This window comes from Nyctibius grandis, chromosome 14 (assembly GCF_013368605.1).
Source record: "Nyctibius grandis isolate bNycGra1 chromosome 14, bNycGra1.pri, whole genome shotgun sequence".
Lineage (NCBI taxonomy): Eukaryota > Metazoa > Chordata > Aves > Nyctibiiformes > Nyctibiidae > Nyctibius > Nyctibius grandis.
Window position 1 is genome coordinate 14,373,302 of NC_090671.1, and position 106,923 is coordinate 14,480,224.

The 106,923-nt window shown below is 52.4% G+C and overlaps 6 protein-coding genes across 9 annotated transcripts; 2 read left to right on the top strand and 4 right to left on the bottom strand.

Annotated features, from left to right (window-relative positions):
* Nucleotides 1–10,605: 10,605 nt before the first annotated feature.
* On the top strand, nt 10,606–14,492 carry FICD (FIC domain protein adenylyltransferase). Its single transcript, XM_068412604.1, has 3 exons — nt 10,606–10,634; nt 11,097–11,432; nt 12,360–14,492. Exons 2-3 carry the CDS (start codon nt 11,144–11,146, stop codon nt 13,433–13,435), a joined length of 1,365 nt encoding a protein of 454 aa, XP_068268705.1. The 5' UTR covers nt 10,606–10,634; nt 11,097–11,143; the 3' UTR covers nt 13,436–14,492.
* Nucleotides 14,493–15,180: 688 nt separating this feature from the next.
* On the bottom strand, nt 15,181–31,752 carry SART3 (spliceosome associated factor 3, U4/U6 recycling protein). Of its 2 annotated transcripts, none has more exons than XM_068412603.1 (19): nt 31,556–31,752; nt 30,543–30,669; nt 29,344–29,448; nt 28,117–28,301; nt 26,984–27,089; nt 26,123–26,247; nt 25,523–25,678; nt 24,363–24,501; nt 23,848–23,955; nt 23,358–23,435; nt 23,091–23,149; nt 21,988–22,097; nt 21,683–21,795; nt 21,193–21,269; nt 20,633–20,801; nt 19,422–19,870; nt 18,929–19,081; nt 17,434–17,621; nt 15,181–16,741 (listed from the first exon to the last, which is right to left on the bottom strand). In XM_068412603.1, the coding sequence occupies exons 1-19, from the start codon at nt 31,733–31,735 to the stop codon at nt 16,561–16,563; spliced, it is 2,808 nt and encodes a 935-aa protein (XP_068268704.1). In that variant the 5' UTR covers nt 31,736–31,752; the 3' UTR covers nt 15,181–16,560. The 2 variants fall into 2 exon arrangements, with proteins under 2 accessions (XP_068268704.1, XP_068268703.1); XM_068412602.1 differs by having other exon boundaries at nt 15,182–16,741; nt 19,422–19,873.
* A 557-nt stretch (nt 31,753–32,309) lies between these two features.
* On the top strand, nt 32,310–35,246 carry ISCU (iron-sulfur cluster assembly enzyme). The gene is made up of 5 exons (XM_068412622.1): nt 32,310–32,416; nt 32,494–32,607; nt 32,865–32,975; nt 33,527–33,605; nt 33,999–35,246. Exons 1-5 carry the CDS (start codon nt 32,333–32,335, stop codon nt 34,094–34,096), a joined length of 486 nt encoding a protein of 161 aa, XP_068268723.1. The 5' UTR covers nt 32,310–32,332; the 3' UTR covers nt 34,097–35,246.
* Nucleotides 35,247–35,998: 752 nt separating this feature from the next.
* On the bottom strand, nt 35,999–39,370 carry TMEM119 (transmembrane protein 119). Of its 2 annotated transcripts, XM_068412621.1 has the most exons (3): nt 39,283–39,301; nt 37,754–38,048; nt 35,999–37,508 (listed from the first exon to the last, which is right to left on the bottom strand). In XM_068412621.1, exon 3 carries the CDS (start codon nt 37,480–37,482, stop codon nt 36,724–36,726), a length of 759 nt encoding a protein of 252 aa, XP_068268722.1. In that variant the 5' UTR covers nt 37,483–37,508; nt 37,754–38,048; nt 39,283–39,301; the 3' UTR covers nt 35,999–36,723. The 2 variants fall into 2 exon arrangements, with proteins under 2 accessions (XP_068268722.1, XP_068268721.1); XM_068412620.1 differs by lacking the exon at nt 37,754–38,048 and having other exon boundaries at nt 39,288–39,370.
* Nucleotides 39,371–43,130: 3,760 nt separating this feature from the next.
* SELPLG (selectin P ligand) lies at nt 43,131–44,312 on the bottom strand. The gene has a single exon (XM_068412945.1). It carries the CDS (start codon nt 44,310–44,312, stop codon nt 43,131–43,133), a length of 1,182 nt encoding a protein of 393 aa, XP_068269046.1.
* Nucleotides 44,313–46,341: 2,029 nt separating this feature from the next.
* On the bottom strand, nt 46,342–101,542 carry CORO1C (coronin 1C). 2 transcript variants are annotated; one of them, XM_068412479.1, is made up of 11 exons: nt 101,386–101,542; nt 74,439–74,638; nt 63,351–63,473; nt 56,272–56,401; nt 54,270–54,451; nt 53,575–53,694; nt 52,642–52,746; nt 51,090–51,235; nt 50,020–50,077; nt 49,683–49,928; nt 46,342–49,088 (listed from the first exon to the last, which is right to left on the bottom strand). In XM_068412479.1, the coding sequence occupies exons 2-11, from the start codon at nt 74,631–74,633 to the stop codon at nt 48,969–48,971; spliced, it is 1,425 nt and encodes a 474-aa protein (XP_068268580.1). In that variant the 5' UTR covers nt 74,634–74,638; nt 101,386–101,542; the 3' UTR covers nt 46,342–48,968. The 2 variants fall into 2 exon arrangements, with proteins under 2 accessions (XP_068268580.1, XP_068268581.1); XM_068412480.1 differs by lacking the exon at nt 101,386–101,542 and adding an exon at nt 94,291–94,388.
* Between the last annotated feature and the right edge of the window lie 5,381 nt (nt 101,543–106,923).

A 106,923-nucleotide genomic window follows, 5' to 3' on the forward strand; every position in this document is an offset into this window, starting at 1 on the left:
TCGATGATCCCAGAGGGCTCTTCCAACCCCATTGATTCTGTGATTCCCCGAGCCTGCACTACGGATCATTTTCCCCCAAACCAGATTAACCCGGAGCCTGAAGGAACAGCTCCTCATTTATTTTTAGCTATCGGTGCCTGCTGCACCAGCCATCCCGTTATCAAGGAAATATGGGCAGGCAGACGACTGCCAGCAGAGAGGCACCCAGAGACTCGGCTATCTTTGTTTTTAATGGACTCTCAGTGCCTGGGATGTATTTGCTTTCAGCCTTTAAAAAGAAACACCAGCTTCGCTTTATACCGCAGAAGTTTGCCAAGTTTCCAGGTTTCACTGAAACTTATTTCGCCGTAGCTGGCCCACACGGGGCAGAGAGCCCCTCGCGAGAAAGCAGCAATAAAAAAGAAAATCACATGGAACAGCAAATGCCTGTTACAGTTTCCACAAATACTTGGCAAAAAAAAAATGTTGCCGTTCCAGCCAACACTGTTTGGGTGCCTCTTGCACCAGGGCGCTGAGGGTTTGCACTCTGGTACTCCACCACTTGCTCCTGCGTGCTGGGGAGCTGCGGTGGTCAACAAGGATGGGCAAGCTGGAGCTCGAGCTGGGTAAGAGCAGGCTTGTATCTGGAGCTTTTTTCCTTAATCACAGATTAATTGAGGTTGGAAGGGACCTCGGAGATCATCTGGCCCGAGCCCCAGCTCAAAGTGGAGCAGCCTCCCAGTACATCAGGCAGCTCAGGGCCTTCTCCAGGTGAGCTCTGAGCGTCTCCAAGGATGGAGATCCCACCACCGCTCTGGCCCCCATCCCAGGAGTGATCCCCTCCCACTGCAAAGGGTTTTTCCCTTATGCCCAGTGGAGCATCCCCTCCTGCCATCCACCTTCTGCCTTTCACTCTGCACCTCCCAGAGGAGCCTGGCTCCACCTTCTCCACTCCCGGGGGACGACAGCATCTTCAGGAGGGAGATTTATTGCTGTGCATGACGGCGCAGGGCACAGCATCCCACAGCATCCCGCCCTTCCCCTGGGCCAGCGCAGCCTGCCAAAGCCAGGGAAGTCCCTTGGGCTTTTCCACCTGCCCCAATGGGTCCGTGGGGGCCCCAACCCAGTGGCTTGGTCCCTCCACGCAGCTCGACGAGCTCCTCAAATCAAAGGCGTCACCAGAAAACTGCTGCTCCAGCCCTTTGTTTATTCAGTAAAAGAACCGCGTGTGTTTGGGGATAAAGTGCTGTCAGTTATTTTTCCCCTCTATTTTCTAACGCTACAGCCTCAGATCAATAAATTAATTCAAAATCATCTAACGAGCACTCAGCCTGTAATTTATTTTTCATAAGCGTTAATCCAGTTCCTTCCGAACACTGTGCCTTTGGGACCCTTGCAAATTAGGAAGCTATTCAAGACACTTCCCTGACATTACTTAGGCAGAAAACAACATTAGACTGACAATAATAATAACGCCAAGCTCTTTCTAAAGATGCTTTTCAGAGACCCAAACCATGTTTCATTTTATTTGATCCTCTGCTTTCTCTATTTACCGATGCGCCCCGGGGCCCGTCCCCAGGCAGTTCACTACAGCCTTTAATAACCGCCATAAAACGAGTCTTGCCAAAAGCCTTGATCCGATGTGGCTTTATAGTGATCCAAAATAATGCTTATCGGGGGAACAGCTCCTGCACGAGCTGCCGTGGGCCCATAAAATACGCAGGGATTTCAACCCAGGCCTTGCAGCCGCTTTTAATCCCTGCCTGCACCACGGCGGCTCTCGCTTCGGTTTGGAAGGCGAAGCAGACTCCAGGAAACGCAAAGAGCCGATTCCAGGCTATTTTAAGCTTAAAAACAAGAAATACCACAGCTTCTCCGACGACTCCAGAAGCTGAGAGCTGCCCAAACTCAGGGCTTTGTCGGGAAAATCAAAACTGAAATGGGAAAGGGGCAGGAGGGCGGGAGGCCAGCGCGGCCCGAGGCCACGCTCCATCCCCGCCTGCCCTGGCACGGCCAGCGCTGGCTCTGCCGATGCCCCTCTCAGCCCTGGGAAGTCATTTTAATCAAAAGCTACAGTGTGAAATTGCATTTTTCCAGCCCCACATTTTAAGAGATCCCCAATGAAAGCCACGCTCGGGGCTGGCAGCGAGGGGTGCTCGGCTCGGGCGGGCGGCACGCGGGGACCCCAGCGCTGCTCGCCAGGACTGTCAGGCGCAGGTAACTCAGCCGGCACGGGGACATCTCCCCAATTCCTGCTGGAGTGAGACTGTCGAACACTTTCACTAAGGCTGATGCATCTTCTGGGGGATTTTGCCCTGGTCCTGCCCTGGGCACCCAGCGAGCACCCGCCTCGCTAACACAGAGGGTGCATTTCCCCCTCTCTGCCGTGGCTCCCGTCCCATTTCATGCCCCAGCTGCGTGGTCCTTCAGGAAAACATCAACACCAACACCTTAAAGTGTCTCTCTCCCTTCCCCAACCAGCAGAGGTACCTTCCATAGCTGTATCCTTGTTCCATTTCAGCGGTAGGTCGTGCTGGGAGCAGGAGAGAGGGAAACAGATGCTTTTACCTCGTGGTTTGCATAGTGTATTTCTCCTTCCACTTACCAACACAGCGTGGTTGGCCTAAAAAGAGAAAAAAAAACCTTGCAATAATAATTACCAGCTAATTAGGCAGAGGCCTGACTTGAACATCACTGGAACATCAGTTGGTCTGGGAGGGTTTTTTGCTGATTTTCCTTGGAAATTAAGACTGCAACAGCAAGCCCCAACGGGCACCAGGAGCGAGGGGCTCTGACCTGCCGTGCGGCCGCTCCGTCCCCGCCGTTGCCCTGGGTATCCATCAGCCAACAGCTCGCTTTTGGAGTGACTCCCATCACTCAGGAGTTATAAATCTACCCAGTAAAGTCGCATGGAAATAACTATTTGTTTGCTGCTCAGCCCTCTGAAATTCAAGGAGAAAATGAGATTTCGCTCGCTTGCTTTAGATCAGGGGGTTTTCTTATTTCAGAATCCCCATCCCTCCCATTCAGCCACCAAAAAAGCACACAGAGCTCCCGGCATCATCACAACCAGTGCCCCCAGCTCTGGGGGATCAGCCCCTCGGCTCAGCACCGGCGAAGGCTTTGAGGAGCCCAAGGGGGAAAAATTTAACCCCACTTCGGACCAAACCTTCAAGCTGGTGCCCACAGAGAGGCAGATTTGCGAAGCCTCACGACTTCAAACACGGGTTTAAGTAGCACCTGGACAAGCAGCACACCACTCCAGACAGAGATGTTTCACTGGATGCTGTTAATGTCATTAACCTGGGAGGTGTTGGTGTGTTTTTGTTCGATGGTGGCAGCGCAGGGAGCCCAGCCGCAGCGGCGGTGACGTGCAGAAGCCAGCAGCGAAGCTGCGTTCAAACACGGCTGAGATCGACCCGTCTGCTTTTACTGCCCCCCCGAGCAGCAATGAATGACCCCCAGCTAATTAGTGCTTCTCTGGAACGAGGCAAGCAGAGCAGAAGCAAGGACAAAGGAAGGAGCTGGAAAATGGTTTTGATTTCAGAGAAAGGGGGAAGATGGAAAGCGCAGGGGCAGCTCCAGCGCTGCAGAGAGCAGGATTTACAGCCCTCCGCCACAGCCCTCCCTGCCCAGATCGCACCTCCACCCAGTCCAGCGTAATTGAATCGATTTCTTTGAATGAGCAGCCACCGGAGCCAAGAGCCTTATTTACACCAGGCTCTTTGGAGTGACAGCAGTAATAACCGCCAGCACAGAGGAGGTTTGCATGACCCCCCCGCCGCAGCCTGGCTGGGACGAAGCACAACCCACCTCTGCTAGAACTTGCTCTCCCTCCACAAACAAGATTTACCACCCGCTGGCTCCTTTGCTGATGCCAACGTGCAGCTCTCACACCACGTCCCGTTGGCTCAGACCCTGAGTCACAGAATCAATGAGGTTGGAAGAGCCCCCTCGGCTCATCGAGTCCAGCCATTGCCCTGACACCACCATGCCAACTAGACCAGGGCACTAAGTGCCATGGCCAGGCTTTTCTTAAACCCCTCCAGAGATGGTGACTCCACCACCTCCCTGGGCAGCCCAGGTCACCTGGGAGCACCGAGCAATGGAGACTCTTCAGACCCAGGGCTGGCTCCTCGCTCAGCAAAAGGCACTCCTGGGTGCTCAGTGGCATCCTGCAAGGGACGGGACAGAGCTGCCTCCGGACCCTGCTGCTGAGGAGGAGGCAGGAGCCCTTCGGCTCCTCTCTGGCCGTGCTGGGGAGGCTGAAGCAGGAGGCTCTTCAGCAGCATCCCAGCCTTTGCAAAGCACTTCTGTGCACGAGCTGCAGGCTTGCTGCTTTTCCTGCCACTGCCTGATTCCTTATCCGCTCTCTAGATGTCTTGTCTGCTAAATAAAGGACACTTTAAAACCAAAAAAAACCCAAAAAACCCCAAGTAAAACCAGCCCCAAACTCCATTCCAGACAGTCTGGAGGAAAACTCGTATCATTTGCCAAAAAGCCGGGATTTTGCTTTCTCAGTCCTGAATTTCAAGCTCAGAAAGGTCAGACCTCCCATAGAGACAACTGCAGTGCACTCTCCTCTCTTCTCATCGCTACATTCACAAGGTTTGCAGTTCCAGCTCATTACACAAACCCGAGACTACTGTGCTCTTGTCAAACCCACTCCTCGCTGCTGCTTTCTGCCTCTCTGAGCAGAGACCCCGTACTGGGGGCAGGCTGAATTCTGACCCAGCTTCACGACTGCGTGACGGCCGTCTGTCCTCTCACCGCCCCAGGCTGCACCTGCCCCCCTTGAAAAGGCAGGTGAAGGAGAAGGAGACATGTCCCAAGGAGCTGGTTAGCTGATGGCAGAATGATGCCAAGCATGGTCCCCATGGCCACCAGGGCCACCACTGCCAGTGGCACAGGCATCTCCCTGAGCACAGGCCCCCACACACCCCCACGGTGCCAGCCTCATGCTCCCCACCCACGGGAAGGGCCACCTTCAGCCAGGTCTGTCCCACTGCGGCATTAGCAAGGAGAAGTGCCACCTCCGAGTCTGACAAGCCGTTGCCGTGCCCTCCTGAATCTCTGCGGGACACGGGCTGAGCTCCGACAGCTCTCGGTGTCTTTGCAGGGGGTGAGCAGAGAGTCTTACAAGGTAAAATAGCTCCTTTTGTAATCTGCTCCTACAGAACACCTACCCTCTTGCCTGTTTTAGCCCTCCTTGTCCTAGACTACAAGCCCTGGAGACAGCAACCGTGTGGTTTTAACTATTAAACGATGCGCCTTGCAAACGCGTCCCCAGTAAGCGTGCCTGCTGGGGCACTGCCAGCTCTGCCCCCTCCTCTGCCAGTGCTGCCCTGATCCAACTGCTCCTCTGGCACCTGGACGGGATCAGGAGGTTTTTTCACCCCTGCGTGGCTATGGGGAAGCTGCTCATCCTTGTGTCGTGTCCTCGGCAGGTTTCCGTGCTCCCCGATATTCAGCCAGAGACCGATTAAGCTCTGTGCAGCATGCCAGGAGGATGGACAGTGGGAACACGTGCCTACATTGACTCTGACACTAAATCCCTCTTAACAAGCATTGCTTTTGTGCGTTTTTAGCTGAACCCCCCCCCTCACTCAGCCAGAGGAGCAGGGAGGTAAAAGCAAGAGATGAGCTGAGCTACCCCAGAAGCCCTCATTATCCCAGGAGGTCTCCGCTGCCTCCTGCAATGAATGAAATGGGCTGGAGCTGGGGGTACCTGGCACTTCACAGGATGAAAACCCAGAGAGCAGACTGTGGGAGGCAATTTCCCTTCTGTTATTGACATGCAAATCGTCGCTGCAGTAGCTCAGGGGTTTAATATATTTCCAGATTGCCTGGCGTGGAGGCACATTAGTCAACTATATGTGGCAGTTAGTCCAAAGTGACTCTTATTATAAAGTCAGCACTTCCACCTCAGCTTCAAGGACAGGCTGGCGCCGAGTGTGCAGGCACTTCCCTTACCCATCTCCCAAGTCCCCGCTGAGGCAGGACTCCGCTGAGTTTGGGGACTGGAAGTAAATGGCCGAGAAGTCCCTCATGAGGCTCGGTGGTAGAAACAGGCTGAGGTCCCTGAGCAATGTTCTCTTCAACCTTGGGATCATGTATGACTGCGGCTTTCTACAGCCCTCAGCTTCCGTGAAGCTGACCTTCCTCACTGCAAGGCAGGACAGCCAGCAAGAACAGGAACTGCCACGAGAAACAATGTTCTCTCCCACAAAATATGTTGGTTTTTTTCCAGGAGTTTTCAGGTTTGCTCCCCGTTCTCTACAGTACCATGACTGAAAACTCTCCACAAGCACTAGAACAGGAGGACATAGAATCACAGAATCACTGAGGTTGGAAGAGCCCTCTGGGATCATCGAGTCCAACCATTGCCCTGACACCACCATGGCAACTAGACCAGGGCACTAAGTGCCATGTCCAGGCTTTTCTTAAACCCCTCCAGAGATGGGGACTCTACCACCTCCCTGGGCAGCCCCTTCCAATGGCTAATGACCCTTGCTGAGAAGAAATTCTGAGAAGACATCCCAAACACTGCCATTTCCTGGGGACAGCACCAGCCCAGCAGCACTCGCTGCTTGCTTTGGATGGTAATTTCTGTGCCCCACAGCCTTCCAGACCTTCAAACCAGCAGCAATGCGCGGCTGATATTGAAAAACTGAGTTGACCACAAGTGCAATCGTGAAAGAGCTTTTCTTCCACGCAGATGGGACTCCTTATTCCCTTCCTCCCTCTGAATTGCACTCCTCATTATACCCAGACATCGCAGAGTGGCTTTGTTTGGGACCTGCTGGTTGAAACAAGCTTACTGGTCTGATGTTAGAGCAGCTCTGTCCCAGCTTAGCTGAAATAACCTCGCGCTCAGCTGCAGTATTGCTTTGAAAGTTTTCCTTCTGTCCCTTTATTCCCAGTGCCGCAAACCAATCTGTCTGAGAAGCTCGTTCCTCATTATTTGCTGAGAGAGCCAACAAAGCCCTCTGTTCCTGCGCCCTCTCGGAGCTTTGTTTTCAGTTGCCTATTCAGGTTTCTGGTTGTGCTTCTCAATGTTGCCACTATCAGCTTTAAATCGTTCACTTAGCCTTGAACCCCCTCACTCCGTGTCTTTGGTTTGCAGCTAGAAGGAGTAATCACCGCAGCGCAATCTAGCTCTTGCTTTTTGCTTACCCGTTTACTTTCTCTTTAATTAAAAATCCCTTTGGCCTTTGCACTGCTGGCTAGCACTTGGATCCAGGACACAGTTTCCACCTGTCTTGCAAACAGTGCAGCCCAGAATGTCAAAATCATTTCTCTCAACCACCTTGCTTTGACCTGGGTGACAGCTTTACCACCAGGCGTTTGATCTCTTATTGCCCATCTGTTCATTGATTAAAATCCCACACTTCAACGTGCAGCTCTGCCTCTGCATCCAGGAGCTTCTCCTGAGAACAAGACCCTCACATGGACAAGGAGCCCAAGTGATGCTCCTCAAGCAGATCACCACCTCCTCATTGCCTTGGTTTAACCCAAGGGTAACCAGCCACCAGCAAGCCCCAACGACACTGCCCGGGAGCGCAGGAAAGAAAAGAGATAAAACCCAGGCTGGAGGGGGACAAAGAGACCCCCAGTATGGCAAAGCTTGGGGGGGAAGATGGGCCTACAGTGATCCACCTCCAGCTGCTCTGTGGCACGGCCGGACTCGAGGCTGGAAGGGGAGGGCAGACAAGTCCTCCCTTTTGCAAAGTTTGGGTTTTTTTCCCTTTTAACACGCGGCCCAGGAAAGCCAGAAAGAAACAACACTAATGTTTCTGCCTTATCACATCTTCCAAATTCACGTCAGGTAAGATTAGCCCTGTGCAAGCTCCAGAGAAACGCAGGGTCTGTGCCCCAGCCGCCATTACACCTCATCAGCAACAGATCCCCAAAACCTCCTTAGCGCACAGAAAGGCCATTTTTATCCCACCACAAACAGTTCCAAAAGGAAACCAGAGCCTTACTCAACCTTAAAATATGTTTTTCGTGATGACTGCCTCTCAAAGCAGAAGGGATGAAGGTCCAGGAGAGAGACTGCAGCACGCTGGGAGGTTTCCAGGGTGCAGGGAGATGAGTCGGTGCCATCTGCCGGCTGCAGGGACCCTGCCACATCCACTGGATCCAGCCTCGAATACCAAGTCATAAGAACCAGCCTCTTACACCATCTACATTGGGACCTCCCTTCGCTATCCCTGACAAAACCATAAATAATCGTGATGTACGATGGCAACGGCAACCCTTGAGCTGGCCCGGATCCGCGCTGAGGAAGAGCCGTAGCAATGTCACATACCAGCAGTACTGCTGGCACCCCCGAGGGTCAGCGTGGCATCGTCAGCCTCTAGCACAGCAGTCACAAAGTACCGCTCCAGGGCTACCGAGAGGCGTCAAAGCCGGGACGAGATGCCAAGCATTCCTGGCTATCACTGTTGTTCCTCTCTGTTGGATCAGATTTAATTGGTGAACGGATTCTAAATGTGCTTCTCACCATTTTTAAAAGGAAAATACATCATTGCTCTATAATTATTCCATAATTAGGTTTGGGTGCCATACCACTGGCACTGAGGAAAATACACATTTCTGTCGAAGCTTCCTCTTGAAGAGCAGATAGGTTTGCTCATCCTTCAAACGCTCATTATCTCCCAAAGTTATCTTTCAGCATTAACGGGCTCTGGCAGGCTCCAAATGGCTGGAGGACACGGTAATTTTGTGCTGCAGGAATCGCCTTGGGCTCCATTTGCTGCTGAGTGGTCTCAGAACCGAGGTGCTGTCAGTCTCTTTTTAGGGACGCCGGTTGAACCGAGTTCATCAAGCTGCTTTTGTCAATCCCAGTAAAATCAATAAACATCTGAGAGCACCCTGGCACTGAGAGAGTGGTTACTGCCTTTCCCACTGAAAACGAGCAAGGAAAGGAAGAGTCTCTGGAAACCTCTGCGTAAGGCAACAGCAGCCCAGTTCTGAGCTGTTTGCAGTGGAAGAATGGTGTAGGAGCAGCACAAAGCTAACCTGGAAGGCATTAGGGCAGGCGTATTTTGGGCTTGAATTCCTAAATGCACTACTTGCCTTTCTTGAACTTCATGTTTAAAATAATTTGTTCATTTTACTAAAATAAGTTAAAATTTGCTCCTTTTTTCCTCTTAAGTTCTTGCCAACAAACCCAATCCGGTGTCACGAGCAAGTTTTAGACACTCGAGTCTAAAGTTTACTCGAGTAAAGTTTTTCTTTACTCCTTTCACCCCAGCCAGTGCTATAACAGTAAGCAAAAATGGAAAGGACAGAGGCTGGTAAAAACTCCCCCCAAAACACCCTGCAGCCAGAGGAGCCACCGCAGCTGAAGAACGCTGCTGAAGCCTGCGCTGCACAGAGCACGGTGTGCGCTGCCTGCAGGCCCATCTTCTCTAGCATTCCTCTGGGCACGCCGTGCAGGAGAGCCCCAAACCCTCACAACGCCACAGCTGTATTTACTGTTTGCTTTTTCACTATTGTCAGCTACAAAGAAGAAAAACAGTTTAAATTGCCACAATTTATCTCTGACAAACCAGGTTATTTTTCGCTGCCAGCGATGATTTGCTGTGTAAGCGTCTGGTAGAAAACTATCTTATCATCTTACTAGATAGTGAAATCTGAGGGAGTTACCTCCAATTCCCTAAAACATTCTCTTTTCCTTCAGCTTTTGTCAACTCTCTCCCCATTCCTGGTCTCCAGCGGATGGAGGGGAGAGGCACAGCCCTACTGTGGAGCACCAAGGTACGATGCTTTCTGACACACTGCTGCCTTAATGCAAAAAAAGAGTATTTTTCCAGAAAGGCCACGGATAGTTGACAAGCACTAGAAAAAAAAGGCTTTTTACCATACAAATAAACCAGCTGTGAGCACTGAGGATGGTTTGCTGTGCTCCCCACAGCCCCTCGCCCCAACAGGGCCCGCTGGAAGCTCCTGGCCATCCCCAGCCTCTCCATCCCAGCCAGGCAGCTGCCACCTCCCAGCCCTGCACCCTCCAGCGGCTCGGCCGGGCTGGGCCTCCCCGGAGCCTGAGGGGAGCGATGACGATGACTAGTCCTAGTCCTAGTCCTAGTCCTAGTCCTAGTCCTGGCCCTGGCCCTGGCCCTGGCCCAAGCGATGGCCACCGGCCCCCGCCTACGCCACCGCCGTCGCCTAGCAACCGGGGGCGGGCCCACCTGCTATTTACAGACAAGGAGTCCGCCCACCTTCCGTTCTCATTGGCTGCTGCTCTATGATTGGCGTGAGCGCTCACCAGTGCTTACCCTCCACGAGCCTCTCCCTGGCGCTACCCGGAAGACGCCACAGGAAGCCGAGGGCAGAACACAGAGAGAAGGATCCGCTGTGAGCGCCAATAGGAATGGAGAAAAGGGGAGATTCAGCCAATGGCAGGGCGCGGAGGGCGGGGCTCTGTAGCTGGCAGCCGGCGGCTCCGGGAGGCGGCAAAGGTGACGGGGGGACCCGGGCTGGGGGGCCCGGGGGTATCGGTGGGGTCGGGGGGGGGGCCCGACCGGAGGGGAGGCTGGGGGCTGCGGGGGCCCGGGCCGAGCGGGCCCGGTGGCGAGGAGGATGCCGGCCTGAGCGGGAGACTGAGGCCGAGGGGAGAAGCGGGGGCCCCGGACAGGGAGGAGCTGGAGGTGAGGGCGGCCGGGCCGGGGGGACGAGGCCTGGGGGAGGGAACGGTGCTGGAGGGGGAGCGGCGGCTGAAGGGGAACCGGGGAGGGGGGAATATGAGGCCTGGGGGGGGATTACCACAGCGGGGGGACACGCAGGAGCCTGGAGCCTCTGGCTGCGGGGGCACAGGCCTGGAGAGGGAACTGGGGAGGGCGGCTGTGCCGTACGGGACGGAGCAGAGCCCCGTGCCCACGGGCATCAGTGTCTCCTCCCGGTGCTGCTGTCACAGTAACGTATAGCAGATCCCATAAGGATTTGTGCTGCGCTGCATGCGCGCTGCTGTGCTGAGAGGTGGCAGGGAAAGGTGGGTGCTGGGGACAACCCCTAACAGCTGTGACACAAACACATACGCTCAGGTGTTCCCTCTCCAGCACCACGCCTGCCCCGTGACACGGAGCTCTGGCTAAAGCTGCTTCTGTTCCCAGGTGGGAGCAGTGGGAGAGATGTACCTCGTGTCTGCGCTGGAAGCAGGATGAATCTCGTGTCTATGGCGACAGATCCCGAGCTGAAATGGCTAAACCTGTGGGTCCGCGTCAGGTGGGCGGCCGTGCTCGTGCTCCTCCTGGGCTCGCTCCTCATGCTGCTGCTCCCACTGGCTGCTGTGGAAGACCAGTGCTGTGCAGTGCTCAAGGGACTCTCCTTCCTGAAAAGTAAACTGGGCGCCGGCTCCTCGGGGGTCACCAGATATGCAGGACAAACGGGACTGAGCGTGACCTCCAACGGGCTGGAGCTGCTGGTGCTGAAAGGCAAAGCCTCCCCAGGTAAGAGTGGCCCTGGGCGGGCGCAGGGCAACAGCTGAGCTGCTGTGTAATAACCACCCGCAACTGCAGATCTACCCCCCCACCTGATCATCTCTTATACCCCATAATAGTAATGAACTCTCACTGCCCAACTGCAAATTAACATCAGCTGTTAATGACCCAGAGGTCAGACATGCCATTACCAGCCTGGCTGCTGGCAGCAGCCCGACTGCATTCCATTGCTGTGCGCAGCAGAAAGGAAGTTTTTCCTCGTGCTCAAGTTTTTCCTCGTGCTTTGGGTACTACTAAGTTCTGTTAAGGTAGCTGGAGTACGGAGTGGTGTTTGAATACACACTAACCTGGACATACAGCAGTAATCCTGAAATCCTGGCTGTCATAGAACAGCCTTTCTGGCAACGCCAGGCTGCAGTCGTTCCCTTTATTGGCCAGGATATTAATTTGGCAAACATTCAAAGGGAGCATTACAATTCCAGCACTGTATCTTTGTTCACATTAAGCTGTTATTGCTGGGAAGATGTTTGATAGTTCTGTGATAAACCAGACAGAAGTGCAGTCAGCAGCTGTGGGCTGTGCCTCGAGCAGAACTGGTGTTATTGCCAAGGGAACGCATTTAGGACTCTATCCTCCCACACAAGCAGCCCGGTGGCCAAAGCGAGTTTTGCCAGGGTGGCCACATGCCTGGGGCCAGCTTGAGCCACGCTGCTCACAGATCCAGCCTCACCCTGCCAGGAACAGCTCCGTGGCCCCATACTCAGCCTGTAAACGTGGCATAAGCCTCGGCGCTTGTAGCCCGGCAAAGGCTGGAACAAGTTCTCTGTTAATGGTTCTTAAATAAAGCCAGTCTAATTTTTTTATCAGTGAAGTGACTGTCTCCAAAGGTTTTCAGTAAAACTCACTCCCCTGTTACCTGTTACTCTTGCATTTCAGAAGTGAAGTTAGAAGCCAAAGCAGCTCTGAACCAGGCCCTCGAAATGAAGCGCCAAGGGAAGCGGGAGAAAGCCCACAAGCTCTTTGTGTACGCCCTCAAAATGGACCCTGACTACGTGGACGCCCTGAATGAATTTGGTATCTTTTCTGAAGAGGAAAAAGACATTCTCCAAGCTGACTATTTATACTCCAAAGCACTCACCATTTCTCCCTGCAACGAGAAGGCTTTGATCAATCGGGACCGGACGCTACCGTTAGTTGAAGAGATAGATCAGAGGTATTTTAGCATTATTGACAGCAAGGTTAAAAAAGTGATGGCCATCCCCAAAGGCAATTCTGCCCTGCGCCGAGTGATGGAGGAGTCCTATTACCACCACATCTACCACACGGTGGCTATTGAAGGGAACACCCTGACGCTGTCAGAAATACGACACATCATTGAGACCCGATACGCTGTTCCTGGAAAAAGCTTAGTGGAGCAGAACGAGGTGATCGGCATGCACGCAGCTCTGAAATACGTCAACACCACGCTGGTATCGCGCATCGGCTCCGTGACCATCACTGACATCTTGGAGATACACCGGAGAGTGCTGGGCTACGCCGACCCCGTGGAGGCAGGGCGGTTCCGGGCTACTCAGGTGTTTGTAGGACATCACATCCCACCCCATCCCCAGGACGTCGAGAAACAGATGCAGGAGTTTGTGCAGTGGATTAACTCGGAAGATGCCATGAGCTTGCACCCCGTGGAATTTGCTGCGTTAGCCCACTACAAGTTGGTTTACATCCACCCGTTTGTAGATGGCAACGGCAGGACCTCGCGCCTGCTGATGAACCTCATCCTCATGCAGGCGGGCTACCCGCCCATCACGATCCGCAAGGAGCAACGGGCCGAGTACTACCACGTCTTGGAAGTGGCCAACGAGGGCGACGTGAGGCCTTTCATACGCTTTATTGCCAAGTGTACCGAGACAACCCTGGACATGTTGCTCATTGCCACCACAGAATACTCCGTGGGCTTACCTGAAGCAGATGGCAGCACTGCTGGATGCAAACGGACTATCCCCGTCAAGACTTGAGGGTTGTGGACACTCAGGAGCCAACGAACGCGTGGGAGAACACAACGCCAAGCTGCTCAGTATTCCTGCTGCAAAATAACTCGACAGAAGGTGTCACTCTTTAGCATTTCATTTATTTAAAGTGTCTTACATCGGATTAAATTAATATAATTTATTTATATACATTATGCCAAGCTGAAATGTGAACTGTTGGTGTTGACTGTGCACTACAACTTGCTTGTGCCACTGGAAGAATGTGGGGAGAAGTGTCAGAGGGGCTCAACAAGCTGAAGCAGAGTTTTATTTCTCCTTAAAATTAAGCTTTGAGGAGCTGCTTCAGTCACAGCCCTTCCCCTAGTCAGTCAGCTGCATTGTCTTGCCTTGTCAAGGAGCTGCCAGGCAAGACGAACTCTTAACTGAGTTATTGCTTTTGTGTTACCTCTTCCCTGTTGTTCAAAAAACCCCCCAAACACCCCTCCCAGTAACAGCACTCCCAGCTGTGATAATCAGGCTCTTTCCTGTCAGTTGTACACGTTTGACAGTCCTGAGGAGGAAGGAGGCTGAACTGTGCAGCAGAGGGGTCTCTCCCCTCCCATTTCTGTCTGCAGTAGCACTTTGCACGTTTACTTCCAGTTGCCTTTCCTAGGGCGAGTTTTGTACAACGAGGGGAAAGTATTTGGTTTTAAATTACAGATAAAGCGCCTGGAACAAGAGGAGAAATGCTCTCTGACTTCTGTCCCTGAACTGCGAGGTGCTTTGGCTGCACTTCAGACAGAAGGAGTGCCCAGTGCTCCGAGCTGTGCCTCGGACCCCGCCTCAGCCCGTGGGATCCCTGGGAAACTGCAACTGTCCTTACACATTTCGGTTCAGGGTTTGAACAGAGCTGGCTTCTGCAAAGCTGTGTGGAGAGGTTATGATACATAACCATGAGACAACCTTCAGCAGCTGTGCCAAGGTGGTAAGAACATGTATAGCAAGTTTGCCAAAAACTTGAGTTTCTTCAATCTCCACGAGAGATCTTTTCACAATTAATTACTAGGTCACGTTATTACCGTGATAAATGTGACCAGAATCACACAAGGCCTTTGTGCTGCAGTGGCAGGTAGCGCAGTGCCTGGAAGCTGCTGTGCAATTGGAAGCAGCATACTTTATTTTTGCTTTTAAGGTAAAAGCAGCTGCAGCCCAATCCAGAACAGCTCCTTGCACCCTGCCTGCCAGCTGCGTAACAGCATCATCGATCCCAACACCTCCCAGTTCAGAACACTTCGATTCAGTCCAGTTTAGAGTGCTGTTAAGCTTAGACCCTTGGCAAAACAGCATAAGCTCTGAGACTGACCCAGGCCAGTGTTAAGTTTCTTCCCTGCGAGTTAGTTAGGACACATTTTATACAAGCAGGCAAGAGGACAAGGCTGGGAGTTACTGCTGACAGGGAAAGCAAACAATAAACGAGGAAGGTTGTTCTGTCCTTACAAAGTGTGCTTATTTTTGTAGTGCAAGGTGAGTATAAATAAAATCTGCACTTTAGAGCTCCAAGGAAAAAAAAAAATGTTATTTTAGTAACAGATTAATAAACTATTTTAATATTAAAGTCTTTGTTTGGAATAGGCTGTTCTCAAAACGCTTTTCTGCTGCAGTGAACTAAGAAGTGGTCACAGCTCAGTCTGTGGCACAGCAAGTTACACAGCACGCATCCTGGCTCTGGTATTAAAGGGTTAGAGAATGTTTCTAAGCTGATTTTGAGACACAATCCCCTTGCAGCATCAGGACAACACTGGACAGCCAGCCCAGAGGAGGCTGCACACCCCACTGTGAACAAGCACCAACAGGACTCAGTCCCTTGCGCTGTCACCACAACGGCCACTGTCCCGTGGTTCAAAGCTACGAAGCAGACTCATCATTTCAAAGTAAAGCCAAGTCAACTCAGCACTGAAAACAGTGTTTATTTGCAGCAGTGCTCGTGTTGTACAAGTGAACTTGGCACTGGGGTCCCCCCTCCCGTTCAGCCCCCGCTGACTGCCAGAGTTAGCAGCAGTTTTAGTTGCCAAGCAGTAATATTTCTATCCAAGATCACGTACCACATCATTATTTTAAAGTCTGAGATCACTGAAGTGGTTCCAGGATATTCATACGAGATGGAATGAGCTACTTAAAGGTAGGTGAGTGACACTATTATCTCAGTGCACCTGAGAGGTGAGGTACATCAGTATTACCCAGCTGCCATAGGATAAGTGCAATTCCAACACCCACATTTAAACAAAAGCAACAATATTTATAGAAAACCTTTGAGAACTTGAGTTTAATAAACCAAGAAACGTCAGCTTGCACTTCACATTTGTACAAAACCATACAGAAACCACCTGCAAAAGACGTATGAGCTAGCTAGCAAAAACAACCAAAAAAAAAAAAATGGTCCTTAGCAACAGCATGTCCAGCTTTAACGGGAAACAAAAGTTACCAGATCTAACTATTACCTCCTACCACTGAAAAATAATAATTTGAATGTCTTTTACAAATACACAATATAAAAAACAGGTCAACTGGAACAGAACGTTAACTGAATACATATATATGTATTTGTGTATATACATATACACACAAACGTATAGAAACTCTCCCAATACTAAAATAGGCCATTGTGGTGAAGTTACTAGCATCTGCCATTTCACTCTGAATGGAAGGAGATGAATGTCCCTGCGTGTGTGTGTCTGGGTGTACAACGGGTTCGTCGTCAGAGAGAATGACTGCAATCACAATCTGAGCTGACCAGTGGAGCCTGACGAGGTTATCACTCACTAGGCTTTCACATTGCATCTCATTCCTTAACGAAAGGGAAATATTTGCAAAATATTCATAAAACTTGACATGGCATCCAACCTGGACAGGAAGTATTTCCCCCCTCCTTACCCTCAATATGAGGAATCATATAACACCATTGTACCAGAACATAGTATAACTCTTTGCTCTTAGAAACAGAGGAAAAACCTGCATTTGTACCTCCCACACTGATCTCCATGAGTGCAGCAGTCCAGAGCAGTGTTTACACATGATTGTGACTGGCGTTCTCTCCCTGCTAGCATAAGGACACAACATGGCTTCCATAAAGGCATTTCACATTTTACCAGACCCGCTGATTGCAGACTTTTTGCTCACTTTTTCAGTAGCATCTTGGCAAAATCGGCGTTGGACATCTGTTTAGGCTCCTCGGGGGGGTTGGATGAAGTTGCTGGTGAGTTCTGGACCATCCCATTCTCAGCCTTAGCCACAGGATTACTCTGGCGCTGTAACGCCCGAGGCATCATGGAAAGCTGTGTCCTTCCCTTCCCTCGCCTGGAGAAGGAAAAGTGACATTTAAAAACACCCCAGTGCTCTTTGAACACACTGTTTTAGCTGGGGGAAACAAAAAAGGACTTTGTTCACTATGAAGAACGCTCGTTTAAATATTATTCCTGTCATTTGTTTCAGTATTAAGCAGTGCAAAGCTTCCAATGGGTGCCCTTTGAAACGGCATACCTAAGTGCTGGCAGAAAACAACTGCCCAACAGTCCCCAGAAACTGAAGCTCTGTTTATCTACGGGGCACGGACAACACAAGTCAATGCCTAAAAGATGGAAGAGCCACCTTAACGCTCCCAACTGTGGCTGGTTCCCCAGAACACAAGACATGGCAGTCATTAGTGCTCAGGTGCTAACACCAGAGCCGCCGGGACGTCCAACACCCGATACTCTCAGTCACGACAGACCTGTTTCTGTTGGTAATGGAAAGAAGAAAAATCTGCTTTTCCTCATCAATCCAGCAGCTCAATTTTTTATGGTTCAGCACGTTTTAAAGGTTCTCTCATATTCTAGATGAGATTCCCACATTGTAGCATATAAAAAAAAATCATAGAATGGTTTGGGTTGGAAGGGACCTTAAAGATCATCTAGTTCCAACCCCCTGCCACGAGCAGGGACACCTTTCCACAAAGAATCCCAGTGTTTCCTTTTTTTTGTTGCCAAGCACTCTCCCTCCCCAGTACTTACGCTCCATAAACCTGCCGTGGCACTGCAAACTGCGAGGCTCTGCCTGCCTCGGGCTTGTCCGGCAGCTTGCGGAGAGGCGGGTTGCTGATGGCCACCTTGATGACGTGCTCCTTCACTGTCAGGCCGTCCATCTTCAGCACAGCCTGCGAGGCCTGAGCTTCATTTTCATACTCCACATAGGCCAGGCCCTAAATAAGGAAAAGAGGTGACTACATTAGTCAGCTTTTGCTAATAATCTGGCCAACTGTAAAGAAAACCATACAGAAAGCAGACCAAAACATGGCTAAGAGCCCCAGGATTCCTTAGCTAAAAAAATTCTTATCTACAACCTACATTTCTTGATTCTCATTCACAATGCCCTAATTTGTGGAAGAGGTATTAAAAAAAAGAAGAAAACCAAGATCTCAGTAAAGTCAATATAATGAAGTACTGCATCAGTGGCAAGTCTTCGCTTCTAAATGTATATTATACATATATCCAGACTGAATCTGGTACTGGACAGATTTGGATTCAGTGGAAGAAAAGATAAATCAATCTATGGAGCTAGAGCAGAAAGATCCACACAAACTGCACAAACTCTAACTGACATTCAAACCCTTAAGCTGTATTTTTGGAATATCCAAAAATACATGGAATATCCAAAAATATTTGTGTTTCACACACGCCAGATTTTATATAACATTCAAAGTACATTTATTTGTGGTTTAGACAGAATCCCAGCTCAAACTAAGCTAAGAACATGGCCTGCAAGACTTGGGGTACACATGGAGAGCACAAGGTACACATGCAACAGGAACTGTACTGGAGGTATTGCCCAGAGCTAGAAAATAACACTTCAAAAAGACATGCACACCATCACCAGGATGGCACCTGTCAGAAGTGCCCAACATGCAGACGTGGATGAGGTATCAGGTAGAATTTTGGCAGAGCAGCAGCTGGGTTAGAGTCTCTTATTTAACAAGGAGTCATTTATTCCAGGGTGGAAATAATGAGCCCTGTCAGAGAGAGGTGGCTCATTTCACTGGCAAATCTATTCTTGCAGCAGGAGTTACGAACAATAGCCTCAGGAACTGAGGAAAGGGAGGAGGGGAATTGGTTATACCAGATGAACCTTATCTAGTCAGTTGCTTTAAAAAACAAATATAATTATAATTATTTATAAGAATAAAATTTATTTATTCTTATTTTGACTTACTAATGCCTATTTTTACTATACTGAAAGTGCTGTAAATGTCTTCCCCTCCATCCCTTTTATATCACACATTCTTCTTGTGCAATTTAACAAGTATTTTGGAAAAATTCCTCTTCCCCTCCTACTTATTTGTTGGCACAAAGGCACACTGGGCTGTATAAATCCAAGCATTTCTACAAGTTTTAATGCAAAGCCACATGGGCAACTTTTAAAATACAAAAGCTTCCTTTTTGTCTCCAAACCTCATGAAAAGCTTCTTTTTGAAGGATTTCTTAAAATGAGGAGTGCATTCAGGATGCCTACCTTGGGTTTTCCAGCTCGGTTGGTGACCAGCCGAATGTCTTTCACATTCCCATGTGCTTTACACACATCTTCCAGCTCTTCCTTAGTGCAGGAAAATGGCAAACCAGATATAAACAGCTTGTGTTTCTCCAGTGTAGTGCTATACCTGAACACCTGAAGAAATGAAAAGGCTGTTAGATACCAAACCAGTCAGAGGCTCCAAGGATTGCGATCTACTACACCTCCAAAAGCTAATTATTAGAGTACTTCGTATCTGTGTGATACAAAAATACCTTCAGGTCATGAGTAGTGGGTTGTGTAATGAATGTCCCCAGCTGTATGACTCAACCAGAGAAGTACTTCACAGATTGAGATGCTCACGTAGGAATCTGGTACCTCACACCATTAACAAGCTGCCCAGATGAGCTTATGATTTGCAGAAATCTTAACATCAATCCTGGTTTATGGCAAAGTAACACAAGATGTAAGAACTCCCAGATAAATAAAAGTTTACCTTAAATTCTGGATTCTTGTTCTTGTCAACACATGGAGAAACAAACATCGGTCTTCCCTCCACAACTTTACGATCCAAGTCCAGAGCTTGGAGAGCAGATTTTTCTTCCTTGAATTCTACGTAGCAGTAGCCCCGGAAAGTCCCCTTGTTGCTGAATACTGGACGGATTTCTGCTACCTCCCCACAGCTCTCAAAGAGCTCTTTCAGTTTCACTTCAGGATCTGCCATGTTGTAGGAAAGGTTGCTGACAAAGACAGTGACCTTATCTTTACTGCTGTCGTGTAAAACTTTGGGGATATCTTTTCGACTGGTGGACGCCTTTTCCTTTTGGTTCGCTGGGCGATCTGGCTTTTCAGGCCCACTTCTTCCAAACAGCCCCATTTCTACCTCCATGTCTTCTTCAGGAAGTACGCCATCACCATCTCCCTTATGCCTCTTGCTGGGCTGCTCTGCTGATTAATGAAATTGAAAGCCTTACTAGAAAAAAATAACACCATTTCATTCCCCACTGAAATTCAGCTGTCCTCCATCACCACCATGGAGCTGGGAAATGGCACGTGAAACCACAAGCACAACGACAGGTCTTAAAGACACAAAATAAAAATCTGCTTCAGGTTTTTAGGAATGAGTAAGAACAGATTATTTGATCAAGACAGCAAGTATTTAGATGAAAGCAACAGGGATATTTTTTCCCTTTTTCTGTCAGCTACAACTACGCATTCATGCTCTTTCCCTTTGTCTAATGGGATTTCCTCCCCCTCAAAGTGCAAAACACAAAAATGTAAAAGCTCCCAAAACTCCCAGGGGCAGCAATCTATTAAAACCTTCTGCTACCACCTTCCAAGAGATTGCTACAATACTGAACAACCCCATTTAGCCACATGCCTCAGGGTCATTTCATGAGTCAGGAAAATTACTTTTTTTTTTAAAAAAAAAAAAAGAGAAATAAAATCACTATTTCTTTGAAATATGAAAAACCTAAAAAAAGCCCCATAGAAGTTCTTATAAGCATATACTTCTGTTGATCAAAAAACACTTAGTGTTGCTTTCATTTCACTACCACAAAGATCTCCTAGGAGAAAGAGACGCTGAACAGACGGCAGCTCTGAAGACACCAGTGATGACACTTCCTCATCTGCCTCTACCTGAAGGGAGGCAACCAATAACCTTGCTGCCAGAGGTCTGAAGTTTTAGTATATTTTTTTTTTTACCTTCTTCTTCTTGTCCCCATTCACCCTCATCATCATCATCTGCTTTACGTTTGTCTCCAATCCTGGCTTTTTTAGCCTTTTTGGAAGCTTTCTTCTCTGCCCGAGCCTGCTTTCGCTGTTCAGCTTTCTCCTCCTCTTGCTTTGCCAGAGCAGCTTCTTTCTCAGCAGCCTACAAATATGGAAGATTTTTTTTTTCTAGTGACTGCAGAGCATTCTTACATGCTATTTTCTAGAGTACTGAACCTGGAGGGTTTTCTCCTAAGCTCCACAAAACACAGCACTAATGGGATCATCATTTAAAGCACATGTCAATTGTTTGTGCTTATAGCCTTCCTGAGTGCATGCTACTCTTGTATCCATCCAAGGGTCACAAGGTGAAAGATAAAACAGCATCAAAAGACATTAACCACAGTTTTAGAGTAAAATCAATAGTTCTGAGGCATTAAGACAACTCAGGCTTATCTATGGGAACCAACTTTAGAAATCTGACATTCAGACAAGCATGACCTTAATGAGGTATTTCCTATAAACTGCTTAGGTAGTTCACAGAAAGTTCTGACCTTTGCTCTTTGTTCATTAACTCGAGCTAATCTGTTCTCTGTTTTTTGAACTGCTGCATCCCAGTCTTCCAATGTTCCTAAAGGATAAAAAAAAGCCTTGTATTTAGCCTTCCCATCATTTGAAAATACAATTCTGGAAAAATAAGAGTCAATGAGTTCATGGGACTTGCTCTTAATATTAACCACGACACATGAAAATTCTAAATATAACAAGTAGCCTTCAAAGAAAAAGGAAACAAAAACCAAGCAAAGCAGAAACCTCTCATTTATAATACAACGCTTCAAGAAGGCATGGAAAAACCCAGCAATTTCAGCAGGCTCCAAGTTAGGCCAGAAAAGGAGAAAACAGAAGAAAGAGCTGCTTGTGTATACTACAGTAGTGAAAAGAACATGAGCCTTCACCAGAGCACAAAACACTAGATCAAAATTCACTCTGTCTCATTGTACACTGACTAGACTGGGTAAACTGAGACGACGTGCAGTTAGTTACCTTCTATTCTCTCCAGCGTGAGCAGCACCTCACAGACGTGCTCTGGGTAGTCACTTGTGCACTGCACAGCTCGGTGCAAGGCCTTCCTGCAGTGCTGAGTGTCACCATGAGCTCTGCAGTAGGGAAACCACGGCAGTAAGGAGCCAGCCCTCCACAGCAAGATTACACGACACAATGGTTGACTACACTCTGTGCAAACGTCTTAACCCATATGAAACATACCCATGCTAAGCATCTAAGTCTTGTCTCACACAGATGAGGAAACTAAGAAGTTAATTAACCCTTCCCACCAGCCAAGCTCGTACCTTTCTAGGTTATAATACTCCAGCCACATGTTAGCATACTTGGCATTCCCTTTGGTCATGATGTTGTCCCAGAGTTCTCTGGCTTTCTGCATGTTGTTACATAAGCGGGCCTGAAACACAGCATCCAAAGCACTCACTATAATTTAGGATTATTTGTTTAACACTCTTACCCCCCTGCCTCCCTCCCTGCAACAGGAAACCACCACAGATCATCCACACAAACCCAGGAAGAGACATCTGCTCTTCAGAGTGATCAAAGTGAACACCGAGTGCAATCCTGCTACTGAATAATGCTTCCCTGCCCATCTGTTACATCAATCTTGGTTTCTGGCTCCCACACACATTTCATTTTGGTCATTATAAAAACGTTAGATAGTTGTTTCTGATTTTTTCCTTTTGTCACTATTCATGAATGTACCTAATAGAGCCCTTAAACACAAAACCAGTTCTCAGTCCAAGAGAAATGCTTCATCTCTGTCACTGCCCTAAGCCTCTTCAACTGGGGGAGCTGGGGAAGAGGGGCAATGGATTATGACACCCAAAGAAGATTCACCTGATTTAACTGCAGAGGCACACAGGTACACTAGGCAGCTGACTTACTAGAACTGCTTTAGCACCAGCTGAATCACAGCTGGAAGTGCCTGCTTTCTCCCTCCACTGAGTGAACAGAAAGTGAAAGTAATTAATTCAGATTCAGGCCTACATTGTTTGAAACTAGTTAGTGGAGGCAGCACTAAACGAGGCAGGATTCAAGGCAGTTTACAGACTTTGTGTTGAGTTCCAAGCCACTGTGGCTAGCCTGCTAACCAAGTCACTCACACATCTGTACCACGCTGCAGTCACAGCAGTATGAACACCCCAACAGTCCTGACAATTTTCTCAAAGAGAATGCTGTTTCCTTCCTGGGATGTCGTGCTTCAAGCCTGAAGCTACACTATGTGCTTTACCAGTTCAGACACAGGAGTGGAAGAAGAGAGATTTACTCACTGAAGTTACCCAGACAAAATGCCAAAGTACAGGAGGATTGCACTCTGTGGCTGGAATGTCAGAACAATGAACTTCCTCTAGTCTAGCAATTTAAATACAGCAGAGAGAAACATCACCTCAACTCTTGCCCAGTTCTGCATGATGGTGCAGGATGGATCTCCGCTTTCACTGAATCCTGCGAATAAAAATAAGTGCTGTTTGTGAATGGCTCTTGGAAATAAAGTGTTTATTAAACAAGTTCTACATTGCAGATGAAATGTTTATCTGGAGCTTTCTTAAAGTGTTCAAGACACTTGAAGGCAGATTAAACATCGTGTGGAGAACTAGTCTTATAAAAATTATTTTGAACGAGATAAAACAATATACTGGATGAATTAACTTACGCTCTTCTACTTCTTGTTTCAAGTACTCCACAGCACGTGCAAACGCAGACCGCAGCTCTTCTAGTTCTTTACTCGAGTCTTTAGAAAAAAAGAAATAATTGCCTTAAAATAATAACTTCATTTTCATCTCCCATCCACTAAAACCTCTTCCCTAACACCCACAATTATTTTATTGGGGGGTGGGGGGAATGAAGAAAAAAAAATAGCCAAAATTTATTACTTCAGTAAAACTCATTACATGGATAACAGAAAACCATAAAGTACCTAAAATAAGCCAGGGCATTTTTGCAACAGCACAGTCTATTCTGTCAGCAAGGAGCTGCTTTAAACCAACCAAGTTCATATATTTTATAGACACTAACTGGCCAGAAAGTAACTTTTGTCAAAGACGTGAAACTACTGTTAGATTTTTAAAAAAAGTAATACCACTGCTTCAGAGAGGTACATAGAAAACAGTTTAAATATTTATTCACACATATATATTATATACCTTGTGTAAAATCCACCCTTCTTCTTAGGTAATCAAGATACGCCTGCCAGATTTCTACATAGTCCGTTGCCTGAATAAAACCTGCATTCAGAGCTTTTTCAAACATTTCTGAAAGAAATGGGGAAAACACACCCACATATTTACTTTTCAGATAGTGACAAATTAGCAAGCTGCAGTGTATAGCACAAAGAATATACACCTCACATTTCTAGGAAGGCAGGAAAATACAAGAAATCCTACACTAAATTGGTTTAGGAAGTGAATATAAAAGCCAGTTTAATTCAGTAATGCTCATGCAAAGTGGAAGTAAACTGCTCGCTCAGAACTGAAGCTGCCCAACAAAGCAGCTTTGCCCTAGAAGCGAGCTGCTGCACATCTCATCAGCTTTAAGACTTGCAGCAGGATGAAAACAAATCCTACAGCGTCCTACAGGTCACCGTTTGTCCCACAGTATTCAGAGTACAGAAAGCAGTTCTGTACTGTAAGGAAGTCCTGCTGAGATGGTTTTTCTTTACCAGAAATAATGCTGTGATCAACTCTATGCCTCTCCATCGCCAAAAGGTATCGAATCCAGAGCCCAACCGTCCAGGGACAGTTCCTGACAGCGCGGTCATGAGCAGACAACACCAATTCTTTCACTTTCAGCTGCCGGTCCTGAAATAATCATACACAAAGTTTTAAGTCCCTATTAGCCAGAGAGCCTATCCAAAACAAACACCAGCTTATAAAGAGCCAACGCCCTTAAAACAGTACTTTCATTTTATATTTGAAAAGCTAAGACAAGATGGGTATTTTAAATGCTACAGTCACAAAAAGCCAACACCTTCAAAACAAAAAGGATATGCTCAGGAGCAACACAAACATGAACTCCATGCCATGTTCAGCCTGCAATACCTCACTGTCTGCTTCTAACCAAGCCAGTTAGGTACTTTCTGCCAATGAGATAAATATAATAAAGACAATGAGTAAATTCCCAACTGTATGCTTAGAAGAGGGGAGGAAAGGATACAAGATCACCTTCTGCCCACATGAAAACCCTGCCTCTCAAGTTCAATCTGATTTTCAAAGTGCAGTAACTAGCCCACATGTAAATGTAGATTGAACATCTGGGTTTGCTTTGGCTTGTTGGTAAGTTAGTTCTTTGTTCTCCGCTGTTAAATATTCAGGAGAGCACTGGCAGCCCCCAAACAAGCACTGTCATTAATTTATCTGTGTCTCCCTAAGGGCAGGCAGGCCCCCCAGTGATTCAAGACAGCACTGAACTGCTTTGCCTACAAAAGCTAGAAGAAAAGGAGGGACATCTTCAGAAGCAATGCCTCTGGATGACCAGGTACCAGAGGCAGTGCCAGGGCTTACAGCACAGCTGGTTACACCCAGCCAACTCTTTGCCAGATAGTGCAAGCCTCAATGCCCACACCCAGTTTAATTCTGCAGAGAAAACATGTAACTGGAGCAAAAAGTGAGGAAATGCTCACTTGATAAATAATAAACACACCACTGAGAACAGGAAGAAACCAAAAGGTGAGGTGAAAATCATTTTCTGAAGAATTTAGAGACTAAGGGACAGGACTGAGGCAGAACTTACTGGTCTATCAGCCACTAAAGATTAAAAAAAATAAAATAAAAAAAACAAAACAGGAAAATAAAGCCACAAACATCTGTTTTTTTTCCTTACCAAATACTGATTGTAGCGTGCCCAAAGATCTGGTACAAGGCAGTTCTCAGCCAAAGCCCTCTCATAGATCAACTGAATGCGAGCTGGATCCCCTCCTTTCATTTCAAAATCAATGTAAGCTTGATATTCTGCTAGCTTTGGTGGTTCAGCACCCAGCTGTAAATCAGAGACACAAGAAATTGAAATCTTCTGAACAAAGCACAATTCAAACAGTTCAATTGTTACTCAGAGTAGGTCTTGTGCAAAATTCACACAAGAGCTTGGCCTCTAAACACCAACAGCTTTTGATTTTCACTTATCTCCAAATACCACCCTGGTTCTGAAGCCATTCAGATCCCTACTTTTTATTCCTCTTGTCAATGCTGGAGGAAACAGCCAGAGCACTCATGTGCACCTTAGGGTGGCCTGACACAGCCAAGAGATGCAATAATTTCCAGTATACCCAGTTGTGAGGCTTCTTGTCTCACATTGCTCAGAGCTGAAAGAGTCACCTACCAATATGCAGCTGGTTTATCTCTGACTAGAAAAATAAAATTTGGTGGGAAAAAAACCACCCCAAAGCAATTAACTCTTAAAGGAAGATGTAAGTAACAGCATTACCAGTGCCTCTTCGTATGGTTTACACTTCTCCAGCTGCTGCAGAGCTTTTTTGTAATTCTTTATTATTGTTTCTGGTATCGGATCTTCTGACCATTCCTCATATTCAGCATATGAAGCCTCCATATCTATTAAAACAGACGTGAAACCCCATCAATAATGCACTTATTGGACTAAATAATTAGATTTTAACCTATGTTTGATTCCAACATAGATTTTGATCTTAACTGTCACACTACTGCCTGTTTAAAGGGTTCAGACACTTCATCTTATACAGTGCACTACAACACAAACTCAGGGCAAGTTATACTAAAGCTGATTTGGATTTAGAAAGCCAAAGTGGCAAAATTTTCCCAAGGCTTTAAAGAAAAGAGAAGAACCCAAATTCTTTCAATATGCAAATGAAGAAGTCAAAGAACTGTGCTTAACTTTCTCTGACAAGCAAAGCAGCACGAAAAGGGAGTCATGGAGTTTTAAAGTGTGAACTAGACACGGCAACTTTCTAACAATCCAGCTGTCAGCCTGTGCTGCTCCCTACCAACCAAGGTTCTTAGGTAGGGACCATCACAGCTGAATTCCTAGTTCCTAATGGTCAGGTTTTGTGCTCAGCACTTGTAATTTAAATAGCCTCAAATTATGTACTGAAGAAACAGATAAACCAAATTTCAATGAGTATTTCTGAACAAAAGGGATCTGTGCATCATTCAAGAGGCCCTAAAGACAGGCAAATGTCATCGATTAAAGAACACACAAGTATTACAGCTGCAGTTTGTGTGGCTCTACCAAAAGAATGATCATGACTAACGCCTGGATCGCTGTAACACAGCTTGCCCACGCCACCTCTCCAAGCCCACCGGCTCTTACCTAACAGCGGGATCCCCAGCTGGCGCCTGAACAGCGTGTGGATCTTCTCAATCTGGCTGCAGAGCATCTGCTGCTGCTCAGGGGATGGAACGCTGCCAGGAGCTGGCTGCAAACAAAAGGATTGAAATTTAATCAGTTAAAGCCTGAGCTGATGAACGTGATGGGGTATTGTTTATGGGTTGAGGGTCTGGGCTCCAAATGACTACATGATCCTTGAAGGACAGACACAGGCAACGTGCATTTCACTGCTGTGAAAGCTAAAACTTGGAAATTGCTAGAATCAGAAGTTGGATGAATGTGAAAAGCATTCCTCACCGAAAGCTGACACCTGCACAGGGAAATGATAACCTGGAAAAAAACAAGCCATATGTGATCATGCCGTTTCACAAACGCACTGGGCTGCCAAACAGTTCTTCAGTAAAACCCTGGTGTGTGCACAGATAATTTAAAACTTCCAGCTTTCTTTCTGTTTGTGAATGAAAGGGTGTTCTCCCATTACTCCTTTGTTAGAGCATTTCATAGAATGGTTTGGGTTGGAAGGGACATTTAAAGACCATCTAGTTCCAACCCCACCCCCATGGGCAGGGACATCTTTTAACATCCATATCTTATGTAGTAAATGACAAAAAAAAAAATAGAAATATTCACATTCTGTTCATCTTATAAAGGTATCTTCTGCAGATGTCAAACAGTGTGTCCCAGGGATAATATACTATCATCCAAAAGTCACAAAAAGGGTGGAATAATGAGTTAAAATCTGAAGTAGAAAACAGTCTAGAAATACAAACATGACTGACTGTACAAAAATACTCGCTGGCAAGAACACTGTTTCATAATGAAGCAAATCAATTTAAAACTATTCTTGTCAGTTCAAGCTAAAGCAGCAGAGTGAAACTTTGCCTCTGGATATGAGATTTTATGATCTTATTTAAACACAAATCCATTCCTATACCAACTAAATACACAAAATGGTTTTCCCAGACCAAAGGGTCAGTTTCCACAGCTGAAAAGAAACAACCATGTGACATTACAGCCTCTTTCCTCAGAAGGGACTGAGGAGGGGGCAGCACAAGGTGACTTCAGGAAGAACACCAGGGCTTGTTTCTTACAAGAGCCCAGGAGACTGGCCTTACCTGTGCCGTTTCCAGGATGGCGTTCTCAAACTCACGGTACGCTTCCCACAAAGCTGTTCCCTTTGTCACGTGCAGTCCAACTGCTGTCAACGCTCTCTCGAATATCGAGCGAACTTTCTCAATCCCTCCTTCCTGACCAATGCCACCGATCGAATACTGGGCATATTCCAACCAAATTTCAGGACCTAAACAAAATTATGAGAAACAGATGACTTCACTCCCTCAAAAAAAAGGCATCTCTGCTTCCCAAACACCCACAAAGAGACCAACACGTGACAATTTTCTTTACCATCCCATGTAGTAAAGAAAAATTAAAATATTTTATTTTATGCTCATGATTCAGTACCAGCTGCTACAATTGTCTTCTGAAAGAAGTCGCTCTTGCAGTCGTTACTGACACAGACAGACTCCTGTATGCCACCTCTGGAACACAAGCTCCATCAGAGATGCATCAAGACCCCCCTAACAGCAACTTGACTTATTCTTGAGCACACACGCAGAGCTGGGACCACAAAGCCGTTGCACTCCTACAGAACTCTGATTAAAGCAGGTTCTTCTCTTTCCAGACACCTATACTTGCCTGTTCAGCAACTGCCATGAAGGAGGAGGACATGCTGGAACAGCATTTGCTGCCTGGCACCTCTCCCACCAATAACAGCACCTGAACAAAGAAGGTTCAGGGACCCCCAGCAGAGACTATCCAACCAGTGGATGTTAAATCACACATCTCAGGCTCCAGAAGTCTTTCCAAACCCCAAGTGCAAACCACCCAGCACATCCAGAAGATACTCCCTTGCAGTCCTTCATCTCCCTGTTCCTTCTTCCTGAACGATCACCAGCACTCTGTGAGGCCAGCTACACTGGTGCTGTAATGTGACATTTGCTGTAAGGGATTTGCCTCACTGCTTCCGAGCCCTCTCTGCTTCTTCAGGCTTCACGTTCTCAGCACCTCACCACAACACCCAAACAGCATGCAGTTACTCAGGACTTTAAGCTAAAAGTTTCAAGCTACAGCTGCAGGCAGCTCCTGAGAAATGGAAAGAGAAGACACCACATACTGCCCTCACTTTTAACGAGGATAATCAGAGCCTGGTACTGCAGCATGGCCAGGGTTACCGACTTCACAAGGTTTCAAGAAGGCTGTCTCACAGACAGTAACTGTGTTCTTAACCTGTCTTAATCTGAATGTAACACAATACATTTTTACAGCCTTTGTTAGCAACTTACAGATGTAGTCTTTCACAGCTCTCTCAAACAGGTCATAAACTTTCTCTCGCTCAGAGCTTTCAGAAGCCATTTTTATCTCATCCTTCAACCAGTCCAGCCAAATTTCTGAAAGGAAGAAGTTTAGAATACATCACCAACATTCAGAAAGAACAAGCTACATCCACTCACAGAATTTTTAATGAGAGTTTTCAGTAACAGATTTAAAAATAAGGAGAGAGCCAAGGGGGATAAGAGATCAATTTTACCCTCCACAACTACTCACAATTAATTTAAAAGGAAAGTTTGGTAGCGACCTTTTCAAATTAGTACCAAACAGCAACACTTGTATTTAAAGAGAGCAGAAGTTGCAAGCAGCAATTTACCAGCACCGTGGGCAAGGGATCAGTATGCACCAGTATCCAGAGGCATCCAGAGGTACACCTTTCCTCACACTTTTACAAGAAACAGTAAACGGCTTTAGAGGCTGCAAGTTTCCACATGCACAGAAGGAAACCTTCCCCTGCCAAGGCTAAAGGCACGCTGGCAGAACAGCCTCTGCAATATTTACATTGCCTCTGTGTTATGAATAAAAAAAAAGAAACACCCACTTCAAGGGCTGCCTGCAACTTCCACCAACATGGGATTTTTTGCTGCTTGCCTGCAAAATTTAACTTTTGGCAGGAGTTTGGCTGGGCTTTGAGTCACATTCACTAAGTGACTGGAGCCGTTTCACAGCTGTGGGATGGCAGCACTATGTTACCAGCCCTACAGCAAAGGCAGCACAAGCAAACATACGCCTGTCCCTGGGCTACAGCAGGTTGCACCCTAGCAGCAACTCCCCCAGCTAACAGACAGACCAGAGACTGGGGTAGCTGGGCACACAAACACCCCCCACCACCACCACCAGTTCCACTCCATCGCAGCAGCCTCTGGCAGAGGACAGGGCAAGACAGTGCTGTTTCAAGTGGCAAGAACTCCAATTCCTGCAACAGTCTCGCTACCCTGCGCCTGCCAGAGGCCAAGCTCGATGCTGGCCATTAACACCAGTGGCATTCAGAGTTTAAAAAAGTCCCAAATCTGTTCTTTTAGGTTTCTCTGGATTGGAACAATCTTGTTGAAGCCTGGCACAAACACATTATTTCACTACTGAAACAGCAGCATTTTACACAGACGATTCTTAAGCTGCATCAGCTGCAACACGAGCAGAAGGTGCTCTGTACCTTCGGTAAGTGGAAAGAGTTCGCTCATCTTCTGACGAGCTCTTCTGAGCTTGACCAGCTCTCCCTCCTGGCGCAGCAGCTTTATCAGATCCAAGTGACAGTTATAGTCAAAAGCATTGATGGAAAGCTTTAAAAAAAAAAAATAATTTTTTTTAAAAGCACTGTTGAGTGACAGACATGAAGAAATCAGAAAACATGTAGCAACACAGAACCTCATACTGTCTTTTGGGGTATACAAATCTCATCATGTGTTCACACAACACCTACCTTCCTGCACAGAGTTGCACCAAACCTCACCACTGTTTGCAAGATGCTTTAAGGTCACAATCAGACATTTATAAAAAACACTTCCAAGTTCAACAGAGCTTTAAAGTTAAGCTTAGAGCTTAGCTCATGGCTCTAAGCTCTAAAGGTTACTGCTCAGCAGTGCAAATGCCAGCTCCAGGTGCACAGCAGCTACCAGCTGCAGAAACAGACCCAAGAGTGCGAAATGAACAATTCCTTTTTTAACAGAACCAAAGGTGTTTTAATTTCTTCGAAGGCAATAAAAAAACCCCAAACAGTTAGCTAAGTTTTTTTCAATGAGCACTAGGGCTCACCTCTCCAACTGCCCTCTCATAAAAACCCCTAAACGCTTAGTTTCCACTTCAGACTCCCAACATTCACATCTTGACAGTTCCCAGCATCAAACTGCACGAGCAGTCACGGATTATTTTCCAAAACCGCCGCAGCGGGCGGTCACGAAAAGGCAGCCCCCCACCAAGGCTGGGCCTCGCCCCACTCCAAGGCCCCCCGGAGCCGCCTCGGTTCTCGGGACGAGCCTTCCCCAGACCCCAGGGCCGCTCCTGGGGCCGCCCGGGGCCGACGCGTCTCTCATAGCAACGCGGGCAGGCCACCAGCGCAGGGCCCTGCCCGGCCTCCGACACCGCTTCCAGGAGCCCAGGCCGGGCGGAGGCCGCGGTGCTGCCCCACCGCCCCCTCCCCACGCCGCCGCCGGCCCAGGCGGGCCCCACCTGCTCCTCCAGCCGCTGGATCTCGGCCTCATTCTCCTTCTCCTCATCTTCGCCGTCACCAGACGAGTCCGAGTCGCCCTCGTCCTCTGAGTCGCCCCCCGATTCGGGGTCCCCCTCCGGCAACCGCTTCTCCTCCTCCTCCGCCGCCACCGCAGCCGCCTCGGCTCCCGCCGCCGCCATCTTATGCAGCTCCCTTCGCAGCCAGCCGCGCTCCGCCGTCTGCCGGGGCTGTCGCCGCGGCGCCTGTCCCGCCGCCGCGCACTGCCGCAGGGCGAGCGCTGCGAGGAAAGCGGCGACCCGCCGCCCACAGAACCCTGCGCTCGGCTGCGCACCGGGGCCGCGCTGCGGTGAGCGCCGCCGGGCCCGAGCCCCTCGTCTTCTCGGCTGAGGCGCAGGCAGCGCCGCGGGCACCTCGGGTCCTGGCCATCAGGGTCCTTCCGAAGAGGTCCTGGGAGTGCGCGGCGCCGCCCGCCCGCCATATTGAGTGTGGCCGCCGCGGCCCGCACATGCGCCGGGTGTCGCGATAAAAACAGCGTCGCGATCGGAAACAGCGTTTATTGCTCGTTTTAGCGACAACGCGAGGCTTTTTCCGCAGGCGGCTCCAGCGCTCGCCCCCTTTGCCCCGCGCCCCCCGCCGCGCTCGGGGTAAAACGCGGGCGGCCGGCGGCGCCCGACCTGCGGCAGCGCGGGGGCGGGGCCAAGGGGGGCGTGGGCGGGGCCGCCCCGCCCGAGGTTATAAAAGGGCGGCGGGGGCTGTCGCCTCCAGCGGGACTCAAGATGGCGGCGCTGAGGGCGGCGGGGGCGGCGCTGCTGCGGCCCGGCGGCGGGGGGGCGGCGGCCCGGCTGGGCTACCACAAGAAGGTGAGGGGCGAGGGGCTGCGGGGAGGCGGAGAGGGGGGGGACAGGCGGTGGCTCTTGGTGACGCGGTGCCCTGGCAGGTGGTGGATCACTACGAGAACCCGCGCAACGTCGGCTCCCTCGACCGCAACGCCAAGAACGTGGGCACCGGCCTGGTGGGCGCCCCGGCCTGCGGCGACGTCATGAAGCTGCAGGTGACCTTGGGGACGCGTTGGCACCGGGGGAGGGGGTCACCTGGGGCGGCTGCGAGGCCCAAACCCGCTCCCTTCCCCTCAGGGGTGCAGTGCGGCCTTCCCTCACACCACACCCTGAGGTGTCCCCTGGGGCCCGGGCCCTGTCCCGCTCCCGGGGGCACGGTGGGAGCCAGGGCCCTGCCTGGGCCTGGGAGGGTGGCTCTGGGGTGCATGGTGGGGCCGAGCCAGCTGCTGAGGTGTCACCAACGCTCTGGCAGGTGGAAGTGGACGAGAACGGGAGGATCATCGACGCCCGTTTCAAAACCTTTGGCTGCGGGTCGGCGATCGCCTCGAGTTCGCTGGCGACAGAGTGGGTCAAAGGGAAAACGGTAAGAGTCCCACCAGGGTCGGAGGTGACGCCACAGAAAGCCTTCAAAGCTTCAGACCTGCTTGTGTTCGTGTTGGGACCGCGTAGGAAACAGTGGCCTGGGAATCGCAGTACAGTAGCTTAGAAGGCAGCGCCTGTCAGCCCTGTTAGTGCTCTGACTTCCAGAGCAGTAGTTACCTTTTCCAAGACTCTCCCTTAGTTTGCAGGGAGGTACTTTGTGTCTTATGCAGAAAGCAAAAACATGCTGATCACGGGTTCTGAAAGAAAGGTTGGTTTTGGAGTGTCTTTAGATTATTTGTACTCTTTTTCTGTCAGAAAAGAAATTAATTTCTATATGATGTTAAAAGGTAAGCACAGAACAACCCCCCCAGTGGCACTTGGTCTATAACACTGGTGTGCTTCAGTTCATTCCTCCACTGCTCAGTCTGAGACATTCCTTAATGCCCTGTGGATTCTGTTGGCTCTGGAGCATTCCAGCACTCTTAGCAAACTGCCTCTTTAGCCCATGTCGTACCTCCCGTGGCCAGTGACTACGCACTAATTGTGTTTCAGGTTGATGAAGCGTTGCAGATCAAGAACACTGACATTGCAAAAGAGCTCTGCCTCCCGCCAGTCAAACTGCACTGCTCCAGTAAGTAAAGGACTGAACGGGGAACGTTCAAACACAAGCTTCTATTTGAGAGGGCGACTTCTGGGGATAGCACAGATGCTTCTGAAGGTGGTTTTCCAAATAAAGCTTCTGCCCAAGGAGTTGGCCCATGAGAGAAACTTTGCTTATGTGCAGATTTGGGAGTTATTTTAAGAGTTTTCAGCTCTCTTTCATCTTTTGGACTTTGTAGCTGAGAATAAGTGTTCAGATTGTGGCTTTCTACTTCTGAGATGCCAGCGGGTGCTGCCTGCGGTGGTGGTCACTGCTGGCTGCTCGTGTAAAAACACGATATAAAAAACAAATATATATAAAAACACGGTATCTTTTGTTCTGAACGACTTCTTGTTGTGGCTGAAATACTTGTTTTGTTTGTAGTGCTGGCTGAAGACGCCATCAAGGCTGCCTTGGCTGATTACAAGTTGAAGCAGGATCCAAACAAAAACGAGTCGGAGAAGAAAGCAAACAACGCCTAAACTGACTGTGAAGCTTGTTCTCATTCCACTTAAATTTGCAGTGCAATTACTCTAGCTGTCGGTAGGATCCTGCGCACTACTAAACGAAGCTGTAAGATACGCACAACTTACGCACAACGTGTCACTGCTCCTGTGTGTACGGCCACTCTCGTAGCGTTACACGACTGGGACGGGGGTGTTTTGGCAGCCTGTGGCCTGTCACGACTGCGGTGGAAGTGTGGGAGTGGAGAGGACTGCTCAGCTGCAGAGAACCCAGCAGCTTCTCTCAGGAGAGGAAATCCTGCTGTTTGGTACTGTAAGGGCTGCACTTTTTCTTTAGAAGATTCATAGTTTTGCCTAATATTTTACAGAATTAGTGGGAAACGTTGCCTTGGTCTTTGTGTAAGAACTGCGGATCAGTCTGTGTATACAAGCGGGGGGCAGCGCGTCTGCCCGCAAGCTGCGGCCGTGTCGGAGTTTCATTTCACAATCTGTGCCAGTCCCTCCTCCCCGGGCTGCTGGCCCACCCCAGCAGGCGCTGGAGGGCACTGGCAGCGCGCTGGTGGGGGACAGGCAAGTGGCAGCTGGGTGCTGGGTGCCACCACTGCAGGAAGCTGCAGGGCGTGCGTCTGCTCGCATCCTGTCGCCGCTAACAAGCTAACGCTGTTCTTTGAAGCTGCTGTTAGAGGAACCAGCTTAATTTTGGAGTGTCTTCTGTGAGAGTTCAACCTTTGGACTGGCCCAGTGCTCTGTTAAAAGAGAAATCCACCCCTGGGGCTGAGCACGGGCGGGGAATGGCGTCACTAGGGGGGAGCAGGGGAGGGTCTGTGCTCCCGGGGGTGCTCAGAGTGGTGCCAGAGGAGTGGGTGCTGGGGAGGGTGTGGGTAAGGGTCCCCTACTCAAGGGTCACACAGGGAGTGTGCTCTGGCTCCCTGGGGGCTGTGTGAAAGTTAACTGGTGACCCGGCGTGGCTTACCCTCCGTGCTGCAGGGCCCTGCTCCCCGCTGCTGTTCTGCGGGCGAGTGTTTCCACAGATTTCCAAAACAAACAGGAAACACATCTGAAAACTTCGCCTGCTCCTAAGATTTTAAACCACCCAAGAAACCTCGCTTGCCTTTTTTTCATACCTAGGGTGTTCTGAAAAACATTAAAAACCACGTTTAAAAATGCATACCTCATTCTGGTACATCTGTCCACAGCTCTTGTGCAGGCCCCGTACCTCCGCTCGGCACCACCCCACGTGCTGGGTGCTGGCCCTCGGCATGGGCCCTGTCTCCTGCTGTCCTACTCCAGCGAGAAGAGGGAACAGCCCTGTGGTTTCCCAGCTAAAAAAAAAATCAGGGAAACTCCTGGGGCAGATGGGCTCCTTGAAAGCCACTCCAGAAAATGCGAGAGGGAGGTAAAAGCCAGCGCACTCTTCCAAGAGGAAAGGTTGTCCCGATGCAGGGATTGGGGGGGACATCCCTCCCTGCCCAGTGGCTGGCACAGAATGTGGGTGACAGGGATGTGGGGATGCAGCGTCATGGGTGCAGAGGTGTGGGGATGTGCTGCTTTCCGGGCAGAAAAGCATCTTCTCCCTCGGGGCTCTGCCTGCCATCCCCACCCAGGCACCACCACAGCCCCCCCGCCCTCGGCTGTTGGCTGCCAGATAAGGGTTTCCCAGAAGCGCCGTGTGGGCACACAGATTTTGTGACTGATAAGCACGTCCTCTAGCTCCCAGGGGTTCACCCACGCAGACAAACCTTCACCCCAAAGCACGGCCAGGCCGGCTGCGCCTGCTGGGCTCTGGGGGCACGGGGAGCTGAAACCATCTGTGCCCCAACACCAGTGCGATGCTGGGAGGGCCGTGGAGGAGCAAATAAATGGACACGGGCTGTGCCTGGGGCACCCCACAAGCTGCAGAAACACACAGGAGAGGAGAGCTGCGTAGGAACCAGCTTTATTGCTAGCTGCAGGGGTTAAGGAAATCAGGCAAAAGTCCAGCTGGGCCCTGGGGTCATGGCTTGGGGCAGAAAAATGAAAGGAGGGGTCCTTGCTGCTAAATCCTCCTCCCCTCTCCCCTTAGCTGGGCAAGGATGGCTATGGTTGCCCGTCCTCGTGCCTCGGTGGTCACAGCCACCAGCAGAGCCAGCCTGTGTGCCTGAGGTGGGGTCGGGCCCCTGCCCCGCTCCCCGCAGCAGGGGGGTGGCTGGCAGCCCCCTGGCTGCAGTGCCTCTGCCTGGAGCACGCAGCTACCAGCCAGTCACCAGGCAGGGGCCAGGGTGCTGCTAATTAGTAAAATTACATCTGGGAGAAAGCTGGCAGGGGGCAGGGGGCGAGGGCTGCCTGGCACGGTGCGGGGGGCAGAGCCGGAGCCGGGGGCATGTGCCCACCGAGCCCCAGGGGATGGACAGCAGGAGCCATGGGGCTGACGGCCTCCAGCACTGCCCAAAACCCACCGTCTGCCCCAGACCACGGCTTTGCCACGCTGGTGCGAGGGGTGGGGGGCCCCGGGGGGGTCGGGGAGAGTGGGGTGGGGGGGGGTTCATCGGGGCTTCCTTGAGCCACCACGTACGTACGGAGCGACAACCCACCACGTCCCTCGGTGCCCGTGGGGTGTCCCCCCAAGCCGGTGGCTCCTCGGGCTCACCCAGGACCGAGTCCCTGCCCTAGATGCCGGGGGGGGCCGGGGGGCCATCCTGGGCTGCGTCGGGGGCCCCCTCACCCCCTGCTCCTGTCGCACCCACCTCTTCCTCAGCACCTGGGTTTTGGGGAGGGGGCTCAGCGGATGGCTCATCACCCAACTTCTTGCTTCCTTCCTCCTCCTCCTCCTCAGCGGGGGGTTTCTGCTCCCCCCGGGCCCCGTTGGCCAGCGGTGCCTTGGGTGGGGGGGGTTTGAGGTTCTGGGCGGCAGCGAGGATGTCTGCCTGCAGGCTGCTGTTGAGGGGCTCCTCGGCACCGGGGTCAGGGACCTTCTCAGGCACCTCGGTGAAAGCCCGGGCTCCCCCCGTCTTGTCCCGCTGGTCCACGTACTTCTTCTTGGGGAAGGAGGAGGGGTAGTAGGCGGACGCCTTGTGCTTCTGCCGCACGATGACGGCGGCGCAGATGATGAAGAGGAGGACGAAGGCCAGCGAGCCCACCACCACCGCCAGCAGCATGTACTCCTTGAAGAAGGCCACCAGCCCGTCCAGCATGCCGCCCGGCGCCGAGCTGTTGGTGACAGTGGTCCCCGCCGCATCCCCCGCCACCGTCGGGCCGGTCACCGGCGTCACGCGGAGGATGGGCGGCACGGCCGAGACCTCCTCGCCGTCCCCGCTGCCCCCGCCGTCGGGCAGCGCCGCGGCGTGCCGGGGAGCCGCCGGGCACGCCGGGGCCACCGCCATCAGCACCAGCAGCCACGTCCCCATCGCCAGCCGCACCGCCATCATCTCCACCAGGGCTCGGGCACGGCGGCCTGCGGGGTGCAGAGAAGGGGATGGAACATTAACACCCAGAATCACTCAGGTTGGAAGAGCCCTCTGGGCTCATCGAGTCCAACCATTGCCCTGACACCACCATGGCAACTAGACCAGGGCACTAAGTGCCATGGCCAGGCTTTTCTTAAACCCCTCCAGAGATGGTGACTCCCCCACCTCCCTGGGCAGCCCCTTCCAATGGCTAATGACCCTTGCTGAGAAGAAATGCTTCCTGATGTCCAACCTGACCCTCCCCTGGCCAAGCTTGAGGCTGTGTCCTCTTGTCCTAGCGCTGGTTGCCTGGGAGAAGAGGCCGACTGTCCACTACAACCTCCCTCCAGGTAGCTGCAGAGATCTCTCGCCCCAACGCCGAGCAAAGGGCCTGTGTTTGTTTTGCAACGAGACGCTGCGAAGAATAGATGGAAACGGGCTGAACCGAATTGCTCAAGCCTGGGGGACTCTGCGTGCGCGGCAAGGGGACCGGGGCCGCCGCCAAGAGCCGGCTTCAGACAACACTCATTTGGCCGATTAGAAAATTCCTGAAAAATAAATTGAGGCTTCCAGTGGAAACTCTGACACAGGCGACGCTGCCGAGGGGCCGGCGCGAGCGGCATTTCCCAACCGCCCGGCGCGGACCGTTACAAACCATTCCCAGCTTGAGCGCGGCTAAAAATAGGCTGGCGGCAGGATTTCACCCCGGTGCCACCGCAGGAGCCGAGGTGCAGGACCCCCAGAGCCTTTGCAAAGGGGCAGCCCTGGAGCTGGGGGTGCGGTGATGGGGGGTCCCGAGGGTCCCGGCTGCCTGAGCATCCCCGGGGAGGGGTGAAGGCAGCAGCAGCTCCGTCCCCTCGCCGTGCCGCGGCCGGATCTGCCCCGCACCGGCGGCCACAGCGCGTTGGGGGACGTGGGATGAGCATTCCCCATCCCTGCACACAGCGATGAACCACGGCCCACGGGCAGGGCTTATGAAACACCCCCCCCAGCTCTGTCAGTGGGGACCCCCTGGGACAATTCCCTCGTCCTCCAGCCCCCCAAATCCCAACCCACCTCCCATTTCCCCCCCCCCACCTCCCCAAACCAACCCAACCCAGCAGCGCTGCAAACCCGGAGGGCCTCCAGCAGCGGGACTTGGCTTCCAGGCTCCTTCCCGGCTGCAAAAACCTGGTTTGCATTAAACCAGAGCAAACAAACGGCGGCAGAGGCGGGGGCACCCCCGGACCCCCGGCCCTCCCGAGCCGCTGCTGCGGGCCCTGGGCTCACTGCGGTAACGGCAGCACAGCCAGGACGAGGGTTTTGGGGGGCTGGGATGAGCCCCTTTATCCCCCCCCTCCGCCACTGCAGAGAGGGGCCCCTTGGCTGTGGCAGAGAGAGGGGTCCTGAGGAAGGTGAAGGCATTGATTCCCCGTTAGCAAGAGGAGGTGACGAGCAGCCGTAAGCCAAGAGCAGGGCCCGCTCCCATGGCCATCCCCAGCCCCCCATCCCATCCCACCCCAGACCCGCAGTGCATCCCCCGCTCCGCCTTGGCTGGATGCAGGCAAACCCCACTGCGCTCCCCCCTGCCCCGCGTCCCCCCACCCCACATCCCCCCGCTCCCCAAACGCTTGGGAAAGTCACGACTTTGATGTTCTCCAGGCGTCACATCCCCCAAAGCCTGCCTGGGCGCAGGGCTCCGTCCCACGTCCCGCTGTGGGGACGGTGCCCAGCCCGTGCCCCGCTCAGCAGCCACCCCAAATCTGGGGGGGGCCAGGCTGGTGTCACCAGCAGGACCCTCACCTCACCTGCAGCCGATGGAGACGGGTCTGTCCCGCACACCTCGCTCGCCTCCACGCACCCGTTTCTGCTGCCTGCTGGGATGGAGCCTCCTCCTTTGCCTCCTCCTCCTCCTCCTCCTGCAGCCCGGGACCAGCTTGTTCTCATTAGGGCGGTTTGGGGAGGGAGCTCGGAGGCCAGCGAGGGGCAGGCGGCCCCTGGCCCCCTCCCAGCCCAAATGCAGCTGGGGGCTGCGGGGGGTGTCCCTGGCATCTTGCCCTGCCAGCAAAGGGGGGAGCCCCAGTGTCCCCTGTCATCAGAGCAGATTTTTGGGGTGCACGTGGGGAAGGGGGTCAGGAGGGAGGGTTGTTGTGAAGGTGCTTTTATCCGTGAGGGCGGAGGTAAATCAATCAGTCAATCAATCAATCAATCAATCAATCAACCAGGTTGGAAGAAACCTCTGGGATCATCGAGTCCAACCATTGCCCTCACACCACCATGGCAACTAGACCAGGGCACTAAGTGCCATGTGTAAAGCCCCATCCCATGTGGCTGAGCCGCCGTGGAGGGACGGGGGTGCTGGCACCCCCAAAACACCTCCCGGCGAGGCTGTGCCCCCTCCCAGCTGCCTGCTGCTGCGTGCCTGGACCCCAGCACCGAGCCTGGGGCTGGGTCCTGTCCCCGTGCCCAGCCCTGCGAGCCCAAACCCTGCTGCCCTGCCTGGGGGTGGGCACGAGCCGGGGGGCTCATGGCCACCGAGGCCACATGGCACCCAGCGGCAGAGGGAGATGGGAGGGTGTCGGGCTCTGTGCCCCGGGTGGCTGCCAGCGTGGTGTGAGGGCAAACAGCGCTGGAGACCCCCCCGGGTTGATTTCATGGAACCATTTCCTAAACACCCCAGCCTGGAGATGCTCCTGCGCAGGCAGCTCTGCCTCGGGGTGTGGGCAGGGTGCGGGCAGGGTGCAGCTCCCCAGGGACAGCCCTCGGGTCGTGGGTCTGGGGACATGGGCTGTGCCCCCTGCCCACCCCGCCGCCGTCCCCTCTGCCTCGATGAAGTTGCTCAAGAGCCCGCAGCCGCCTCGGGTGACCTCATCCCCTTGCTATTCGCCTCCGCGCCTCCCCGGGGACCCGGCCAGACCCCCCCAAAAAAAGCCAGCGCCGGCGCCCAGGGACCGCGACCAACACGGTGCTGGGGGTGAGGGGTCTGTCCCCGTCGCCGCTGGCACCGGGAAGCCGGAGGGCAACCGGCGCCGTTGGGGTTTCTCCCAGTGTTGCCGAACATAATCGTGGCTCCCAGAAATAACGGGGCCGGCTGTCCGTCTGTCTGTCTGCAGCCGGTGGCTCCACGCAGCTGCTGCGGGGCTTTGCCCGGCCTTAAACCGTCAGCGCTGAAACCTTAGAGGTGAAGGGGGAAAGGGAGAACCAGGGGGGTGTGAGGGTGGCCGAGGCAGGCTGGCCTGGAGGGGTGCCAGCGGCACCCAGGCTGGCTCCTCGGGATGGGGCTGTGATTGCCCCCCGTGCGCCCAGAGATGCTGGTGGTGGGCTGAGCCTCCTCGCCCAGGGTCCCCATCCCACCCTGCCCAGGGTCCCCATCCCACCTCATTCAGGGTCCCCATCCCACCCTACCCAGGGTCCCCCCCTTCCCCAGCCATGCTCCCCACCTCCCACAGCCGGGGTCCCCGTCCCTGCCCTGGGCTCTGCCAGGGCTGGTGGTGACACGGGGACGGGCAGCCCCCGGTGCCAGCGCACCCCGGCCATTACGATGCCGTTTTTGCCTGTGGCCGGGGCTCGCCCCTCGGCGCTGGGCAGGGCTGTGCCCCCCGGGCCCCGCCGTGTAATTTGGGGCAGCAGGAACGCGGGGCCGGGCCGGGCCGGGCGGTGCAGCCCGCCGGTAACCTGCAATTTGGGGCATCTCGGCCCCGCGCCGCTTGTAATTTGCTTCCCTGGGCTGAGCTTTGCTGTGGCAGCGAAATACCCGGGGGGGCTGATCCTGCAGAGGGGCACCGGGGTGGGCACAGCCCCACGCACAGCCCCATGCACAGCATCGTATACAGCCCCCTGCCCCGCATGCTGCCCTCCACTGCGTGGCACAGAGGCTTGCCAGGGTGGCATGCCCCAAGGGTCCTGCTGTGACACTGGGGTGACGTGCCCCGAGGGTCCCGCTGTGTGTGACACCGGGGTGGGGTGCCCTGAGGATCCCGCTGTGACACCGCACCGGCTGCCTGCGGATTCCTCTGCCAGGAGCTGGGGGTGGCAGCCCGACAGGCCCCGCTGACGATGCCAAATAGGGCGATTCCCTGCTCCTGGCTCGTGCTGCGGCGCTGGAGGGTAGTTTATCCTCGCTGCTTCCCAGTCGCAGGGCAGGGGGCTGGGGGACAGCGGGAGCAACCCCTCCAACCTGCACCCTTCTGGGGACCCGCCAGCCTTGTCCTTGCCCGGACCGGGGACGGAGGCTGGATGCGGCGCTGCGGGGCGAAGCTGGATGATGGGAGCGTCCCTTCGCCCCCTGAAGGGGCTGGGGGTGGCTGTGGTCCCCGTGGGCTGCCGCTCCCAGCCTGGCCCCGCCAGCCCAGGTGCCCGTTACGGCTGAGCCCTGAACCCCTGCTCCTTGGCACAGCGGGGCACCGGCATCCCCTCTGCGATGGCGCGGGGACACGGTGGGTGCAGAGCGGGGTGGCATTGCCCAGGAGCCCACGGCCGGGGTGTCCCATCCAGGGACCGGCCACCGCCGCCGGCTGCAGATCCCCTCGTCCCGCTGACTCACCCATAAACATTTCCATCTGCATTTCCAGGCCCCACATGGAAAATATCCGCAGCAGAGCACAAATGTAAACAGGCGGCGGGGCCCGGGTGCAGGTGGGCACCGCGCTGCCGAGCGCCCGGGGGGGTGCGAGGGGGGACCCCCGAAAGTGGCTGTCGAGGGCCGTGAGCTGCCCCGTGGGGTGGGGATGGGGACGCTGAGCCTGGCCGGGGCAGCGATGGAGATGTGGGGACAGGGGCACTGAGCCCAGCTGGGGCAGAGGTGGGGACATGGGGACACCAAGCCTGGCAGGGCAGGGACGGTCCTGGGCCATTTCTGCCCCCTTAGGTGGCAGAAGGAAGGGGTCAGGCTGGTGGGTGCAGGGGTGACCGACACCTGCACCAGGGAAGGTGGGACCTGGGGGCAAAGCTGAGCCCCCCTTCAGCCCTGGGTGGGGTCCTCAGTGGCCGCTCGTGGCTTCGCTCTCCCCATCCCTCCCAGCCACAGCTGGGCAGGGGCAGCCCTGGCCAACGCCGCCCTATGAGGCCGGGAGCCTGTGCCCACCGTGACGGTGCTGGCGGCGTCCCCTCGCAGGCGACCGCAGGGCAGGAACACGTTACGCCACCACCGCACCCATCCCCGTCCCCCCCCTTCGTGTTTCCGCCCTGGCACCACCACCCTTTCCGCTCCCATGGCACGAGGCTGAGCCCTACGCGGGGAGGGGGTCCCGGGGGCTGCGGTGCCCAGGGTCTGTCCCCTGCCTGGCGAGGGGTGGCTGCAGGTTTCGTTTCTGCTCCCCAGGGGCTGCTGCTGGGGGAGGAGGATGGAGAAGTGAAATGTCAGCAGGGGGATGTGGGCAGGCGGTGGAGCGGGGAGGGGACCGGGCGCTGGCGGGTGCCATCCCCTCCAGGAAGAGACCAACATGTCCAGGTAACGCTTTAATGGGGTCGGCCTCGAGGGCTGAGCTCACCCCGGGGCACAGCAGGTCCTCATCCAAAGGGTCCAAGTTAAAGCATGAACCCAAGGGCACTGGGGTCCCCGTGGGTGGCAGCACCAGGGACTGGGCACCATGCCCACGGCGCAGCCGCCGGCCCCGTGACACTCTGGGGTGCGGGACCCTGGTCCTGTGGCTTCAGGAGTGCTCCGGCAAGAAGCTGCTGAGAGTCAGGTTGTCACCGTCGGCCTCGGAGCCACCGTCGAGCAGCAGCCTGGGGCGCCGCGCCGAGCTGGGCTTGGGGCCGTTGGCGGCCAGCTCGCCGTCGGGCAGCAGGGAGGAGATGCAGACCATCTCGGTGCGGCTGAGCCGGCGCTGGGCCGTCCGCGCCCGCCGCCACAGCACCGCGCCCAGCACCCCCGCGCACACCATGAAGGTGGCAGCCACCAGCGCCAGCAGCAGGATGGCCAGCAGGCACTTGCCCATCACCCTGCTGGGGTCCCAGGGCAGCGGCACCGCGGTGCCCCCGGCCTTCGTGTCCCGGGGGGCCGAGCTAGTCGGCGCGAGGGGGGCTCCGGCTTTCTTGACTTTCTTATAACCCGTCGTGGTGGGGCCGAGGGCTGGGGGGGTCACCGAGTGTGGCCTCGCAGAGGAGCTGCTGTCCGTGCCGCTGGCCACCGTCCCCTCCTCGCCGGGCGATGTGAGCTGGCTGGGGATGGTGGTGATGCTGGTTTGGGGTGCTGCCTGTGTGCAGGGGTCTGCTGGTGGCGCAGAGCTCAGCAGCGGGTCGGGGGAGTCGGTCTCATCCTGCAGATCAGCCATGGTGGGTGCTGCAAGTGCCTGGTGCAGGCTGGTGTTGGTGCCAGGCGCTGGTGATGGTGCAGAGCTCAGCAGTGGGTCGGGGGACTCGGTCTCATCCTGCAGATCAGCCATGGTGGGTGCTGCGAGTGCCCAGTGCAGGCTGGTGTTGGTGCCAGGCGCTGGTGATGGTGCAGAGCTCAGCAGCGGGTCGGGGGAGTCGGTCTCATCCTGCAGATCAGCCATGGTCGGTGCCGCAGGTGCCCAGTGCAGGCTGGCGTTGGTGCTGGGTGCTGGTGATGGTGCAGAGCTCAGCAGTGAGTCAGGCTCCGGGGAATTGGTCTCGTTGCTGCTGGGCGCTGCGGTGGCACCGTGGCCGTGCCATGACGTGGTGGCAGTGCCATCGTCCCTCTTCCCGCGGGAGAGCGGCAGGGGCTCAGCCCCCACCTGCCCAGCCGCCTCCCAGACCCACCGCACGCCGCGGGGCTGCCCCGGCTCCGGCGGTGGCACGGCCCTGCACACCCGCAGGGTGCTCAGCACCAGCATCACCAGCATCACCAGCATGGCCTGGCCTGGTGCCATGGGACCTGTGGGGGAGCAGAGGGGGCAGGTGAGGCTGAGGTCCCCTTCCCCGTGACCGGGGTGCTGAGCAATGTTGTTCAGGCTGGAAATGGTCCCAAGGAGGGACCACACTTGAGCAAAGCATCCTCCTGCCACCCCCCCGGAGAGGGGACCTGGGCGCTGGGGGGCTGAAGGACACGACCACTGACCCCCCCCAGCCCGGTCCCTCTGGGGAGAAGGTTTGAGAGGGAAGTTGAGTGTCTGGGCATGGGAAATGAGCCGTGATGGAGGCGGCTGCTGGGGGACGGGCAGTTCCAGGATGAGTCCCCGTGCAGAAATGAAACCACAGGGATGGTGCACGCGTGTCAACAGACCCCCCCGGGGTGCCCACCCTCACCCCCCACCAGCTGGGCCGGCGCGGGGCTCCGGGGCTGAGGCCACCATGTGCCTGAGCATCTGCGCTGGGGCAGGGGGAGAGGCAAACCCACCCCAAACCCACCCCAAATCCCCCCCTCGTTACACCAACAGCCCCCAGCAGCCCCAGTGGGTGGGGGCCAGCGAGGTCCCTGCATCCCCACACCCACCAGCATCAAACCCCCATCAATGCTCCCCCGGCACCAAGCATCCCCAGGGCGGGGGGGGCTCCCACATCCCCAAAGCACCCACCCACCTCCCCAAAACCCCAGGGACCAGCCCTGTGCGGAGGGTGGCACCCCCGGGGGGGCACCCCGAGCATCCCCTCTGCACCCACAGCACCCCAGGGCCGAGCCCCGACCCGGCACCCCCCTGTCAGGGCTCACCTCTGCGGGGGGACGCGGGGGCACCCCGAGCTGCCATCACTGGTGAGGGTCCGGCTGCGCTGGCGCAGGGGCACAAGGGCGGCCCCGGGGCCGGGCAGTCACCGAGAGCCGAGGGGCGTCGCGGGCCGCCCTCCGCCCGGGCGGGGAGGGCAGGCGGGCGCGGAAGCACGGCTGCGGTTTCGTTGAGGCGGGCAGGGGAAGGACGTCACGCCGGGAGCGGGGCCACCGAGGGCAGCACCCCAAAAAGGGCCCACCCGCCCCTCCCCGGTGTGCCGGGTGCCTGTGGGACCCCATGGCTGGCCTGGCCCCCCCCGGTGAGCTCCGTGCTGGGGTTCGTGCCGCCCCGAAAGCAGAAGTGATGGCAAATGTGGTGCCAAGGCTGCCAGCTCCCCCCGGGCTGGGCACGGTGCCACAAGAGGGGACACGGAGGTACCCCAGCACGGGGGAATGGCCTTCGCACGCAAGGAGGAGGAAGAGGGCGAGGGCCTGGCTCGAGGTGTTTGCAGAGCCCTTGCAGCAAGGCCCTCCTCACGGCACCGGGTGGCTGAGGAGCTCTTGGGGGGCTGCGGGGTGTTGTCCCGGCTGCGTGGCACTGCATGGGCTGGGAAACACCCAGCCCTGACCGCGGGCACCGGGCGCAGGAGGGTGCTGTGGGTGCAGGAAGGTGCTGCAAGAGCTCAGCCGCAGCTGCGAACAGCCCCAGGCCCCTGCATCCCCCCCCACAGGACCCTGAACCCCATGGGCAGGATTCACCCCATCCCTTCTCCGCACCTCCTGGCCACGGGGGCTGGAAGGGGGTCCCAGTTCCCGGGGTGGCCGCGCTGGGGGAAGGCTCTCAAAGCTGGCCAGGGACTGAGCGATGCCGTTTCCAGCCCGGGGTTTCCTTGGAGCAGGTTTCAACTGGGGAAGAGCAGCACGAGGCCCCCCCCAGCCCCTGGGCAGCCCCCAGCCCGCGGTGTTCCTTCTGCAGAGCACGGCACCCCGGGCTCCACCACCCCGAGACCCCCGTGCCATCAAGCCCAGCATCCAGCCACGCTCTTGAGTTCACTCGCAGGGAAATGACCAGCGAGTCCCCAGGGATGGCCCCCGGCTCTCATGGGACAGGGCAGAGGGGTCCCAGGGGACAGACCCCGCTCAGCCACAGCCATCAGGGTAGTGCCACCATTTAATAACCTGGTTATTGATAAAACCTAAAGTGTGGGTGCTAACGGGTGCGGGATGCAGAGAGTCAAAGACAAAGCCAAGCAGAGGCAGTTTATAATCAACGACTTTTATCTTTTGAAAATGGAAGCAAGTATTTGGACAGAGAGTACGGCCGCTCTATAAGAGCGCATCGTTCAGGGCTTCGCTGGTTCTCTTCTGGGATATCACGGCTACAAAAAGCTTCAGGCACTGACTCCGGGTGAGCCTGGGGAGGCGTCAGTTCATTTAAATAAAGTACAGGCTATCGACTAAAAACCAGGGCAGCCTTTTCTCCGCCCTCCTCGGACCGTCTACCACATGCCGATCTCCTCTGGGCATTTCAAATCCAGCGTCTCAGAAAACTTATTTCCCTCCAATTAGAAAAAAAAAACCAACCCAAAAAGTCCCCAAGCACACAACCCTCAGGTCACAAACCAACACCGACATCATCGGGGGGGAGCATTACATTCGGGTAAAATAAACCCCAAAATACACATCATCACCTCAGGCACGTACTGCAACACGGGAACATCACCTCGGCAGTGACACACGGGGCAGGGGACGCCTGGCTGCGCTCACCACGGGTACAAAACCCATTGCAGGAAGCTTTCATGCTACACAATTACAACACATCCTCTGTACCACATCCTCCATCTCCTCACATCCCATCCTCACGCCTCTCCAGCCGCATCGCCCCGCTTCACCTCTGCACACACACATCCCTCCAGACCAGAGAAGCCTTAATCTGCAAGTTCTGAACATGCAAACGCTGGGAAAAATGAAGAATTTGAGGATTTCTAGCTAAACTAATGGAGAAAAAAAAATCACTTGAGCGTGGGTGAAGGGATGTGACCCCCAGGGATGCCCTGGGCAGGGGGATGCTCTGGTGCGGGGATGGGGTGAGCTGTGCTGGGATCCATCCCCAGCTGGGACAGGCATGGAGGCTCTGCACCCAACAAGTCTCAGCACCTGCTGGTCCTCACCCACCTTTGGACTCGACACGGGTTGCCGATGTTTCCCCGGCGCTGTGGGGGCGGGCAGCACCGCTGCAGCCTGGCACGGAGCCTGCTCCCACCCAGGGGACACGGCGTGCGAGCAGGGACCCGCGCCTGCCCCGTCCTGGGCACAGGCAGCCCCCGCCGGGGCAGAGGTTTGCTGAGCTGAGGCACCCAAGAAACAGCTCCACGAGGAGCCCGGCCCTGCTCACGGGGTCTCAAAGGACCATGTGAGAAACCAGTTCTCCAAACTGGGATCAAAACCACCCACTCCCTTCCGCTCCGAAGGCCTGGGAGCACATGGGGGTGGGGAGGGAGGGCACTGATCCAGAATCTCCCCCAAAGTTTCAGCGTGGGGGGTGGTGGTGAGGCAGGAATGACGGAGAGGAGAAAAAAATGATCAAAAATACCCACGGCCTTTTGTTTGCGGAGACCCGCCAGGATAAAGTCACCCAGCTTGGGAGCAGGGTCTGAATTTCCACCATCAGCACTGTGGGGCCAGAGAAGTGCAAGCTCATGGGTTTCTTAAAAGCTTCTTAAAGTCGATGAGCTGGAGAGTGTGGTGGGGCAGAGAGGAGTATTTACAGCCACGCACAGCGCTGAGATGGGCACCGGGGAGCTGGGAAGGACCCGCGGCTCCAGCCCCGCGCTCCGTGGGTAACGTAAAAACATCTCCTGCGTGGAAGTAACTTCTGCCTCGAAATAAAAACCTAAAAAAGGCAAATCAAACCTGTTTGGACAGGGCTGGAGGAATCCAAACCGCAGGGCCCATCTAGTTCCACCCCCCTGCCACGGGCAGGGACACCTTCCACCAGCCCAGGTTGCTCCCAGCCCCATCCAGCCTGGCCTTGAACACTGCCAGGGAGGGGGCAGCCACAGCTGCTCTGGGCAACCTGGGCCAGGGTCTCACCACCCTCACAGCAAAGAATTTCTCCCTCATATCTCATCTTTGATGCTCGTTCTGAAGTTCTTCAAGGTGGGAAAAGGAGAAGAGGGATTTTGTGGCACGAATCACCTCATTCAGAACTGGTTTTTTTCTTTAACCTGTCAGACAACGGTGATGGGGACACGGCAGGGGGGGCAGGACAGGCAGCTGGCACGATCCGAGGGGTCCCAGCGGCAGCCACGCTGCGAAGGAAACCAACGTGATTGTTCGAAATGGAAGATTTATACAAAATACCTTGAGTTTTGTTCTCTGAGCAGTATAAACACCCACCACGCGCACACACACACACACGCACAGGCGGTGCCGTCCCTTTCCATTTACAACACAAATACTGCAAAGTGGCAACTAAGAAAAATAAAAAGCGACTTTTTTTGTTTGTTTTTCTTTTGGCAACTTTGAAAAATGGTTAAGAACAACGTGGCGTTGGTCCCTAAATCTAGAAAAAGATATTTGGGCACGACATCGAACGTCAGAATGGATTTGTTTCCGAGAATTCATAATATCTGGAAAAAAAAAAGGCTGTAAAAGTAGCACTTTTCTTTTTGACTTGTTTGACACAGTCACATAAATTCATTAAAACATCAGGGAAAAAAAAACCTTTCACTAAAAAGCTTGGCTTTTAATCATCGGCTCTCGTGGACGTGAATTTGGGAGAACAGGAAAGCTCGTACTGGAATGCTGCACGCTGCTGCTGGCCGAACTGGGGGAACTGGAATGTGCCTGGGCCGCGGCGGGGCCAGCGCCGCCCGCCCGCTCAGTCCGCGATCTTGGCCATCTGCTGCTCCAGCTTGGCGATGCGCTCGTCCTGGCTGGTGATCGTGTCTTTTATAGATTTCAGCTCTTTCAAAATCTCGTCCAATTTGGCTTCGTTTTGCTGGAAGACAAGACACGTTATGGGTGAGGGGAGCTGGTGGGACGCGCTCTGCGGACGGGGCTTCTCAGCCCAGCACTGCACGCTGCAGGGACACACGGGACCAGTATCTGCTCTTCGACAGCGTTGAAGGACCTACTTGACCAACAGCTGGCACCTCCACATCTCTGCATATTACTACACCACGAGTTAGCTACAGCCCCCAGTGTTGAACTTGTAGGACCTTCTGCACAGTCTGAGGTTCATTTGTCCCACTGCCTGTGATGGGTTTTCATAGAATCATAGAATCACAGACTGGTTTGGGTTGGAAGGGACCTTAAAGGTCATCTAGTTCCAACCCCCTGCCACAGGCAGGGACACCTTCCACTAGACCAGGTTGCTCCCAGCCCCATCCAACCTGGCCTTGAACACTGCCAGGGAGGGGGCAGCCACAGCTTCTCTGGGCAACCTGGGCCAGTGTCTCACCACCCTCACAGCAAAGAATCGTTTTGGTTGGAAAGGACCTTTAAGATCATCAAGTCCAACCATTAACCAGCACTGCCACCCTGGTCGTCATGTCTCAGGCCACCACCCCTAAAGCTTGTCAATTTTACTCACAGAGTTTGAGGCATCAGCTGCTTTCTTTGGAGCATTTATGAGATCACTTTTCTTGTTTGCGGCAGGCTTGTTGTCCAGTATGTTCTTCTTGACCACCTTGAGATCCCTGTTCTTGCCTGGAATGTACCCATGCTTCAAGGAGATGAGCAGGGGATCAGCATTCTTCCCCTCAAACCACTCCTCTGCTTCCAGAGCTGCTTCGGGGCCAGCGGTATCAGGGTACAGGTCATCCTGGAAGAGGTCCGACTGCAAGCCAGAAGAAATGGATTGGTCAAGTGTTTTGGGGCTGGAAGGCACAAGCTGGCTTCCAACAGCACAGCCAGGAGGTAGTGCTCACCTTTCGAGGAACCGTCATGATGATGGGCTCACACTTCCTCTCGTGAAGCTTGAAGAACCTTTCAAAGAAACAGAAAAGGTGCGACTTAGCCGTGAGGTCAGCCAACACGCCGTGCAAAGGAGGCCTCGGTTCTGCGGCTTACGCACTGCAGTGGGCCAGGAGACAGAGGTGACAGAAAATGAGCAACCCTCAGGGGTCACAGACGGGCTCTGCTAGGACTTGCAGGGCCCTGTAAGGACTGGAGGAGCCACCTGGGTGTGTGCAGAGCTCCCCTCCAAGGTACCGGGTGACTTCAGAGGGCCGCAGGTTGGCCAGGAGGGGCTGGCAGCGAGCCTCATGCTGAGTTTTCTGCACACAGTATATTCTGCTCGGTAGCACTCACTCATTTATAACAGCCTCAGCCCAAGTCCCAGCACATTTTGAGGTTCTATTAGGTTACACCCAGCACTCTTTGAGTCCAGAGGAGGGCGACCAAGCTGGTGAAGGGTCTGGAGGGTCTGACCTCCAAGGAACGGCTGAGGGAGCTGGGGGTGTTTAGCCTGGAGAAGAGGAGGCTCCGAGGTGACCTTAGTGCAGTCTACAACTACCTGCAGGGAGGTTGGAGCGGGGTGGGAGTCGGCCTCTTCTCCCAGGCAACCAGCGATAGGACAAGAGGACACAGCCTCAAGCTTGGCCAGGGGAGGGTCAGGTTGGACATTAGGAAGCATTTCTTCTCAGCAAGGGTCATTAGCCATTGAAAGGGGCTGCCCAGGGAGGTGGTGGAGTCCCCATCTCTGGAGGGGTTTAAGAAAAGCCTGGACATGGCACTTAGTGCCCTGGTCTAGTTGCCATGGTGGTGTCAGGGCAACGGTTGGACTCGATGAGCCCAGAGGGCTCTTCCAACCTCATTGATTCTGGGATTCATGTCACAGGTCCCAACAAACGCTGCAGAAACAATAATGTGGCAGAAAGGTCCTTCCACCAGCCCGACCCCACACCCAGCAGCAGGATCTCCATCTCCGAACGGCTGAGCTCGCGCCGCGGTGCCTTGCTAAGACAGCGCTGCCCACCCCGACGGCCCCTCTCCTCACCTGGCGATCTCACACTTGTTCACGTCGAGGCCCCTCTTCGGCATGAACCCCATGCCCCTCTGCGGCTCTTTGCTGCTGAAGGTGTTGAGGTAGTGAACGTAGGGGGATTCGTCCGTGATCTCAAAGTAGCGAATGCTGCTGTCACCCTGCGAGGAAGGAGAGGAGGGCGGCTCGGGCGGCTGGAGGGGCCAGCGCTCCCCGTGCCCTGCCAGGCTACGCAGCCATCGGTCCCACCCGACAGCCCGTCCTTCCAGGAACGCCACCACACACCAACACACAGCTTATGGTGACGTTTTTTTGAGCTAAGACTTCCACTGCTCGCCAGGCGAATGTCTCATCTCAGGCTGCCCACGGGGCGTCAGCAGAATCACCACAAAGCAGATCCCTCCTGTAATCCCAAGTCCATCAGCTGCAGTTTCTCAGCGAGAAGGGATGTTCTTCAAAATACTGTGGTACAGCGACCTCAGCTCGTGCCATAAGGCTGAGGCTGTCAGTCTACAACTACCTGAAGGGAGGGTGTAGTGGAGTGGGAGTCGGCTTCTTCTCCCAGGCAACCAGCGATAGGACAAGAGGACACAGCCTCAAGCTTGGCCAGGGGAGGGTCAGGTTGGACATTAGGAAGCATTTCTTCTCAGCAAGGGTCATTAGCCATTGGAAGGGGCTGCCCAGGGAGGTGGTGGAGTCACCATCTCTGGAGGGGTTTAAGAAAGGACTGGACATGGCACTTAGTGCCCTGGTCTAGTTGCCATGGTGGTGTCAGGGCAATGGTTGGACTCGATGAGCCCAGAGGGCTCTTCCAACCTGATTGATTCTGTGAACAAGCTAAACTTTGTGCCACAGTCTGGCAGAAAGGCTCTAAACCAGTTTCACTTTCTGATTCCAGGCAATTCTACTGCACCAGCATCTCTGAAACAGCACAAGAGGTAGCAGCGATACAACCCAAGCATTTCTCATTAGCTGTTTCCAAAGATGGAATTCCTGAATGTACTTGTATGGATCCTCCTTTGTAATTACTTGTTCGTCCTGTCTTTGGCTCCCATCTGTAGGAAGTCCAAAGCCGCAGCATTCAGAAGTGGCCACTTTAGAGCACTTAATGCCTCCAAAGTGCTTTTAGAAAGGAGCACGTGATTCCAGCTTCCTATTGTTCAACCCCACACAATTACAGTGAGCGTTGCTACACGCTCCATCATCTTTAAGCACAAGGAGGAGAACATCTAAAACGTACCTTCCTCCCACGCTAACGAACAACCCTTCAGGTCAACCCCAACAAGAGATGTTTTGATGGTGGTATCTGACGGGTTGCGTTAAGAGCAGCTTTACCTAAGTAAATCCATCTCAAAGAAACATCCAGCTGCACAGCAGGCCCTCCCAGTGCAGACTTCCCAGGATCAAACCAACTCCAGAGCAGCCTGCTTCGCCTGCAGCCCTGACCATCGCAGCAGTCGTCCCACCTTTCTCGATCGAGACACTTGGGGAACATTTCACAGGCATCACTCATTCCACAGCAGTCTCCCTCTAGACAGGCCCAGTCATTCCAAAAGCTTCTCCTTACCTTGCCACACAAGTAAATAATGTTGGTATCGGGATCGTAGAACGGCAGCAGGACCCCATTGCTGGTGTCCATCTCGTGAAGGGCTATTGGCTCCTCCATGTTTTTCTGGAAATAAACAAATGTCAGTGATGTTAATGAAGAAAAGCTCACGTTAACACAGGATCTGAATTATTAACAGTTCTTTGCAGCTGTCCCCTCACCACCCTGGAGGCTCTGTGTGTTACAATAACAAATGCTGTAAACGTTCATAAGCTTCTTCATTCCCCAAGGACACTTTAATCACAAAATGCAATAAAAATTTGGGGTTGTTCAGCCTGAAGAAGAGGAGGCTCAGAGGTGACCTTAGTGCAGGCTACAACTACCTGAAGGGAGGTTGTAGCCCAGCGGGAGTCGGCCTCTTCTCCCAGGCAACCAGCAATAGGACAAGAGGACACGGCCTCAAGCTTCACCAGGGGAGGGTCAGGTTGGACATTAGGAAGCATTTCTTCTCAGCAAGGGTCATTAGCCATTGGAAGGGGCTGCCCAGGGAGGTGGTGGAGTCACCATCTCTGGAGGGGTTTAAGAAAAGCCTGGACATGGCACTTAGTGCCCTGGTCTAGTTGCCATGGTGGTGTCAGGGCAATGGTTGGACTCGATGAGCCCAGAGGGCTCTTCCAACCTGGTTGATTCTGTGTTTCTGAGAAAAACAGGACCCAAGAAAATTCACAAAGTCAAGGGAAAGATGTGACATGGTCACGTTAGCGAGTGTCCTGTGCCAGTGTGATGGGATTGTGCTGTCCTGCTCTGCACATGCAACACACAGAACGAAGTGACCTTCACACAGAGAGAATATGCTCAAGTATATGGACTATGAATGCAGTGGGTGAGTGCAGGCCTGGGCGAGTAACGCCGTGGAGGTTACAACAGCAAAGCAGGGACAGGACAGGAACCTACTGGATTCCAGAGGGCGAGCTGCCGTTCGCTCATGCGGCTGAAGCCAGTGGTGAAGATGTTTCCATCAGCGAGGAAAATGGCTCGCATGGGCCGGGCTCCCTCGTGGGTTTTCTCTTTCTCCTGCAAGACATTGACAGATTAGCCTCTAGCAAGGCCTAGGAAGCCCACCCTTATCTTCTGGCTGCACAGCATCCCTGGCAGGACGCACTGCTCCTCCACGCAGGATGCTGACTACATGGAGCAACATCCATCTGTCTTTAGCTGGTGCTTGGGGGAAGAAACCAATCACTAAACTACAAAAGAACTGTTCATTCCTGGCTCGTTTTGGCTTTTCCTATCAGACTCTTGCAAGGTTAAAGGAAGGCTTCTCTGCAAGCTACGACACATACGCGGGCTGCTAAATCTCCGCTTTGCATACGCCAACTTTGGAACTGTAATTATACAAAAGGATTAGATGTGGAATTACACTCCTGCAGGTTTTAAAACTGAGCCCTAAAATCCTAGTTCAACCACTAATCCCAATAAACCCAGACAAATCCTTCAACCACTGCTTTCCCTCCTGTAATTTTTTCCTCACTTTGAAAAACACGACTGGACATGGTGTGTACACCAAGCAAGAAGGTTCTTTATATGCTTTTGCTGACTCTCTGCTGGAGTGAAACCCAGTCGCTTCTTTAACTATGAGGCAAACTTACAGCAACAATTTCTTGTTTCCTGGGGTCAATAACTCGAACTTTTTTGTCTTTGGAGGCTGTACAGATGAGGCTGCCGTTGCGATTCCAGCTCACGTTGTAGATCATATCCACGTGCATGTCGTCCAAGTTGATGAGGGCTTCACCTGTTCCCACGTTCCAGATGATGATTGCATTATCACAACCTAAACCAGAAAACAACAGCTAAAGTCACAACCCTGGGGTCTACAGAAAAAAAAGGCAGCGGTAGGGAACAAGGAATAAAACTCTTAAACATGGTCTGTGCGCTGTCACGTACGCAGAGCCCCAGGCTGCACATCCTCACTCAAATACAGGCCCAGAGCAGGGACCAAGCAGCCAGAGAAGGCATCAAACTCCTCCCCTGAAGGCATCAAGCACCTTCTCAGAGGTGCTGTAGCTGTCCCAAACAAAGGGAGTTTATGTGGGAGTATTTGGGCAGCGCTCCCCCAGACAGCCACCACCCCAGCCACGTGCTGCCTGCAGAGAAGTCACGGGTCCCCAGCAGAGAAGAAGCTGAAGGGCAAAGCAGGAGGTACTGGTGCAGCTGAAGGAGCTGTGAAAGCGTGTCCTGGTCACTGCTACTGCAGGAGCTTCACGCAGGAGCTCTTGGGTCTTGGCTCAACAGCAGGACTACAGAGCAAGAGACACCAAGGGCAAAGAGGCGATGTTCTAACGCTTCTATACGTGAGAACGCTGGCTGGCAGCCAGTCATTGCCTTCTCAGGTCAGAGACATGGATGGAAAATGGGTGAGTGACAGCAGGGGACACAGCAGAACAAAGAGAAAAAAGAATGGCAGGCAGCAAAAGCTGAGGTCAGCAGTTTCACAAGGGCTACAACCACCAGGCGGGTGGTTTTGTTCAAGGAGCAGACAGCAAAAGGAGAAAGAATAAAGCCTAAGATAAGGACAGCGAAATAAAGAACAGGACTGGAGGACCAGGGAGGGGAGGGGAAGCGCAGGTGTGACTGAGCAGTTCCTCCTGGGGCTCTGGAGGGGCGAGAACATGTAACAAGGCAAAAGACAACAATCGCTCTGAACTCCCAAAGGGCGTGAAAGACCTCCAAAATCAACTCATTGTCACCAGGAGGAACCCTGGAGACTGCAATGACCTGACAGCATCCCTTCTCCTCTGTGTTTCTTAGGAGAAATCCTGGCCAGACTGCCTGGACACACATATCTTGCTGCTGGTGAGTCCAGGAGTCTGAGGAAGCTACCTAAGAAAAATCACCACCTCCTTTTGTATGGTCTAAATTTATCAAACATTGGCACAGGCTGCCCAGGGCAGTGGTGGAGTCACCATCCCTGCAGGTATTTAAAAGACATGTAGATGTGGTGCTTGAGGACATGGTTTAGTGGTGGGCTTGGATGTGCTGGGTTAACGGTTGGACGTGATGATCTTAAAGGTCCTTTCCAACCAAAATCATTCTATGATTCTCACCCTGAGTTCCATTCCATTAACTGCCACAAGGTCTGCAACTCCCAGCATTTCTGGGGAAACGAGATCAAAACCACACTGGTACGTCAGAAGGCATTTACATCAGGAGAAAACACACAGCTCATCCCACAGCCCAGCTGAAAGGACTGGCTTCTTCTCTTGGGCTCCAGCCTCAGGGTCATGCTAGGAAAGCCTCAGACCGTGCTAATGGATAATGACTTATCCATTTTATTTCCATAATAATGTGACTGTTTTTCAGTGGTCAAAAGACTCTCATTGCATAGATGGTACCAGTCAAGGAGACAATCTGGAAAATGCTGAATATTAAAGCTTAGGGAATGAGCAACCAGACTCTGGGACACCTTGAAGGGGTCAGTGAACAGGAGAAACAGTTGGGCCTTTTATGAAAGTACATGAGAACAGGGATGAGGAGAGTGCAGATGTGAATAGTTATCAGCGGACGAAACTTGCAGATCAAATAAAGTCTGGAACAATAAGCAAAACATGAGGGAGGGACGCTTGTCGACCCCCCAGCCCCGGCGACTCGTACCTGCGCTGAGCAGCACGTTGCGTGCCGTCGGATGCCACGCCACGATGCCGACCCTCTTGGAGTGGCCTTCCAACACCACGACCGGCTCCGTCAGGGATAGGGTGAGGCCGTTCTCGGGAATCTGCCACACCTGGGAAGGGGAGAGGAAAGACAGTTAGCCAAGGGCCACCCCCTCTGAAGAGCACGTTACTCGTTTGCTTCCTCATCCTCCCCACGGGCAGGGACACCTTCCACCAGACCAGGTTGCTCCAAACCCCATCCAACCTGGCCTTGAACACTGCCAGGGAGGGGGCAGCCACAGCTTCTCTGGGCAACCTGGGCCAGTTATGCTCGTCCCTTGGAGGGATGACACTGCAGCTATGCTGGTGCCTACTTTTTATTTCTTTAGAAATACCGGCAATTAGTTTTCACGTTATGTTTTGGCATCCTTTCAGATGCCATTAACTGGGGAAGAGCGGTTTGGTCCTGGCAAAGGTTAAAGCAGCCCAAGTCAGCACTGCAGACACCAGCGTGGAATGCAGCACGCTGCCTGTTCGCTTCTTGCCTGCTCGGTTACACAACCCTTCTGGTGCAAGTCAAGAAAGATGCTGAGGTGTTGGAAGGAGTCCAGAGGAGGGCGACCAAGCTGGTGAAGGGCCTGGAGGGTCTGACCTCCGAGGAACGGCTGAGGGAGCTGGGGGTGTTTAGCCTGGAGAAGAGGAGGCTCAGAGGTGACCTTAGTGCAGTCTACAACTACCTGAAGGGAGGTTGTAGTACAGTGGGAGTCGGCCTCTTCTCGCAGGCAACCAGCGACAGGACAAGAGGACACAGCCTCAAGCTTGGCCAGGGGAGGTTCAGGTTGGACATTAGGAAGCATTTCTTCTCAGCAAGGGTCATTAGCCATTGGAAGGGGCTGCCCAGGGAGGTGGTGGAGTCACCATCTCTGGAGGGGCTTAAGAAAAGCCTGGCCATGGCACTTAGTGCCCTGGTCTAGTTGCCATGGTGGTGTCAGGGCAATGGTTGGACTCGATGATCCCAGAGGTCTCTTCCAACCTGGTTGATTCTGTGATTCTGTGAAGTGCCATCAGGAGGAGGAACAGGCCTCAGGGATCGCAGGGCATTGCAATTCCAGCTGCGCAGTCAGAGCAAGGTTTATGCACTGAAGGAAGCGGCTCCTGCAACTGGCAGGGACCGGGGAGAGACAAAACCCAACACCCCGTGCCCCACGGCAGGATCCCACCTACCAAAACTACTCCTGCAGTTCAGCACTGGACAATCACTTTGAACTGAACCTGACCTACATATAGTGTATTAAAAAATTAAACAGAAAGCCCATCAATGAGCAATTAGAGCTGCCTAGAGGTAGGTGGCAGCATCAGAGCACATTTGCTTCGCCTTCTATTGTTTGCTTTTTCTGGCAGTAGAGAACAGGAGCTGCCAGCCCCTGCCCAGGGTGCCCGAGCAGATGTCAGAGCCAGCAGACTCCAGCCGAGCAGATTTCGGGGGCGAGGCAGACAGACATGCGTGAGGGTGACGTGGATTTTTGTGCTAATCCCAGTTTCTCCCTTCTCGCAGGGACGGCTGCTGCTTAAATAAAACCCACCAAGATGCGAAAATACCAGCTCACCTCTAATAACCCCAACATGATTTCACTTTTCACCGGCGCAGCCGCTCTCAGTCCCTCCCAGCACCCCAGGAGGAATGACCCGCGACGGGCACAAAACCTCAGTGGAGAATTTCTCTGCAAGGGCAGAAAATCCCTCTTCCTCCTCCTGCCTGCTGAAACAGTGTTAGCAACAAGCTGACACGAACCAAGGCTCTTACCAGCAACCACGTTTTAAACACGGGGTTGCCAACTGGAGCTGTTCAGCCTGGTGAAGCAGGATGTTGTCCTGCTCCCTTCCAACTCCTGCTCCCTTCCACTTCTATCCCACCTTTGCTAGCAACTGCACCCCCAGCAACACTCTCCAAGGAACGGCCCCAAACCATTTCACCTGCCCATCACATGATAAAACTGGGTTACGAAGCCATCCACTTTCACAGAAGCAGCTTTCTTCTTGCCAGGCAGGGGAGAACAACCTGAGAGCAGCCACAGAATCCCAGAATCACTCAGGTTGGAAGAGCCCTCTGGGATCATCAAGTCCAACCCCAGTTCTGTCCTGGGACCGGCGCAGGGACCCTTCTGTGCAAGTAACTCGTGTGCCAGAAAACTCCAGGCCCAAGTTTAAACGTGAGCCAGTGAGTGCAGGGGGTGGGAGAGGAGAGGGAGGTATTAGAGGCAAAAATATCAATGAAAAGGATTTTTTAGAAGCCTCTGGAGGACGGATTTTTTTTTCTTTAAGGGAAAGCTCTGAGAGTTTACAGCAGCTGCAGACTGGTGTAATCCCCTGCAGATTACAGAAACTATTGACCTAATAATCCTGTTTGGGATTGTGAAAAAAAAAGAAGCCCAGAGTGTGAAAGGTCCGGGGATGCTCCCAAGCGCCCCGGCCCACTCATTCCTGCGCGGGGTGGGGTGCCTGGCTCCGGCGTGGGATGGAACGAGACTCACGGGGCAAATTCAGGCACTTTGAATTCAGGACCCAGCCTGCTGGAGGGGATGAGTAACAACAGAAGCCTTAAAACATTGCGAGATTAACTGGACGCCAGTAAAAGTCCATCAACTCTCCTGCTTGTCGGGGTTTTTGGGTTTTGTGGGGTTTTTTTAAGCTAACGTGGCTGGTTTGTTTGTGATGGAGGAAGTGGAGTCACGCCACGGCGGTGCGGAGGGGTTTGGGTCTCAGAGGAAGAGCAGGAGGGGAAGGTTTTGCACAAACAGCGTGTTAGAAAGAAAATAAAGCAAATTTTTTCAGCACTTATTTCTTTTTTTACACCCTTTAAAGAGAATCAAAACCTGCCTCTTCGGCTCTGCACCAACCTGCAGAGAAGATTAAGGCAATTTCTAGAAACAACATCAATTCCTATACCCACACGTGAGCAAACAAATGAGCCTGAGCCCTGGGTTTTATCTATGTATCGCTGCAGGAAAAGGCACTTTGTGCACCCATTTTTTGTAGCCCCAAGACCTTCTCCACAGCCAGCTGGTCCTGGTTCCTCCTGCCCTGGCACCTCGTGGTAACTGGCTGCGCTCAGGCTGGTGTCCCAGGTCATTGCAAGGGTCTGATTTAATTTTTAAAACAATTTGCTCCATCAAATGAATTCTACTCTGGCCATTACATGCGAACTCATTAGTATTCACCTTCTGATGAAGCCAATTTTCCACAGCTGACAAAGGCCCTCTGATACCATCTACAAGCCTTTATATAATCGAGCATTTTCCAGCTGAATTAAAAAACCTGCAGTACATTACAGTCATTCAGCAGAATACCAAGCATGAATATTTAAGTAACTCCTTATTTGTTGGCACAAGAAAATCACTCTTCAAAAAGAACACCAGAGGAGGCCACAGAAGGTGCCACAGTGTTTTAAAGGAAGTCTTTCTGAGAGCAATTGAGGGCGGAGGAGATGGGGCCTCCCCGTCCCACCCTTCTGCAAAAGAAGAGAGAAATTTGGCAAGAAACCAGCAAATGGGGTGGAGAGGCTACTGCCATCACCTGCTTCACCTCGCTTGGCTGATGAGGGCTCTTGTGTCACGCTGGATGGATGAAATGGCCATGTTCTGGAGAACAGACCAAGGGGTAGAGAGGAAATGCTCAAACACTTGCAGGCTACAAGTATTTCATGGTATCTTGAACCACTTCAAACCAGTTGTATTCGCCAACTCTAAAGGAATCTGTTGGCTTCACCCTCCAACTGGCAACGTTGGAGGGCGCGTTCCCCAACGCGTTGGCCAACGCGTGCCCCAGGGAATACCCAGAGTGGGACAAAGGAAGAGCCTTCGCTGCCCCACGAGCCTGTGCTCCCACAGAGGAGAAAGCAGGTGGAGTTTTGGAGAGGTCCACTCGACTTTTCCCTCTTCTGGGATCAGACAGAGATGTGCTTCTGCCCACTGGCACCCTGCCGTGCACAAAGGTGGTCTTGCAAGGGTGAGCTGTCCTAAGCATTGTCCCCCACCATCTTTTTCTTCTCTACCTCCAAATAATTTGAGTCACCATCTCTGGAGGTGTTTAAGAAAAGACTGGACATGGCACTTAGTGCCATGGTCTAGTTGACATGGTGGTGTCACGTCAATGGTTGGACTCGATGATCCCAGAGGGCTCTTCCAACCTGATTGATTCTGTGATTGACTTGGTTGACTTGGCAGTGCTGGGTTAATGGCTGGACTCAATGATCTTAAAGGTCCTTTCCAACCAAGATGATTCTGTGATTCTGTAATTTCTGAATGCATCAGATGTGACAGCAGAAGTAACGAGTGTATCACCCCAAACTGTCAGATCACACCTATCAAGTGCCTTTCATCGGACAAATCTCGATGCAGCTGCAAACAGCTAAACCCCTAAAGCCAGCCAAGCTACAAAGCTAAGCACTATCAGAAAAAGACATCATCTTTCCCAGTGCCTTCCTTCAAGCCCTGGTCTAATCATCTCCAAGACCATACCCGTTCAAGGTTTATATGCAGCTCACAGGGTATTTCCACCTTCTACAAACCTGAGTTTTTATTTATATGAAAATGCTTCTTGCTTTCGAAAGGGCCAAGTCAACCTTCCTTGTGCAACGCACAGTCTGCAGGTGGTTCAAAGTTACGGTGCAGGGAATCAGCCCTCTTCATCTCGGAGACATTGGTCAGACAGCATCTCAAAGCCACGCTCTCTCCCTCAATACACGTCTCGCTGACGTTGATGAGTTCTGTCGTTGGTAAGATCCTAAATCCTTGAGTGCCGAGGCACAGATGGTCTTTAAAAACAGAAGGTATTTTTTTAAAGGCAGCTGGCACTCCTGCAGAAAGCCACGTGATTTCCTCTACCACATCACTTTTTCTCCTTTCACGTTGGCTAACGAAGAGTTCAGAGCTGATGAACAACCACATATCCTTTAACGTAAGATGAGTTTATTCAGTGAGAGGCTGTTCAGGAAGCAGGGCTCCAAAACCTTTATTGAAGAAAAGCGAAGAAAACAGGATGCTAAATTACTCGTGCCAGGACAGAAAAGCAATTAAAAATGGGAAGGCTCATTAGCTCATCCAGTTTGTTTCCAAACAGTCCAGGCCAGGGTTGGTCTTTATGCTACACACTCTAGCTCTGTCCGGCCCAGTTAACAACTGTCCCAAATCATCTGGGATACATCATTTCCCATCAGAAGTTATGAGATGCTTCACAGGAGGTTCAACTTAAGTCTTTACCTTGTCCTCTTTGCTTTCTTCATCACTGCTGTTGGCACTCGGCTTCACTGCATCCTAAACCTGCAGCTAACGTGCACCTAACGTCTTCCAAATCATGAGTTGCGTAGGGTTATTCCTTCAAGCGCAGCCAGGACTCACTTCCTTCACCTTCCCAGGGGCTCGCTGCCTTCCACTCAAGACATGGCCACGCTAACAGGTACCACACATGAACACGAGTGTGCAAACTCGCAGCCAGCTACACCACGGTGTCCTTCCCCACACGTGTTGTCTCCAGGGAGGGCGAGGAAGCTCACCCCTCCCTCTGTCGTGGGTAGACAGGCCCAGAGCAGAGCAGAGAACCTGCCGTGAACCCACGCCCCACGGAGCTCGTTGGCCAGCTGTAGGCTCAGCTTCTTGCAGACAGTTTGTGTCTACGTGAAGAGCATTTGGACAACTTGTAACTGAACACTGTTGGTTTTTCTACATAGTTCAATCCCTCTGGAGCCTCACAACATACTTCTCATTGCACTTGGATGAGAGACTGGTTTTGCCTCCAAGAAGCAGCTCTGGACCTCAGCTTCGCCGGCTTCTGTCCATGCTCACGTTTCAGAGACCGTTCCTTCCAACTCGCAGCCCTTCTGGATCCTGGTTTCTGGAGGAACACTCCTGCATCCTTCAAAGCTTAGTTCTAGCCCAGTAGTGAATGTTACAAACACAGAAGCTTGTTGTTTTATTTAATATTAAATATAGTACGTTTTGTTAACATGCTTCAGCTTCCAAGACTGAGAGATCACAGGCAGGAGCTGTCCCAGGATAAGCCTCTCGGGATGAATCCCCTCCCAAACATTTTAACGATGAACAGAAGCAAAGGAATTTATCTGACATGATCTATAATAAGATTTCAATATAACATTCAGCCTACAGCATTTCTAAATATGGCCAAAGATCCCTGAAGTTATTTGGCATTATTTCATCTCACAAGGATTTTCTTTCACTTATTCTGCTGTGTTTGCATACACGGGATTCCACGTCCATCCCGGAGCAAGGTCGTCTATTGTTCAGTGGGCTCTGACTGAGGTAACACAGGTCTCAGGACCAAGGTTGGCAGGTGCAGAACTTGGATTATTTTTTATCTATTTATTTTAAAAAACCCTTTTAACATCTACTCACAACCTGTAGATATGGGAAAAAAATGAAAGCACCACCCTTCAACCAAGGGCTAAAGCAACTCTGAAACCTGATGGGCTTGTTCCTCTCCAATGCCCACCTCTTCCCAACACACACCACTACATCCATTAGGATATTTGAGGTAAGGAACCATCTCAGCCTTCTGCAAAGCACTACAAATCAAAACACCTTCCCACTGACTGGCACTCTTTCTCCTCTTTCCTCTTCCCAAACATCAGACAAATCCCCAGGGGAAGGAAAAATGCAAAAGCAACTGAAGACAAAGCCAGGAAGACACAGGCCAAGTCGGTTACTCCAAGTGCCATCTCAGTGCTGAAGAGATTCTTCTCAGAAGCCTGAGGTTGCACCTTCTCCAACATAACGTGAGAATAAAATGCCAGCTGTGAGAGCCCAGATGCTGCTGTTACACAGGTAACACAGCTTGCTCTGCTACTTTGGTTCCAATTTTTAGCTAGGTCCTGCAGCCCAGTCAGCATCATTTCTTAAGCTGAGACAAACTGTGGTCTGCAGAACACCCCTGACCACTCTCACATCAGCAAGAACTCTGTCCCCAGCATCGGGACAGGAGACCTCTTTAGAAATACAAGTGTCATCTGCAGTGGCATTTTGAGCACAAAGCAAACGCGACCCATCGGAACAAATGAAATCCACTCACCATGACGGTGCAGTCCTCAGAGCCACTGGCGATGACCTGGTCATTATGAGGACACCAGTCAATGTCCAGCACCGGTCCCGTGTGGCCACACACTGTTGGGTAGGACTTGTCAATTCTGCCTGTCTGAAGGGGGGAAACAAGGAAGAGAGCTGTAATACCCAGACACTTCCATGAAATTTGACTCATCTCATGATTCGGTAGAGGAAAGAGGGTAGATTTAGATGAGATATGAGGAAAAAATTCTTGACAGTGAGGGTGGTGAGACCCTGGCCCAGGCTGCCCAGAGAAGCTGTGGCTGCCCCCTCCCTGGCAGGGTTCAAGGGCAGGTTGGATGGGCCTTGGAGCAACCTGGTCTGGTGGAAGGTGTCCCTGCCTGTGGCAGGGGGGTTGGAACTGGATGATCTTTAAGGTCTCTTCCAACCCAAACCATTCTATGATTCTATGAAACGAACCAGCCGCTCTTCTCCAGCACCAACTAGCTGGAAACTCCCTGATGGTGCAAGACAAGGGTTCAGGGGTTCAGCACGGGAGGGCTTTGCTCCCCCTCAGATGCAGGGATGCTTTGCTGCCCGGATCTCACCACCCCTTTGTCCATCCCCAGCGTTTTGGGGAGAGGGCCCTGCCCGCACGGTGAAGCTCTGGGTTTGTCTGTGCTCCACAACGGCGACCAGTGACAGCTCAAGGTAACCCAGCGACAACTTCAGTTGAATGGGGTTGCTGGTCACTAATTTGTTTTTATCACAAGTACTTTGCTTAGATGGGAAGTTTTTAGGGGACAGTTGTGCAGTATAAAATAGTATTTTCAGGAATAAACACTGCCAATACAGACTGCGACAGCCACCCACCCCTGATCTGTACCTGCCTCTCTGAAGGCCTCTACCAGCAAGAAAACAAGATATACACCCAAACAGACTAAGTTACAGAAACAAAACCACCACTGTTTCCTAAATAGCCAAATCTGGGGTTCAAAAAAAAGACTCAGTGATTCAAACGCTTTTGAAATTATTAGAAGTGAAAGCGTTGTAGATGAAAAGCCATAAATCAGACATTCAAAAATTAAAGTCTCTGTAATCCCTCTTGGATGCCATAATGTGAAATAGGATTTAAAAAATTAATACACCCACCTGACATGTATAGCCCATCCGTTTTAATTTATCTAATTAAAAAAGAACCATGCAGAGCATAGGAGTATGAACATATTTCAGAAGTCACATTACAGGCTAAATACAAATATAGAATTAAACCAAAAGAAAAAAATGTGACTAATACTGTGAGACGTCAGTGACTACCTGTTCTTGCTCCTAGGCAGGGCTCGGAGTAATCCTCCAAGAGGAGCCTATGGTAATTATTTGCAGGCTGCACGAGCGCTTGTCAGCTTAGTTTAGAGTTTTTACAGTAATTTATTACTGGAGGGAGGAAAAAAAAAATTCAATTTGAACAAATTAAACCACAAACGTCACCTTTCAGTTTTGATCATGATGAACCTGAACAGCACGAGCGGCAGCAGCCAACTGCCCGCGGCAGCCAGCTGACCGCAGGGACCAGGCAGCCCACCGCCTGCTTCTGATCACCTCCAGCAGAGCTCAGGTTTTAAAGCAGCCACCTTGTACTGCCATGAGCTCCCTGAAGGGCAGCAAGGACAAGGAGGCAACCAAGGCTCTGTGGGAGCCTGTGGCAAGAGGGAGCTCCTGATGCCCGAAAGCAGAAGGGACCAGCGCAGCCACGGGCTTCCAGCTCCCACGGGGGAGCGAGTCCCCTTCCCAAAGCTCCAAGATAGCCTCCTCTTCCTCAAATGGGGAAATTAACTGGAAAACAGGTTGCCCAGAGAAGCCGTGGCTGCCCCCTCCCTGGCAGTGTTCAAGGCCAGGTTGGATGGGGCTTGGAGCAACCTGGTCTGGTGGAAGGTGTCCCTGCCCGTGGCAGGGGGTTGGAGCTGGATGATCTTTAAGGCCCCTTCCAACCCAAACCATTCTATGATATGATTCTAAGCTAGAGCAAAGCTCAGCCTTGTCACCGAGCTAGAATAAAGCTCAGCCTTGCCATTGAGCTGAGGAACTGGAGATGGATGCACAGGCACGGCTGGTTTGGACAAGGACAGCATCCATTTCTCGAGTCAGAGCCGTCTGGATCAAGAAGAAATTGCAGCTGCACAAAGGGGAAGTTAAACCAAACCGAGCAGAAATATCTTTGCACCATGTTACAGGTGAACAGACGCTCATCTGCATCATCTGTGAAGCGCACCCGTTTCCTGCCTGGATGTGGATGGAGACATACAAAAACCATTTCTAACAAGGGAACAGACAGAGTAAGGATGGGGAAAATGAGATGTCGTTTAGAAGCAGTGTGGGAGATGCAATAACTTCAAGCAACCTCAAGCATATTCATTCACAAAAATTTACAAAACCGAGCAAGCAGAGCACAGGAGAAGAGAAGAGAAGAGAAGAGAAGAGAAGAGAAGAGAAGAGAAGAGAAGAGAAGAGAAGAGAAGAGAAGAGAAGGAGACATCAGGCTGCCTGCAAACACACCAGCTCCCCAGGCTCTGGCAGAAGAAGACAACGCCAGGGCGATGCACAGCCCAGCAGCATCAACCTCTACACCTGGGACCAACTCAGCTGTCACCAGGCTCCACAAAGAATAGCATCAAACCGGCAAGATGAGGATAAATGAGGCTGTAGAGGGTGGCTGCAAAAGGCTGCTCAGAGAAGCCCAACCGCTTGCAGAGCAGCCACCGACTTGTGGTCGGCGACACGGAACCGTCTTCGCAGGGTGGAGGAAACCACAGCGCTTTCCTGAGCACGTACAGAGCAAGAGCTCTCCTCAGCAACCTTCTAAAGGCACTTCATCTGCTCCACTTTGGAAAAAAAACCCCAACCCTTCTATTAGAAAGTGTGACCCTGCAGAGGGGATCGGGGGGGCTGTCAAAGGACAATCCCAGAATCCCAGAATCACTCAGGTTGGAAGAGCCCTCTGGGATCATCGAGTCCAACCATTGCCCTCACACCACCATGGCAACTAGACCAGGGCACTAAGTGCCATGGCCAGGCTTTTCTTAAACCCCTCCAGAGATGGTGACTCCACCACCTCCCTGGGCAGCCCCTTCCAATGGCTAATGACCCTTGCTGAGAAGAAATGCTTCCTGATGTCCAACCTGACCCTCCCCTGGCAAAGCTAAAGGGGGTTTTAACTCCAATGTGTTACTCTCCCACCTCTCTAAGCCAGTTTTGCAAACCCCCTCCTTGCAGGCTACACCGCAGGCGTCCTCCTCCCCGCAGCCTTCCCCTCTCCGGAGCTGGGGACGCCCGTTCCTGGCGTCGTGCGGGATTAGCTGTACACAGAAGAGCTTTAAAAAACAATATTTGGGGGGCTTTGCCAAAAGGGAAGAGCAGGAAGCCTGCAGCAGGGGATTAAAAAACCCACCAGCCTGTAAAATGACCAAATTCAACATTTCTAAACACAATTCCTTTTAAAAGAGACGCCTCTGACACAAGACCACCACGAGGTTTGCAGCTTTGCTGCCAAACGGGTGCGTTTTCACGCTCCCAGGTTTGGGGGTTTATTTATTTCTTTTCAAAATGCAATCTTTTAATTAGTTAAGGATTTAAAATAAATCTCAAGTGCTGATACGCAGCTTAAAATTAACTCGGTACGACTTCAAGGAATTAAATCCTTCTTGTAATCCATTACGACTCTGGTTGGGCAACACATCACAGTAACAACTTTTGAAACTCAAGAGTTTATTTTATAAAAAATTAGCCAAAAAGGTGAATTTGAGGATTAGTTTTAAAATGCTGGATGGCATTGACTAGAAGAACACTCAATATTCAGGTCCTTCAACAGGTTGTAAGCTGTCCTTATCAAATGAAATCATTTAGTGCTTTCATGTATCCCAGATCAGAAAAAAAATGACAGATGAGAAGAAAAAAAAATTGATATTAAATCCAGAAGGGACAGAGAAGCGGCACAGGAAAACTGTTCCTAAAAGTGGTAGTTTTAGGAATTAATTTGACTGTCTTACGATCACTTCTCTGCCAGAAAGGGGCAATTGGTTGCAGGAAACAGCACATGGATTATGGTAAAAATATCCTGGAGAACAGCTGCTTCCCCCCAACCCATGGCTGCGCTCATCAAGATCACCCTTTAAAACAGGGAAGTGGCTTCACATTGCACAAGCACAAGCAACCCCCCGCCCTCAGCTCGCAGAAGTTTGAGGAAGGAAGTCAGGTCACAACTGTGAAGTCTGAAATACAAACCGACTAGCACCTTTTCTCTGTTAGCTAAGAAAAAAGGAGTATTTTGTCTAAGTAAGTTGTGCATTTTCCTTACAACAAACTCAAGTTTCACAAAGTCCAGTCGAGGGAAGTTTCACGTGCTCTGGCCACTGAACCTCCACCTCTGGGCGCAGCAGGAGGCAGTTGGGAGAAAATACTGCAGAGGGATATAACGAAAGTGCACTGCTCTCTCGTGACCATGACAAATAGATATTAGTCACCCAGCAAACCAATCAAGGCATCCAGAACTAATCCGCGAGATTATGAGAAGTGCTACTCCCAAAAGGTCTACTGTAACGTCGTGCAATAAGAGACTCTAAGGCATTCAGAACTACATAATGCCTTCAAACCTTGTGTCCAGGTCTGGGCCCCACACTTCAAGAAAGATGTTGAGGTGTTGGAGCGAGTCCAGAGGAGGGCGACCAAGCTGGGGAAGGGTCTGGAGGGTCTGACCTCCGAGGAACGGCTGAGGGAGCTGGGGGTGTTTAGCCTGGAGAAGAGGAGGCTCAGAGGTGACCTTACTGCAGTCTACAACTACCCGAAGGGAGGTTGTAGTGCAGTGGGAGTCGGCCTCTTCTCCCAGGCAACCAGCACTAGGACAAGAGGACACAGCCTCAAGCTTGGCCAGGGGAGGTTCAGGTTGGACATTAGGAAGCATTTCTTCTCAGCAAGGGTCATTAGCCATTGGAAGGGGCTGCCCAGGGAGGTGGTGGAGTCACCATCTCTGGAGGGGTTTAAGAAAAGCCTGGACATGGCACTTAGTGCCCTGGTCTAGTTGCCATGGTGGTGTCAGGGCAATGGTTGGACTCGATGAGCCCAGAGGGCTCTTCCAACCTCATTGATTCCGGGATTTTGTGAAAAACCACCAATGTCTTGCTTTTTTATTCAGCTGTTGCAGAGCTGTCTTGAATTTTCATCTCTTCTGCCCAACGTACAAAAATACTTGGAGCTGCATGGAAATCCGACCAAAATTTCAGTGAAAAAAGTCCCTTCATGGTCTTAAACCTTGCACAAACTCCTCTCATAGGGACATTCCTACAGCACTAGCACTGACAGGGGCTCCACAGCAGCCTAAGTCAAGATGACAGTAACTCATTTTAATTCCTATCTTTCCACCCACACTCCACCTAAAATTGCCGGAAGGGCTCCATGAACCCATCACAGCAGGAGCTCCTGATTTTATTTTACACACAATTCAGACAATGATGATTTTTTTTTCCCAGTCCTTCCTGGAGGAATAAGGATCTGGAACAGCTGATTAACAACTTACACATGCCATGGTTGAACGCTATGGCATGTCACTTGCACAACAACATATTCCTTCAAGAAGGTCATTCCTGAGGTGTGCGCTCACCCACCCACGTGCTAATTGCCTCTCAGGGCACCCATCTGCCCACAGCTCCTGCAGGAATGCTGCCCATGGAAAGGGAGTGCGGTAAGTCAGGCACACAAATGGAAAATAGGACTGAACAAGCCTCTTCTAAAGGCTTTACACAACATGGCTTTCAGCTGAAGGCATCTTTCTCAGAAAGGATGAGCTGCCTGGTCTGGTGGAAGGTGTACCTGCCCGTGGCAGAGGGGTTGGAACTAGATGATCTTTAAGGTCCCTTCCAACCCAAACCATTCGATGATTCTATGAAAAAGGAACTTTTTGCAGCAGCTTTTTTTCTTTGCAGATACAAACCGCAAAGATTTTTCAAGGAAGGGGAAAAAAATGTATCCGGTTCCGTTCTAATGTAGACCCAGCATCAGAACCATGCACTAAGCCCAGGTATTTGCAAGTCACTTTCCCCAGCACACCAAGAAACCCACAAAATTTTCATCTGGGCTGTAAAACAGGGATCACCCATCACGTCGGGTGAGTAAATCCCACACAAGCCCTCTCCTTCGACAGCAGAGGCAGGGAAATCTCTGCCCTGCTGTTTCAATCATCAGCTGAAGGGAGAGGAGCACACCGAAGGGCACAGCCCTTCCCAACAGCATCCCAGAAGATAACCTGCAGCCACAGAATCACAGAATCAATGAGGTTGGAAGAGCCCTCTGGGATCATCGAGTCCAACCATTGCCCTGACACCACCATGGCAACTACACCAGGGCACTAAGTGCCATGGCCAGGCTTTTCTTAAACCCCTCCAGAGATGGTGACACCACCACCTCCCTGGGCAGCCCCTTCCAATGGCTAATGACCCTTGCTGAGAAGAAATGCTTCCTAATGGCCAACCTGACCCTCCCCTGGCCAAGCTTGACGCTGTGTCCTCTTGTCCTAGCGCTGGTTGCCTGGGAGAAGAGGCCGACTCCCACTGTGCTACAACCTCCCTTCAGGTAGTTGTAGACTGTAGTCCCGGGTTCCTTCTGCTGGGAATGATGCGCAGAAGTGAAGATGACAAGCCCACCACACCAGGCAACCTGCCCCATCCGGACTGAGCACGGGAGGGCTGCAGGGGCAAGGCAGAACGACCGGCTCCTGGCCCTTGCACAACGCTGTGGTGAAAGCACGCAACCTGCCAGCCGAGCTGGGCGCTGGGAGCCACCGAGGCACCTGCACACATCCATCTCCGGCAGATGCGGGCAGAATTGCTTCTTCCCTCACCTACCTGTCTCTTCCTTGATTCCCAAACACCAGGGACTACCCAGCACGCTGGAGGAGATCTCTGTCCACCATACCCACCAGCACGCAAAGGCTGAGGCATGCACAACTTGATTTGAGTTTATCCTGGGGTTCCCTCGTTGATTGAGAAGTTTTATCCTGGGGTTCTCTCCCTGATTGAGGAGCTTCATCCTGGGGTTCTCTCCCTGATTGAGAAGTTTTATCCTGGGGTTCCCTCCCTGATTGAGGAGTTTCGTCCTGGGGTTTCATCCCTGTGCACCCACTGTTTTGCCTGGGATAAGGCTCAAAGAAAATCAGCTCTAAAAGCCTGCAAGCTCCCACTTTAATGGCGATATTCTACACTAACTGCTCAGCACCGCTCACCCGCAGCCCACAACAAGCAGGCAAGTGTTCAGGGTTTTTCCCTGGTGTGTACAGCTAACGCTGATTAGCTTGACTCTCATCATCTACACATCATTAACTGATATAAATTACAGCTTTTTAAAAACCATGTGGCTCGTCCCACCAGAGGCCAGCTCTCTGCAGACCAACCAACCTGTGGGAACGGCAATTTACAGCCAACTCACTCGGTGGCCGCGGCTCTTGCTGGAGCATGGGAATGGCGAGCTCCTGGCACGGGCCCCGCACATGTGCACGCGAGAAAACAGGAAGCTCAGACAAAGCATTTCCACAGCCAGCGAACCCGGCCCCGCTCCACCAGCCCCGGCGGCGGCGGCTGCTGCTGCGGGGCTCTGCGGGGAGGCCCGGGAATGGAGGATGCCGGGGGGGGGATGGAGGATGCGGGGGGGGGGGGATGGAGGATACGGGGGGGGTGTCTCCGCACATCTCCACGCGGGGGCTGCCGGAGGGTCCCCTCGGCCCGGGGCAGGCGCGGAGCGGAGCACAGCGCGGGGCGGGGCGGCGGCAGCGCAGGGGTTAATAATGGCTGCGCACTTGCCGCGCCCCCGCTCCCGCCAATCAGCGCCGCGGCGGCCGCCGGCCCCGAGCGCGGCCATGACCATATAAGGTAAAAAGCCGCGGCCGCCGCAGTGGCGCTGCGGCGTGCGCGCGCGCGGCGGGGGCGGGGCCAAGCCGGGAGGGGCGGGGCCGGGCACCCCCCTCACACACCCGGGTGCGGGGTCCCGGGGCGCTCACGTCTACCTGCCACCGCCCCGACCCTGTGGCCGCCCGCCTGGCAGCACCAACCAAAAGCTACCGGCACAACAACAACAAAACCACTTGGAAAGGGAAAAAAAGACGTTTAAAATAAGCAAACCCCGGCGGGGTGCGGGGGCAGGAGGGCGGTGGCACGGGGGGGGCTCACCCCGGCTCACCCCACCGAGCAGGGATGCCCAGCGACCCGCATGCAGAGCAGACACAAAGCCATTAAGGTAGAGCAGGGCCAGCAAGTGCATTTTTACAGCTCAATTTTAAAATCATAACGAAAAGCAGGGTTTAAAATTAACCCTTTTCTCCCCCGAAATACACCAGTGAGGATCTCGCTGTGGGAACGGGGTGAAGACCTCTGCTCACGGGGATCAAACAGAAATCAAAAGGTGCGGGTGTTGGAGGAACTGAAGGAACAATTTCATCAGCCGAGGCTATAAAAATAAATGAGGAACACAGGAACTGGTTAGAGCGAGGCCAGCGACGTGGGGCATTGCAAAAGAACGTGTCAGGCTCGGGGGTTTAGGAACGGTTCCCTCCAGCTTTGCATGAAACCTTCTCAGATGTGAGTATTAAGTAGCTGTATAAGACAAGATGGACATCGTTGAGGGCACGAAGGCAATGCCAAATACAGAATCACAAAATCAATGAGGCTGGAAGAGCCCTCTGGGCTCATCGAGTCCAACCATTGCCCTGACACCACCATGGCAACTAGACCAGGGCACTAAGTGCCATGGCCAGGCTTTTCTTAAACACCTCCAGAGATGGGGACTCCCCCACCTCCCTGGGCAGCCCCTTCCAATGGCTAATGACCCTTGCTGAGAAGAAATGCTTCCTAATGGCCAACCTGACCCTCCCCTGGCCAAGCTTGAGGCTGTGTCCTCTTGTCCTAGCGCTGGTTGCCTGGGAGAAGAGGCCGACTCCCAGTGTGCTACAACCTCCCTTCAGGTAGTTGTAGACTGCACTAAGGTCACCTCTGAGCCTCCTCTTCTCAAGGCTAAACCACCCCAGATCCCTCAGCCATACAGACGGCAGGAGGAATAACTGAATAAATGTAAAATACAAACACAAGATGGCCCTTAAAAACGCAAAAGGCTGCATCACTCAGGATTAGCAGGAATTTCTGCCAGGGACTGAGAAAACGTTGGGAAATAAGAGAAAAAGAGGGGTGGGCGTCCTGCGCCATCGGCACTCGATCGTGTCGTGATGCAACACGGGTGCAATCCCGTGCCATGTTGAGCAAGGGATTTCTGCTCGAGATCTGTGCCACCGCGCGTGGCTTGGGTAAGAGTGGGCCACGTGGGTCTGAGATGGGCACAAAGCAGAGGACTCACAGAGGAGGGCTGTTGGTAAGCTGAGCAAAACGGAGAGCTATTTCAGGAGGGCAGGGGTTTGGCGTGCTTCACTTAGCACGAGTGAGAACTCACCGCCTCTGTCCCTGTGATGCCCTCGCCATGTGGGATGCTATATTCGATTCTGGTCACTATTTCTATATATAAACAGGGCAGATCTGTAAAGGGAGCTTGCAAAAAGGAAAAGGCTGATGACAGACTGAGGACAGCTTAAGTGTAGAGTTAAGAGGGAAGCTTGAGGGTCACAAAGAAAATAAATGATGTTACAGAAAAAGGCTTTCATCACAAGAATTTGCTGGTCGAGCATCAGGAAGGGAGATGAGAGCACTGCTCTCCAACAAGGGTGGAAGGAAGATGCTCTGCGAATTTTTCCATGCAGTATCACGGGGCAACAGGAATTTATTTCAGTCTGAGACACCGCTCCTGCTCATTTGTGTGCTTTATACCACAGCACGGTAACAGACTGACAGGAAGGCTTCTGCACCCATCTTTTCAGCCTCCCTCCGAAGCTTTGCTCCGGCCATTCTTGTGGCTGATGGACAGGAACCCAACCTTCCTGTGTGTTCTGCATAGCACGCCCCTGGGGCCCTACAAATAAATTCAAAGTAGAAGGGAAAGCCTGTTTAGCTTGGAGAAGAGGAGGCTCAGAGGTGACCTTAGTGCAGTCTACAACTACCTGAAGGGAGGTTGTAGCGGGGTGGGAGTCGGCCTCTTCTCCCAGGCAACCAGCGATAGGACAAGAGGACACAGCCTCAAGCTTGGCCAGGGGAGGGTCAGGTTGGACATTAGGAAGCATTTCTTCTCAGCAAGGGTCATTAGCCATTGGAAGGGGCTGCCCAGCGAGGTGGGGAAGTCACCATCTCTGGAGGGGTTTAAGAAAGGACTGGACATGGCACTTAGTGCCCTGGTCTAGTTGCCATGGTGGTGTCAGGGCAATGGTTGGACTCGATGAGCCCAGAAGGCTCTTCCAACCTGACTGATTGATTGATTGATTGAAAGGAGTGTATATACACTGAAAGATTAATGAAGACCTAGCAGCATTTGGCACAGTAGAGAACACTTCCCCTGCCCAGGATCAGGTGAAGCCCCGCTCCTTGGTGTGTCAGGTATTAGGGGAGAACAAGATCAGGCTGAAGTATAACAAAGCCTAGACACAGCCCTGCGATCTGGGAGAAGTGCAGGACAGCTGCCACAGTACTTGGAGGAGCTGGTTTCTTCCCGAGATTATTCTTGTCTCACACCATCTAGAGAAAGAGTAACTCAAGGGGCTGGCAGCAGCCTAGAGCAGCGCAGGTGCCAGGGCCTGTGGAAACACCCTCCTTGGAACCAGCTCACTCCTTCGCATCCATCTGGTACGGGGCTGCGAGGAGCGATGAGGTTCAGGGGCATTCCTGAATTCAGTGATACCTGCAGAGCCCAAAGCACTGAGCTCCTGACAGGGGGAAAACCTCACCATTGCTACCCCAGAGGAGCGTGATTCTACACAGAGACTCCTGCCATAAAGAACTGGCTCAGATCAGTCAAGCAAACCTCTTGTTGACTGTGTTTAATGTACATGAAGCTGATTACAGAGACATTAAATGGATTCTCACATGGCACTGCTGTCACAACACAGCAGAGACCTCACGGCCTTAATGGCATTCACAAAAAAAAGTGCTGAAACGACAACAAAGCTGAGCGTGAAATAGCGAGAAACCTTAAAAAAAGCACTTACCTTGTGCAAAGGCAGCACCAGGAAGGCTCCGCCACCGCTAGCATCTACAATTATTGCAACAAACCGGGGGTTTACAGCACAAAAGGAGCTATCCCAAGTAACGCGGGACACGCGGATGTCGTCGTAACACTGATCGTTTTTCACCGCTTGGCCAAACACGTGCCGAAATTTGCTCTGTCGTACCACTCGCCTCATTGTGTCTGCAGGGAAGAGGAACGTCAAAAGAAGGAGATCAGTTACAGGTGCAGGGACCTCCACGGGACCCTCTCGTCTGCACCGTCACCCCGCTGCCAGCAACACAGAAATAGTTCACAGAATCCCAGAATCAATGAGGTTGGAAGAGCCCTCTGGGATCATCGAGTCCAACCATTGCCCTCACACCACCATGGCAACTAGACCAGGGCACTAAGTGCCATGGCCAGGCTTTTCTTAAACCCCTCCAGAGATGGTGACTCCACCACCTCCCTGGGCAGCCCCTTCCAATGGCTAATGACCCTTGCTGAGACGAAATGCTTCCTCATGTCCAACCTGAACCTCCCCCTTTCACTCACTATTGCAGTAAAGGAAGTTCCTAATCCTAAAAGCAGTTTTTAAGACAAGTCTCCACATATTTTCGAGGATAAATCTGGTCTCAGATTGAACTTGTTTACTTTCAAGTGAGACAGGGTCCAGGAGATGTAAATAAAAATGCAAGCTCTTAAAATCCAGTGTTCCTGTGAAGTGGTTCCACATGTTCGCTAGCTTCCCTTTCTTTCTTCTAACTCCAAAATCTCACTAAAAAAAAAAATAATAAAATTACTTTCCTGGGCAGAAAGGAGTAATGGAAACAAGCTAATGACTCAAATTAACTTAGTGTGTCTGTAGCACTTCTCCTTCTCTTGAGAAAAATAATTTTCAAGAAGGCTTGAGCTGGAATAGAGGGAAAGGGGTGGAAAATTCCAGCCCTGGAAGAAGACATGGGCACAACATGTGAACACCAGCCCTGGGAGGGAGCGAGCGTATTGCCCTCCACGTATACAACCCATCCTCACATCTGGGAAGGACTTTTCCCATCGTACAAGACTTTTCTCCCTCAATCAGGGCTTGCAGGAGAACGAGGAGCCTCCATATAGCATCATGCTTTTACATATGAGAAAAATATTTCTGCCTCAGTCTCTAGGGAAAGCAAAAAAAAAGTTAAAAAAATAAAAATAAGCAGAGTCCACCTCTTATCTTGCCTCCCAGTAGGTCCCCAAGCACAAGCAGAGGCTGGGAAAAGCTGCTCAGCTTCCCGGAGCTTCTTGCTCCAGACCCACCAGCCTGACGCTGTCAAGCAAGAGGCTCCAGCCTGGCTCCCTCCGCAGAGCCCGTCTGCGGCGAGCGATAACGGGCTGGACGGCCGTCCCCAACCGCACAGGCTCTGCAGGGAAGCGCAGGCTTCAGGAGGGTCGCTGCTCTGGAGTCTTGGAGGTGAAAAAGAAAATTAACAGCAACAAAAAGCTGAGGAAAGCACTCATCCGAGCTGGGGGATGAGCAGGCACGTAGTGTGCTTGGAGAGGAGAAAAATGTTGCAATTAACGTAACAGACAGTTATCGAGTGAAATACTCCAGTTTCCGCATAGATAAGAAAAAAAATAATGAGAGTATTTGTTTTCCAGCAGCTCCCCCAGCCACGTTCAGCCGAAGCACTTGGGAATCGGCGCTGGCCACCTCCACAGTGGCTCCGACACAAACCCGCTGCCGAGGTGCAAGTGCCACCAGAGTCACCAGCGTGGGGGCAAGAGCAAAGCCCAGAGCGAGGGTCACAGCCATCACCCATGGGGGGGGAAAGCCTCGCCAGCTTCCCTGCAGACAGGGGTAATAAATGCACCGACGACGGGGGTGTTTGTGCGATGGGGACGTCTGTCCCCAGGCGTGGGGTGGAAGCCACCGACCCCTTTCACAGGGGCCAACAGCCAGCAATGGCTTTCAGCCACCAACACCCTGGTGACACCAGCGCAAAGGGCTCTGCTTTTATTTCCAGCCACTGCTAGTGAGTGAGTTTTCCCCGCGGTGTTTCTCACGGTACCATTTCTGTTCCTGTTAAATCTCCCCAATTAACTCAGTCATCTCAGAGCCACAGAAGTGCCACAAACACCATTTTATTACAAATGAACTCAGTTTAAAAAAAAAAACAAACAGGTGTAGTTTTCAAATGCAAAATTTTGTGAATGATTGGGGTGTTTAAGATGACCATGAGAAAAAAGCTATATATAAATTATTAATGATTACTATCATATTATAGATCACAGAATCAATGAGGTTGGAAGAGCCCTCTGGGATCATCGAGTCCAACCATTGCCCTGACACCACCATGGCAACTAGACCAGGGCACTAAGTGCCATGTCCAGGCTTGTCTTAAACCCCTCCAGAGATGGGGACTCCACCACCTCCCTGGGCAGCCCCTTCCAATGGCTAATGACCCTTGCTGAGAAGAAATGCTTCCTCATGTCCAACCTGACCCTCCCCTGGCCAAGCTTGAGGCTGTGTCCTCTTGTCCTATTGCTGGTTGCCTGGGAGAAGAGGTCAACTCCCACTCTGCTACAACCTCCCTTCAAGTAGTTGTAGGCTGCAAAGATGAACTTAGGCTTCCTCTGGACTTGCCATCAGTTAACACAATTGCATAACACACCTTCTGCCAATTATTTAACTTCCAGCACAAACAAAAGCCCTGCTCCGCGCTGGGCACACCCAGTGACACCGACGTGCGATGGGAAGTCACAAACCAGAGCTGCTCTCCAGCCCCAGCCAGCTCGTGGGGCTGTAAAGTCCAGACACCGACGTCTTTTTACGCTCCTAACGCACAGCAACGCCCTGAGAGTTCAAGTTCATCCCTACCCCTGGATGGAGCAGCTGAAGCCGTGGGGCAGACAGCACCTTTCACGTGGGGTTTTGTTTTGTTTTCAGGCAAAGGAAGAGTCCCCAGTGCGGAGGGTGGGTGGGTGAGATGGGGCACGGCTCCATCCAGGGGCACGGCGCCCGTTCCCTGGGTGGATTCAGAGCATGATCCCTGCCCCGCTGAACCACACACAAAGAAAAGGTGAATTTCAGCTCCGAGATCCCCGAAAGACAACACGCACGCTGTACTACCAGGCTGCCTGAGGCCCAATTAAGATACATCATAAAAAAACGCAGTTCCACACCCAGTTACTAATTGATTGCGTAGACTCATTCAGGGACCTGTCAGACACATTCACCCCGAGAGGGCTCCTCCCAGCCCGAAGCCGTGGGGGTGCCCCGTGGCGGGCAGGGCTCTGCCGCCTGCGCTCCTGCAGCCACCGCTCCGGTTCTGCCACGTCCTGCAGCGAGCACCGGGCAAGAGCAGCACCACCGCCCTCCTGCCTCCTTCCCAGCCACCTCCATCCCTCGCTGGCACAAGAGGTGACACCAGGCAAGAGCAGCATCACCCCCTTCCTCCCAGCCACCTCCATTCCTCGCTGGCACTTGAGGTGACACTGGGCAAGAGCAGCACCACCCCCTTCCTCCCTCCGTCCCCGCCATCTCCATCCCTCACTGGCACAAGAGGTGACACCGGGCAAGAGCAGCATCACCCCCTTCCTCCCTCCATCCCAGCCATCTCCATCCCTCGCTGGCAGCGAGGTGACACCAGGCCACCCTGAAGCACCAGGGATGTTCCCGCAAAGCCCAACGTGCTGCAGCACCGCGGGAAGGTCTGCGAGGAGCTCAGGCCTTTCCCTCTTGAAAACACACCTTGCAGCAAACCCCTCCTCACTCATCCGCCTGGGTCCCATCACTCATCCAGGAGAAGGGAAAAGTCCCCTGCTCAGTGCACAATTTTCATGACCGCTCGCCCACTGGCAACATTCCCATCCCACTGTGCATCAAGATTAAAATCTGATGGTTTAGAAGAAGGTAAAATGAGGGTTTAAACCTGCCCTTGCTGAGTTTAAACGGCCCCGTGTCGACCTATCCCATATCCAGGGGTTTGCAATTTGTCCGCTTCAATGCTGGGGATGTGGATGCGATAGCTGAGGAGGAGGATTATTTTATAGCTTGGATAATTCTGTCTGTCCTTCGCTTGATCGATACCAGAACACCACAGAAACAAATGCTTATCTCAAATATCAGATACTGGGAGGTCTGCCACCCATCTAAGGGAAGAGAAACACTTTATCCTATGGGGAAATTCTCTTTTATTTCCCTCTTTTTCACCATTTGATGGAAAGGGTGATTTTTTTTGTTTTCTGTAAACGACTTTTAAAAATTGCAAAGACTCAGATGGATCCAAAAATATCCTTATTTGTTCCAAAGGGATTTGTTCGAGCACACCTCCGCTGCCCGCTCCCCGCCTACGGCTCCCCATCCCCAGCAGAAGCCCTCACCCACACATGGTGAGCAGCCTCCCAGCCCTCATTTCCATCGCAGAGGGAGGGATCCTCGCCGCTGGACCACAGCCAAGGAGAAGGGAGGGGGAAATGTGGAGGCTGCAGTGGGGAAGGGCCGTGCCTTGGATCTTCCAGCACACCGCAGAAAGCAAGCAGGTGAAAAACAAAGCACCAAAGCCATCTTCTCATCTTCTCCCTACCCCAGCCTCTTGGTAAAACGTAAAGAGCATTGAAGCATCCTCATTTGTTTCTCAGGACTGCACTTGGCCACCATAGGCTCACAGAATCACAGAATCATTCAGGTTGGAAGAGCCCTCTGGGATCATCAAGTCCAACCATTGCCCTGACACCACCATGGCAACTAGACCAGGCCACTAAGTGCCATGTCCAGGCTTTTCTTAAACCCCTCCAGAGATGGTGACTCCACCACCTCCCTGGGCAGCCCCTTGCAATGGCTAATGACCCTTGCTGAGAAGAAATGCTTCCTGATGTCCAACCTGAACCTCCCCTGGCAAAGCTATCTCCACAGGGCCATGGGCAGCCGTGGGTGCAGACAGGAGCTCCCAGGTTGGCCACCTGCAGCATCATCAGGTTAGACACCAGCATCTGAGATGATCCGAGACCTGGGCCTGTGCAAACGGCATGAAGTTCAACAAGGCCAAGTGCAAGGTCCTGCACGTGGGTCAGGGCAATCCCAAGCACAAATCCAGGCTGGGTGGAGAATGGGTTGAGAGCAGCCCTGAGGAGAAGGACTTGGGGGTGATAGTTGATGAGAAGTTCACCATGAGCCGGCAACGTGAGCTTGCAGCCCAGAAAGCCAACGGTGTCCTGGGCTGCATCCCCAGCAGCGTGGCCAGCAGGGCGAGGGAGGGGATTCTGCCCCTCTGCTCCGCTCTCGGGAGACCCCCCCTGCAGTGCTGCGTCCAGCTCTGGGGGCACCAACAGAAGAAGGACATGGAGCTGTTGGAGCGAGTCCAGAGGAGGCCACGGAGATGCTCAGAGGGTTGGAGCCCCTCTGCTCTGGAGACAGGCTGAGAGAGCTGGGGCTGTTCAGCCTGGAGAAGAGAAGGCTCCGGGGAGACCTTCTAGCACCTTCCAGCACCTGAAGGGGCTACAGGAAAGTGGGAGAGGGGCTTTTTACAAGGGCCTGGAGTGACAGGACGAGGGGGAACGGTTTTAAACTGAAAGAGGGGAGATTGAGATGAGATATTAGGAAGAAGTTCTTTGCTGTGAGGGTGGTGAGACCCTGGCCCAGGTTGCCCAGAGAAGCTGTGGCTGCCCCCTCCCTGGCAGTGTTCAAGGCCAGGTCAGATGGGGCTGGGAGCAACCTGGGCTGGTGGAAGGTGTCCCTTCCAACCCAAACCAGTCTGTGATTCTGTGATTCCCCACAAGGAAAGGCTGATTCAGGCTGTCACTGACCTGGGACCCTTGGGAAGCGACTTTGGAAATACCCGAGTGGGCACGAAAACGCAGCCGTGGCTAGTGGGGCCGCGCGAGGGATTTACTCTTAGGAAGCGGACTTGGAGCAGGAGCTTTAGAAAAGGAAGTTAATTAGATCATTGTCTGTGCTGTCAAATCTGAGCTAGGGAGCTGGAACGATCTCCATACACTTGCTAGACAGGAAATATATTTTTTTTTTTGTAAAGCGCAAATTTGGAGGATTTAAAACCTCACGACTGGGAGCTGAAAGGAGTTTAAATTTTGCCAGAGTTACAGCCCTCAGCAAAATCAAAACAGAAGCGTTCGACACCCTGCAAAGACCGCTACAATAGAAGTGCTGACAGATCTACGACCACGCTGATCTCCTGGATCCCGCTCCGTGACACACGGCATCTTACACGTCCTGCTGGGGGCACGGGAAAGAGCCTTCAAAACTCTTTTTTCCCCCCACCAAAATGTCAAGTGACTTCCAGCTGAATTTCACCATTTAACCTGGTCTCCCACCGCCCAGCTCAGCCGCTGGCCTTTGTGTCAGCGTGTCAAAGGACCTTACCCAGGCAGGATGCCGTCAGCCATCCCCGCACAGTGCTACTCTTCATTCCCCTTCTTTCTGATCTCCCATCATGATGTGTCACAAGAGTTACCACGGGTTTGCCCATTTTCCTGTTTATAAAGGATTTATCTGTCTCAAGAATCCAACAGACGTATTTCTGTGGCTTCGGAGGGTTTTTCAGCCTGCTTATGCAAGAGGAAACGCATCCTGCTCGGGAACGCTCGCAGGAAAACCCCCCGCTAGTGGCAAAATCCTGCTGGGCCCATGTGACTGTGATCCCTTCTGGAGAGGGAGACGTTCAGAATAAAAGGCTGGTTTAAGTCACAGGCAGCCGGAGGCTGCTGTTAAAGGGGGGTGAGGAGAGAGAGATCCACTAGATGGGGAGAATGGCACTTATAAAAGGGGGCGACCAAGCTGGTGAAGGGTCTGGAGGGTCTGACCTCCGAGGAACGGCTGAGGGAGCTGGGGGTGTTTAGCCTGGAGAAGAGGAGGCTCAGAGGTGACCTTAGTGCAGTCTACAACTACCTGGAGGGAGGTTGTAGTGAAGTGGGAGTCAGCCTCTTCTCCCAGGCAACCAGCGCTAGGACAAGAGGACACAGCCTCAAGCTTGGCCAGGGGTCAGGTTGGACATTAGGAAGCATTTCTTCTCAGCAAGGGTCATTAGACATTGGAAGGGGCTGCCCAGGGAGGTGGTGGAGTCCCCATCTCTGGAGGGGTTTAAGAAAAGCCTGGACATGGCACTTAGTGCCCTGGTCTAGTTGCCATGGTGGTGTCAGGGCAATGGTTGGACTCGATGAGCCCAGAGGGCTCTTCCAACCTCATTGATTCTGTGATTAATACCAGGGGGCACCTGCCTCATCTGTTATGGGTCAGACAAGGTGCTGGGGCCAGCAGGGCGAGGGGACAATCCCACCAGTGAAACTGCAACCCGGGACAGCCCACAGCACGGGTGTCAGATGCAGGGTAGTATTTCTGGAGTACCAACACATTGACTGGGCAGCCCGAGGTCTTTCTGAACACCTTGGCTGAGATGCTTGGGCCTCATCTGCAAAAGCAACGAGCGCTCAGAGCTGAAACCTTTCAAAAAAAAACCTAATAGGAAGTATGTTATAATCCTAAGCCAATAATCAGGCCATGGATGTTTCAACCTGAGGCCTAAGTGCCCCCGGCGTGGAGAAAACACCCTCCCTCATAGCAGGGCTGAGCCACATCTGCCAAGCAGTTGGCCATCATGGAGACAAGCACCAGAGAAAAGCCCACAAGGAACCCAGTAATTCACTCTTTGGAGCACTTTGAACATCATCTGGTACATAAGGTACAGAGCCCACGTGGAACGGGGGATGTGAGCATTCAGAGGTTTCAAACCCATGAAGAGACCAGCATCCCATCGCACCTCCTGCTCCACATGGGCAAGGAGGACTCCGTCCCACTGCTGGGTGCCCAGCAGAGCAAGGGGCCGGCGGTGCGGGGACCGAGCTAACCGCCGTACCCCACCGCACGCGAAAAAGGGAACAAAGATTACCCAGGTTATTTCCTAATCGCTCACTTCTGGCGTTTCTTAACTTCACTTGGTTGTGCAACCTCCGTGGGTTCTCTGCAACCCCTGCACGGCACATTGCACACAAGCACACACACACACATGTGTGCCCGTGGACACACACTGCCCTGTGCTTAGTGTAGGTGCACAAATATTACAGAATCAATCAATCAGAATCCCAGAATCAACCAGGTTGGAAGAGCCCTCTGGGATCATTGAGTCCAACCGTCGCCCTGACACCACCATGGCAACTAGACCAGGGCACTAAGTGCCATGTCCAGGCTTTTCTTAAACCCCTCCAGAGATGGTGACTCCACCACCTCCCTGGGCAGCCCCTTCCAATGGCTAATGACCCTGGCTGAGAAGAAATGCTTCCTGATGTCCAACCTGAACACATCAATACTTCACAGCCTTACCATATGACACAGGACAGCCTCTTACAGATGTCTCAGAAGACTCACTCATCTAGAAGCAAAGTCTGCCAGATCGTTTTAAGGACAGCATTTCTGAGCACACCTTTGGCAGAGGAAGGAAAGTGAGACACATCCGTGGGGGAAGCAAGGCATGTGCTGCCAGCTCCACCAGTTGAGCCGTGCAGACAGCAAGGACAATGAAGACCACCCGTTCCTTGAAACCAAACGAGCACGGGCTGACGAGCCCCAAAGGAGCCAGCCAGCCACCACGGGAGACCAAGGCGAGCGCGTGTCCTACAGCGAGTTCAGGGCCACGACTGGTGTTAGACCCCAAGAGCAGTGAATTGCCACCGTTGTCACAGTGGAGATCCAGTATGCCACCAGCAAGGCTGGAGGAGGACTTCATCTCCCTCTCTGAGTATCCAGGGAATCAATGAACTCAGTCTCGTGATGCTCAGCCTTGCAATATTTGGGCAAGGGAGTGGGGGGGGGAATCACATGGCCAAAAATATTTCAGCTCACCCTACAACTTCACATGAAACCTCTGGCAGAAAAAAGGAACAGCCACGAATACCTTGATGCAGCCCTCTACTTTTAAACCCAATGCTATTCCCTCCAGACCATTCCAAATCAATCCATATTAAGTCCATTGCTGACAGAACTTTTGTTTTCAGATGTTCAGAGTTACTTAAGCCAAGGGTGAACACTACTACAGATGGTCACAATCCCACAATACATCATATTTGTGCACAGATTATTTTCAGTCTTGGGTTACTTTAGTCTAGGTTGAGCAAGACCCTGCCATCTGATTTCACTTCATTTTAAAGACAAAAAGCTGGAATATGAACTTAATACTGAAATTTCCAGCTGTTATACCACTGGTGAGATTCTATTTTGGGATGGGAACCTAAACCACAAACTACCAGGGAATTCGATTATATCTCAACTGGGGAGCCCAGCACATTCGAAAACGTAACACAACCCAAACTTAAAATAAGCTGAAATTGCTGTTCTGGCCTGAGCGCAAGGTGTTGGTTCTAACCTGTGAAATACTTGATACAGAGCTGCACCCTGAAACAATCCTACTAAGACCATTATAATACGAAGAACTCGAAGTCAGAAGTGCTGATAATGCTTAAATCTTCCAGGCATCATCAAGAACCACGTGTTAATTCCCAAGTGTTTACCCCGTGCAGGCTTGTCTCGAGTGCTCCTCTCCCATGCTCTGGCTGACGCTCCTTTCACGTGCACATAGGGATGCAATGGATATTTTCACTTAAAAGATCTCCAGTCTACAGCTGGAGTCTAGTTATTGCAGTCTACAACTACCTGAAGGGAGGTTGTAGTGAAGTGGGAGTCGGCCTCTTCTCCCAGGCAACCAGCGATAGGACAAGAGGACACAGCCTCAAGCTTGGCCAGGGGAGGTTCAGTTTGGACATCAGGAAGCATTTCTTCTCAGCAAGGGTCATTAGCCATTGGAAGGGGCTGCCCAGGGAGGTGGTGGAGTCACCATCTCTGGAGGGGTTTAAGAAAAGCCTGGCCATGGCACTTAGTGCCCTGGTCTAGTTGCCATGGTGGTGTCAGGGCAATGGTTGGACTCGATGATCCCGGAGGGCTCTTCCAACCTCATTGATTCTGGGATTCTGTATGCAATTCATCCTCTTGGGGGAATCCTACTACTCATATAATTTTGTAGCTTGTGTCTTTCTGGTCTAACATTACATCATTTACCACAATTTACAGTGACAAAAGGACACCACAGTTGAAAGTCATTACCCCGAACAGAGGCTCATTTAATCTGCGTCACCTACCATAGAGCTAGAGCGACGAATGCACACAAAAATCATGACACAAAATAATTTATCAAGAGGCCGTAATGGGAAGGGGAACCAGCAAAGAGAAACACCGCAGCAGTTACACAAACCCTGGATCTGAAATGGTGATGAAGCTGAGGAGCAAGAACGGGTGCCAGAGCAACAGCCTCCAAACCATCCTCCGCTTTGGGGTTTACATCTTTTATAGTATCTCCTGTCAGCTGACACTAAAGCCACCGTGTATTTGGGGATATTTGGATGACAGCAATTTAACACACGCTGGGCAAAAAAGGTTAGTAAAAATAAAGAGAAGACAGAGGGGAGAGCAAAGCAGAAGAAACAAAAGCATTGAAACCCAGGACAAAACCTCATAGAGGCAAGTAACGTACAGGATATGTGGGGAAAATAGGACTGGGGCACCTGTGGGTTGAGCATCCCAGATGCCTGAGTGCATCTCTGCATTTCAGCTTCCACCACAGACAGAGTTATAGAGTTGGTGGGCACCAAACAAGCTTTACTGGGTAAGGAAAGGGAAAACCTTGCACTGGAGTAGACAGGCTCCCACCTCACGACACTGTTGTTCCAACAGCTGACCACAGAAGGCTGTAGCCTTTCACATGCTCCCCTCCAAGAGCCTTCGTTCTCCTCCACTTTCTCCACTGGAATAAACACCAGAGATGCTTCCTCACACACTGTGTCCTCATCCACTGCCAAGAGACGCAGCAATCTACTTCCAGAGCTGCACAACAGCCCCTGTGAACTTCAGCCAGAGACATTACACCAGCGTGATGGAAGATGCTACTTACACCCCCGGGGACTGACCGCATCACCCCCACAGTAACAGCAGCACATGCCACAGAGGGGAAAGCCACGGGGCTCCAGACCACGCTTTGACCCCGAGGAGAACATGAGACGGAGAGCGCAACCCCCCGCGCAGAGCTGCAAGGCAGCGAGGCTGTCACCCCAGCCAAGCGCCGGGATTCCAGTTCAGAGAAGTATGCAGATAAAATGCTTTCTCCATCGAGCTGACCTACTTCTCTTATCAGCGCAACAGAGCTCACAGGGAAGGTCCGATCTGCTCAGAGCTGCTACCCCAATTTGCTGAATTCTTCTGCCCTCTTGAAGGTTACAAGCAAGCTTCTTCCAGACCATGTTCCTGAGACACATCGCAAGCTTTTTTTTTTAAAAAAAAAAACTGATTTTGGGCAAAAGATCAGAACCAGCTAAGGATGGTGGTTACAAATGGAGGAAGAGCTCTTCCCTACCACATCTTCATTAATTTCTCACCAAATCACCACCAGGTCCCACCTTTCCCAACTAACCAGCTATGGCACAAGCAGTTCTGCTGTTAGCACTCCGTCACGTTGGGAAAAAAACAACTATATTTTCTCCTACAACTTGAAGCAACTCACTGGGAACAACTAGACCTGAAACTCAGCTCCTGGTACACGATGCAGTCTGTCCTCTTCAGTGATGAACTCAGGCTAGAAGCCAAGCAGAAAGCAGCACCCACGTGCTGGGAGCCTAAAGCACAAAGACAATAACACCTGCAGGATTTCTCATTGTGCAGAAGTGAAGAAGAGGTGCAGCCGTGAAGGTAATTTGATTAACACAGTATTTTCTAAGGTAAGCACATCTCCTGTTAAACTCCAGTGCCTTTAAGACATTATTGGAAACATGACACTGCTGCTCCTTGCTTGGATCATTCCTTAAAAAAAAAATGACAAGAAGATTTATGAAAAGGAGAGATCTCCAAAGGACTTCATAAACTGTTTTCTGTTCTTCCTCCATTGCAGCATGCCTTGGTATCCACAGGAAGAAATTATACATGTTACAGATGTTTCAAGGAGATAAACGGTCTCATAGATAAAAGGTTGATGATCTTTAAGGTCCCTTCCAAGCCAAACCATTCTATGATCGCAGGTCCCAGTTCTTCAAGAGCACGGCAGCACTACAGCCCGAGAGCCACCACCAGGAAACCAAGATCTGCAGAAAGCCCTCCGCTACAAACATACAGTTAGCTGGGACGCAAATTCCTCTCAACTTAGAAATAAAGCAGAAAAACAACAGATCAGCACAACGGAGGCTCACCAAAAGCCCAGCCAAGTGTGAGTCAGACTGACCAAGCGAGGCTGCGGCGTTCTCCAGATGGCCCTGCCTGACCGCAGAGGCTGCGCTGGGCTGCTCGATGCAGCACAGCACCCCGACCTGCCGGGAGCCTGCCGAGAAGACAGCACTGCCCTGGGAAATCAATTGATCAATCAACCAGGTTGGAAGAGCCCTCTGGGCTCATCGAGTCCAACCATTGCCCTGACACCACCATGGCAACTAGACCAGGGCACTAAGTGCCATGGCCAGGCTTTTCTTAAACCCCTCCAGAGATGGTGACTCCACCACCTCCCTGGGCAGCCCCTTCCAATGGCTAATGACCCTTGCTGAGAAGAAATGCTTCCTAAAGTCCAACTGAACCTCCCCTGGCGAAGCTGGTGAAGATGTCACCAGGGAGGAGCAGGATGGCTGAGCGTAACTGCAGTGCCTCTGGGACCACTGCTGTCGTGGTGTCCAAAGTTTGCTTCCAGCCCTGTAATGGCAAACGGGATGGGCCAGAGACCTGGAGAACGTCACGGTTAGACTGGAGCTACAGCACAGACCTGTGTGGTCCCTCACGCTGCAATTTTGAATGGAGCCACTCTACTCCAGAAGGTAGTAACGGGCTTGGTTAGACCCCAAGAAACACCTTCATCCAAACGCTGGCTAAATCGGAACTCAATTTAGCAACTTCCACTTCTCAAGCTACTCACCGGCACCCATCCAACAGGTGAGGCACTCACGTTGAACTGCTTTCAATGTTCTCAAAATAAAACCAACAACGGTTAATTGTCAAAGACAAGACTATACCCTCAGCGCAGAGGAACGCAGAAGGTTCAGGCTGGACAACGCAAACGCGTTGCAGATTTTAATGCTGTACAAATAAGCTGCAAAATGAATCTCGATTCTCACAGTTGGAACTGGAGTGTGTTTCTCCAGATTTCCATCTGCTGTCCTGCCAGCTCCTCTGGCCAAGCAGCCTATAATTCAAAGAGTACCATTGTCATTCTGTCCCGTTTCCGTAACGTGCAATTTGAAGTCAGGGCTGGGGGAAGGAGGAAGGGAGTGGAGGAGGTTAAAACTCAGATCCAGATAGCTCAATCTGCTAACGTGATTTTAAATCCCGATCTTGTGGTACCAATTACAGCCCCTCAAACATCTGTTTCAGCAAAGGGTTCCAAGTTCAAACACATTTCCTCTGTCCTACAGATGTTCTTCATCACTGATCCGTTTCAGGCTACGGCTGCTGTCCTGGGTTGCTGTCAGAGGGCAGCAGCCTGGGCGAGCTGGTGCCAAACCACGAACGCAACGCGGAGCACCTTTCTCACCTCTGTAATCAGGCAAGAAAAAAAACAATTGACTTGGGAAAGCATATTTAGCAGCTTTAATAAACATTCCTGCTACACCATGAAGAAAGATTGCAGGTGCAAGAAGGAAAAACACCTTCCTATGCCCACAGGCTCCCTGTGCCAAGGACAAGGGGTGTAGCTGGTGTCCCTGATACCCCCAGCACCTCTCTGCCTACCTGACAGCTGATTTCTTGGGGAAGAGACCTGTAGCTGGCTGCTCTCCGCTGGGGAACTTGTTTTCAGTACGAGGCATGAAGAATTACAGCCTGCCTCCGATGACCTTTAAGCTTTACTTACCTGTCGGCCTGACAGCCACGCTACTGCACGTGCAGCCCACACTTCCAGCCCTTTGAGAGCCCCCGTGGCATTTACAGCAGCGCTGGAGGAGACCAGCCAAGACAACAGGCAGTATTACGCCGAGATAAGCCCCAGCTGGTTTTTATGTGAGCTTTCATAGTGCTTAAGAATTCCCCCAGTAGACCAGAAGATCAATGTGGCAAGCGCTCCGTATAAAGAACAAAAAGATAACCTTTACCCCCACGGAAACATCAGGGAGCACGGCGAAGAGTATAGAGATAACACGTGTGCATCCAAAGCAGGGGGAAACGGGAGGCCAAACCAGGGTAGCTCACCTTTAAACCACAGCACCTCAAGACACCACACAGAACTCCAACAAATTGCTGCAGAAAGATGCTGGAAGGCACGACGACGCTCAGCGAGAAGTGTTTTGTGCCTACACTTCACGCCGTGCTAAAGCAGAAGTATTTATTGCTGAAGTACGTCTGGCAACTCATGTTTGTCGAAGCTGGCTCAGGATTTTTCCCTGCCTTGCAAACTGATCTCAGCAGATCCAAAAATGAAAATAAACCTTAAAAATAAAAAAATCACTGAGAACTCAAAAAAATTTAATCCACCTCCTGTTCCGAGCAAGACAGCTTTGTGCCTATTTACTCCAACCTCCAAGACACAGTATAATTAATGCAAATGCTGCCGTAAGAAATTAGCAGTTGAAAAGCTAAGTGTAAGAATGGCCACTTATCCACACACACATCACCACGCGTGCTGGTGCAAACGTATGAACTGCCTGTAAAACAAGCACTCAGTGCCATGGTCTAGTTGCCATGGTGGTGTCAGGGCCATGGTTGGACTCGATGATCCCAGAGGGCTCTCCCAACCTGAGTGATTCTGTGAAATCCATCAGTGTTCAAGATTCCAGCGTGAACGAACACACCGTGAAGTTTTTAAGTATTTAAACAAAGCAATTTCAAGAGGTAACACCAGCACTGAGCTGAGTCCTCCACCACTGAGCCTTTGCTGATGACCATCTTCCATAACAAGTGATCATCTGCCCAGCACTGCCAGTTTGCCCGGCTCCCGAGGGCCAGAGTGCTTACTACAGCTTGAATTTGTTATCGCCTGCTAATCCCCAGTGGTGCTAATTACACCCATTATCAGTTTGTCTAATTGTGCCTGATGCATGTCCAATATCCAAACCTCCAGCGCCGTAGGATGTCAGGTCCCTATCGGATTTGCACGGGAACAGGATGCTTCAAAATGGGATGTTTCAGTGTATCGGGTTTATACATTTATGTGAGATAAACAATGGATTTTCAAGCACTCCAGAACACCGTCTCTATGGCAACTATATGCAGAACTAGGGGGAGGGAGGGGAAGTTCCCACATTTCTAAATATTCTGACCAGCGGGATTTGAAGTCTGTTTTCCAGGGACTACTTACACCAGGAACTGCAGGTGAAATGTATTGCCTGGGTTCATATATGGATGCAAACAAGGTGTAGTTTTAGGCACGCCATCCCCATCTCATTTTATGAAATCTGCTCAGGCGTATTCGATACGACTGCAGAAGTGGTTGCCTTAATATCTGGCTAAGAAGAATTGTACATACATTATCTATATGCTTGTACATACATCTACGTACATGGATCACATACAAAGATGCCACGGCTGGCCACGATCTGGAGAGCCACAGGGAAACCGTGACCCTCCCTAAAGGGAACACTCAGCCCCAAGCGCAGCTCAGCAACGCTCCAGATGAAAGCTGCGAGCTCGCCTCGGCGCGCCTGACCGCATCAGGCTGAACCTTAATCACTTTAAGTCAGATCCCATCGCCGTTTTAACTTTATTTCCATTGCTTTTTCAAATTAAATTATTAAAAGGGAAAACAAGAAAAACCTAATTATGATGGATTAAGAGGCCCAGCTCAATGTCAGAGTCACTATAACCGATCCAACCACATCCAGCTTCTCCCACTGAGAGCCAGACCTCCAAAGAGTCATTACACGCTCAGAGCAAAAAGCATATTGTACGTCATTTATTGTTATCTTCGACAAATTTGGGATAAGGCAAAGCAAAGAACGTTGAAGAAGCAAAGCAATGAAGTTGAAGAAATGCCGTCGTCCTTTCTCCAACGCAGGTGATGCTACCTTGGTATCTAACTCATTAACAAAGAAGGCATGGTCTAGTTGACAGGGTGGTGTAGGGGCAGCGGTTGGACTCGATGATCCCTGAGGTCTCTTCCAACCTGGTTGATTCTGTGATTCTGTGTGTGAAGCAACTCATTAACAACACAAGGAGGAAAATGATCAAAGAGCCCATGGTTTACTTTGTCACCTCTAAACCGAGGAGACCTCTTCTCTCGCTGGGCTCCACGAGAGCACCAGCAGGCTGGCAGCCTTCGAAAGAACAACCAGGTTTTTCCCCTGAGGAGGCAGCAGCAGATACCATTTTCATTATTTCTCTGTCAAGTTCCTGACCTACAGAGCAGGAATTTAAAGCTTTTATGGCATTCCATCACAAAAGCCTCTTCCATTTCAGGAGCACTTTGTGACTTGTTATGAAGACGGCTGCTGGAGAGAGATTACATCTGTCTCACTGGCATGAAGAACTGCATGGGAGAGGTGTAGAGGACAATTATCTCTTTGCCCAACAGTCACCTTCTGCTTTATCGCTACATCATTACCTCCACATCCAGCCATTAATTCTCCTCAGATCTGTAGCCACCGCACAAACCCGTACAGCCACATACACAGCTAATGGTTGGCAATACAATAATGGCTGGTGTATTCCATGAGGAACCTCTCCAGACAGTTTGCTCCTCTGAGGAGCATCAGTGACTCCTCCAGCGCAAAGCCAGACCTGCCGGTGGGACCTCTTGGGCTCATGACTGCTACGCCAAGAAGCTGAGTAATTCTAGTGTCACCTCTGGTATTTTATGTGCCTATACTATCATCTAAAAACACATATAAACATGTACTGAATGATTATAACCTCAAAAAGAAACAAATAATCCATTTTTATTAAAATTACATGATGAAAAATAGAACGAATCAATCGTATTAGCAAATAGAAAGGGCCCAGTAAGCGATTCCCAACTATACTGGTATATTCAACACATCTGGAAGAATCAGCCTTCACTGCTCGCTTTCCTGAGTCCCTTCAGCCAACCTAAACCTTTCTGCCTTAGTTTCGACGTGGCGCTCACCCCAGCAATGCCACCACCACCTGCATCTGTGCACATCGTGACCAAAAAAATACCAGTTCACGTCCCGTCAGCCTAAAGCCATCGACAATGTGACTTCTCACGTGTGGCTACATGACCAGGGTGACTGCAAACAGTTTCTAATCAGATGAATTTCAGAGGGAACAACCAGAATACAAGCAGACCCAAAATATTAGGTGGGGGAGACTACAGGGACAGAGCTCGGAGAGAACACAGGCGCTTAATTCTTGTTCATATGCCCTGTAAACGCTTAAACTGGGGCACTTCAACTCCTCAGTGAGTTTCTGTTCCAACACATCCTTAGAGAAGGACTGAGATTATCACAAAAGCCTCAGTAAAACAAAATCAAAACAAACAAAGCCATAGTTTAAAAGTCGAGCGAAAATGTGCCTGTGAGTTTGCCTAAAAGGACATTCCTCGCCCTGGGAGTGGTGCGCTGATGACCTCACCCAGCTGCAGACTCAGGCCAGGAAGTGTTTTGCTCATGTCTTTAAAATAGGAAGCTGGCATCCAAGTCCTATTCCTCGGAATCGATAATCATATTAAAACAAATAACATAAATTCTCTTACGATCGAAACGCAACGCTGTGCTGTAATGAGCCTTTTTATGAAGCCATCATTGAAGCCTAATATTAAGCCTGAAGATGATGCATGGAACGGTTACTGAGGGCAGATCTCTCAGCGTCCTTTGCTGCATCACTCAGGAAAGCTGATATTTTACCCTTCTGTGCATTCCTTCTCATTGCCATTAAACTGAATCTCTGCCTTTCACTTGGAGTGAATCCCAGAAGTGACAGATGCAATAAGCATGAAGATTTAACTTGAAAAAATCCAATGATGTTTGAAAAGGCAGCTCACTGGAAGACAGGGTAATGCCAACAGAGAACATAAAGAGAGACACACAAATGCTGATTAAAGCAATCTGTATAAAAGGCTACAAGTGACCACAGAGAAATTACTATTATGAAGCGCTGTGTTAAAACAAACACAGAGCAAACGCTCCCTGACATGCACCCGAGTGTGTCAGGTCTTACCACGGCTACTGAAAATACTAAAAAGATATACACCCAAAACAAACACGCGTTGACTTTATCACAGCAGTATTTGATCTGCTACTTTTGTGTACACAGTCTTTAGCAAACACGAATATTAGCTGCAATAAAACGTCTCGGTGAGTGCACAGCCATCTGGTTTTCCCCTTGAGCAGAAAAGATGATTCAATGCTTGTTATTCAAGGGAAAATCGAATATAGCCTGCCCTGCCTCACGCACACGATACCCGCTGTTTTCTGTAGCCATCACACGTTCAGCACACACCAACACGCTTCTAACAGGACGGGCTGTGCCAGTTCACACCATTTTCCCACACTTCCAGCAGGCACAGAGCTCTCCTGCATGTGCTTAGTGAGGCACACGAAGAGAGTGGCAGGCAATTTGGAGACAGCCTGGCCTAAAATTAAACCAGAACCGGTCTCAGCAAACTGAAAACCCAGCCACAGCCTAGTACACTCAAAAGGCCACTCTTTCATTTTGCTAACATCCTTGGTCTCGCTCGTGCTAATCCACATCTGCATGAATAGGCTGAATAGACGTGCTCAAACAAACACGTACAGGACTGAAACTACAGCTAGGAAAAAAAACCCGCGACACTAATGCATATCACTTCTCTTCAACAATAAAACTGCATCAATCAGTTTTACTTTTGTTTCCAGGCAGCTTTCAGTCCCCTTTTTCTTTTTTTTTTTTTTTCAGACCTGTCTCCTGCGCAGTCACAGCATCACATTGTCTAGACCGGGGTACCACAGCAGAACGGGTGTGCAGTCGCGTGTCGGGCGCCTTTCCGGGCGCCGTGAGCGGAGAAGCAGCTAATTTCACACAGCACATAAGTACTAACCTTTAAATTCTGGCCTTTGACATATCGCTATTACAACAACGTGGCTTTCTGCACAGAAAAACAACGCCCAGGAACGTGTCATACAAGCCAGGGCTTTACACATCCTCCGAACAGGCTCGGAAGGGCCATTAATAACGGCGTGACACGTACCTGGTCAAGAGGAGTGTAAAGAGGAAAAAAAAACCAACACAAAACTAAACCCTCCAGTCATCTTTTGTCCTCTGCAACGTTACAGGGTGGCAGAAGGGATGCGGGGCCCCGGGGGCGACACGCACACGCCGGTGCCACCGAGCTGCTGCATCGCCATGAAAAAAAAAAGGGGGGGGGAAGGAAAAAAAAAAAGGGAAAAAAACCTGACGAACAAAAGAAACCCCCGACCCCTCCCCGCAGGAGGCGGCCGGCGCTGGCAGCGGGCATCAGGTGTGCGGCGCGCAGGGGCTGCCCGGGAGAGCGCGGCCCCGCCCGGGCCATGCCCCGCCGGCAACCTGCGGGCCCCGGCCGGCTGCCGGCACCCGCGGCGACCCCGAGCCGCTCCGCTACCTAATAAGGAGGAGAGCGGGGGAGAAGCCCCGGGCTGAGCGCGGCTGCCCAACCTCCGGCGCGGGGAGGGCGCTTCCCCCCGCAGGCCCGGGCGCTGACAGCGGCCGCCGCCTCAGGAAGGGCTCGGCGGCAACACCCGGCCCCGCGCGGGAACAGCCCGCCCGGCCGGACGCCCGCCCGCCCTGCCCTGCCCTGCCCTGCCCGGGGCCCGCCGCCCTCCCGCGGGCACCGCCACCGCCTCCCCGCTGCGGGCCGCCCGCCGCCCTCCCGCCCCGCCAGCCGCCCCCCGCCGCGCCTCAGGCCGCCGTCCCGCCGCCGCCGCCGCCCAGCTCCCCTCCGCACCGCGATCCCGAGCCGCCTCCCCGCGTCCGCTCCTCAGCCCGGCGGAGCCGTCCCCGCCGCTGCTGCCGCCGCCGCCGCCGCCCGACTGACCGCCGCGGGGCGGGGGCGGGCAGCGCCGGGGCGGGGACCCGCCTCCCTCTGGCCTCGCCCCCCCCGCCGCGGGCCACGCCCCCCCATTACCGGCACCGCCCGGAGCCGCGCGCTCCCGTCCCGCCTCGCTCGGCGGAGGGCGGGGCGCGGCGCGGTGAGTGGCGGCCCGCCCAGCCAATGGCGGCACGGCGTGTCTTCCCGCTCCCCGCGGCCGCCCCGCAGCGCCCGGGGGGGGCCGAGACCCTCCGTGAGGGGCCGGGCCCGCGCCCCAGCCCCCCGCCCCGGCCCTTCTCCCCTTCACGGACGCGGCAGCCCGGTTCCCCCCGGGCGCTTACCCCCTTGCCGGGTCGGTGCCCCCCGCTGCTCCCCAGCCTGCCTCCGGCCGCTCCCCTCCCGGGCCCAGCTGGGGCTCCCTGCTGGGACGGCCCTCAGCCTCTGCTCTAGCTCCCCGGGCTGCGAGCAAAGGTGGGGGTGTACCGGCAAAGGGACAGGGAAGGGTTGGGGCACTACAGCCACAAAACCTAAAATTGCGAGCGCTGATGCGATGGGTGAGGCACAACCCCGTGGATGTGGCTCCTCGTGAGCCCTCGGCCGAGCAGGGCGCAGCCACAGCCCGCTGTCCCCAAGAGCAACGCTGGAGAGAACCAACAGTCCCGCAAGAAAAACAACCGTGTCGCCTGGTTTTGTCATGCTGACTTGCTGGGGCCTGTGGAAAACGTCACGGCCAGCAAGACGGTGACAAAAGGTAGAGCTTAAACCCCTGCTAAAAATCACACTTTAACAAGAAGCACAAGCCGGTAGCTTGAAACCAAAGATTCTCCCCATTGCAATAAAAGTAAAGCCACTTTTAGGGGCTTATGTGGTTGTAAAGACGGTTTTATCATCTCCGCCGTTCAATGAAAGAGGCTAACGGTTATTAATATGGTACATGGTAAACAGTACGAAGGTGAGTACCTTTGTAGCAAACACCTCGAGGCACGCAGGGTAATGCCACTCTCAAAGGCTGCCTGTTTCTGTTCCTCCAGGGAACTTGCAGAGCGGATGAACGATGCTAGATCAGTGCCCACGTTGCACAGCGTTTACCATACATGGCCAAAACCAAAAGCTAGCCTAGCTTCCTTATAAGTTTTGGCCAATATTTGCAAGTTCATTTGCATGTGGTTAGGTGCTTAAGGGGCCTAATTTTTCAGGGGTGCGACACACCCGTAACTCTCGTTATAATCTTCCGAATTTGGAGAAATATATGTGTCGTGATGAGCTGGGCTGAGCTGAGAACCCTCCTCTTCCCCCCACGGAACTGCGACAGAGCTGTGAACTACCCTGTTAAGTGACAGCTGGGTGTTAAAACATGCCACAAGCCTCGCACAGACACATTTGTCATGGTCTTGCTGGTCTGTCTGATTGCAGCTGATGGAAACATCAGATGCCACAGTAGCTACAAATTAAACAAACCTATTATCCAACATTTGTTAAACTTCGACAGTAGTTTAACCACTGACTCAATATGCAGGACAGCCTCTCTTACGTGCTGAGCAACACCTTGATAAAAAAATTATACACCCAAAGATTAGAGTTGCAAGCCTGCATCCCTGCCACGCACTGCCCGCGGCACCAATTACCGTGCAATTAATACCTTCCTCCTGAAAGCCAGCCCAGCACACTTACTCTCCACCTCCTCTCTCAAACAAACTCTTCAAAGCTAAAAAAGAAGAAAACAAAAGCCGTTTGACAGCCTCGGAGCAGACTTGCAGGTAATCTGTAGTTTAGTGGGTTTAGGTTGTGATTCATATTTTCCACGTAGGTACGTGACTTGCTGAAGGTCACACAATGAGTCAGTGACAGAGCTGAGTGTCCTGACTGCCAGTCCCACCGCCATTAATTTATTAGGAGTCTCCAACCTGTGCATGTGGCTTAAACCTTTGTGAAAACTATTCATACAAGCATATAAAATGGTACTTAAAAATATACGTATGTATAGCTCCTTCTAGCTCAGAACAGTGGGCAAGCTTGAAATGATATTTTCATCGTGTACCAGGCGATGCTTTACCCTGGACTGAAAAACAACAGCACAAGCAGCAGTACCCAGCAGCTCGGAAGAGAAACCAAGGAAGACTTTTGGCATCCATCTAAAAAGAGAGTGAGGCACAGAGGAGACAAAGTGAGATTTGTCCTGAGAAATCTGGTTGGAAGAGTCGCTAAGGATGGACTCAGATGGAAACGGTACCTGTTGGGTTTTCACTAACACTTCCTTAGACGTTTGGATGGAAATGCTCCAAGGATCACTCAGATCCTGACCTGGATTAATGAGCCATTTAGATCGCAACAGCTCACCAGACAAGGTGATGAAGGCATGACATGAATTTCAGGCTGAAGTCTTCAACAGCAGAAGGAACAGCTAAGGTTTTACACGCGCTCTTTGGTTCCACTGTAAACAGTAATCTTCATCACTTCAGCTCAATAAAATCATAGCCAGAGTGATGTAAGCCTAACAACTTGTCAAAATATGTCACAAATTCTAATTTTTGTAAAGGAAAATATCCTATTACCAGATTCTTGCAGCTACAAGGCACCACACAACAAATTTTGTCCTTCTATTTTATCAGCACCAACATGCATGATTATTAAAATTTGCAGACAAGATTCAGAATTTACTCAAAAATACATTTCACTGCTTTTATCCATCCCACACTTTTTTACCTTCTGCTACATCGATGCACGATTGCTGCAGTCTATCTTGCAGCCTTTATACGGAAACAGCACCCTGTCTCCAGACTCCACCTCTGAAACTTATGTCAGCAGCTAAATTTAGCTCGCTCGCAAATATGCATCGGTTCCATCACTGCAATAAATCACGCTGGTTTGTTCCTCTGATGATCCTGACATGCCTTATAAGTAACACATTCGTGTTATGCCCCACAGCCTCCCTTGCCAGCGCGCTGTTATTAGTTAGAAAAGGTAAAGTAAGATATAAATACCTGAGGCATCTCTAGAATAAATTTTGTTGGCTTCCTGCTGCTATTATGCAACTCGGCTTGGAGTCTCTGAGCAATCTCAGATGGACGGCAAACCCCGTCATTCAGAACCAGCAAAGTCACTTGAGGGATGAATTTGCCTCAAACATTTCAATTTGCTTAAATCCTCATTGCTAAATATATTCTGAATGAAGGGAAACGGCTTACGGAGGGTTTAGGGAGATCAGCAATTTAAAGTCCTGTTATTTTGCAGCTTAACTTCTAAGTTATGCAAAATATGCCAGACGTGACAGTTTCAGGCCCCAGGTCTGCAGACATTCAAGCTATACAACTTTTCAAGGACATTTGTGTCCACTATCTATTTATTTCTTGAAGCCTTTTGATTTGTTATTATATTTAAACAACTTTACAGGAAGCACTAGGTTCTCCCACCTGAAAGCTGCATATTTTTATATTTCTGCTGTGGCTCTTGTGATTTAGCTACTCAAGGCCAGGTCCAGCAGCGTTGAGAGGAGCTGCTCCCATTGAAATCGGTGATGTGATCCTACATTTCACTTAACATTACCTGAACTTAGTGCTTTTTTTTTTTGTGCGGGGAAATCTGAACCGATTGCAATGAAAAACACCAAACCAAGCCATTTTCTGTGCATGGAATAACATTAGATTTACCCTTTCTGCCCTCTTTTTCCATGTCTGTTGGGTGCATAACGAACAGCAAGGGTAGCGTTATCAAACTGCTTACAAGCCTGGTTTTTAAGGGACATTTCAATGATCATCAGAGGTTGAGCCAAGACAAAATTGTACCAACAGCTGCCACGTAACAGCTCTTGATGATTCCTAATCAATTCTGTCTCTTGGACGGGGTTATGTGTTCTGCCCCGGGAAGTGTTGCCCTGTGCTGATCTGTTCCCCAGATCCAGCAAAGTGCTTGTCTGGAGAGAGAGAGGGAGAGCGAAATCCCTTATTCAATCCTTGGCCAGAAAGGGGAGCTGTGGAATTATGGAATGAAGATAAGGAGAGCAACATGTTCAATCTGATTTTTAAAATAACAGCCAGGAAGGGAGAAGCATGTGGACAGGGAGGAAGGAGGAACACGTGAATTAAAGCAGAGGGTTAGGAGTCAGCAGCCCTTCGTTTTGTGTCCCACCTTTCTGCGTGACATCTAACAAGTCCCTGCGCTACTTCCAGACCTGGTAAATGGGGGTCAGACCCCCAAGCCCCCTCCCCAAGGGGTAATGGAAATCCTGACACGGCTTGTGTGCTGCTCGGCGTGGGTGGAAGGTGCTGGAGACTGACAATGATAAGTGAACAGTAGGTCAGGATGGCTATTAATAATTTATGCTGATGGTATTAATGATTTAAAATACATTTCATAAAGCACATTTATTACTACATACACACACTCTCATGCATGTTATATGCAGTAATACAGATGTCATACACATCCCTACCAACTCGACTGGAGGAAAGGCATAGAAATACGTGCTGGCCACATTTTTTACAGCAAAAGGAAATCTCTAAATTAATTTCAAGCTGGTCTATTTCCTCATGCATTTTTCTTCTCCATCATTGTACAGGATTGTGAAATATTTTTTTCTTTTTTCCCATTTTTGCAGTAAAGAGGAGGTGGTCCCAATACCTAATTAAAATGTTGGACACCAAATAAAAATGAAGCAATTAGTTGCAACAGATGGGATTTCTCTTTGTTGCTATCTCTGCTACACCAGCTGATTAACTAAGAAGAGAGAGACAAGAAAGCAGAACACAAAAACAAATGAAAAAAAGCAAGCTGTATTTTATTTACAACGTGAATATCCTGGGATTGACACTTCCTATGAGTCTGAATAGCAGGAAAAAAATCAGCCAGGCACCACGGACTGAGCAGGGGCTTGGAGCAGTGAGCAGTAACGTGAGGCTGGGTGCTGGGAGTCCTGCAGCACGCCGTGTTACGCTTATCACAGAGCCTAGTCTTGTCCTCATTATTCAACCAGTTCTGAATCCTTTTGCCATCTTGTTCTGTTTCTCTCCCTGCTGTCTAGGATCAAGTTGGACCAAAGGTGCTGGAAAAATCAGAGGTATAAGAAAGGAATGATATAATGGTAAATATAAGCGAGGTGTTCGTGTTAGGCAGTATGAGATTTGGGAAGATGTTCAGAAACAGATTAAAAAACAGACTATGTCACAGATATAGGGAAATGAGAAGCTATTCCTACTCCTCTATTGCAACATTTTCACAGTTCAGCACTGAAATAGGTTGTCTTGACCCTCCCTCACTATTTCTTCTGAAGAACAAGTAGGTAAACATGTCAGGAGTGATTTAGCTGGAGCCAGTATTGCCTTAAGGATGGAGCATGATTTCGTGTAGTCCCTTCTAACCCCCTTCCTCTCTAAGATCACCTACTGCATCCACCTGCTCCTCCCGTTCCCCGCAAAGGCTGCATGCCTCACTGCTGATAACATCCCTCCATCTGATGGGCTGATGAAAACACGCCGTATCAACGGTACCAGTTAATCAGACAGATCTCCCACTCGAGGAGGAGCGGGGAGGCTGCGCAGATCCAGACACCCTGACAACGCCGGCACCGGCGCCGCTTCACGTACAGAGCCTCAGTCTGGCAGATGGCAGATAGTTTGCAGTGACAAATATTTCACAGCCCTATTTCTTTTCATCATGAGAATGATAATGTGTCTTCAAGACGCTTCCCGAGAGGATAGGATCTATTTTTCATTGCTGTAGGCTTTTTGTTATCACTGACACACACACAAATTCTGTGGCAATGTTCATATTCTGACTTGGTTTCATGACTTCTGTGACTGACAGCACAATGTACCAAGCACCGTGGGATAATCACACCAATTTTTTAAGTAAACACGCTATTCAGTTCAAAGCTAGCATAGGTTTCCTGTGCCTTAATGCATTTATTTTCCCTTATAAGGAATTCCACAATCACAGATTGTCAATAAACAGAAGATGTAAATTAACCAGCAAGGGTCTGATAAGTCCTTGCACGATCCAAACTCTCAAACTCTCATTTCTAACCTCTCCCTGTCTCTGCAGAACTGCTGTTTTACCAGTAACATTTCATCAAAGTTCATTCATCCACAGTTTTTCAGTGAAAGGGTTTCCAGGTTGATGTCCTTCTCCTGAAAGCCTTATTCAGCTAAGTCACGGTGCAGGGGGAAAAAGAACTGAAGGGAAATAACGCCTCCTTTTCATGCTATAACTAAAATAAAATTATATTGGCTCATCCAATGCCTGGAGAGACAGAGGCAGATAATCCCACACGACAGTGGGAGAAAGGATCATATGGGCGCTCTGCACTGTATCTAGTCATGAAAAGCAGCGTAGGAGCATGGGATGTTATATACAGGAGAGCCTTAAAAAGCAAATCCCTTTCTCATGAAACAGTTTCACTGCAAGAAGTACTTTTACCAGGCTGCTACTAGCCTTGAACCAACGCCTGATTGTCATCCTGCCTCGTTAACACCAGAGATCCCTAAACGTGCCCCGAGCGCATCCCATCTGTTGCTCGGCTGTGACAAGGCAGGGATTTGCTGAAAAGCCTCACAACCGCCGTGTGCCCACCTCCCCTTGGCACCCAGCCCTCGGCTGCAGCGTGCTCTGGGTCCTCCCTGGATCTGGCACCACGAGGCAGAGTGGGGTCTGCCAGTCCACCCATGGCACAGCGGGCTCTGCCAACCCATCCATGGGGTCTGCCAGCCCACCCGTGGCACAGCGGGCTCTGCCAACCTGTCCATGGGGTCTGCCAGCCCACCCGTGGCACAGCAGGGTCTGCCAACCCGTCCATGGCACAGTGGGCTCTGCCAGCCTTCCCGTGGCACAGCGGGGTCTGCCAGCCTTCCCGTGGCACAGCGGGCTCTGCCAGCCCACCCATGGCACAGCGGGGTCTGCCAACCCGTCCATGGCACAGTGGGCTCTGCCAGCCTTCCCGTGGCACAGCGGGGTCTGCCAACCCGTCCATGGCACAGCGGGCTCTGCCAGCCCACCCGTGGCACAGCCATCACACCTCACCTTTTCTGGCAGCGCTGGGCGGTGCCGTGGCCGCCTTCCCCTCTGCCGGTTTGGGCTTCTCGAAAGTTTTCTTTGCGTCGGCAACTTTAAGCACTTTCTCATCCTCCTCACTCTTCCTCCCCTTCCGCTCGGGCTCCTCCGAGCCCCCTCCTCCTGCGGTCCTGCCCCCCGGTAGCTGCTCCGCGCCCGCCGCTGCCCACTGCTCCTGGGCAGGCTTCGCTGCGGGGCTGCGGGGCTCCAGCAGTGCCTCCGTCATGGCCACGGTCTTGCTCATGCTCAGGGCCAGGCTCTCTTTGCTGTGGGACCTGACAGGAGGGGCCGGGGGTTTTTTTTTCGGGCTGTATGAATCGAGCATCCACGCATCTGCTTCACCCCCGAGCTGGTCCCTGCTCTCAAGGAGCTGGCTGCTGCTCTGCCTCGAAAGCTTTGCAGTGTCTTTAGCCACCGAGGCATAATTTGCGACCGCAGAGCCCATTCTCTCGAGGCTCTTTGCTACCTGCTTGTCTGGCTCAGGCTTCCTGGCCGGCTCCTCCTCGCCGGGCTGCCCGTTCTGGCAGGGGTCCGGAGCACTGTCAGGCTGCGGGGCGAAGCTCAGCGCCTGCCTCGGGCTTTCAGCTGCTTTGCTGCTTTCTCTGGGGACGTAGGAAACAGATGCCGTTGCCTCCTGTTTGCTTTGCAAAATGTAATCCATGAGCACGGCGTTTCGCTCGAAGCTGTCTGACCTGATGGGGACACTCGGCTTGGTTCCCTCCGAGGGAGAGTTCAGGGTCAGCTTGTTCACTTGCCTGCTCTCCACACTGCTTTCGGAGTCCGAACGGCTGATCTGCCTCCTCAGGACTCCTTGGAAAGAGTTGAGCCTGTTTAGGCTCGGACTTGCCACCTTCCCATCCCCTGGGTAGCCCTCCTGGATCACAGGTACCCCGTGCTCTGTCCCTTCCCAGTCCTCCTCCGGTTCTGCTGCCGCCTCTTCGATCAGGCGCCGGTACTCGCTCTCCTCCAGCCTGTACACCACCGGCCTCACCGTCCTGCCCATGCCCGCTCGCCTGTGCCCGACCTCCATCTCGTACACCTTCGGAGGGGCTTCTCCCTCCTCCCCTCTCCTGCACCCTTTCGACACGGGGTGGTCTTCCAAGCACGAGTCCCCTGCCAGCCCCCGCTGCCCTCTCTGCCCGCCGCTGCTCATCTCTGAGTTCTTGGCAGGGGCTTGCATGTCGCTCGGGGGGTCGGGAAGGTCCCCCCTCTCCAGCCTGTGCCCCAGGCCCTCCTGGCCGCGTTGCAGCAGAGTATAATCCTCGCACGTCCCCGCGGAGGCTCCCCGGGGAGCAGCGCAGTCTCTCCCCCTCGCCTTCCTTGTGTCATCCCGTAAATATCCGTAGCACTGCCAGGTGGAGGCTTCCATGGCTGGGAGCTCAGTCACCGGTAATTCCTGGGCCAAACGCTTTGAAAGTGGCCAGCCAAGGTTTCTTCCCACCTTGGGTCTCGGCAGCCTTTCAGCACCGCCTTCTCCTTCCTCCGCTACTGGGAGAGACGGAGGCAGCTCGGGAGCCTCCGTGCCTGGGTCATGTGAATCGGCGTTCTTTAGCCTCATGGCCAGCAGAGATGAAAATGCACGTTGGCGTGGTGGAGCCCATCCTCTGCGGCAGGGCAGGAGGCTCCTAACGCAACAGCTGTCAGAGTTGATGCTACGCTGGTCCCTACCCAAATATACCCCACCTGAATAACTGTAAAAGCACCCCCCCAGCTCCTCCTTCCCTGCTCCGTAGCACTTTACAGGCAGGACTTGCTGCCCATCTGCGTCGTTCTTCAGGGACTCTCCTCTTTTCCCCAACCTGCTGCAGCGATAACTCCCTACGGTCCCGTGCAGCAAATCCTCCCTGGCTGCCCTCCGATCTTGCTGCTTCCAGAGTGATTTTACTGCCAGGTCATCTGCTGCGGCTCGTCTGGGCAGGATCACCTTCAGTCAGCTCCTCCGTGGGTTTCACGGAGAGCTTGGAAACCCGCAGCCGTGGCCCTGGCACTCCTCCCTGCCCCGCGCCCGGCGGACGCGGCATCTCCCCCAGCGCTCCTTCCTTGGAAGCGGCGCGCAGCCTTGGTCTGCGTCCAGCGTTTGGGGAGAGATACCGCCCGCACGGAGCACGCGGGGCAGAGCCGGCTCGGCTGGAATAGGCTATTGCTAAGGGAATTGCTGTGACATGAAAACATCTGCCCGAGATAAACAGAGAAGCCCAACAGCAGCCTCAGAAACAAGTTTCCCTTTGGAGACTCCAAAACATAACTTATCAAAAATCCCCATTAACGCTCTGGGCATTTCTCTAAACAACCGAGCAGAAAGTTCCACCCTTTGGATAATCCTTCTGGCGAAGGGGCTCCTGTGAGCGCTCGGGAAGGAGGGGGAGCAGGGGAGCTGGAGGGCTCTAATCCGTTTATACGCAGCCGGGATGCCTGGCATTGCAGCGGCCGCCACGGCTCCCACCCAGCAGCTCTTCCCCAGCGCTTTGCCTTTTATGGTGCAGGAGGTGCCGCTGCCCGGGCCCGAGCCGGGGAAGCATCCCGAGGCGGGATGCAGGAAAACACCTAGATGGTCCCTAAAGAGACACAGGCACCTCTGCTGTGCCAGGGCTGAGCCTGGAGATGCTTCCCAGCAAGGGCTGAGTTACCCCCTTGTCACCCCAAAGAGTCTGCAAACAGCCCCCAGCGACCTGTGTGCCAGCCCCCGGCCAAAGGCATCGCACCCACACTCAGTGGGGCTGGAAAACCCTGCCAGGACCCCACCAGAGCCCCCAGGGACCCCGGCAGCCCCCTGAGCACAGCCGGTGCACTCACACGGGCTGCACGGGTGATGCCTGGACCAGGGTCTCTCATGATGCCACCACCTCGTCCCCTGCCTCATGATGATGCCACCACCTCGTCCCCTGCTTCATGATGCCACCACCTTGTCCCCTGCTCCATGAGCCAGCTCCATGACCTGTCCCCCACCGACAAGGGGAAGGAGCGAGGGATGCCGGTTACCCCAGCCCTTATCAGCCCCGGAGCCAGCCAGCCCCCTCGCAGGGACGGCTTTTTATCACTGCACATCGCAGAGCTGCTCTGCGGAGAGACAAAACACTGTTTGTTACTGCTGGAAGTTTTAAATCCTTGATGAGGCTCTGCCCAACACAAACACAGCCGCTTCCCGGCAGCACCGGGGCCGGCGATGCTCCCTGCCCACACCGGCGCTGGGGGGGCCTCGCAGCACCGATCCCGTCGGGTAGAGAAACGCTGCAGCAAGGTTTGCTGCCAGTTGTGTGAATGATGAATTTTAAAGCCAAATCACCTCTCTGTGGGATAAACCCACCAGACTCAGCCATGCTTGCTGGTGGCACGATGACCTGGTCAATAATTCAGGGTTCTTCCCCTTGAGCCAAGGCCCTCGGTCCCCCCATGCCAAAGCCAAATCCATTCCAGGTCTCTCACAAACCGTCTTGATTTGGAGATACCGTCTGATTTTTTTGGCTTGCCCTATGTGGGGATCATAGAGCCCAGGGCTGGCGTGGAAGCTGGGTCAGCGTACCTTGGGTTTGTTTGGCAGCGGGAAGGGGATGGTGTCACCTCCATCCCAAAAGGAGGGAACCAAGCACCCGGCCGAAGGCACGACGCTGCTCCCTGGCTCCGCCAGCAAGATATTGAGGGGCACAAAGCCCCTGAGCCCGTGGCCGAGCCCAGAGGGAGCCCAGGAGCATCAGCCCAGCTGCCCTGCCCTGCACCGCTGTCCTACGAGCTGCTTACTGACCCCTCGGGCAAGTCCAACACGGTTTCTGCTCCTGAACCGTCTGCATAAAAGGAAATGGCAGCTGCAGAAACGCGCCGCTGCCCCATCCCTCAAACCAGGGAGGGAGAGACTTTTAGGGAATGTGCAATGCCCAGGGCGAGGGCCGAGGCTGGAGCAGACCTGACGGCTCCATGGCTGAAGCAGCAGAGCTGCCGCTGTCCGTATGAAACACACGTGTGTGTGAGCACAGAGGGGACCTGCCAGCGCAGGGACTCCCAACAGCAGCGCGTTTGGAGGGGCTGGATGGAGAGGGAGCCCCACCGGCAGCGCAGCCCCGCAGCCCAGGCCCCTCCGTCCGCTGCAGGAACCGGCTCGTCTCGCATCGGCAGTGCCAACAATTAGGTTCTGCTTAGGAAAATATTTACATTTCTACCTCTGCGTGGCTGTCTGGCCCCGGCACAGGGGCATCAGCCCGGGGCTGCAGCCAGGGACCCACCGCCGGAGCAGGAGCTGCAGCGGGCTGCTGGCGTCGAGGCGCAGCCATGGCCCTGCGCGTCCTCCCCGGTGCTTCTCCGTGCGCATCGTGTCAGTCACTAAACCCAGCCTCACTCACCTGCCAAACCTCAGCTTCCCCCCCAAGAACATCATCACAATCCCTGCGGTCACCCAACCCCAACACAACACTTGGAAACGCTGGTAGGGACCCACCCTCCTCCCATCAGGGGTGAAGCCGGGCGTCGGAGGGGCTGCGAGGAGAGCTGCTCCTTCGGGTCGCCCCTCGGCAGGACCCCGCATCTTCCCACCGCCCCGGGTTCACCCAGTGCCCGGCTGTCCCCGCCGCGAGCTGCCCACGGAGGCTCCACGCTCAGGCATCTCGGCTATAAATAAACCCGGAGAGAACTTGTGTTGCTCCAGATGTTGCCTGGCTTTGCCATAGCAACATCACAACAGGATGTAACTTTCGGCCATAACAAGAACCGCTCCGTAAAGAACCAACTTTCAATCATTACAAGAACAAGACCCCCAAACTCACCGGCAGTCGCAGTCCCGTCTCGTGGTGCCTCTCTAACGTAGAACCTCTCGCGTGTGACTCTTGCGATGCAAACCGGCCAACAGCTCCAGCGGGGAGACCCCCGGCTCAGGGACGCAGAGATGAACAGGGAGCATCGTCTTGAGAATCAGCCAAGTGTGAACTAAACGAGCTCCCAGCAAACATCTGACCCCAAAATGGCTCTGGCTGAGGGACAGACTCTGTCCCAAGGACCTCAAAAGCACGGGACAGCGAGAAAGCTGCTGTGTCCCCACACCGGAGCTCTGGCATGTGGGAGCCTCTGGGGCTCCCAGCTCGGCACAAGCTTTCCAGCTGCGCCGTGGCTCAGCGCTGCAGAGGGTTAACCCCGGGGTGTAAAAGCTGCACGTACACACGCACACTCGCTCCTGCTGTTTCCCTTCGCCTGTCATCGTGTCCGGGCAACTCTGGGAAGGCTTTGACGCAAAGCCAAGCGCTCCATGCTAGGGCCACGCAGCCCGGGGTCTCTGTCCTTGACCAGGGGAGGGCCAGAGGCCGGTTCCAGCCCCTGATGCTGCAGCTCCTTCGCCAGGGGAGGGTCAGGTTGGACATGAGGAAGCATTTCTTCTCAGCAAGGGTCATTAGCCATTGGAAGGGGCTGCCCAGGGAGGTGGTGGAGTCACCATCTCTGGAGGGGTTTAAGAAAAGCCTAGACATGGCACTTAGTGCCCTGGTCTAGTTGCCATGGTGGTGTCAGGGCAACGGTTGGACTCGATGAGCC

Coding starts and splice junctions, on each gene's coding strand:
- FICD (XM_068412604.1), top strand. CDS start 11,144: ATGAATCTCGTGTCTATGGCGACAGATCCCGAGCTGAAATGGCTAAAC. Junction 11,433..12,359: donor GAAAGGCAAAGCCTCCCCAG/GTAAGAGTGGCC, acceptor CTTGCATTTCAG/AAGTGAAGTTAGAAGCCAAA.
- SART3 (XM_068412602.1), bottom strand. CDS start 31,735: ATGGCGGCGGCGGGAGCCGAGGCGGCTGCGGTGGCGGCGGAGGAGGAG. Junction 23,436..23,847: donor AAGGGTGGATTTTACACAAG/GTATATAATATA, acceptor TTTTTTCTAAAG/ACTCGAGTAAAGAACTAGAA. Junction 17,622..18,928: donor ACCGAGCTGGAAAACCCAAG/GTAGGCATCCTG, acceptor TTCCTTATTTAG/GGCCTGGCCTATGTGGAGTA.
- ISCU (XM_068412622.1), top strand. CDS start 32,333: ATGGCGGCGCTGAGGGCGGCGGGGGCGGCGCTGCTGCGGCCCGGCGGC. Junction 32,417..32,493: donor GGCTGGGCTACCACAAGAAG/GTGAGGGGCGAG, acceptor GTGCCCTGGCAG/GTGGTGGATCACTACGAGAA. Junction 32,608..32,864: donor GCGACGTCATGAAGCTGCAG/GTGACCTTGGGG, acceptor ACGCTCTGGCAG/GTGGAAGTGGACGAGAACGG.
- TMEM119 (XM_068412620.1), bottom strand. CDS start 37,482: ATGATGGCGGTGCGGCTGGCGATGGGGACGTGGCTGCTGGTGCTGATG.
- SELPLG (XM_068412945.1), bottom strand. CDS start 44,312: ATGGCACCAGGCCAGGCCATGCTGGTGATGCTGGTGATGCTGGTGCTG.
- CORO1C (XM_068412479.1), bottom strand. CDS start 74,633: ATGAGGCGAGTGGTACGACAGAGCAAATTTCGGCACGTGTTTGGCCAA. Junction 50,078..51,089: donor AACAAGTGTGAGATCGCCAG/GTGAGGAGAGGG, acceptor TTTCTTTGAAAG/GTTCTTCAAGCTTCACGAGA. Junction 49,089..49,682: donor CAGCTGATGCCTCAAACTCT/GTGAGTAAAATT, acceptor CTTGTCTTCCAG/CAAAACGAAGCCAAATTGGA.